This window comes from Quercus robur, chromosome 8 (assembly GCF_932294415.1).
Source record: "Quercus robur chromosome 8, dhQueRobu3.1, whole genome shotgun sequence".
Classification (NCBI taxonomy): domain Eukaryota; kingdom Viridiplantae; phylum Streptophyta; class Magnoliopsida; order Fagales; family Fagaceae; genus Quercus; species Quercus robur.
In genome coordinates, this window is record NC_065541.1 from 53,136,183 (window position 1) to 53,280,361 (window position 144,179).

The 144,179-nt window shown below is 35.4% G+C and overlaps 5 protein-coding genes, 3 long non-coding RNA genes and 2 pseudogenes across 9 annotated transcripts; 5 read left to right on the forward strand and 5 right to left on the reverse strand.

The window, feature by feature from the left end:
- The first annotated feature begins 35,766 nt into the window (after positions 1–35,766).
- LOC126696472 (sugar carrier protein C-like) lies at positions 35,767–85,624 on the forward strand (annotated as a pseudogene).
- On the reverse strand, positions 37,283–38,619 carry LOC126697002 (uncharacterized). The gene is made up of 3 exons (XR_007646126.1): positions 38,341–38,619; positions 38,144–38,210; positions 37,283–37,523 (listed from the first exon to the last, which is right to left on the reverse strand). It is a non-coding gene; the product is annotated as an uncharacterized LOC126697002 (long non-coding RNA).
- Positions 70,738–76,044, reverse strand: LOC126697000 (uncharacterized). The gene is made up of 3 exons (XR_007646124.1): positions 75,798–76,044; positions 75,553–75,699; positions 70,738–71,251 (listed from the first exon to the last, which is right to left on the reverse strand). It is a non-coding gene; the product is annotated as an uncharacterized LOC126697000 (long non-coding RNA).
- LOC126696998 (sugar carrier protein C-like) lies at positions 78,744–85,612 on the forward strand (annotated as a pseudogene).
- On the reverse strand, positions 79,862–81,386 carry LOC126697001 (uncharacterized). The gene is made up of 3 exons (XR_007646125.1): positions 81,145–81,386; positions 80,958–81,024; positions 79,862–80,329 (listed from the first exon to the last, which is right to left on the reverse strand). It is a non-coding gene; the product is annotated as an uncharacterized LOC126697001 (long non-coding RNA).
- A 139-nt stretch (positions 85,625–85,763) lies between the features above and the next one.
- On the forward strand, positions 85,764–88,017 carry LOC126696999 (sugar carrier protein C-like). The gene is made up of 2 exons (XM_050393789.1): positions 85,764–87,364; positions 87,473–88,017. Exons 1-2 carry the CDS (start codon positions 87,056–87,058, stop codon positions 87,710–87,712), a joined length of 549 nt encoding a protein of 182 aa, XP_050249746.1. The 5' UTR covers positions 85,764–87,055; the 3' UTR covers positions 87,713–88,017.
- Positions 88,018–89,471: 1,454 nt separating this feature from the next.
- Positions 89,472–95,160, forward strand: LOC126697003 (plant UBX domain-containing protein 9-like). Of its 2 annotated transcripts, XM_050393790.1 has the most exons (10): positions 89,474–89,688; positions 90,281–90,342; positions 90,502–90,928; positions 91,014–91,097; positions 91,187–91,300; positions 91,890–91,955; positions 92,068–92,271; positions 92,976–93,119; positions 93,218–93,274; positions 94,810–95,160. In XM_050393790.1, the coding sequence occupies exons 1-10, from the start codon at positions 89,605–89,607 to the stop codon at positions 94,915–94,917; spliced, it is 1,350 nt and encodes a 449-aa protein (XP_050249747.1). In that variant the 5' UTR covers positions 89,474–89,604; the 3' UTR covers positions 94,918–95,160. The 2 variants fall into 2 exon arrangements, with proteins under 2 accessions (XP_050249748.1, XP_050249747.1); XM_050393791.1 differs by lacking the exons at positions 93,218–93,274; positions 94,810–95,160 and having other exon boundaries at positions 89,472–89,688; positions 92,374–93,054.
- An 8,840-nt stretch (positions 95,161–104,000) lies between these two features.
- On the reverse strand, positions 104,001–105,554 carry LOC126696473 (uncharacterized). Its single transcript, XM_050393208.1, has one exon. The coding sequence runs from the start codon at positions 105,552–105,554 to the stop codon at positions 104,001–104,003; it is 1,554 nt and encodes a 517-aa protein (XP_050249165.1).
- Positions 105,555–108,136: 2,582 nt separating this feature from the next.
- On the forward strand, positions 108,137–108,604 carry LOC126696474 (uncharacterized). The gene has a single exon (XM_050393209.1). The coding sequence runs from the start codon at positions 108,137–108,139 to the stop codon at positions 108,602–108,604; it is 468 nt and encodes a 155-aa protein (XP_050249166.1).
- A 14,892-nt stretch (positions 108,605–123,496) lies between these two features.
- Positions 123,497–129,427, reverse strand: LOC126697004 (probable methyltransferase PMT16). Its single transcript, XM_050393792.1, has 6 exons — positions 128,669–129,427; positions 126,486–126,696; positions 126,085–126,382; positions 124,968–125,360; positions 124,076–124,153; positions 123,497–123,944 (listed from the first exon to the last, which is right to left on the reverse strand). Exons 1-6 carry the CDS (start codon positions 129,350–129,352, stop codon positions 123,707–123,709), a joined length of 1,902 nt encoding a protein of 633 aa, XP_050249749.1. The 5' UTR covers positions 129,353–129,427; the 3' UTR covers positions 123,497–123,706.
- Between the last annotated feature and the right edge of the window lie 14,752 nt (positions 129,428–144,179).

Consider the following 144,179-nt stretch of genomic DNA (forward strand, 5'->3'; position numbering starts at 1 on the left):
ATTATTTTCTTCATTCACTCTTGATATGAAATTAGTCCATAGCATAGCCGTATATATAGTCTTCCAACCCTTCACATAACCTACATGTTATTTATTAATTTAGAAAACTTCTCTTAATTTATTTAATTTAACTTACATACAAGTAACTCTTTCTTTAACAACTTTTATTATAACTCATCTCTTTATTCATCTTCAGTTATTTTGAGTTTTAACATATTTTAATTAAAAATGTATTAACACAAATTTTAGGGCAATTTAATATTTTAATAATTTTTTTGTCAATTGTACATAGTTGACCAATGATCAACTAACGTACACATAAAAAAATCTCATGTGTAGATTTTTTTTTTTGAAATTTTTTATTTTAAAACAATTCCATCTCATACTAAGTTAAATAAAGTAAGCTAAGAAATAGTTTTTTATTACTTATTAAGGTTGTTATCAAAGATAAAATAATGAGATAATTTAAAAAATACAGTATATATTTAAAATGTCATATTTTCAAAAAACATTAATATTGAAAAAAAAAAACAAAGCTTAGAAACACAATATTTTTACAATAATTTCACAACAAAATCTAAGTGTAAGTAGGTAAAAAAAAATATAATGTTAATAATAAACTCAATGAAAACCAATAATAATTTACCACTAAATTTTGTTGTGAAAATATTATAGCCACTCAAAAAATAAAAAATAAGTTACTAAAGTTTCTCTATTTTCATAAAACCTTTGAGCTTTGCACTTTTAGGGTCTGTTTGGTTGGAAAAGTGGAAAAGTGGGAGGACAAAAAATTAGTGGGAGGATGGAAAAGTGGGAGGATAGAAAATATTTAGTTTTCCCTCGTGTGTTTGGTTGGAGAGATAGAAAAGTAGGAGGGTAGAAAACTTTTTTGTTTGGTTGAAAATAAAAGTGGAAGGATAGAAAATGTAATAAATAGATTTATTTGTACTCATTAAATAATATAAAATTTACCAACAATTATATTTTTTAATAAGAAGTGTTACGTTCACAATATTAAACTCACTACTGAAATTATTCTCATTGTGTGTGTTTAAAACAAAATAAAACTAAAAAATTTAAAATTTAAAACAAAATAAAACAATCTAAAGTTTAAAACAAAATATACAAGCCCAAAAAATTAGCTCAACAACAAAAATTATCAATAGTAAAACTAAAAAGAATTAAGCTCAATTAACCAATTTTATCTAAAATAAACAACTTTACCCTTTAAAAAATTCTAAACAAAAATAATTTTGTTATTACCTATACCCACAAAAAAAAAAAAAAAAAAAACACTCAACAGCTAAGTAATGGTCGAGTAAGAGATTAAAATTGCCACACGGCCAATAGTAAAGCCACTTTGCGTGTGTTCTTGGAGATTCTAGCCTTTTGCCCTTAATTTTTTAAAAATTTAGCAATATGCCCCTATTTCAAAACTATATAGGGATATGCCCCTGTTTCGATACTCGATTACCTTAAAATTGAGTTTCAATGAAATACTCGATTAGTAGAAAATAGAGTTATGCCCAATAAAACAAAAAAAAAAAAAAAAAAAAAAAATGCATGGAACTCGATTTTAGGGAAGTCAAGTTCCAAAACGCTGCTATAGGATTTAAAAACACCACTATAGGGCTCCCTGAACCTGGTATGGGGACTTATTAAAATTTTTTGGAGAAAAACGCTACTATAGGGCTTTAAAACGTCATTATAGAGTTTAAATACGCCACTATAGGACTCCTTGAACCTGGTATGGGACTTATAAAAAAATTTTGTAGAAAAATGCCACTATAGGACTTTAAAAGGTCACTATAGGGCTTAAAAATGCCACTATAGGGCTCCTTGAATATGGGCCGATCATACTTATAAAAATTTGTTTGCATGGAACTTGATTTCCTAAAACTCGAGTTTCATGCAATTTTTTTTTTTTTTTTTTATAAAGTTTGATTGGGCATAACTCGATTTTCTACAAATTGAGTATTTAATTGAACTTGATTTTAGGGTAATCGAGTATCGAAACAGGGGCACGTCCCTATATATTTTGCAAACAGGGACATATTGCCAATTTTTTTTTAAAATTAAGGGTAAAAGGCCAGAATCTCCTATGTTCTTTGCATATTAAGTGATAGGCGTTGTTCGCACTCAACGTGAAGATGGAGTAGTCTAGGAATTAATGGGTGAACCAATGGAAGAAGAGCTGCCTTTGTTGACTATGAATTGTAGTACTCCAGGAATCTAGGAATTAATAGGCGAACCAATGGAAGAGCTGCCTTTGTTGACTATGAATTGTAGTCTGGGAATCTAGGAATTAATAGGCGACCCAATGGAAGAAGAGTTGAATTCAGAAGTTAATAGGCGTTGTTCGCATTCAAATTGAAGATGGAGTCAGGCGGCTCAGGATATTGTGTGGCTTGAGCTGAAGTGCGACTACTTTAAATGAGTTTTATTTTTATACTTCAAATATTAATAGAATATTTATTTATTTTTTGTTTTTTTTTTAATTTATTTTTTTTAAAAAAAATTACAAATTAAAAAGAACTTATATCATTATTCAATGACTATACAATTAAAATAAACAATATTTATTAAATAAAGTAATCAAATACTAAAAAATTATGATTGTTGTAGGGACACGATTTGCGTTAAACCGCTGTTGAGTTGGGTTCGCACGTAAATGGGCCCATACAACATCATTTGTAGAGAGTGGGATCGAAAAGCTAAGTCATGTTTTCCCGGCTGTGGTTTTGTTAAGATATTTATGCATGGTTCCAGTATATTTGCCTCTGAAGCCCTTTTTCCTCTCCGTGGGACTGGAGGAGCCCCCCTCTTTAGGTTACATATTTTTTCTTTTATACTCGCATGCGTTCAATTTCCTTCGTCCACGTGTAGGGTCGACCCTTTCAAGACTGATCCTTGTCCCATCAGTTTTAGACCCGAGTTGTTGGGGAGTGGTTGAGTAGGCTAAAGAAACACGACTCTGTGAGAGGCAAAGCTCTGTCTAGGGCAGGTAGTATGGGCAGCCTTTTCTAGATATTTTAGATTTCTTACAAGATTATCCCTATGCCACTTTTGCCCCTTTCCTTAGTGTAGTTCTGGGCCAGCCGTGGGCTGTACCCTCCTCGGCGGCTTCTCTGGCCCATTGATGCTTTGCGTTATTGGGCTTGGACTACTATCTTCTTTGGCTTGGGCCTTAAGCCTTCCTGTGAACAGGTGGATCTGGCCCATCTGTTGTCGGGCCCCACAATAGCCCCTCAAAACCATGCTGTCCGACCCCTTGGTTGGATAGGAGGGTTTTGATAATATCGAGCATTTATAACGGATCATTAAATTCGGCCCTTGATCAACGTCGGCGACTTTTCACCTCCCCAAGGAATGCGCCGGTCTACGAGATGTTTCCCTCGATTTGCGCGGGATGCGTTTATACCGTTTGGTTATTCGTAGTGTGCCTTTAATATCTTCCTTTTACGAGGCCTCCCAAATCTTACGGTTACTGATAACGTGGGGGAATGAAATGAATGCGCATTTATTCGCAGATTTCCTTGAGGACCAGAACGTGTTACGTGCCCTTGTTTTGCTCCCTTATATAAAGAGAAATCCAGAGGTGATTCTTTCATATCTGAATTCCTTAGGCCCTTCTTATAGTTCACTTCCTCCATCTGGTTACTCCTAATCCAATAATACATCCACCATAGTAGTCGGCCATGAATGAATCCTTCCTTTTCCAGAAACGCCATGCCCTAACAAAACTTGAGATGGCTCGGTCAGGGCAAGGATGGCGGAGACTCAAGATTTGTCTCCCCATTCTTTTAGCCAAAATCCGAAGCAGGGACTCGTCATACCCCATTTCTGGTGTGACTGAGTCGAAAACCTCCCTTGTCATCTCCATCTGCTCTCTCGTGAGCATACCTAATATGGCTCCCCTTTTCCCTCTTTTGCTCCTTTTACTTTCTTTTCATTGCTTCCCTCTTCTTCTCCTCTTTCCCGCTCATGTCCTCCATCTTCTTTTTCCCTTGCATTCTTCAGTGACAAGAGCTTGCTGAAGTGCTTCCATGTCTTCCAATTCTTCTTCCTTCTCCTTCATTATTTTTGTATAAGGATCTTCTCCTGACATGAACAGTACTGAGGCATAGATTTCAGAGAGACTTTGAAGGCGAGTTCAGAAGACACCTGATGGTTTACTTATTTGTATTACGGATGTTGTTACTATTTTAGCAGTTCATTTTTTGTATAGGCTTGTTTAAGCCCTTCCTTGTACGTTGTAACAATTTTTCATATTAATAAAAGTTAGTGTTACTCTATTTCGTATGTCTTGTTTATATATTCTAACAAATGTGAAAGCGCTGCTCGGCATAATAGTATAGCATTTGAATCAATAATAACTAAGGCCAAAGCAATCGTTGATAAAAAGATGCCACGATAACTTTAACAAATTTATTATTCAACATAACAATCCGACCAGTGAGGAATGAGACTTACCTTAAAATTAGCCATGATGGGTATTAAATGCTCGATAAGGTGTAAGAAGTAGTTATCCGAGGACATGTTACCCACCGGATGAATGGCCTCCTTAGGTTGACGATCATGAGGTCGTCCTGCCATCTCCATGATACGCGAGCCTTAACCTTTTCCAGTATTTAAGCCGAGAAATTTCTTCATTAGGGCAGTTGATTTCCCAAGAAGCCTGAGTCCGAGGACTTTGCAAAACCTGGGTTTTGTTCAGGACTTATGCGTTTTATCTTATGTACTTGATTTTTCCCTTAGGCTTGAGTCCGAGGACCATGCAAGCCTTAGGTTCTGTCCGAGACCAATGTCTGCATCAGTACTTGGTTTTCCCTTTTAGCTTGAGTCCGAAGATCATGCAAGCCTTAGGTTCTGCCTTAAACTTAGATTTTTTCAGTACCTGGTTTCCCCATAGGTTTGGGTCCGAGGACCATACAAGGCCTAGGTTCTGTCCGAGACTCTTTGAGTTTAGTTTCTCCTCTTCCCCAGGTATTTCACGAGGTGCCGAGCAGCAAGTTGTCCTCGGCAACAGCTATTCCTCGGTGGGGGCCATTGTCCCTGGGCCTCCATGCAGAACAGGCCTGGACCGCGAATTTACTTGGCCCATAACTTTAAGGGTATTTACGTAGTTTATGGTTACGTGGTGCTTTCTGGCGTCCCAATGTTCGAGGTGCACCTTCCAGAGATTCCTTTAATCCCCTGGTTACAGGTGGCATTGGAGATTGAGCCTAAGCCATCTTGTCCGTAGCGTTCCTTGGGGTGCTGCGTGCATTAAATGCCACCACCTTATTTCTTTAAATAAACAGATAGGAGAGAAAATTATTTCACCCTCTCATCAACTCTTTAGTTTTCTCCCAAATCACAGCTCCTATACTCAGCGTCGTCCTCCCTTAGCATACCCTGTTTGAGGCGAGAGTTGGGAAGAAAGAAATCCCTCTGCCACAGAAGCACCGCACCCTTATGAGACTAAAAATGGTGAGGTATGGGCACAGGAGGCATAAGTCCAAGAGAGTGCTCCATCTCAATCGAAGGGAAAGGATGTCTCTCCCTCTTTTAGTCAAAATCCGAAGCAGGTTCTGTTCATGCCAGAATCTTGGTATGTCAGAAGAAAGATTTTCCGCCATCAGCGCCTCTGCTTTGCGGCAGGCGTATATTTAGAGAAAGCCCCATGATCTCCAACTCCCTGCACCTTTCTTTCAACGGTGTCAGGTTCAAGTTGGGTCTCTTTCGCTGTTTGAGTTGCGGGCAAGTGAGAGCATTAAAGAAGAGCAAGGTCTTGGAGCTGTAGCCAACCTCTCCTCTGATCTACTTCCTCAGCTTTTACTTATTCTCTTGTATCTTCCTTTCTTTTGGTCATGTAGTGAGCTTTGACACAGACTGGTTCTAGCTTTTCATTGCACATTGTACTATCTCTTTGCTTTAGTAAGAAATGACGATTTCTTTACTTATTTTGAATGCTGTTCCTTTGATAAAACTACTTTGTGAGTTGGTGTGCTCCATGTGTGTGTTTCTCCTCGGCAGTATTTAGAGCAAGAACTCTTGAAACACGATCCAACTAATTCTAATCTATGGACACTGTCAGACATAATAATAACTCATAGTAAGTTAAACTTAGGAAACTAACCGAGATGACGGTTGAACGTTCTGTAATAAGCGTGGGAGTATTGTCTGAGGGCGACGAACTTTGAATAATTCATCCAAGGACACGACCGAGCATTGCATGACTTCAATTATGCTTTTGGAAACACGTTAATCCATTCCATACTGGTCCCTTTAGTGTTGAGGATTCAAAGGCAAACTAGAGAGTCCATGTAACGCAGCTTTTCCTTTTAAGTAGTTGGTTTCCCCAGAGGCTTGGGTCCGAGGACCATACAAGGCCTTGGTTCTGTCCAAAACTTGTAAGCTTGTTTTGAGTAGTTGGTTTCCCCAGAGGCTTGGGTCCGAGGACCATACAAGGCCTTGGTTCTGTCCAAAACTTGTAAGCTTGTTTTGAGTAGTTGGTTTCCCCAGAGGCTTGGGTCCGAGGACCATACAAGGCCTTGGTTCTGTCCAAAACTTGTAAGCTTGTTTTGAGTAGTTGGTTTCCCCAGAGGCTTGGGTCCGAGGACCGTACAAGGCCTTGGTTCTGTCCAAAACTTGTAAGCTTGTTTTGAGTAGTTGGTTTCCCCAGAGGCTTGGGTCCGAGGACCATACAAGGCCTTGGTTCTGTCCAAAACTTGTAAGCTTGTTTTGAGTAGTTGGTTTCCCCAGAGGCTTGGGTCCGAGGACCGTACAAGGCCTTGGTTCTGTCCAAAACTTGTAAGCTTGTTTTGAGTAGTTGGTTTCCCCAGAGGCTTGGGTCCGAGGACCATACAAGGCCTTGGTTCTGTCCAAAACTTGTAAGCTTGTTTTGAGTAGTTGGTTTCCCCAGAGGCTTGGGTCCGAGGACCGTACAAGGCCTTGGTTCTGTCCAAAACTTGTAAGCTTGTTTTGAGTAGTTGGTTTCCCCAGAGGCTTGGGTCCGAGGACCGTACAAGGCCTTGGTTCTGTCCAAAACTTGTAAGCTTGTTTTGAGTAGTTGGTTTCCCCAGAGGCTTGGGTCCGAGGACCATACAAGGCCTTGGTTCTGTCCAAAACTTGTAAGCTTGTTTTGAGTAGTTGGTTTCCCCAGAGGCTTGGGTCCGAGGACCGTACAAGGCCTTGGTTCTGTCCAAAACTTGTAAGCTTGTTTTGAGTAGTTGGTTTCCCCAGAGGCTTGGGTCCGAGGACCATACAAGGCCTTGGTTCTGTCCAAAACTTGTAAGCTTGTTTTGAGTAGTTGGTTTCCCCAGAGGCTTGGGTCGGAGGACCGTACAAGGCCTTGGTTCTGTCCAAAACTTGTAAGCTTGTTTTGAGTAGTTGGTTTCCCCAGAGGCTTGGGTCGGAGGACCATACAAGGCCTTGGTTCTGTCCAAAACTTGTAAGCTTGTTTTGAGTAGTTGGTTTCCCCAGAGGCTTGGGTCGGAGGACCATACAAGGCCTTGGTTCTGTCCAAAACTTGTAAGCTTGTTTTGAGTAGTTGGTTTCCCCAGAGGCTTGGGTCCGAGGACCGTACAAGGCCTTGGTTCTGTCCAAAACTTGTAAGCTTGTTTTGAGTAGTTGGTTTCCCCAGAGGCTTGGGTCCGAGGACCGTACAAGGCCTTGGTTCTGTCCAAAACTTGTAAGCTTGTTTTGAGTAGTTGGTTTCCCCAGAGGCTTGGGTCCGAGGACCATACAAGGCCTTGGTTCTGTCCAAAACTTGTAAGCTTGTTTTGAGTAGTTGGTTTCCCCAGAGGCTTGGGTCCGAGGACCGTACAAGGCCTTGGTTCTGTCCAAAACTTGTAAGCTTGTTTTGAGTAGTTGGTTTCCCCAGAGGCTTGGGTCCGAGGACCATACAAGGCCTTGGTTCTGTCCAAAACTTGTAAGCTTGTTTTGAGTAGTTGGTTTCCCCAGAGGCTTGGGTCGGAGGACCGTACAAGGCCTTGGTTCTGTCCAAAACTTGTAAGCTTGTTTTGAGTAGTTGGTTTCCCCAGAGGCTTGGGTCGGAGGACCATACAAGGCCTTGGTTCTGTCCAAAACTTGTAAGCTTGTTTTGAGTAGTTGGTTTCCCCAGAGGCTTGGGTCGGAGGACCATACAAGGCCTTGGTTCTGTCCAAAACTTGTAAGCTTGTTTTGAGTAGTTGGTTTCCCCAGAGGCTTGGGTCCGAGGACCATACAAGGCCTTGGTTCTGTCCAAAACTTGTAAGCTTGTTTTTGCTTATCTTCCGCAGGTTTAGCTCCTCGAGTAAGGTGGAGGAGGCTGGCCTGATGTTTGAAGCCCCTAGGTTTGCCCATGTCGATGAGACAGTGGAACGTAGCCCCTAGTGGGAGCCTATGTCAGAATAGCAACGATGTGTCGCCGGTGATACAGGCATCCTCGTAGCCCTTTATTTGACAGAAGCTCAACTTCGCCACCGCTCGAGCTAACACGCAAGCTTTCCCACAGACGGCGCCAATTGTAGGGACACGATTTGCGTTAAACCGCTGTTGAGTTGGGTTCGCACGTAAATGGGCCCATACAACATCATTTGTAGAGAGTGGGATCGAAAAGCTAAGTCATGTTTTCCCGGCTGTGGTTTTGTTAAGATATTTATGCATGGTTCCAGTATATTTGCCTCTGAAGCCCTTTTTCCTCTCCGTGGGACTGGAGGAGCCCCCCTCTTTAGGTTACATATTTTTTCTTTTATACTCGCATGCGTTCAATTTCCTTCGTCCACGTGTAGGGTCGACCCTTTCAAGACTGATCCTTGTCCCATCAGTTTTAGACCCGAGTTGTTGGGGAATGGTTGAGTAGGCTAAAGAAACACGACTCTGTGAGAGGCAAAGCTCTGTCTAGGGCAGGTAGTATGGGCAGCCTTTTCTAGATATTTTAGATTTCTTACAAGATTCTCCCTATGCCACTTTTGCCCCTTTCCTTAGTGTAGTTCTGGGCCAGCCGTGGGCTGTACCCTCCTCGGCGGCTTCTCTGGCCCATTGATGCTTTGCGTTATTGGGCTTGGACTACTATCTTCTTTGGCTTGGGCCTTAAGCCTTCCTGTGAACAGGTGGATCTGGCCCATCTGTTGTCGGGCCCCACAATTGTAAATTTTAATAAAATTATATATTTGTTATCTCTAAATAAAATTTGAGTATAAATTTATTTTCTAGTATAAAAGTTCTTTTAACATTTATGTGTGAGAGATTATATAATTGACCCATCTAATGAAAATATTTTTCTTTAACTGATTTTTCTTTGATAAAAAAACAGTTACTTTTTATTTATTAATGAATATTTACGACTTAATTTATACTTCTATTGGTTTTTTCATTGGAGGGCTTCAGGCCTATTTGGTTCACCCGCTTGGCACTGGATGGAGTGGTTCCATTGGAAGAAGAGTTGCTTTTGTTGACTATTAATTTTAGTCTAGGAATTAATAAGGCGTTGTTCGCATTCAACGTGAGGATGGTGTAGTTCCAATGGAAGAAAAGTTGCTTTTGTTGACTATGAATTGTAGTCTAGGACTAGGATGGTGATCTTACGCTTATCAAAAAAATAGGATATTATCCCTGTTTGAATAATTTTTTTTCATTACTTAATTTTCATCACTCATCACTCATCATTCTAAAATATCACACCTGTTTCACACCATCACTCAATTTCTATCACTTAATATTTTTCACACAATTTGTGGGTCCCATACTTGTCTCGGTGTAGCTTCTTTTTTTTCTTTTTTCTTTTTTTTTTTTCTTTTTTTTTTTTGTTTCAGTACCCAGATCACCCAAATCAGTGAAAGAAAAAAGAAAAAAGAAAAAAAAAAAACCCCAGATCACCCAAACCCAGTGAAAAAAAAAAAAAGAAACCCAGATCACCCGAAAAAAAAAAAAAAAAAAAAAAAAAAGAACATAGAAACCCAGTTATACCGTCAATTTCAAACCATGGCAAGCTTCAACTTTGTGTGTCATAGCATCAACCCAAAAAAAAAAAACACCGAACTTCAAACCCAGTGAAAGACAATGAACCCAGAAAAAAGAAGAAGAAAAAAAACAACAAACCCAAAAAAAACCCACACCCAAACCGGCAAGCAACCCATCGATTCAAGACCAAAATTCAAACCGTCCTTCAACACCGAACTCAAACCGATTCAAGCAACCCACTGAGAAAGAATGAACAACTCGCAGTGACCCATTTCGAAGAAAATAGCTTCTGACTGGGCTGATGAATTCAGAGTTGGAAGAATGGAACTCTTAGGTAAGAGATGAGAAAGGCAAAAAAAAAAAAAAAAAAAAAAAAAAAAAAAAAAAACGAACTGAGATGAGAAAAGCGGAAAGGAAGAAAAAAAAAGAAAGAAAGACTGAATGGAAGAACAGAGAAAGAAGAAAGAAAAAGCAAAAAAGAAAAGAAAAAAGAGTGAGTCAAAAGTTGCGGCTGGTGGGTCCCTTGTGTATGTTTAATTATGAAAATGCCATTGAGTTATGAGTTATGAGTTATGAAAACTAAAAACAGTTAAAATGTGTTTTCAGTTTCCATAACTTATAACTTAAAAATCAGAGAATTGAGTGATGGAAACAGAATTATCGTGCACCAAACGGATATTGAGCTATATGTCCCACCATTCTTGAGTTATGAGTTATGGAAACTAAGAATTGAGTTACAGAAACAGGCCATCCAAACAGGCTAATCTTTCATGTATTATTGTACTCTATACGTAGGTATATTCATGTATTAAGAAATTTAAATTAAACAAAATTTAATAAAAAGAGAATTTGAATATATTGAGTTATTAACTAGAATAAAAATACAAATTCATGAAGTTTTACAATTTCTTTTTACACGTTTTTATATTTTGAAATTATTATATGATAATTCATTATCAATTGTCCTTAAGTTTTAGCAAAAAGTAGATGTCAAATAGACTCAAGTGTTTGTTTAACTAATCAAATACTTGAACAATGACTAACTATACTATTTTTTTTCTTGAATCGCTAACTTTATAATAGAAAGTTATTACAATATAATAACAATACCCACACATGTAACAAATGACCCTCTGTATTTTATAATTATTAAATTATATAAAATTATATAAATTAATATACACGCACACATTAACACAAATAACATTATAACAAAAACAAAGCGCACACAATTAGTATCATGTAGACACACATGATCACACACATACAATATAAATAAAGAGAGAGATTTTCACAAGTCACAAATACTTACTCATTACTCTTAGAGTTTGAGAAACCGAGATAGTTTGATAAAGAAGAGAGATGGGATAAAATTCATGAGAATGAGATTAGATAGAGAATGAATAATCTATGATCTATTTTTTTGTTTGGTTTTGAGCTGGGCTAATTTGTGATTAGGGTGCGCAAATATATATATATATATATATATATATATATATATATGATGCACAGAAAATCAGTAGGCTGAATGCTCTGGGTTTTAATGGGCTAGTGGTTGTTTGGAAGGCCTGAAAAGAAAGAAACACAAGATCAAAGGTGACTGGGGTGAAGCAACCAAGAACCCTCCGATGCTTAAGTTAGTTTTTCCTCTAGAACTCAAGAATTCCAACTTTAGGAGTGGTGAAAACTTACCTTCATTTGATATGGATGAGTAATTTTATAATGAGCTTTGGAATAGTTACTTGTTTAGTAACTTCCTTAATGTGGATGGAAGTTAGAACATTCAAACTTAACTTCTACAACTGCTATCAGAAGTTAAGAATTTAGTGGGAAGTTAGAGCGATGAATAAGGATTTTGCTCATACTTCAGAATAGTATAACGTGGTTCGAATTATAAGCTTTTGAACATAAATTTACCCTGATAATTTCTAAGTGTTGGGAGGTTGTCCAGGTGCTTCCATGCTAGACGACCTTCTTACACTTAGATGGCCTTCTCGTATTGGGACAACCTTTCTGGACTTGGACGGCACTATGGACGAACTGGAGATAGTCCAATTTTTGGTTCACCATCAATATATATATATATATATATATATATATATATATTGATAGACCAGGCAATTATCCTCATCCAGAGAGCTAGCCTAGATGAGGATAGAGCGCCATAAAGATCGGTACTTAATGCCCCGATGGTTACGTATCAGGGATGAGACTGTTGGGGCCTCCATTAAAACCAAATTAAATAGGTCTAAGACGTTACCAAATGAGCCTTCAAATCACCATTTAAGGACAATGACTAGTAAGAAGAGCCTATTCATAGGACTTGCCAAATCCCAGACAAGGTACATAGACACTGATCATTTTTCACTCTCATTATTGAATTCTCTCTATTTTCCTAAGCTCCATTCGCTAACTTTATCATCGGAGACTCTGTGACCAGCACCACACTAGTGACCATCTAAGAGGATTCCCTTCTTTTCCACTAACCCTATAGGAACTTGGATGAACTTGTATTGGAAGTCTTCTGAATGAACCCAATTATTGACAATCTCGGCACCATCAGTGTGGCGCAGTCTGTGGGGACGAAAATTTAGACTTTCATTTGAAATCGTAGTCTCGATTGGTTCTGACATCTAGATGGAGTCCAATCCCCACAAGGTGTTGCTACATTAGCTTTGCAAATTTAGACATTTACAGCTAATGTGGAAGAACTCACCAGGCAAAGCCAGGAGATGAGGCTACAACTACAATAGGAAGAAAATCGTTCACCCACGAGGGTTAGGACTAACAAGAATAACGATGAAGATGGCCACAGGAAAGATGACTACCGACAACCGAACTCTTCGAACAAAGCGAACTCAGACCTCCTCAGAGATATGAGGAAGGAAATGGACGAGCTGAGAAACATGGTGAGGGAAAAAATGGACCGAAATTTGGACGGGATGGTCAGAAGGATAGACTTACCCTTCATTGCAAAAGTCTTGGAGTGTTTTGTGCTTCCGAAATTTCGTCTGCCACAGTTTGAATCATTTGATGGTCTGAAGGACCCGTTGGACCATATCACTACCGTCAAAACAACTTTGAGTCTATAACAACCCCCAGACGAGATATTGTGCCGCTCTTTTCCTACCACCCTCAAAGAAGCAGCGCGAGTGTGGTTCAGTAATCTAGCAACATCGTCCATTGACAACTTGGAGCAACTGGGCAATTCCTTTGTGTGCCATTTCGTAGGTGGGCAACACTAGAAGAGACCAACAAACCATTTGCTTATTATCAGGCAAGGAAAGAAGGAGCCCCTGAGGTCATACATGAAACATTTTACCAGAGAAGTCTTAGAAGTTGACGAAGCGGATGACAAGGTACAGTTAACCACTTTAAAAGCAAGTTTAAAATATAGGGAGTTTGTAGTTACCCTCGTGAAAAGCCTGCCGAAGACAATGGCCAAGATGTTGCTGAAAGCCTAGAAGTACATGAATGTAGAAGATGCCCTAGTTGTGATAGGGGAAGAAAACAAGCCTAAATGGAAGGAAAGTGTTAGGAAAGATTGAAGGGGGCATAAGAGGGAAAGGAACGATCGTCAGACCAGCTCTGATGGATATAAGCAAAGAGACGACAAAATCCTATGAACGGTAAAATTCACTCTTCTAGTGATGCCTGTCGACAAAATTTTAGCGCAAATTAAGGACGATTGTCACCTTAAGTGGCCAAAACCACTTCATTCCTCGCCCAATTTATGAGACAAGAGGAAATATTGTTGTTTCCATAAAGACCACAACCATTACACTGAGGATTGCAAAGACTTGGAGGAGTAGATAGAAGAATTGATCAAGAAAGGCAAGTTGCAAAAGTTCGTAAAAAAGGGCGAGTCCAGCCGATCTTGGGACGATCGCAGAAAGAAATCTGGAAACCCGCCTATAGATGAAGACAAGTCATACAACCGTCTTTAGAGTGCGATTAGAGAGATAAAGGTGATTGTTGGAGGACCATCCACTAGTGGCTCTTTTAAATCCTTTAAGAAGTCCCAACAAAGACTAGTGAACAGCGTTCACGAAATGCATCCTTTGAAGCAGAGAATACGAACAAATATGGACATCCTAATCTCAAAGGAAAATGCTAGAGGTGTGAAGCAACAACATGATGACCCCCTGGTCATCATGCTTATGATAAAGGGATTCAACATCAGATGAATTCTCGTTGACAATGGTAGCTCCACTGACATTATTTACCTATCTACTTTCCAACAGTTGAAGTTGAATCCTAAGAGGTTACGATCATTTAAATCTCCCCTCGTCAGTTTCAGTGGAAGCCGGGTGTACCCTAGAGGAATAGTGACATTGGCGATCACAGTAGGATCCTATCCCCTACAAATCACCAAACAGCTTGACTTCCTAGTGGTGGATTGCTTGTCGTTGTACAACGTGATCATTGAAAGACCCATGCTTAACCGTTGGAAAGTAGCAACATCTACATATTGCCTGAAGGTGAAATTTCCAACTGAACACGAAATAGGCAAAGTCAAAGGAGACCAGGTGTTAGCTAGAGAATGCTACCAAGTTGTTCTAGCCACGAAGGAGAACCACACCTGGATAATCGAGGAGGAAGAGAAAGAAAAGTTGGAAGCCCTTGAAACGGTAGAGTTGGTAGACGAAGAACCAATGAAGACAACGAAAATAGGGACGAAGACATGCCCGATATAGCGATAGAGGTTATTCAGCATCGTCTGAATGTCGATCTAGAAAAGAAACCCATCCAACGAAGATGATGAGTCTTCGCCCCTGAACGTAACAGGGCCATTATGGACGAGGTAAACAAACTGCTTGCAGCTGGCTTCATCCGAGAGGTGTACTACCTTGACTGGCTGACCAACGTCGTTTTAGTGAAGTAAGTAAATGGGAAGTGGAGGGTGTGTGTGGACTTCATTGACCTAAATAGTGCCTCCCCTAAAGACAGCTTCCCATTGCCAAGGATTGACCAACTAGTAGATTCCACCACCGGGCATAAGCTCCTCACTTTCATGGACGCATTTTCAGGCTATAACCAGATCAAGATGTCAGAAGAAAACTAGGAGAAGACTGCCTTCATCACTAGTTAAAGGCTCTACTGTTACAAAGTGATGCCTTTTGGGTTGAAAAATGCAGGAGCCACTTACCAGAGGTTGGTTAATAGGATGTTCAGTAGACCGATTGAAAGGAACATGGAGGTATATGTTGATGATATGGTTGTCAAAAGCAAAGAAGAGAACACACACCTAGACGACCTTTCATCAGTACCAAATGAGGTTGAATCTTGGTAAATGCGCCTTTGGGGTGTCATCAGGAAAATTCCTTGGGTTTATGGTGTCCCAATAAGGGATAGAAGCCAACTCGGAGAAGATATGGGCCATACTAGAAATGACCTCTCCAAAGACAGTGAAGAAGGTACAAATGCTAGTAGGAAGGATCACTGCCCTCAATAGGTTTGTCTCCAAAGCTACAGACAGATGTCTACCTTTCTTCAAAACCCTGAACTAGGCTTTTGCCTGGACAAGTGAATGCGAAGAGGCCTTCTAAGAGTTGAAGCGTTATTTGAGCAACCCTCCCCTCTTGAGCCCATAAAAGGAAGGGGAAGATTTGTTCTTGTACCTCACAGAGTCAACCACGGCCATGAGTGCAGCTTTGATTCAAGTAGAGAATAGAGTATAGCTCCCCGTTTACTACGTGATTCAAGCATTCCAAGGAGCCGAGGCCAGATACCCACGCATGGAAAAGATCGTATTCGCCTTAATTTTAGCCTCGCAAAAGCTTCATCTCTACTTCTAGGCTAACCCCATTTTGGTGATGATGGGTCAACTCATAAAGAAAGCAATGAACAAGCCCGAAGCAGCAAGGAGGTTAGTACAATGGGCGATCAAGTTAAGTCAATTCAAAGTCGAATATCATCCTAGAATAACCATCAACACTCAGGCATTGGCAGACTTCATCGCCGAGTTCACCCTACCAGATGATGAAAATGCATAGGACGAGTCAGAAAGGTGGACAATGTTGATAGATGGATCGTTAGTTTAGAAAAGAGGAGGAGTTGGGGTTATCATCAATACTCCCAAAGGGGAAACCCTCAAGTATGGAGTATGGCTTCAATTCCCCGCCACCAACAATGAAGCAGGGTATGAAGCCATACTAACAAGACTCTAGATCGGGAGAGCCTTAGGAGCTAAAAACCTACTTCTCAAAAGTGACTCTATGTAGGTGATAAGGCAAATAAAAGAAGAATACGAAGCAAAAGAAAGCAGGATGCAAAAGTACCTCAGGTTGACGAACCAACTAGTCCAGGAGTTTAACCAAGTGGATTTCGCGCAAGTCCCCTGAAGCTAGAACTCAGAAGCAGATGAAGTGGCAAGGCAAGCATCATCAGAGGAAGGAACGGGTTCACTCGATTTGAAAGTAGAAGTGCAAAGGCATCCAAATATTGAAGAAATCCACACCTTTGTGATCCAAAACCAAAATGGTTGGATGAATCCAATCCTCTCTTTCCTACAAGATGGACGCCTTCTAGTAGGCTCTAACGAAGCAAGGAAGGTTAAGAAGCGAGTAGCTAGGTTCACAATCTTGAAGGACACTCTATATAAAAGGGGCTTTTCAATGCCTTACCTGAGGTGCACTGAGAAAGACGAAGCAAAATACATCCTAGAGGAGGTCTATGAAGGAATTTGCGAAGACAACATAAGGTCGAGGCCCTTAGTTAGCAAAATTATCAAAACAGACTACTACTAGCCCACCATGTAGAAGGATGCGAAGGAATATGTGGAGAAATGTGGTAAATGCCAAAGGTTCGAGAACGTCCAACGTGTCCCCGGTGAAAAGATGACGACCATAACCTCCCTATGGCCTTTTGCTTAATGGGAGATCGACATCATGGGCCCTCTACCCCAAGGTAAAAAGCATGTAAAATTTCTGTTAGTTGCAATAGATTTTCACTAAATGGGTAGAAGCAGAAGCTTTGTCAACGATCACGGGAGCGAAGATCCGAAGCTTTGTGTGGAAAAACATTGTCTGTAGGTTTGGCATACCAAGGATGATCATATCAGATAATGGTCATCAGTTCTACAACCAGGAATTCAAGAGCTTTTGTTCAGAACTCAAAATCAAGAACTAGTTTTCTTCACCGGGACACCCACAAGCCAACGATCAAATGGAAGTGACGAATCGAACATTGCTGAAAATCATCAAAGTTCACCTGGAAGGGGGCAAAGGGTGCTTAGCCAGAAGAGTTACCAAATGTCTTGTGGGCCTACAGAACCACAGTTAGAACCCTAATCGAAGAAATACCATTCAAGCTCACCTATGGTATTGAAGCAGTAATATCAGTTGAAGTAGGAATCACCAACATAGGAAGAGAATTCTTTCAAGGAGGCAATAACGATGACCAGTTGAAGGTCAACCTGGACTGCCTGGACAAGACAAGAGAGGAAGCATTCTAAAGAATGACCAAGTACTAGCAAAAGATGACCGAGTACTACAACAGAAGAGTAAAGCCTAGAAGACTAAACATAGGAGATCTCGTCTTACATAGAATCACACCAGTAACAAAGGACTTAGCACAAGGAAAGCTCAGACCAACTTGGGAAGGACCCCATAAGATTGTCCACTACTCAAGACAAGGAAGCTACCACTTGGAATAGATGGCCGGGAAGAGGCTACCACAACCATGGAACTTTAAGCATTTGAAGAGGTATCATCGCTAGAAACAAACCATTGGTGTAATATAAAAGAAATCCTTTATTAAAGGAAGTAAATCAATAAGAGTATTATTTAGCAAATATTCTCAAAAGTTGTATACAAACAAACCATGAAAGATCTAATTATTGGGATGGTAAACCACAAAAAAAGCTAAGTGATAAGATTCTTTAAAGGGATGTAAATCACTAATGAAGCTAAGTGATAAGATTTCTTAAACGGATGTAAATTAGCTTAAAATGGCTAAGTGATAAGATTCCTTAAATAGATGTAAATCATTGATGAAGCCAAGTGATAAGATTCCTTAAACAGATGTAAATCACCTAAAAATTGGTAAGTGATAAGATTTCTTAAATAGATGTAAATCACTAACAAACCCAAGTGATAAGATTCTTTAAACGGATGTAAATCACCTAAAAATGGCTAAGTGATAAGATTCCATAAAGGGATATAAATCATTGATGAAGCTAAGTGATAAGATTTCTTAAACGGATGTAAATCACCTAAAAATGGCTAAGTGATAAGATTCCTTAAATCGATGTAAATCACTAACGAAGCTAAGTGATAAGATTTCTTAAATGGATGTAAATCACTAACGAAACCAAGTGATAAGATTCCTTAAATGGATGTAAATCACCTAAAAATGGCTAAGTGATAAGATTCCTTAAATGGATGTAAATCACTGATGAAGTCAAGTGATAAGATTCCTCAAATGAATGTAAATCACTAAAATAGCCAAATGATATGATTCCTTAAATGGATATAAATCATTAAAAATAGTTAAGTGATAAAATTCCCTAAACGGATGAGAATCACTGACGAGGCTAAAGACTCCTCGAAGGGGCACAAACCACCTAAAACGGCTAAGTGGTAAGATTCCTTGGACAAGTGTAAATCACTGGCGACACCAAGTGAAACGTAAGCCACCAGAAAAGTAAAACAAATGATGCAACCCTGGGCGAAGACAAAAATCATCCAAACAAGGCTAAAAGATTGCCACCTCGCAGCAAAAGGAAAAAAAGAAGTTTGTGCAATAGGAAAAGACAAATGTCAAAGGCAAAGAAAGCAAACACACACACAATATATATATATATATATATATATATATATAGATATGTAAAAGGTGCAATTGTTCCAAAGTTACCAACTAAAGCCCAAAAACATACTGGGCACCACAAAAAAATAATATTAATAATAACAGGAGCAAATAAAAGAAAAGGTGCTTTAGGTTGTAGCTTCGTCCCTACCAACAACATCAATGGGAGCGTCAACTAGAAGTCTCCACTTCTATGATCAAGACAAATCATCTTAGTTGATATGTTATGGTCTTCGTAGATGAAATGCCCAATTTCATCACCAACTATGAACTAAAATTATGAATTTACAAAGAACTTGTGATTTATATCTTCTGTGACTAAATCACATAAATCACATACTATGCATCTTATGGACTATATGATAATGTCCAAATATTCATGTTACCATTATTTTAGATAACAATAAAATAACTTTATTAATCACAACATAATATTATACATAATGCGTGGATGGTCATTCTAGTCATTTTCCTTAATTAAATCATGGGTGCAAAATCAGGTGTCTACAACACGGTTTAATTAAAACATTATATAATAATAAATTGAAACTATATTTATAATTAGTGAGTCAATTGAAAATGATACTCATATCAAATGTTCCCATGGTATATGAACTTACCAAGTAATTTCAAAAGTTCCTATGTGATGAGTTAGAAAATTATGATCTTCATTAATCTAAGATCGTCATTAACCAAGAGAAGACGTTACGCATTTATTACGCTCATTGATAACAAAGTGTAATAGACGGAGCAACGGTCACAGAGTGAGCTGTGAACTTCGGACAAAGATTTTGTAACGCACTAGCTGTTGAGCATAAATACAACATTTCATTGCCTATTATAAGGCAAGCAACTATAAAAAGAGAAGGCAACAGAAGTAAAAGGTACACACAAAAATACTCTACAAAAATCACTCTCTAGTCAATTCTCTCTAAAATCTTTCTTCCTTACTAACTTAAGCATTGGAGGTAGTTTGGCTAACGCCACACCGGCGTGTTACTCTTCCATCCAGTTCGTTTTACAGGTTTTCCTTCAATAGAGACGACCCCAATCACAGCTTCATCCATCCACTACGAGGAGGAGCTCAACTGCTGATTTTTTGTATCATCAGTTTGGCGCTGTTTGTGGGAAACACTAATCATTCAAGCCATCCTTTCCAGTGACAATAGAGTTCCTCGAAGTATGAGATGGAACTAGAAATTGTACAATAGCCAGAAGCTATGCAACAGCAACAAATCCATGCCCTCCTAGCTAATGTGGAAGAATTGACTCGCCAAAATGAAGAGCTGCGAAAGACAATGGAATCCCAAAACGTAGAATGTTGGCGAACAATTGAAAACCAAAATGAACAAGAATCAAACTCCCAAGCCAACAGGCGAGACAGGACCTTAGGAGAAGATTCCTCCAAGATGAAGAATAAGCTTCACAACATGAGGAAGGAGATGAATGAGTTAAAAAGTGCCATGAAGCATAAGGGAGGGGAGAATTTGGATGGGATGATTCGAAGGATGGACTCACCATTCACCACTGAAGTATTGAACCATCCCCTCCCACAGAAATTTCATCTCCCATAGTTGGAATCATATGATGATTCCAAGGATCCCTTAAATCACATTGAATCATCCAAGACACTGATGTTGCAAATGACCCCAGATGAGGTGATGTGTAGAGCATTCCCAACAATACTAAAAGGAGCAATTAGAGTATGGTTCAACAAGATACCCCCAGGAACTATTGCAAATTTTGAACAACTCAGCAAGGGTTTTGTTTGTCATTTCATGGGGGGCAAAGACGCAAGAAGCCACCCAGTCATCTTCTTAACGTTCAACAGGCAAAAGGAGAATCATTAAGACAATACATAACTCGATTCAATAAGGAGCTACTGCTGGTAGACGAAGTTGAAGATCAAGTCATCCTAATAACTTTCCAAGCAGGGTTGTTACTCGGGGATTTTTTCTTCTCAATCACCAAAAGCCCGCCAAAAATATTCTCGGAATTGCTTCGAAAAGCTCAAAAGCACATGAATGCGGAAGACACGGTGTTTGTAAAAGGAATGAAAGGAAGAAAGACGAAGGAACAAGCAACAATCACGATAAGAAGAAAGAGATTCGAAGTGTTGGGCATACCATAGGAAAAAAGAAGGAACTTCTGAATAGGAAGCCAAAGTTCACTAACTTTACTCCTTTAATAATGCCAATTGAGCAAGTCTTGATGCAGATAAGGGATGATCCCTCCCTACAATGGCTGAAGTCAATCAGTAGCAGAAAGAAGAGACAAGAACAAGTACTATAGGTTCCACCACGACCATGAGCATCGCCCCAATGAGTGTAGACATTTGAAAGACCAGGTGGAGACTTTAATCCGGCAAAGGAAGTTACAAAAGTATGTTAGGCAAACAAAGCCCTACAAATACCAATAGAAGGATGATAAAGACAGAGATCGAGAAACAGGAGATAGCAAACCTCCTGCAGGAGAGATAAAGTCGATCTCAGAAGGATTGATGGCAGGCGGAATGTTGAAGTCCCTGAAAAAAACCCTATGAGAGAGAAATAAATAGTGTACATTCACGGCTCCCTCCAGTGAAGATGCCAAGGAATGATGAACCTGATATCGTTTTCTCAGAGAGAGACGGTCGTGGCATTAGGTAAGCCCATAACGATCCACTAGTAATCATGATCAGAGTATAAGAATTCAACATCCACCGGGTACTTATTGATAACGGAAGCTCAGCTGATATCATCTACTTACCTGTGTTTCAGCAGATGAAATTGGATATGAAAAGGATCAGGCCTTTCACGTCTCCTCTGGTGAGCTTCACTGGGGATAGAATTGTCCCTAGGGGCATCATCACTCTAACCGTAATTGCAGGCACTTACCTAGCGTAGGTCACCATGGAAATTGATTTCCTCATAGTTGACTGCCCTTTAACATACAACATCATCTTAGGGAGACCTGCACTCAATAGGCTAAGAGCAGTGACATCAACATATCACTTGAAGGTGAAATTTCCAACAGCCTATGGGGTAGGAGAAATCAAAGGAGATCAAGCTCTGGCAAGAGAGTGCTACCAAGCTACCTTAGTATCCAAGGAGAACCACATATGAGTGATCAATGAACCAGATCCCATCCTCGAACCGTCAGAAACACCATAGGAAGTTGAGATCGTCCCAAGAGATTCGCCAAAGGTACTAAAGATAGGATCAGCAGTCCCAACTCTAGAGAAAGACTCACGTAGAAACATGAGGATATACTTGGAATTGATGGGAAGATAATACAACATCGTCTCAACGTCAACCGAGAATGTAAACCTGTATAGCAAAAGTGGAGAATATTTGCACCAAAGCACAACAAAGCAGTAACTAAAGAAGTAGAGAAGCTACTAGAAGTTGGTTTCATCAGGGATGTCTTCTACCCAGATTAGCTAGCAAATGTGGTAATGGTAAAAAAGAGCAATGGCAAGTGGAGGATGTATGTTGATTTCACAGACCTGAACAAAGCCTACCCAAAGGATAACTTCCCTTTACCAAGGATTGATCAACTAGTAGACTCAACTGCTAGACACAAGCTCTTAAATTTCATGGACACATTTTTTGGACACAACCAGATCTTTATGGAAGAAGAAGATCAAGAGAAGACCTTGTTCGTCACCAGCCAAGGGTTGTACTGCTACAAAGTTATGCCCTTTGGATTAAAGAATGCAAGAGCCACATACCAAAGATTTGAATTGCATGTTCTCTCACAAAATTGGAAGAAATGTGGAAGTATTTGTAGACAATATGCTGGTGAAAAGCAAGAAGCCAAACACTTGGACGATCTGAAAGAAACCTTCAGCATACTACGTAAGTACAATATGAAATTAAACCCTGCAAAGTTTGTTTTTGTTGTTCCTTCAAGGAAATGCTTGGGATTCATGGTGTCCCAACGAGGCATAGAAGCAAATCTAGACAAAGTAAAGGCAATAATTGAGGTCAAATTACCAAAAACAGTGAAGGAGGTTCAGAGTTTGACAAGAAAGGTTGCAACTCTAAATAGATTCGTTTCCAAGGCAATGGACAAGTGCATGGCATTCTTCAAGGTCTTGAAAAGGGCCTTTTGGTGGACTGATGAGTGTGAAGAAGTCCTTGCAAAATTAAAGGAGTACTTGATGAAGCTACCATTGTTAAGTCCCTCAGTGATGGGAGAAAAGTTGTACCTCTACTTAGCAGTGTCTAACACCGCGTTAAGTTTGGCACTGGTCAGAGAAGAAGAAAATGTCCAGAAGCCAGTCTATTATACCAGCCAGGCATTCCAGGGAGTAGAGGCAAATTACCCAAGGATGGAAAAGATAGCTTTTGCATTGGTGGTCACTTCTAGGAAACTCAATCCTTGCTTCCAAGAAATTTCGTCCTTACTTCCAAGCACACTCCATTGTCGTCATGACAGACTAACCAATAAGAAAGACGATGAACAAGATAGATGTAGCAGTATGACTCATTTAATGGGCAATTGAACTGGGCCAATTCGACATCAAATTTCAGCCTCGAGCAGCAATCAAAGCCCAAATACTGGCAGACTTCATCGTAGAATTCACTTACCCCTACAAGGAAGAAGAACTCCTTATGGAAACATGGACGGTCCAAACAGATGGGTCTGCCACGAAGAAAGTAGGAGGGGCAGAAGTAGTGCTCATATCTTCAGAAGGAGAAATATTGAAGTATGCAGTTAGACTGCAATTCTCAACAACGAATAATGAGGCAAAGTATGAAGTATTGCTAACAGGATTAAGTCTAGCAAAAGCTCTTAGAGCAAAGAATCTTATCGTCCAAGCTGATTCTTAGCTAACAATTGGATAGGCAAAGGGAGATAATGAAACCAAAGAAGAGAGGATGCAGAAGTACCTGAAGATCATCTGACAACTCTCATAGCACTTTGACAGCCTAGACTTTGTACAAATCCTTTGGGCCAAAAACGCAGAAGCTGACTTCTTAGCAAGATTGGCCTCGTCAGATGACTACAATGCACTCTTCGAACTATGTGTAGAGATAAGAGGGCAACCAAGTACAGAAGGTGAGCAAGTTCTGAAGATAAAAGAACAAGATGAGTGGATGACTCCCATCGTCCATTCTTTGAAAGAAGGATGGCTCCCAGAAGATAAAATGAAAGTAAGGAAGATACAAATCAGAGCAGTCCGCTTCATCATTATTGACGATGTATTGTACAGGCGAGGTTATTCACTCCTATACTTAAGATGTGTTAACTTAGAAGAAGTGGATTATGTGCTCCACAAGATACATGAGGGAATTTGTGGAAATCATGCTGGAGCATTAGCAGGAAAGGCACTTAGAGCAGGATATTACTAGCCGACTTTACAGAAGGACGCACATGACCTCGTCAGAGCATGCGATAAGTCTTAACGCTTCGCAAATGTTAAGATGATGACACCCATATCCTCACTATGGCCCTTTGCCCAATGGTGGATTGACATTATGAGGCCATTTCCTTTAGGGAAGAAGCAACTCAAATTTTTGATCGTCGTGATTGATTATTTCACAAAATGGATAGAAGCAAAACTAGTAACAACGATAATAGAGACTAAAATCACTAGCTTTGTATGGAAGAACATCATCTGCAGGTTTGGAGTTCCACGCGTCATAATATCGAAAAATCAAAAGCAGTTCGACAATTCCAAGTTTTGAAAATTTTACCAAGACTTAGGAATCAAGAACCACTACTCTTTTCCAAGACACCCTCAAGCCAACTGTTAGACAGAAGTGACGAATAGAAGCTTGCTCAAAATTTTCAAAACTCGACTTGAGGGGGCATGGTTTGAAGAATATGAAATGTCCTTTGGGCATATAGGATGACCACAAGAGTTCCAATAGGAGAAACGCCATTCAGACTGACATTTGGCACTAAAGCCGTCATACTAGTGGAAGTGGGACTAACGAGCCTCCGAGTCAAAACTTATGAAGATCAGAAGAACCAACAAGAGCTTAACAGCAACTTAGATCTAATTGATGAAGTTAGAGAGGAAGCCATGAAGTGAATGGTCAAACACAAGGAAGCAATGGCCAGATACTACAACAGGAAAGTCAAGGTAAGAAGGTTCAACATAAGAGACCTCGTCCTTAGGAAGATATCACAAGCAACAAAGAACCCATCCCAAGGAAAACTGGGACCAGCTTGGGAAGGCCCCTATGAATTAATCTGTCACTCCAGAGAAGGCTCCTACTACCTAAAGTCTTTAGACAGCCAGGAACTACCTCAACCATTGAACATAGAACATTTGAAGAAGTACTACCAGTAAGGAATCTTTTACATTTCTAGTTGCCCAATCTTCATCTCAGTTTGTACGTCAATTATTACTTTTGTCATTCATAGATCAATAATACACAAAAGCATTATCAATGCGTATTTATCAACAAAAACATGTGCAACACTCAGGAGTTATTCTTGGGAGACGCCCTAAGGATCTCTATCATTAAAATTTCAAATCAAAAGTTGTTCATACATAGCTGACATCGTCATAGCCATCAAAGTTGTTAATACACAACTATCAAAGTCGACTAAATCAAAAGTTGTTTAAACACAACTATTATGATCATCATTCAAACATGAATGAACAAAAAATGGTTAACCTAAAGACGCTCCAATAGCATGACTTTAAGTCACACGTACAACGCAACATTGTCATTCAAACATAACTCAGTAAAAAAGTTGTTCAAACACAGCTAAATATAAAATAATTTTTCAAACACAACTAACATCGTCATTCAAACATGACTCAATAAAAAAGCTATTCAAACACAGCTAAACATAAAAAAAATTATTCAAACACAACTAACATCGTCATTCAAACATGACTCAATAAAAAAGCTGTTCAAACACAACTAAACATAAAAAAGTTGTTCAAACACAACTAACATTGTCATTCAAACATGACTTAATAAAAAAGCTGTTCAAACACAGCTAAACATAAAAAAGTTCTTCAAACACAACTAACATTGTCATGACTCAATAAAAAAACTGTTCAAACATAGCTAAACATAAAAAAGTTGTCCAAACATAACTAATATCGTCATTCAAACATAACTCAGCTGTTCAAACACAGCTGAACGCAAAAAAGTCATTACCATTGTCATCCAAACATGACTTAATGAAAGGTTGTCCAAACACAACTGAGCATGAAAAAGTTGTTTAACACAACTAAAGTATGAAGGTATACAAAAAACCGTTGTCATTTGAACACAACAAAGATTTACTTATAAAAAATTACATGTAAGCAGTTCATAAAAGGAGTTGTCAGAAAGAAAATGCATGCCCAAAACACATGGGCCCAAAGAAATTGTTCAGAAGAATTTCTCAAAACAACGAGCCCATAAAAGACATTGTTTTCATCTCACAAAAATAAAAAATAAAAGAAATAAAAAATAAAAAAATTACTGTTCCTTAGAAGCTGACAAAGCTGGATCTACAAGAGTTATGGTTGTGGCCTCTTTCATCACATCAGCTATAGTCATGACCTCTTCCATCACATTTTCAACTGTAGCCTCGGAAGGATGATCAGCCAATAGTTCCTTCTCAACCTCACCTATGACAAGGCCAGAAAGGTCCAAATCTGGGTGATGCTCCACCATCCATTTTCTAAAGAGCTCAAAGCCTTCCACATAATACTCACACAACTCGTCTGAGTATGAGTTGGAGTTCTTGAACTCCTACACTACCGCAGGCCCGGCTTTTTGCAACTTGAACTGCAGATCACCTATCTATTTATCTGTTAGCTTGGAAAAATATTTCTCCACCTAATGGCTCTTTTCCAGAGTCGTCATATGCTCTTTATCATTCTCGGCTTTAATAGCAAGGATAGCAACCTCATTCTTGAGCGCTTCATTCTCAGCAGAAAGCGATTTGAGCACATGCTCAACAGTAGCTACCCTCTGCTCAAAATCCAAGAGTTTCCTCGAGATGAATAGAGACTCCTCCAATGCCTATGAGGAAAAAAAATGATTCTAGTCAAAACAAGGCGAAAGGAAAAAATCCTAGACCAAAAGTGATAACCCACATGATCAAAATATACCTGCACAGGATTTTGGATATGAGATGACATTACCTCACTAGATGACTTCGCCATCAAAGGGTTTAAGTCGTCCACGGAGAGCACCTCGTGAGCCTTCAGGGCAGCAGCATCGACATCGTCCCAAAAAGTTGGGAGAAAAGGCTTACTAGAAACCTTCTTCTTCTTGGTTTCCTCCTCTACAGAAGCAATCACCTCCAAAGACGAGGTAGGGGAGGCGGGACGTTTAGTAGGAGAATGGGCAAAGGGAGGAGTCACTACAGGGTCATCTTTAGAAGCATCGCCCACCTTCAAACGCTTCCTCGATAGGAGGCCACTGACAAGGCCACCTCTTACCTTCTTTCCCTGAGCTTCAGCTAGCTTTTATTTACTAAACCTAGTCGTCATTCTTGAAAGGAATGAGAAACTATAAATAAAAAATAAAATAAAAAAAGAAGAGAAGAAGGAACATTCACTCTTCTTCACAACTTCGAGGATTTTACAAACCTTACTAGACAGTTTTGGACCCAAAAAGTGAAGGAACACCGATTGGGGAGAAATGAGCTCGTCAAAATCTTTGACTGTCTCCAAGTATTCTTTCACCTTATCAACACAACTGTGATATCTCTTCTTCAGACAAGGGCATTAAGGAACTGTAAAAAGTAAGCATGTCACATATCATTGTCATTCAAAAAGAATAAATAAAGAACAGAAAGAACAAACAAGAAGGACGCACCAGATACAAGAGTTCCCCAAGTACAAAAAAATTTAGGGGCTTTGTCCAGGCCCTTACCAGGGACGAACTCCCAACCACTGCCTGAAATAAAGAAGAAGTTGAGTTTTCCAATTGCGAAGGGACGATGGAGAGTCAAGTATTAACCTAGAAGCTCCATCCTATGGCTTAAATTCCTAATAGCCAGGGTCTTTGGACTTTCTCAGAGGATAAAAATGGAGAAATTCGTCTTTCTTGATGACATCCCCATCATTGGCGAACATCCACACCACTATACAACAAATGACGATCTGCCAAGAATTAGGCACTAACTATGCCGGGGCAAGGTGCAGATACACAAAAAGTTCCGTAACAAAGGGATGAACGGGAAGACGAAGACCATTGGTGAAATCTGCTTAGTAGAAACATACTTCATCAGCATATGAGTGACACGCCCTATCCTCGTCACTTGGAATCCTAATTCTAATTGAATCAAGAAATTGAAACCTATCCCTGATTTGTTTCTCATCTTTCTTTGAGAGAGCACATTGGATGTTCCAAGCTTTATATGGAGTAGAAGGGGAAGTAGCCTCGAGAACCTCGCGATTATCAGATGAAGATAACCCCGTTTCCAGCTCACTAGACCTAACCTTCCCAGACATTTTCAGAAACCTAGCAACTCTAGCAAAACAAGAAACCAAAGGAAATAAAGACGAAAGGACAACCCTATACGGATAGTCCTCCCCCACGAAAATATTAACCCTTTTGAGACACTCTCCTCCACAATCTCAAGCAAACAACCTAAGCAAGCAAAAAGAAAAGATATTGAGGGACAATCAACCCTAACAAAAGAGTAATCTACCATGGAAGAGTTAAAAAAGAGAGAGGAGCACGAAGAACTTACCAAGAAACACAGAACTGAAAAAGAAAACTTGAAGAAGAGGAAAACCCTAGAACGCCAACTAAACAAGGAAAGATTACGAAGAAAAGGAAAAAGGAGGGAAAAATGTGAGATAAATGGCCAAAACGAGTGTGGGAAAGCCAAGGAAAGTCTGCATGTCAGACACATCTTGACCGTACACATGGCACTCAGCAGATCAAACATCAACTCATCATAAATGCACTGTACACAGAATACGTCAAACAACTATGTTTTCATCTTGTCTAACATATGAAAATTCAAACAAGGGGGCAATTGAAAATTATGATTGTCATTAATCTAAGATCGTCATTAACCAAGAGAAGACATTACGCATTTTTACTCTCATTGATGACAAAGTGTAACGGATAGAGCAACAGTCATAAAGTGGGTTGTGAACTTCAGACAAAGATTTTGTAACACACTAGCCGTTGAGCATAAATACAACATTTCATTGCCCATTAATGAGGCACGCAACTATAAAAAGAGAAGGCAACAGAAGTAAAAGGTACACACAAAAATACTCTACGAAAATTACTCTCTAGTCAATTCTCTCTAAAATCTTTCTCCCTTACTAACTTAAGCATCGGAGGCGGTTTGGCTAACGCCACACAGATGTTTTACTCTTCCACCTAGTTCGTTTTGCAGGTTTTCCTCCAACAAAGATGACCCCAATCACAGCTTTGTCCATCCACTACGACGAGGAGCTCAACTGCTGAGTTTTTTCATCATCACTATGTATTCTAAAAAAATCAGAATATTGCAGTGGTATATTAATTGTTACCTCGTCATTCTCTTCCTAACAAAAGGTGGAATATCATGCAAAGAATAAGGAGAGAAGAACTCAATCGTTTCCCCAATGATAGGATAGCCCATTGAACCAGGAGGCAGTTTCCCATTGCACCTGGGGTTCGCCTGAGTATAAATCCAATGGCTAAGCTTAACAAACAAAGTTGTAAGGCACATAACAAACACCCACATCTTTTCTACGAATTGTTTTAGCTTTATGAGAAAGAAGCAATTTCTGTAGACAAAAATGTATAGAAGCCGATGCAATCATTTTTCTTTGTTATTTATCTATTTTTGATCAATATCCTTTTGTGGTCGGCAGATGTTAGGTTGCATATATGTTAGCTTTGTCCTCTTTAGAAGTGGTGTGATCAATTCCTTAGCCCTCTCGTATGAGGGTGATGGGCAAAGTTTGGCCCTAGTACTAATTTTCCTATTTTAATGTGTAGGGCTAACCCTATTTGAGAGGATGTGATACACCTAGCAACTTTATTGATATTTTGACGCATTGTCAAGTCACTCCTAATAACAGTTACCTTACTGTATATCTATGGAATCTGCGTTATTGACAAAGAAAATTATCTTTGTTCTTATATGTTACACATCATAATGTCCACACTTTGTGAGAGAAAATGGGCAAATGCCCCTTTCAAAAAAAAAAAATCTAGCATTTTGCCCCATTTTCCAAACTAATTAGGGAAACACCCTTGTTATAACTCGATTGTCCAAAAATCGAGTTTCAAAACGCCATTATAGGGTCCTTAAAACGTCACTATAGGTATGGAGTGATTAAACTTTAAAAAAAAAAAAATTTGCATGGAACTTAAGTTCATGGAGCTCGAGTTCCAAAACGCCGTTATAGGGTCTTAAAACGCCACTATAGGACTCTAGAATTTTTTTTTTTTTTTTTTAATTTTTAGTTTGTTATAACTCGATTGTCCAAAAATCAAGTTTTAAACTAAAACTCAATTTTTAGAAAGTTGATTTTCAAAAGAGGGGCATTTCCCTAATTAGTTTGGGAAATGGGGCAAAACACTAAATTGTTTTTTTAAAAAGGGTAGAGCCCAATTTTCTCCACACTTTGTGATACCACGAATTTGGCAAGTTTGTTTTCCATGGGTTAGGTCATACAAATGAGAACTGAGTGTTACATATTTGTACGTATATAATTAGGATTAAGTGTTAGAGATTTTTCATATGAATGCATTGGGAATTTGGGACAACTAGATTATACATTGCATTTATATAGCACTTGAAACTCTCATCGTACATAAATATGGATGTAAATTAGTTTAGTTATATATAGATGTAAATCATTTTTAAGAGAAATTTAATTAATTGTTTATCCTCATTTTATAATTGCTTAAGTGCACGACAATAGCCTTTAAAATTCCAACTGAGGTTGTGTATATACTGACTTTTATTAGAGATGCAAGTAGGTTATGAAATTTTAGGCAATAACCTGACTTCAAAAGAGTGTAATAAATATATTATGATATCCTTTAATTTAATTAAGTGCATGGCAATAGCCTTTAACATCCCAATTGAAGTCGTGTATAAGTTGTCTTTTATAAGATATGCAAGTAGGGTACCAAATTCTAGACAATGATCGAATTTAGAAAATTAAAACATCTCAAACCTGATTTTTGATCGATTGAGCTTTTGTCAAAACTTGGAGATTTCAATTGATTGAGGAATGTGTGAATGGCAATCAAAATCTATACAAAGTGTATGCCTTCTTTGAGCTGCATTTTCACACTTCAATCTTGAATATTAAGGGCCCGTTTGGTTTAGAGGTGTCTCAGTTTTCATAACTCAGTTTTTAAAACTCATAACTCAAACCCAAAACTCATAACTCTCTAGTCAAACCTCACCTTCATTCAAAAATTGCAAAACACTTGTTTGGACTCATAACTCAATCACATATCTCTACAACTTTTCTCCAAACCCGTGGACCCCACCTACTAACACTACCCAGTATTGCTACTGTTGCTACCTGCATCTCATTGACAAAAAAAATCTTCCTCCTTTACTTCTCCCACGCATCCTCTTAGTTTTCATTTCTCTGACTCTCCCTCTTTTCTATCAGATTTTTTTGTCTATCTCTCTTTCTCTATCTCTCCCTTCTTCACTCTATATTTGATTTTTTTTTTTCCACTCTCCTCTGTTTCTTTCTCAGCTTTTTTTGTCTCTCCCCTCTTCAATTTGTATTTGATTTTTTTTCTCTCTTCTCTGTTTCTTTCTCTGCTGTTTTTGGTTGTTTTGAATCAGTGGTTATTGGGTTTAAAGTGGTGGGTTGTTTCAGTGGTTGCTAGGTATGGATTGGTGATGGTGGGTTTCGATGGTGGTCGTTTGGGTGTTGGCTAGGTTTCATGGTGGAGATCGGGTTATAGGTCATGGTGTGGCTTGAATTAGTTGGGGTTGGGTTACGGTGGAGATCAGGTTATGGGTCACAGCATGGCTTGAATTGGCAATGTGGATCGGCGGTTGGTTTTGTGGGTTGATTTTGGTGTTTCGATGGTGTGGATTGGCGCTGGGTTTGTTGTTGTGGTGTTGTGGTGGCGTTGGGTTTGTTGTGGTGGTGTTGTGGTTGTTTACAACGGTAATATCAAACAGCTCTGAACTGACGGGACAACATAGAAGCTCTAGGTCCCACAGAGTCCGAATATTTACAGCAATGCCATTGAGTTTCCTATCTCAGTTTTTGAAAACACACATTTCTTGTTTCTTGTTTCCATCACTCTAACTCAAAATTTGTGAGTTTTGAGTGATGGAAACACAATGTGAAAAGCAAGCCAAACAAAAAAATTTGTGTGGGTCCCATGTGTTTTGAGAACTCAGTTATGAGTTTTGGATCATATCACTCAAAACTCCTTTAAACCAAACAATCCCTAAATGACTCAACTGATGAATTAATACATTGTCATGGAATTTTTCAACTAGAAAACTAAAAAACTTTCTTAGACAAGCTGCTACCATAGCTTTGAAATCTAAGACTATTTCTTCAACACATTAGGATTCTCTTTTCATTTGAAATAGATCATTTCATAATATAAGTTAAAGGGCAAAACTTAGGTACAATTCCTTAGGTACAGTTCCTTAGGTTCACTCTTTAAATTTACACCACGTATCCACTAAAGTTCAACAAACAGCATTTAAACTTTAAAGTAATAACTCAACCAACATTGTGCTCTCAAGTGGTCAAGCTTTTACTACCACACCTTAAAAGAAGAGAAAGTGCAGTAGACTCGATTAGAAGAATGAGAGATCAAGAAATTAAATAGAGCCATCACCCATCAACATCATTCACATGAGCCATGAGTCATGAGCTTAGTCTCTATGGTAACCTAACTTGCAATAAAAACCAGATGCTTCAAACGCTTTCATCTTCATTTTCCCAAGAAACAAACAAGTTCCAAACAAAAATTTTGGCTGAAACTCAACAAATTTTCAGCAAGATCCCTTCACTACCACACCTTCCATTTATTTTGGCCACCATGTGAGGAGGTAGATTGGTTTTCACCCACATGAAAACTTCATAATAGAAGCTTTAAGAGAGAACTAGCCTAAGAGAGAGATGAAGAAGATAGCAGGGCATGGCATTTGCATAGGGATTCATGGTGGACCTTGATTTCCTTGAATCTAGTAAGAATTTTTGGTCCATGGTCTTGCCCCTTATTTCTTTCGATTTGTTGCTGGGTAAGCCATAAAAAGAGGAGAGGATTTGAAATATATATATATATATATATATATATATATATATATATTTAAAAGAACATAAAAGAAACCTAATGTCTCTAGAGGAAGAGACTTTAGTACAAGAAATCTGAAGGAGGAGACTTGGTGGAAGAAGTCAACTGGGGGAAGATCTAATATCTGAAACTAAAATCATCAATTGTAGGCCAGTGAGGAAAAACACAAAAACCAAGGCAAAGGGTAAGTCATAAAAAGAGGAGAGGATTTGAAAAAATATATATATATATATTAAAAAGAACATAAAAGAAACCTAATGTCTCTGGAGGAAGAGACTTTAGTACAAGAAATCTAAAGGAGGAAACTTGGTGGAAGAAGTCAACTGGGGGAAGATTTGATATCTGAAACTAAAATCATCAATTGCAAGCCAGTGAGGAAAAACACAAAAACCAAGGCAAGGAGACGACGCGTTATCTTTTAACCCCCGTTTGTTGAGTTAACTTAAGTGGACACGTGGCTTAAATTTAAAAGGAAAACCTAAAAAATTGTACCTAAGTTTTACCCTAAGTTAAATATTACAAATTTAAATGTATATTTAATGTTATATAATTTTAAATTTTAAATTTTAAATGAGGAGACATTTTATACACTATTGACGTGAAATAGACTTTTTCCATTTGAAGTGAAATGGTGAGAATCTTTTTCTCTATTTAACCTCTGGCTTATTCCAAAAATGATTGAATGATACATGTAATCATCTTTGCACTTACGTTTCTCATCTGAATACGGTTCTATTTATTTTTTAGTACAAACAATTATCATCATAACTTCCTGGATACGCCTTACCAATTGTTGCAACAACAAACAAAATATATTTTTCTATTGAATTGTGTTTTGCAAAAGTTCATTTAGGGGTATGTGTGAACTGTGAAGTATACCAATATATACCTTTTATCTTTATATTTTGAAAAAATCAAGTACCCATTCACCATCCAACCATTTCATTCTCAACGAACAAAAAAAAAAAAAAAAATTCCAATTTTGGAAAAGATGCAATCCAATTTCATGTGTGGGTGAGAGTAATTTTGATGTGTGCATTGAAGAATGATGACGTATCTAAAGTGTTGTTGGAGGCTTTACATTGAGTCTTTGTTGAATTTATCCTCACAATTTAGTATTTCAAAATACACAACCTCTTTGGTATTATAGTCTTAACTGGAATAACCTTACATGTTAGACAAATTTAAATTTTTTGATTAATTAACTGCAATATATACAATATTGTGTAAACTGCTAGTTTATTAATGTGATTGTGAAAGCTCTGTAAAAATCTAATTTTTACTACATAGTATAGACTCAATGTAGATTATCATATATTGATGATATATGGCGGCAGAGCTAGAAATTTTTTTTAAGGGGCCAAATTGTGCTAATTAATAAAGTTCTAAACTTAAAAAAAAAAAAAAAATTGATTAAATAGTAAAGTGGGTGCAATCAAACAAAACCATATAATCAAATGGAAAATTGCATGCTAAGTTACTTATTTTTAATATTTCTGTATTATTCCAAAGTTAAGTTACTGATTATATATATATAATAACCAAGGTTGGAAACCACTGTTACCAACAAAAAAAAAGAAAAAAAAAAAAAGAAAGAAGCTAGAAACCACCGATCTAAACCTCATCAGAGTTAACACCTAACATTAGTTACCACCTACTAGTAACTTTTTCACATTGATATCACCAGTTCAGTACAGCAAATATACAATACACAGCAAACTACACGCGCTCTGCACAATCAAAGAGGGAGAGATAGAGAGAGATACCATTACCCACAACGCTGGTCTGGATAGAGAGAGTCGAAGCGGCGGCGCTAATATTGACATGGTTTGGCGGCATGAGGGTTCTCTTTTTACTATTCAATTTTTTTTTTTTTTTTTGGAAGTTATAAACTGCGGCAACTACGTGCTATATATATATATATATATATATATTGATACAGATTAAATATTTTTTTTTGGAAAAGTTATAATTTACATTGGATAGAGCTCCCAATTAGAAGGGATTTTTTTTTTTTTTTTTTTTGGTTTTTTATATATATGGAATTTGTTTAAATTGTTTTGCTGATTGTATTTGGAGGGAATATGGGCAAAGGAATGTGTCAGAAGTTTTTTTTTTTAGGTTCTTTATATCAAACTTCTCTTAATTAAATTAAATTTCAGGAAAGCCAAAATCTTAGGAGGGCAGGTAAGTAAATTTCAATACTAATAATTAAGATTCTTACTATCTATAATTGAAATTTTAAAAAGTCAGGGGGCCATGGCCCCCCGCCCCTGATTGATATATTATCTACCAACATAAGATCCAAAAAAAAAAAAAAAAGTTATCTACCAACATATTATAAAGATTAATTATGGTGTCTAAAACTAAGAATACACTTCCATTATTGGACAAAACTCCACTTAATTATTACATAATTAAGTGGAGTTTTAATTTTTTGGATAAATAGATAAAAAAAATGATATGTCTACAACATTTTTACAACAAATCCTAAGTGATAGGTTATTACTAGTTGTTATTGTTAAGGCAAAAAACAAATTTTAATGTTAGATTCAAATTTGAACCAATAACAACTAACCACCTGTGATTTGTTGTAAAAATGTTGTAGACGTAGCATCTCTCGATAGATAAAGTCTAAAGTACTACATGCCACAAAAAACGTGGTTAATTTGGACTAGGATTAAACAGTTGTATTTAATAAGATATATTATCGGCTTAATTTCAATGAAATTGTACAATATACTTACTCTTTTACTAGTAGGATGACGTTTTTACCTACCGCCTTAAGCTCTCTATGTGTATATATAAGAAACCATAAACCCTTTAATTTAACTCATATCTCTTTCTTCATACTTTTGCCTTCTTGTTTCTCGTCTTTCTTCTTCTTGATCTTTGCTATTCTCTTTTTCTTGTTGTTCGCTATGGGTTCTGCATGGACTAATCCCAACGATGGTGATCCTAAAAAGAATTACCCTGGAGAAATCACTTTCTATGTGTTGGTAACTTGCATTGTCTCTGCCATGGGGGGTTTGATTTTTGGTTACGATATTGTAGGGGTGTTGGATGGGTGAGTTTGGAGTGGGCATAATTGGGTTAGGTATATAAAACCCATTTACCCATTAAAACCCATTTAACTAATTGCTTTTAACCCAAACCCAACCCAACCCAATTATTATGGATAAACCCCAACCCACCCAATTACCCAATTATCAAAATTACCAAAATGCTCCTAAAGTGAAAATGACCAAAGTATTCTAAAATCTTCAAATATGACCAAAATACTTCAAAACCCAAAAATTACCAAAATGCTCCTAAGATCTAAAAAATGTCCAAAATACCCCTCAAAACTTGAAAATGACCAAAATACCCCCCCAAAACCCAAAAAATGACCAAAATACCCCCTGAAACCTTAAAATTACCGAAATACCCTCAAAACCCAAAAAATAACCAAAATACCTCTGAAACCCTAAAATGACCAAAATACCCCTCAAAACCCAAAAAATTACCAAAATACCCCCAAAATCCATAAAATGACCAAAATAACCCCAAAACCTAGAAAATGACCAAAATACCACTGAAACCTTAAAATTACCAAAATACCCTCCAAAACCCAAAAAATGACCAAAATACCCCCCAAAACCCAAAAATTAACAAAATACCCCCGAAACCTTAAAATTAACAAAATACCCCCAAAACCTGAAAAATAACCAAAATACCCCTGTAACCCAAAAATGACCAAAATACCCCCCAAAACCCAAAAAATGACCGAATCAATTATATAATTATAATGGATGATTCACATTTCTCTTATTTTATTTATTTTGTTATATTTTTAGTTGTTTAGGTGGATGGAGTAGGTATTTGGAAACTGAAAAAAACAACATATATTGTAGAATTATTAACATTAATATAAACATAGTAGCCATCCATAAATTATTGATTATTTTATACCCCCAAAAGCACATACAAACTAAAAATATTGGCTTCACCTTGTCTAAATTATTCTAAGAGAATTCTATGCAAAATTCAAACTGCCAACAAGGTTAGCACTAATCAATTATCCATAATTATGTGCAGTCAACACCAACATATTTAAATTATTGGATAAATCCAATAACTAACAACCTTACATACAAATTGCAAATAGATATTGAAATGCTGCCGATGATAATTGTATTAGAATATATTCTTTGACATAAATAAATTAGAATTCTATTTAATGAGCACATGAATTACATCTTATGTTCTAGTACATATATTTTTCTCTATTTCTTTTTCTTTTCTTTTTTCTTCTTTTTTTTTTTTTTTTGAAAAAACAAAATGTAATGAGATCAAAAATGAACTTGCACAAGAACAAGCAGATAATAGGCCAATCACATTGCAATAAGCAATAGAAACATTTTAGCATTTCCTATCCTTTTCAATAAAGCCAATAGATAGTCTTTTATGACTAATAATCAATTATATCCAGTCATCAGGGCCATCATCACTTGCATAAGACTTCACAAGACTATGAACTTCTGCAAAATCTGCTTCTTGGTCTTTAATAACTACTTCCTCATCCTCCTCTGGTTTTACTGCACCCTGTAGACACATCAAAGGATATCATTATTGTACATAAGGGTGCCGAGTAGTATTAGAAGTTGTGGGCATGGCATAACCAAAGAACGATGACACTTTGCTATAAAAGCATTAACCATAACCAGAACTAACAAATACGTATGATCATTTCATATTTAAACTTCAGATATCTAAACAGTGCACTAGCACCAGGTCTGTCACAAAGATCATTTGTATCTTAGCAGAAGATAGAAGAAAAGATTACCAAAATGCTTACATTAGTTTCTAATAAATAGAAAGTAGAATGTTGCATAAGAGACAGTACAATAAGCCAAATGATCTAAATATAGATTCAAAGACATTACTCAGTTAATAAAATTACATACTGATTATGTAATAAAATTACTTCAGTACTCAAAGACAACAAGCTCAAATTTCCACAACAAAAGCCAAGTTAAACTCCAAAGTTTCATCAGCAACCCAACAGTAAACAACTACACATTCACCAACTCATTAACCACCAAGCAACACATAACCAAATGAACAAATAAGCAAACTTATCCCACATTTTCAAAGCAACCAAACAGTAAACAAAAAAACCCAAATTTTAAAACTTTCTAAGCAAATCAAATAGAAAATTCCACCTTGTCAAAGGCAACAAGAACAATCTTCAAGCTCTGGGACTCTTTATCCAATGCCCCAAGTGCATAACTACAATGGATTCACCAGAATAGTTAGACCCAACAATTTCCACATTAGACCTAGTTGGGTTACCACCATCTCAACCGGTGCAAGTAAAAAATGAGAGAGAGAGAGAGAGAGAGAGAGAGATTGTTCTCACCTGAGCAAAATACAACAGCTGAGAGATGGGAGACCAAGAGAAAATCGAATGGAGGTTGAGAAAATGAAGGAAACTACGAAATCTGAATTAGCACGAACAAGATTAGTAATCAATTCGAAGAACCACAACAAACTTACCAATTAAAACATGATTAGAGGTTGAGAAAATGAAGAAAAATTTGAAAACCCTAGTTTGAGGATTGAGGAGAGAGAGTCAAGAGGCAGAAAGGGGCTGGTTTTTTTTTGGATGTTAAGGGCTAGGTTGAATTTGGGTTTATTGTTTTTGGATTGAATGGGCCTCAATGGGTTTTTAGTTAAAACCCAATAATTACTAGGTCTAATTGGGTTAATGCCCATTTAATCCAAATAATAACTGGGTGGGTTTGGGTTTAATTAAAGTGAATAGATTTTGGTAGGCAAGTGGGTTTGAGCTTATTTTGCCACCCCTACGATATTGGTATCTCAGGTAAGCAAGCATTCAAGAACCACAATATAATATTATATGTTTCTTTTTTCCATTATTAATTCTTCTTTCACGGACGTTCCATGCATGTATGTTTATGTGTTTAGTTTGATTATAACATATATGATTTTTTATACCTATATAGGTGATGTGATGTCCACGGCTCCCTTCTTGCAAAAGTGTTTCCCATCGGTTTATCATAAGGAGGCCTTGGATAAATCAACCAATCAGTACTGTAAATTTGAGTGTCACACTGACCATGTTTACATCTTCTCTATACTTGGCTGCACTTGTGGCATTGTTGGTGCATCATGGGTGACCAAGAAGTTGGGTAGGAAAATATCCATGCTCATTGGTGGTTTGGTTTTCTTGGCTGGAGCTATCATCAATGCTGCTACTCTAAATATTGCTATGCTTATCAATGGTCGAATTTTATTGGGTATTGGTCTAGGCTTTGCTAATCAGGTAAATATAAAATCTCTTAATTATTTGCTTTTCTTGATTTTTTTCTCTCTCTCTTTTGCTTTTACTTTTAGTCTTTTACATGCAAGTTTTCATTTTTATCCTTCAAAGATCTTATTACGTAATTGGGACTAGCATTGGGTAATTTTTTATTATTATTAAAAACTAATATAGTAGGCTAGCTCAGTAATATATTGATGCCACTAGGTTCGAAACATAATCCTAACCCTAATTCATGGGTTGCCTTAAGGTTGCATGAGTTTATCCTATTTTTTTTATTATTTCTTTTCATGGAAACATGGGTTTATCCTAAATTTATAAGGAAAGTACATAATAATAATAATAATAATAATAATAATAATAATAATAATAATAATTGATGGGATAGTGAAAATTAATCTCTTGTTCGTCCATATGGTTCGTCCATAAGCCTTGAGCCAAATGTTCAAATAGACCATCTATGAGCAAAAGAGTCGTCCATGGGCAAAGTACATGGATGGTCACATAACACTTGAGAAATCCTCAGGTGTAGACTTATTCATGTGTGTAGAGGATTCGAGCCACAATCTTGAAGCGGTTACAAACCCGAGTTCATCACCACAAATTCCTTATAAGTACTTAACTCCCACCAACAGTTGTAACTCATATAGCCGTTGAGGAAGTTATGTCCGAACTCACTAATTTCCATGAATCTTGGGGAAGTTACTAAGCCAATAACTGCTCCAAGGTTCTCTATATAAGGACCAGTTTGAATCAAATCAAGGTAAGTGTGCATTCTGAGATTTTACTCCTAAAAAGTTGGAACTCTATTCTTCTGAGAAACTAACTTAGGGTATGTTTGGTACACTGGATGTGGATTACAATAGGAATGGTAATCTTTATTACCAAGAATAAAATGTGTTGTAATGGAATAATTAAACATATTCATTAGTTTGGTTGTGAGTTGTAATATTAGAATAAAACTTATGATCTATTTTAGGAAAAATCTCATTCATACAATTATATTTCCTAGAAAATAATATATTTTAAATTTTAGAGAGATGAGTTATTTTTTATGATTTTTTATTTCCATAATTGTTAGGTGGATATGGAAAGTTTATTTATTTGGAAATATATTAATGTTAGAAATTATTACATCTACTAAGGAATGGCTATTACAATTCTTTTAGAGAGGAATAGTTATTCCTCATTTTAAAGAATAGCTATTCATAAGGAATGACTATTCCCTGTGATAAAAACATAACCAAAATATTGAATAGCTAAACCATAGGAATAACTATTACATTACAGTGCCTATTACAGTCTACCAAACGTGCCATTAGTCATCGGAGGGTGTGTTCATCTTCACAAGTCTTCACTACAACAAGTAGCCCCATTGAAGTCGGAACATTCAGCCTACTGATTCCGTGAAGTATAATAATAATAATAATAATAATAATAATAATAATAATAATAATAATAATAATAATAATAATAATAATAATAATAATAATTGTATGGGTAAGGGCCTAAAATCATATATTGGGCTTTGGGCTTCACCCAGGACAATTGACAAGTCCGATGAGAGGTAAATAATTGTTAAGGGATCCCCAGTTAATGTCTCATAAGCAGGGAATGAAAGGAAGATGATCCGAGGAGGAATACCTCCTCGGATGCGACGAATGTAGCTCAGGTATGTATTCTATCAATTAGAGGGACCCTCCAAAATGCTCTAGCGATAGGAATGTGCCTCATAAATATACGAGAAAAAAGGAAACACAAAATATCTAAAGAAAAGCTGCTACCACCACATTAAATTCATTGTAGCTACTTTTCTGGCCACATTTATTTAGAAGACCTCTGAACAATGCTATCTTGACTACCACAACTCACAAAAAGCTGAAAGGGGTGTCTGATGGGATAGGCACTCAAGTAGGGACTCAAATGATCAACAAGTGTAGGATCAAGATGGCTTAAAAGGGGCTATATAATGTGAGAGACCCTCCATAAGAAGGGGATCGGAAAGTAGAGAGAAAAAATAGTATAGCAATCTAAATCATTCTGATATTCTAGAGTGATCATTATATACAGATTTAACCTCCTCGGACTGAAAGTTTATTAATATCAGCATCCTTTATTTGTATTTGATTGTCATGCAATTCAATACTAGCCATTGTCTAACTCATTAGAACCTAGTTCTTTGACCCATTCTCTACAAATTCATTGTATTGGGCTTATTGGACCAAGACTCCACATATTTTGGGCTTGGGCCTCAAACTGTGACCCTACAATTGGCGCTGTTTGTGGGAAGAACTTGTGCCTCAGTGAGTGCAACGGTTAAACATGGTGGGATCAGGTCCACACCAAACAGAGCCAGTAGGTTCTTAACGGTAGGACAACTTTTGTTAACCTTGAACGGGAAAGAGATCAGGACAAACATCGAAAGGATAGTGTATGTACTACCTATACAAGCAAAAGCCATTCTAGGGTGAGAAGTCACGTATCCCAAAAGCAGGACGATAACAAAGCCCTACAGTAGGAGATTGATGACTTAAAAAAGAAACTACGTCGTGTGCAATGGAAGTGCTCCCCTTCTAGTTCAGATACTAGTGATAAAGGGGACGAAAATTATAGGCAAAGGTCAAGAACTCCACAAAGTGAGACCTTTTCTTATGAAGAAGAGCACCACTATAAACGCAGACACAAAAGTCCGCCCGTAAAGGCCTAGTGAACGACGCCATGAGCAAGGCTTTGGATCGAATCTCTAAGTCACCCTTCACACGCAAGATAGAAGGGGCTAAGCAACCTCGACGATTCCATTAACCTACTTTCACTATGTACAATGGTCGAACGGATCCTGTAGAGCATGTAAGCCAATTTAACCAAAGGATGGCCGTCCATTCCAAAGACGAGGCTTTGATGTGCAAAGTATTTATGTCCAGCTTGGGACCAGTGGCGATGAGATGGTTTGATGGCCTTAGGCCAAATTCTGTAGGTTCCTTTAAGCAGCTGACCCAGGCTTTTGGCTCTCACTTCATCACGAGTAGCAGGGTTCCTCGGCCATTGGATTCTTTACTGTCTTTATCCATGTGAGAAGGGGAGACCCTGAAAGCCTACTCGGACAGGTACTAGGAGATGTACAATGAGATAGAGGGTAACTATGACGACGTCACCATCAGCACTTTCAAGAGCAGCCTCCCAACTGAGCACGATTTAAGAAAATCCTTAACAGGAAAGCCTATCACTAGCCTGCGCCAACTCATGGATCGAATCAACAAGTATAAAAGGGTTGAAGAAAACCAGCAGTTAGGTAAAGGTAAAGCGAAAGTTGTCCCTTAGGAAAGGAGGGACTTCAAGTAGGACCAATTTAACAACAACAACCTACCGAGGAGAGACTTTGCAGGGCAATCCGGATTTGCCAACGCGTAGGCAGTTAATGCTGTGTTCCAAGATCTGGTACATTAGGTTTTAAAGAAGATAAAAAATGAGTTATTCTTCAAATAGTCAAATAAGATGGCAGGAGACCCTATAAAACGCAACTAAAACCTGTATTGCTAAAATCACCAAGAATCGGGGCACACCATCGAGGACTGCAGGAACTTAAGGAACCACTTAGACCAGTTAGTCCGAGAAGGAAAATTAAGGCACCTCCTACATCATTCCAGTGGTCAACAAGGACTGGTGAATCCTAAGTCCTAGAGAGACACCTCCTTAAGACCTCCTATAGGCACGATAAATGTCATTCTTGCTGCTTCGGGAAGGACCGGCTCTTGTCCTTCTAGAGTAATATCTATGGCTCGGCTTTCCATTGAGGACGATGATCAGGAGTCTAAAAAGGCCAAGAAGGAAGCCTCACCAATGTTGGGCTTCTTGGACGAAGATAAGATCAGAATCATTAACCCCATAACGATGCTTTGGTGGTCACACTCAGGATTGGAGGATATGATATGAAGAGAGTGCTGGTAGATCAGGGCAGTTTTGTGGAAGTAATGTACCTCGACTTGTAAAAAGGACTGAACTTAATACCCGAAGACCTAACGGTGTACGATTCCCCTCTAGTAAGTTTCTAGGGAAAGACCGTTACTCCAAGGGGCCAGATCAGATTGCCCATACAAACCGGTTCGGACGTGGTGGAGGTGGATTTCATTGTAGTTGACGCTTATTCACCCTACACAGCTATTGTGGCTAGACCCTAGCTTCATGCCCTAGGAGTTGTCTCTTCTACCCTGCACCAAAAGGTGAAGTACTCGTCGGAGGGCTAGGTTAAAGAGATTGTGGGGAATTAGACCATGGCCAGATAGTGCATGGTGGCTGCCATCTCACACCAACCCAGTGCTGAGCCCTCAGCCTCTACTAGAAGGGGCTTATAGCAATTAGCCACCCCGGCATTACCCGGTGATGAATCAACCGAAGAGGTAAAATGCGAGGATCTAGAAAAGGTAGCTGTTGGCGTTGATCTAGAAAAGTTCTTTCAAGTCGGCTCAGAATTACCTCCCTAAAAGAAAGAAGAGCTAATTATGTTTCTCAGAGAAAATGTGGATGTGTTTGCGTGGGATGCCTACGAGGCCTTAGGGGTTGATCCGAGCTTCATCTACCACCACCTAAACGTTAACCCATCTATTACTCCTAAGAAACAACCACTTCGGCGCCCGTCGAAGGAGCATGCTAACGCTATTAGGGACAAGGTGATGAAGCTTAAAAAAGCAGAGGCTATCAAGGAAGTTTTTTACCTTGAGTGGTTGGCTAATATTGTAATGGTAAAGAAGAAGAGCAGAAAATGGTGAGTCTATGTAGACTTCACGGATCTAAATAAAGCCTGCCCAAAAGATTCGTTCCCTATGCCTCGGATAGATCAATTGGTAGACGCAACCGCGGGCCATCCTCGGATGAGCTTCTTAGATGCCTTTCAAAGATATCATCAGATACCACTGGCCGCAGACGATCAAGAAAAGACAGCTTTTGTCACTCCCATTGGAAACTACCATTACAAGGTGATGCCTTTTGGTTTGAAAAACGCAAGGTCTACCTGCCAAAGAATGATGACCAAAATGTTTGAGCCGCAGCTGGGTAAGAGTAAGTCTATATAGATGACGCGGTGGTAAAGAGTAAGGTGGTGTTCAACCACGTGAAAGACCTTGGGAACATCTTTGAAATTCTGAGGAGACACAAGCTGCGTCTCAACACATCCAAATGTTCATTTGGGGTAGGATCGGGAAAATTCTTGGGCTATATGGTGACCCATATGGGAATCGAGGTCAGTCCTAATCAAATGAAGACTGTCAACAGCTTACAGCCGCCTCAGAATCCTAAGGAGGTCCAAAGGCTTACCGGCATGATTACTGCCTTAAACCATTTTATTTCATGGTCGGCAGACAGGTGCAGACCCTTCTTCCTCTTGATGAATAAATGAAAGGGATTTGAGTGGACCGAGGAAGTGCTTTGGCCTTCCAACAGCTTAAAGAATATCTATCTCGACCACCAATCATGTCCAGCCCTGAGGCCGATGAGGTCTTGTTCGCCTACATTGTTGTGGCCCCTCATGCAGTAAGCCTAGTGCTAATACAAGTGGACAACAGCGTTCAACGACCAGTTTATTTTGTGAGCAAATCATTGCATGAAGCTGAGATCCACCACTTACCACTAGAAAAGGCCATCCTAGCGGTGGTTCAAGCTACACGAAAGCTTCCCCATTACTTTTAGGCACACACAGTTACCGTTCTAACCTAGCTTCTACTCAGGTCCATACTTCAAAGTGCTGATTATACAGGGAGAGTTGCTAAGTGGGGCACGATTCTAGGGGCTTTTGACATTAAGTACATGCCTCGTACCTCCATCAAGAGCCAAATCCTCACAGATCTGGTGGCTGAATTCGCCGAACCCTCATTAGAAGAAGAAGCAGGGATGCAAGTCATGGATGAAAAATCAGTTGGCGCAATCTCTCTACAGGGGCCCACATGTTGGAAAGTATATGTTGATGGCATAGCGAACCAAAGGAGCTTCGGAGTGGAGCTAGTTCTAATTTCCCCTGAAAGGATTACCATTGAAAAATCACTAAGACTGGGCTTCTCGGCCACAAATAATGAGGCTAAATATGAAGCCCTACTGGAGGGGATGTCCATGGTTCAAAAACTAGGCGGAAAAGCAATAAACATGTTCTCGGACTCAAAACTAGTCGTTGGCCAAGTAAACGTGGATTTAGAAGCAAGAGGTAAAAGCATGCAAGAATACTTAAACCAAGTTAAACGCCTACAATCACGTTTCGATTCTTTTAGCTTACTGCATATCCCTAGAAGTGGGAACACACATGCTGACTCCTTGGCCACGCTTGCCACCTCCTCGGCTCAAAGTTTACCCCGGGTCATCCTTGTGGAAGATTTATACAAACCTTTAGTAACGAAGAGAAAAGTGATCCATGTCCACCATGTCAGAGTGGGACCTAGCTGGATGGACCCTCTAGTACTGTTTTTGAAGGAAGACATCTTGCCCGAAGAGAAGACCAAGGCTAACAAGATACGGAGAAAAGCTTCTCAGTTTTGGCTATCCGAGGACAAGAAACTATATAAACGTTCCTTTTCTAAACCATACTTGCTCTGCGTACACCCTAAGGCCTCAGAATTAATCTTAGAGGAATTACACGAAGGGATTTATACAAACCTTTAGTAACGAAGAGAAAAGTGATCCATGTCCACCATGTCAGAGTGGGACCTAGCTGGATGGACCCTCTAGTACTGTTTTTGAAGGAAGACATCTTGCCCGAAGAGAAGACCAAGGCTAACAAGATACGGAGAAAAGCTTCTCGGTTTTGGCTATCCGAGGACAAGAAGCTATATAAACGTTCCTTTTCTAAACCATACTTGCTCTGCGTACACCCTAAGGCCTCAGAATTAATCTTAGAGGAATTACACGAAGGGATTTGTGGAAGCCACATAGGAGGTAGGTCTTTATCTTATAGGGCCATCACTCAAGGCTACTGGTGGCTAAACATGCAGAAAGAAGCATATGAATACGTGAAGAAGTGTGACCAGTGTCAGAGATTTGCGCCAAACATACATCAAACATGAGGGATCCTTAATCCATTGTCCAGCCCTTGGCCATTTGCTCAGTGGGGCTTGGATATCGTAGGGCCCTTTCCCAAGGCAACAGGGAATAAAAGGTATTTGCTCGTTGGTACTGACTACTTTACTAAATGGGTTAAAGCTGAACCTTTAATGAACATCAGAGATGTGGACGTCAAAAAGTTCGTCTGGAAAAACGTTGTTACCCGGTTCGGGGTCCCTCACTCCCTCATCTCGGACAATGGTCTTCAATTCGATAGTAAGGCCTTCAGGGATACTATTGCGAATTGGGAATTACGAATAGATATTCTACCCCAGCCTACCCCCAAGGGGATGGGCAAGCTGAGGCTATTAATAAGGTTATAGTGAACGGACTTAAAAAGAGATTAGATGATGCAAAGGGAAGATGGGTGGAAGAACTGCCATATGTCCTGTGGACATATCGAACTACACCCCGCAGGTCAACAAAAGAGACCCCCTTTTCGATGACTTACGGGGTTGAGACTGTTATTCCTCTAGAAACGGGCTTTCCAACACTAAAAACCAGCTCATTCTGTCCGAGCAGCAACAATGAGCTGCTAGAGAAAAGCTTAGACCTTATTGAAGAAAGAAGGGAAAGGGCAATGGTCCAACTGGCGTACTACCAACACAAATTCAAGCAAGGTTATGATGCCAAAGTAAAGCTGAGGCCACTAGTGCATGGGGACTTAGTGTTGAGGAAAGTTCTGGGCACTGCAAAAAATCCAACATAGGGAAAGCTAGGACCAAATTAGGAAGGACCATATCGCATCACGTCAGTGGCTGGTATTAAGGCATATTTTCTAGAAGATTTAGATGAGCATGTAATATCACACCCTTGGAATGTAAACAACTTGAAAATGTACTATTATTAATGAAAATTTCCTTTCTCAATAAGTTCTTTTGTTGTATAAAGGCCTCGTGCTTCTTGTCTCTCAATTTACTCAAGTGTTAAACAGAACTTAAGCCCTGCATGGCCCCTCGGACCATAGGCTTAGGAAAATTAATAACCTTTCAAGTGTTAAACAGAACCTAAGCCCCACATGACTCCTTGGACGACAAGCTTAGGGAAAATTAATAACTTTTGACATTTATTCAAGTGTTAAACAGAACCTAAACCCCGCATGGCTCCTCGGACCATAGGCTTAGGGGAAATTAATAACTTTTGACATTTACTCAAGTGTTAAACAGAACTTAAGCCTTGCATGGCTTCTCGAACTACAGACTTAGGGGAAATTAATAACTTTTGTCTTTTACTCAAGTGTTAAATAGAACTCAAGCCCCGCATGGATCCTCGGACCATAAGTTTAGGGGAAATTAATAACTTTTGATATTTACTTAAGTGTTAAATAGAACCTAAGTCCTGCATAGATCCTCATATCACAGGCTTAGGGGAAATTAATTACTCTTGTCATCTTTTCAAGTGTTAAACAAAACCTAAGTCCTGCTTGGCTCCTTGGACCACAGGCTTAGGGGAAATTAATTACTTTTGTCATCTTTTCAAGTATTGAACAGAACCTAAATCCTGCATGGATCCTCAGACCACAAGCTAAGAGGAAATTAACAGCTTTTGACACTCAAAAAACACCTTTATAAATGTTAAACAGAACGTGAATAACAAGGTATATTACTTACTCCCTTCATATTCAACATTCACTATGTAAGAATTAATTCATATCACAAATGTAAAATAACTCTATCTTGTTGATGCTTAGTTAGATTTCTTGAAATGCCAATAATGAATTACTGTTGGAAATGGAGCAACAATAGTTCAGGCTCATTTGTAATAACGACAAAAATAAAAGCAATAAAAATAGAGACCCGAGGAGTAGAAGGAAAGTTCATTCATTAACTTGAAAGAAATTACACTACAAGCAATGGCAGAAGCCACGGGAAAGGAAAGTTAAAAAAAGGAAAGCTACAAAGGAAAACCCTACGTCTAGAATTCTAGGCCTTATCCTTGGAAGGATCTTTCTCGGGATTAGTAGTCTTTGAAGGAACACCATCAGCTTTGTGCTTAGACTCCGCGTCCTTAGCCTAGGAGAGCACATCCCTAATTGTGAGGGAGTCCTCAGAAGGCTTATCTTTGATTGGAGGTTAAGCTTCCTTACCCACTCCTACCCCCTCAGGAACTTCGACATCAAGAATGGGGGCTTAGGTAGGAAGGAGCTGCTTAGAAGGAAGGTCCGACTCAGGGATTTCCCGAATATACTTTGGGAAGAAGAAGTTTTCGGCCCTTCTTAGTTGGGAGTCTATAGGGACTCTCGACCGATCCATCGCCACTCCCTATGACTTGGTGCAATAATCCCTACAAACTACGGCTATCTCCTTCGTTAGCTGTTTCTCCGTATCCATCACCCCACGCTCGTAGGCTACCTTCACTGCAGCCTCGGTGGCGTCCCTGGCCATCCGAGTTGCATCCTTGGCTTTCTATAGCTCTGCTTTAAGATCCAAAATGGATTGCTTCTCAGTGGCCAGGTTTATCTCAGTGATATGCAATTTCTGGCGTTGATCCTCTATTTGCCTCTCCGTAGTCTTTAGTCCGGCCTCAGCACTTTGGTGAGCCTTATCCGCCTTCTTTAATTTCTCAGCCAATTGAGCGTGTTCTTCTTTAAGATCCCCAAGGGTCTTCTCAACTTCAAGGCGAGAGTTGGTCTCAGCTTTGACGTCGTCCCGAGCGTTCCTGACCCACTCTTTGGCCACGTAAACCTATTGAGTAAGCTGCATGACAATAGTAGAATGATCAAACGCATGCATGTGAATAAATGAAAATCCTAGCGTCAAGCTCAGAAGAGTAGTGGCTGACTTACCATGGCCAGGTCTCTCTTCAATGACATGAAGAAGTCGGGTTGCCTAATACGCCTAAGGCCCTCCATATCCCGAGGGAGAAGTAAAGGTTGATTTAAGGCCTCGGCTAAGACGGAAGCGTACCCCTTTTGGGATTCCCAAATTGTGGCGTCCCAAGGAATAGGGGCACCCTCCACCTCTAGCCAAGGGGCCCAAAAGTGCTGCCCTTAGCGTACGTCAGCTTCCTCTTGGCTCTCAACTAACTTGGCCCTTTTTCCCTTGGGATCCTAGCCCCTCTTTTACTGCTTGGACCCCTTCTGAGGCTTCACCTCGCCCTTTTCTAGGTCCTCAACTGGCCTTTTCTAACTCAAGTTTGGAATGGCCTTAAGTCCGGGGTCTGTAGGCGGAAGGGAGGGAGGAAGAGGAAGACTGGAAGGAACTTAGGTCTTAGGAACTTCCTTCGACGTGGACCCTTTGTTCCTATTCGATAATAGCCCCCTCAAGCTTGACCTTGGCTTCAAATCCATTCCCCCTTCTTTAATTTTTGAGCTGAAGTTAACTCGAGTGAAGACTAGACTCGGAGGGTGAGCTTTGGAAAATCTGTCGGACTCGTGCTCGGAGTCCGAGAGCTTTACAGGTTCTCCTGGTGCCCCTTTTGCCTCCTCAAAATGAAACTAGTCAATCTCAGCATCAAAGGAATGACGAGAAGTGGCCGACTCCTCTCCCAAAGCCGCTACTTGTAGAGGAGCGTGTTGAATAGGCAATTCAATGGGTGGGAGATCTCTCCGAGCTAAGAATCCTGGCTTGGACATGCCTATGCAGTTAAGCCTAGAGTCTCTGGCCTTTATTGCCTGGCCCGCATCTTGGAATATGCGGGACAAGGGTTCATAGTCTAAGATCAGGTGGCCAGCATGCAACTGTCCATCTTCACTGATGAATACCTCAGACCTCAGTAGTTTGTTAAGACCCGGCACGTTGACATGGCTAAGCCTTGGAGTGACATGGTTTTTATCTACAACCATGTCCGAGAAGGCAATTGTGGTTAGAAAAATAGAAACTATTATTCAAGAAGGAGAAATATTAACATGATTATGAAAAATATATAGCATATGAGAGAGCTAAAATCCTTGCTTAGAGACCTACTCCTAGGGTAACCCACTTGGATCTCCTACCCGAGTTGGGCAATGAAGACTGTCACTCCACTCCCTGGAGACAATAAGGAAGTCGTCCTTCATGCCTTTGTTTGATTTGGGAAGGCATGATATCATTTTGACAACGTCGGACCGAGACTTGAGATAGTACCCCGTGTTGGTGAGCTTGTGGCACTCGTATATGTGAACCACGTCGTGCCACGTAAGCCCCAAACCCATCTACTCGTTGAGAGCATCTATGTAGCCCAAGACCCTAAATAGGTTGGGGGCGCACTAGTGGGGAGTTAATCTGTGATTAAGTAGGTAATCCCTGGTTATCCTACCCATGGGAAGCATCATTCCTCTCTCTATGAAAGCAATCACGAGAATGACGACTTGACCCACGTCCCAATCAAAAAGAACTCAGTCCGGGGGATAATACTCCAAAACCACCCCTCGGGGATATGGTATTTGGCCCTAAAACGCTCCATATTGGCCGGTGAGTCTACTAAATGCTTGAACCTACCTATCTAAGTGAACAAAAATGACACGGAGAAAGGCTTCCAAAAAGAAAAGGGTTGAGGAAGAAGGCCGAGAAGAAAAGGAAGAATATGAAGAAATAAAAGATTTACAGGAACACGTATGCTAATCTCTAAAACCGTTAAGAAAATTTGCAAAGATTTCTTAAAAGAAACAGCTATGGGGACTCAGTAATTTAGAGTGTTCTGTGAGACAAAATGCAGGAATTCTCTAGAGTATTTGAAGGATTTTGAAGAAAAGAGAAAAATGGCTTCCCTCAAGGCTTTATATAGAGGGAGAAAGTAAGTGGGAAAACTCCCGCTCAAAATTCTAGGGAAAAATGCCAACCGTTGGATTAGCACCTCACCGTTGGATGCGGGGGACATAAAGCCGCCTAGAGTAATTAATGACGCATCGTGGGCTACGAAGTGTCAGTAATAATTATGAGGCGCGTAAAACCGCATTTCCACACGTGAGAATCAAAGAATAAGTGGGTCTTATCCCTTAAAAATCAAAATCCCACTTATCCTCCTCGGATAAGAAGGAAAAATCGGAATTTTGAAGGGCTATTGTAGAGGTAAGGGCCCAAAATCATATATTGGGTTTTAGTCTTCACCTAAGACAATTGACAAGTCTGAGGAGAGGTAAATAGTTGTTAAGGGATCCCCAGTTAATGTCTCATAAGTAGGGAATGAAAGGAAGATTATCCGAGGAGGAATACCTCCTCAGATGCGACGAATGTAGCTCAGGTGTGTACTCTATCAATTAGAGGGACCCTCCAAAAGGCTCTAGCGATAGGAATGTGCCTCATAAACATACGAGAAAGAAGGAAACACAAAATATCTAAGGAAAAGATGCTACCACCGCATTAAATGCATTACAACTACTTTTCTGGCTGCATTTATATAGAAGACCTTTGAACAGTGCTGCCTTAGCTACCACAACTCATAGAAGGCTGAAAGGGGTGTCTGATGGGATGGGCACTTAAGTAGGGACTCAGATGATCAACAAGTGTAGGATTAAGATGGCTCAAAAGGGGCCATATAATGTGAGAGACCCTCCATGAGAAGGGGATCAGAAAGTAGAGAGAAAAAATAGTATAGCAATCTAAATCATTCTAATATTCTAGAGTGATCATTATATACAGATTTAACCTCCTCGGACTGAAAGTTTATTGATATCAGCATCCTTTATTTGTGTTTGATTGCCATGCAATTCAATACTAGCCATTGTCTAACTTATTAGGACCTAGTTCTTTGACTCATTCTCTACAAATTCATTGTATTGGGCTCATTGGACTAAGACACCACACATTTTGGGCTTGGGCCTCAAACTGTGACCCTACAATAATAATAATAATAATAATAATAATAATTCATAATGATCTTTCTTTTGATAATAAAACAATTAAACTTTTTGCTTGTTCCCATTTATTTTCTTGTTATTGGTATCTAATATCAATTTTTTAAAATTTATTTATATTTTTAATCATTTGGTTTTTATTACCAAAAAGTAATATAAATAAATTTTTGTTTAGTAATATAATGAAGGCACTAGCTTGGAAAAATAATCCTAACCCTAATTCATGGGTTGCCTTTGGGTTACATGAGTTTATCCTAAATTTATAAGGGAAGTACATAATTCTTAAAATTATCAATTTATGACTTAAAAAAATTCTTTTTAATTTTAGCACTTACTCTATATATTAATTGATAGAATTACTCAAGAGCTTATTTTATTTCTTTTAAAACTGAACTTATATATATATATATATATATATATATCTCACTAAATAACTTTGATTTATTCAATTGTGTAGACTGTATCATTGTACCTCTCAGAGATGGTTCTATACAAACTTTGAGGTTCTCTTAACATTATCTTCCAACTGTGTATTACAATAGGTATTTTGATAGCCAATGTTGTTAACTACCTCACACCCAAGATCAAAGGTGGCTATGGATGGCGTGTAAGTCTAGGTGGTGCAGCTGTTCTTGCCCTCTTCATTGTGCTCTCATCATTTTTCCTCCCCAACACTCCAAACTTAATGCTTGAGAAGAATGAACCTGAAAAAAGCCCGAGCAATACTCAAGCGAATTTGTGGTGTTTCTGTTAAGGAAATTGAGGCTGAGTTCTTGGATCTTATGGCAGCAAGTGAAGCCTCTAAAGCTGTGAAGCACCCTTGGAGAAACATTCGGAATAGAAAGTATAGGTCTCAATTGATCATGTCTGCCATTCCATTTTTCCAACAATTTACTAGCATCTATTAAATATAATTATTAACAACGCGATTTGTTATACTTGTTGTATATGTTAGAGTGGATGCGGAAAAGGAAGCATAAAATAGGAACACTGAGAATACGAGGGTTATGTGGTTTAGCCTTAACGGCCTACATCCATGGAGGAATCCCTTAAGGGCTACATCTTTATTGTATAAGAGTGTAGTACAAAAACCTGTGTTACAATAGACCCTAACATGAGTATATATAGGCGACTAAACCCTAGACTACTAGTACAAGTAGGACTAGGCTTGGGCCTATTACATTGGGCTAATATATGTCTAATATATATCTCTAACATCCTCCCTCAAACTCAAGGTGGAAGCTCAATGAAGGCTTGAGATTGGATAAGCATGAGAAGATCACTTGAAGATGCACTGAAGAATGCCTTTGAATAAACCATAATGAATAATATGCCAATTGACCAATTTCAGAGCTTCAAGTGAAGAAACGGAGTCCAAAATCAGAATCTACATGAAAAACTAAGCAAAATAGGCATTTTCAAAAATTTTGACTTTTGGTCAAAGGTCAATGCAGAAAGTCAAAGTCAACTGTCCAAGGTCAAAGTCAACGGATACATGGTCCGGATCATTTCCGAGTTGGTCACGGATTAGGTAGTAGAGCCACTGACGTCATCCTATGACGTTTCGCTGACGTGGCCTAGGTTATGCATGGCATGCTGACGTGGAATGATGACATCACTTGATGACATCAGCATGAGTTCTTTGGCGCGTGACGGCGTATGGTGGCAAGACAGATACCCAGGTGGTACGTGTGGGTGCGTGTGACGTCATATGATATCCAGATTCTCAAGCTAAGTAGATTGGGGGACGACAAGGCCGTCTTGACAACGCGTGTGGCTGAGATCTAAGCTGGGAGTCAAGAACCTTCGGCAGCACGTGTGAGAGTTCCAGGAGCCGTTGTCCGTGAGTGATGGCACGTGCGGCTGCCGTTGGAGGTCGGGTTCCTAGGTTTTGGTCACGATATGCCATGGAGCACGTCTGTCTTGTTGGTTTCATCAGGCGAAGGCTTGATGTGCATAGATCTGATAGGGAGAGGCACGGATTGCTTGGGCTTAATCATCTGGACACAGCAGTGAGCCACGGCGGCTACGAGATGCCGTGGAGTCTAGATCCAGCAGACAAGCATTTATGACTTCTGATGGTGGTATGCACGTGAGAATTTTCTTTGCTTGCTAGAGATTAGAATTAGGATTTTGACTGACGAGGATAGGGCATGTCACTCATATGCTGATGAAGTATGTTTCTACGAAGGAAATTTCGCCAACAGTCTTCATCTTCCTATTCATCCCTTTGTTAGGGAACTTTTTGTGTATCTGCACCTTGCCCCGACATAGTTAGTGCCTAATTCTTGGCAGGTCCGCATTTGTTGTATAGTGGTGTGGATGTCTGCCAATGACAAGGATGTCAGCAAGAAAGACAAATTTCTCCATTTTTATCGTCTGAGAAAGTCCAAAAACCATGGCTATTAGGAATTTAAGCCATGGGATAGAGCTTCTAGGTTAATACTTGACTCTCCATCGCCCCTTCGCAATTGGAAACCCAATTTCTTCTTTATTTTGGGAAGTGGTTGGGAGTTCATCCTTGGTAAGGGCCTGGACATAGCGCCCAAATTTTTTCGTAGTTAGGGAACTCCTATATCTGGTGCGTCCTTCTTGTTTGTTCTTTCTATTCTTTATTTATTCTTTTTGAATGACGATGATATGTGACATACTTGCTTTTTGCAGTTCCTCAACGCCATCGTTTGAAGAAGAGATATCATAGTTATGTTGATAAGGTGAAAGAATACTTGGAGACGGTCAAAGATTTTGACGAGCTCATTTCTCCCCAATTGCTGTTCCTTCACTTTTTGGGTCTAAAACTGTCTAGTAAGGTTCGGAAAATCCTCGAAGTTGTAAAGAAGAGTGAGTGTTCCTTCTTCTCTTCTTTTTTTATTTTATTTTTATTTATAGTTTATCCTTCCTTTCAAGAATGACGATTAGGTTTAGTAAACAAAAGCTAGCTGAAGCTCAGGAAAAGAAGGCAAGAGGTGGCCTCGTCAATGGCCTCCTATCGAGGAAGCGTTTGAAGGTGGGCAATGCTTCTAAAGCCGACCCTATAGTGACTCCTCCCTTTGCCCATTCTCCTCCCCTACCTCGTCTAGTGAGGTGATGTCATCTCATATCCAGAAGCCTGTGTAGGTATATTTTGTTCATGTGGGTTATCACTTTTGGTCTAGGATTTTTTCCTTTCGACTTGTTTTGACTAGAATCATTTTTTTTCCCTCATAGTCCTTGGAGGAGTCTCTATTCATCTTGAGGAAACTCTTGGATTTTGAGAAGAGGGTAGCTATTGTCAAGCCTGTGGTCAAATCACTTTCTGTTGAGAATGAAGCACTCAAGAATAAGGTTGCTATCCTTGCTTTTAAAGCCGAGAATGATAAAGAGTGTATGGAGACTCTGGAAAAGAGCCATCAGGTGGAGAAATATTTTTCCAAGCTAAAAGATAAATAGATAGGTGATCTGCAATTCAAGTTGCAAAAAGCTGGGCTTGCGACAGTGTAGGAGTTCAAGGACTCCAACTCATACTCAGACGAGTTGTGTGAGTATTATGTGGAAGGCTTTGAGCTCTTTAGAAAATGGATGGTAAAGCATCACCTAGATTTGGACCTTTCTGGCCTTGTCATAAGTGAGGTTGAGAAGGAACTACTGGCAGATCATCCTTCCGAGGCTACAGCTGAAAATGTGACGGAAGAGGTCATGACTATAGCTGATGTGATGAAAGAAGCCACGACCATAACTCCTGCAGATCCGACTTTGTCAGCTCCTAAGGAATAGTAATTTATTTTCTTCTTTCTAGTTTCTTTTTTTTTGTTAGATGAAAACAATGTCTTTTATGGGCTCGTTGTTTTGAGCAATTCTTCTGAACAATTTCTTTGGGCCCATGTGTTTTGGGCATGAATTTTCTTTTTGACAACTCCTTTTATGAACTGCTGACATGTAATTTTTTATGAGTAAATCTTTGTTGTGTTCAGATGACGAAGGTTTTTTGTATACCTTCATACTTTAGTTGTGTTAAACAACTTTTTAATGCTCAGTTGTGTTTGGACAACCTTTCATTAAGTCATGTTTGGATGACGATGGTAATGAATTTTTTACGTTCAGCTGTGTTTGAACAGCTGAGTTATGTTTGAATGACGATATTAGTTGTGTTTGAACAACTTTTTTATGTTTAGCTATGTTTGAACAGCTTTTTTATTGAGTCATGTTTGAATGACAATGTTAGTTGTGTTTGAACAACTTTTTTATGTTTAGTAGTGTTTGAACAGCCTTTTTATTGAGTCATGTTTGAATGACGATGTTAGTTGTGTTTGAATAACTTTTTTTATTTATTTATGTTTAGCTGTGTTTGAATAGCTTTTTTATTGAGTCATGTTTGAATGATGATGTTAGTTGTTCTTGAACAATTTTTTTTATATTTAGTTATGTTTGAATAGTTTTTTTTATTGAGTTATGTTTGAATGACGATGTTACGCTGTACGTGTGACTTAAAGTCATGTTATTAGAGCATCTTTAGGTTAACCATTTTTTGTTCATTCATGTTTGAATGATGATCATAATAGTTGTGTTTAAACAACTTTTGATTTAGTCGACTTTGATAGTTTTGTATTAAAAACTTTGATGGCTATGACGATGTCAGCTGTGTATGAACAACTTTTGATTTGAAATTTTAATGATGAAGATCCTTGGGACGTCTCCCAAGAATAACTCTTGAGTGTTGCACAAGTTTTTGTTGATAAATCACTTATGGATAATCATTGATAAATATGCACGGATAATGCTTTTGTGTATTATTGATCTATGAATGACGAAAGTAATAATTGACGTACATACTGAAATGAAGATTGGGCAACTTGAAATGTCAAAGATTCCTTATTGGTAGTACTTCTTCAAATGTTCTATGTTCCATGGTCGAGGTAGTTCCTGGCCATCTAAAGACTTTAGGTAGTAGGAGCCTTCTCTAGAGTGACGGATTACTTCGTAGGGGCCTTCCCAAGTTGGTCCCAGATTTCCTTGGGATGGGTTCCTTGTTGCCTGTGATATCTTCCTGAGGACGAGGTCTCTTGTGTTGAACCTTTTTACCTTGACTTTCCTGTTTTAGTATCTGGCCATTGCTTCCTTGTGTTTGGCTATTCGCTTCATGGCTTCCTCTTTGACTTCATCAATTAGATCTAAGTTGTTGTTAAGCTCTTGTTGGTTCTTCTGATCTTCATAAGTTTTGAATCGGAGGCTCGTCAGTCCCACTTCCACTGGTATGACGGCTTCAGTGCCAAATGTCACTCTAAATGGCGTTTCTCCTATTGGAACTCTTGTGGTCATCCTATATGCCCAAAGGACATTTGGTATTCTTTAAAACATGCCCCCTCAAGCCGAGTTTTGATAATTTTGAGCGAGCTTCTATTTGTCACTTTTGTATAACCGATGGCTTGAGGGTGTCTTGGAGAAGAGTAGTGGTTCTTGATTCCTAAGTCTTGGCAAAATTTTCAAAACTTGGAATTGTCGAACTGCTTTCGATTTTCTGATATTATGACAAGTGGAACTCCGAACCTGCAGATGATGTTCTTCCATACAAAGCTGGTGATTTTAGCCTCTGTTACCGTTGTTACTAGTTCTGCTTCTACCCATTTTGGGCGAAAGGCCATGGTAAGGATATGGGTGTCAGCATCTGAACATTTGTGAAGCGTTGACACTTATCGTATGCTCTGACGAGGTCATGTGCGTCCTTCTGTAAAGTCAGCCAGTAATATCTTGCTTTGATTGCCTTTCTTGCTAAAGAACTTGCTCCAGCATGTTTTCCACAAATTCCCTCATGTATCTTGTGGAGCTCATAATCCACTTCTTCTGAGTTAACACATCTTAAGTATAGGAGTGAATAACCTCGTCTGTACAATACATCGTCAATAATGACGAAGCGGGTTGCTTTGATTTGTATCTTCTTTACTTTCGTTTTATCTTCTGTGAGCCATCCTTCTTTCAAATAATGAACGATGGGAGTCATCCACTCATCTTGTTCTTTTATCTTTAGAACCTGCTTACCTTCTATACTTGATTACCCTCTTATCTCTACACATAGTTCGGAGAGTGCATTATAGTCATTTAATGAGGTCAATCTTACTAAGAAGTTAGCTTCTGCATTTTTGGCCCAAAGGATTTGTAGAAAGTCTAGGCTGTCAAAGTGCTACGAGAGTTGTTGGATGATCTTCAGGTACTTTTGCATCCTCTCTTCTTTGGCTTCATTATCTCCCTTCGCCTGTCCAATTAATAGCTAAGAATCAACTTGGACGATAAGATTCTTTACTCTGAGAGATTTTGCTAGACTTAATCCTGTTAGCAATACTTCATACATTGCCTCATTATTCGTTGCTGAGAATTGCAGTCTAACTACATACTTCAATATTTCTCCTTCTAGAGATATGAGCACTACTCCTGCCCCTCCTACTTTCTACATGTTAGACCCATCTGTTTGGATCATCCATGTTTCCATGAGGGGCTCTTCTTCCTTGTAGGGGTAAGTGAATTCCATGATGAAGTCTGCCAGTATTTGGGCTTTGATTGCTGCTCGAGGCCGATATTTGATGTTGAATTGGCCAAGTTCAATTGCCCATTGAATGAGTCGTACTGCTGCATCTATCTTGTTCATCGTCTTTCTTATTGGTTGGTCTGTCATGACGACAATGGAGTGTGCTTGGAAGTAAGGACGGAGTTTCTTGGAAGCAAGGATCTAGTTTCTTGGAAGTGAATACCAATGTGAAAGCTATCTTTTCCATCCTTGGGTAATTTGCCTCTGCTCCTTGGAATGCTTAGCTGGTATAGTAGACTGGCTTCTAGACATTTTCTTCTTCTCTGACCAATGCCAAACTTACTGCGGTGTTAGACACTGCTAAGTAGAGGTACAACTTATCTCCCATCATTGAGGGACTTAACAATGGTGGCTTCATCAAGTACTCCTTTAATTTTGCAAGGGCTTCTTCACACTCTTCAGTCCACTAAAAGGCCTTTTTCAAGACCTTGAAGAATGGCATGCACTTGTCTGTTGCCTTGGAAACGAATCTATTTAGAGTTGTAACCTTTCCTATCAAACTCTGAACCTCCTTCATTGTTTTTGGTAATTTGACCTCAATTATTGCCTTTACTTTGTCTAGATTTGCTTCTATGCCTCGTTGGGACACCATGAATCCCAAGCATTTCCCTAAAGCAAAAGCAAAAACAAACTTTGTACGGTTTAATTTAATATTGTACTTACGTAGTGTGCTAAAGGCTTCTTTCAGATTGTCCAAGTGGTTGGCTTCGTCCTTGCTTTTCACCAGCATATCGTCTACATATACTTCCACATTCCTTCCAAATTCGTGAGAGAACATGCAGTTCACCAATCTTTGGTATGTGTCTCTTGCGTTCTTTAATCCAAAGGGCATAACTTTATAGTAGTACAACCCTTGGCTGGTGACGATTAAAGTCTTCTCTTGATCTTCTTCTTCCATAAAGATTTGGTTGTATCTAGAAAATGTGTCCATGAAATTTAAGAGCTTGTGTCCAGCAATTGAGTCTACTAGTTGATCAATCCTTGGTAAGGGGAAGCTATCCTTTGGGTAGGCTTTGTTCAGGTCTATGAAATCAACATACATCCTCCACTTGTCATTGCTCTTTTTTACCATTACCATGTTTGCTATCCAATCTAGGTAGAAGACATCCCTGATGAAACCAACTTCTAGTAGCTTCTCTACTTCTTTAGTCACTGCTTTGTTGCGCTCTGGTGCAAATATTCTCTACTTCTGCTACACAGGTTTGCACTCTGGGTTGACGTTGAGACGATGCTGTATTATCTTCCTATCAATTCCAGGCATATCCTCATGTTTTTAGGCGAGTCTTTCTCCAGAGTTGGGAGTGCTAATCCTATCTTCAGTACCTTTAATGAATCTCTTGGGACGATCTCAACTTCCTGTGGTGTTTTTGACGGTTCGGGGATGGGCTTTGGTTCATTGATCACTCATGTGTGGTTCTTCCCGGATGCTAAGGTAGCTTGGTAGCACTCTTTTGCCAGAACTTGATATCCTCTGATTTCTCTTACCCCATAGGCTGTTGGAAATTTCACCTTCAAGTGATATGTTGATGTCATTGCTCTTAGCCTGTTGAGTGCAGGTCTCCCTAAGATGATGTTGTATGTTGAAAGGCAGTCAACTATGAGGAAATCAATTTCCATGGTGACCTACGCTGGGTAAGTTCCTGTAATTACGGTTAGAGTGACAATGCCCCTAAAGACAATTCTATCCCCAGTGAAGCTCACCAGAGGAGAGGTGAAAGGCCTAATCCTTTTCTTATCCAATTTCATCTATTGAAACGCAGGTAAGTAGATGATATCAGCTGAGCTTCCATTATCAATAAGTACCTGGTGGATGTCGAATTATTATACTCTAATCATGATTACTAGTGGATCGTCATAGGCTTGCTTAATGCCACAACTGTCTCTCTCTGAGAAAACAATATCAGGTTCATCATTCCTTGGCGTCTTCGCTGGAAGGAGTCGTGAATGGACATTATTTATTTCTCTCTCATAGGCTTTTTTCAAGGACTTCAGCATTCCGCTTGCCGTCAATCCTTCTGAGATCGTCTTTATCTCTCCTACAGGAGGTTTGCTATCTCCTAGTTCTCGTTCTTTGCCTTTATCGTCCTTCTGTTGGTATTTGTAGGGCTCTGTTTACCTGACATACTTCTATAACTTCCCTTGTCGGATTAAAGTCTCCACCTAGTCTTTCAAATGTCTACACTCATTGGTACGATGCCCGTGGTCGTGGTGGAACCTATAGTACTTGTTCTTGTCTCTTCTTTCTGCTGGAGTACTAATTGGCTTCAGCCATTGTAGGGAGGGATCATCTCTTATCTGCATCAAGACTTGCACAATTGGCATTATTAGAGGAGTAAAGTTAGTGAACTTTGCTTCCTATTTGGAAGTTCTTTCTTTTTTCCTGTGGTATGCCCAACACTTTGAATCTCTTTCTTCTTATCATGATTGTTGCTTGTTCCTTCGTCTTTCTTCCTTTCATTCCTTTTACAAGCACCACGTCTTCCACATTCATGTGCTTCTGAGCTTTTCGAAGCAATTTCAAGACTACTTTTGGTGTGCTTTTGGTGATTGAGAAGAAAAAATCCTCGGATAGCAACCCTGCTTGGAAAGTTGTTAGGATGACTTGATCTTTAACTTCGTCTACCTACAGTAGCTCCTTATTGAATCAAGTCACGTATTTTCTTAATGATTCTCCTTCTGTCTGTTGAATGTTAAGAAGATGACTGGGTGGCTTCTTGCGTCTTTACCCCCTAATGAAATGACAAACAAAACCCTTGCTGAGTTGTTCAAAATTTGCAATAGTTCTTGGCGGTATCTTGCTGAACCATACTCTGATTACTCCTTTCAGTATAGTTGGGAATGCCATGCACATCACCTCGTCTGTGGTCATTTGCAATAACATCAGTGTCTTGGATGATTCAATGTGATTTAAGGGATCCTTGGATCCGTCATATGATTCCAACTATGGGAGATGAAATTTCTATGGGAAGGGATGGTTCAGTACTTCAGTGGTGAATGGTGAGTCCATCCTTTGAATCATCCCATCCAAATTCTCCCCTCCTTTGTCCTTCATGGCAATTTTTAACTCGCCCATCTCCTTCCTCATGTTGTTAAGCTTATTCTTCATCTTGGAGGAATCTTCTCCTAAGGTCCTGTCTCACCTATTGGCTTGGGAGTTCGATTCTTCTTCATTTTGGTTTTCAACTATTCGCCAACATTCTACGTTTTGGGATTCCATTGTCTTTCGCAGCTTTTCATTTTGGCGAGTAAGCTCTTCCACATTAGCTAGGAGGGTATGGATTTGTTACTGTTGCATAGCTTCTGGCTAATGTACAATTTCTAGTTCCATCTCATACTTCGAGGAACTCTATTGTCACTGGAAAAGATGGCTTGAATGATTAGTGTTTCCCACAAACGACGCCAAACTAATGATGCAAAAAATTAGCAGTTGAGCTCCTCCTCGTAGTGGATGGATGAAGCTATGATTGGGGTCATCTCTATTAGAGGAAAACCTGTAAAACGAACTGGGTGGAAGAGTAACACGTCAATGTGGCGTTAGCCAAACTACCTCTAATGCTTAAGTCAGTAAGGGAGAAAGATTTTAGAGAGAATTGACTGGAGAGTGATTTTCGTAGAGTATTTTTGTGTGTACCTTTTACTTCTATTGCCTTCTCTTTTTATAATTTCTTGCCTTATTAATAGGCAATGAAATGCTATATTTATGCTCAACAGCTAATGCGTTACAAAATCTGAAGTTCATAGTTCACTCTGTGACCATTGCTCTGTCCATTACACTGTCATCAATGAGCGTAATAAATGCGTAACGTCTTCTCTTAGTTAATGACGATCATAATTTTTTGACTCATTACATAGGAACTTTTGAAATTACTTGGTAAGTTCATATACCATGGGAACATTTGATATGAGTATCATTTTCAATTGACTCACTAATTATTAATATAGTTTCAATTTATTTATATATAATGTTTTAATTAAACCGTGTCGTAAACAACCGATTTTGCACCCATGATTTAATCAAGGGAAATTACTAGAATGACCATCCATGTACCCAAAAAAAAAAAATCATGATTGCATTACATGCATCAATTTGTTTTTGCATTACATGCATCTTCATTCATCGCATATCATAAAAATGATCTTGAGATTCTAACGGTCGCAATGGTGTGTCCAATTTCCAAATCGAGTTATCGAATCAAAAGATATCGCATGATCAAATTTGCACGGTCAACATGCATTGTGTCTAGGTAGAATTGACCAAACATGATTAATTTAAATCAATTCTGATTGGTTAAACAATTAAAATTAATTAAATAATTTTGTGACTGGTTAATAAAAACCCTAAAAAGAGTCCAAAATGCACTCGAACACAGAAGAATGTTCAACATCCAAGAGCACCGTTCGGCACTTTTGGATTGCCGAATGGCCCCCTTTTGGGCTTTGGCCCAACTCCCTTCGGGTGACGATAAGGCACTCCCTTTTCGACCTTTTCGTAGAAGGATGCGTTCGAATTTGCATTTTAATCATCCGTGCCTATTTTTTAGAGTTTTTCCACCTCTATAAATAGAGACTAGATCTCATAATTCAAGAGACCTTTTGGACACTCTAAGAGGCATACGTTTTTAGGCTCTCAAATTGCTCATATTTACTGATCCTCTCTCTGATATTTGCTGCTAAAATTAAGGTTTTTTTTCAAAGATAATTGAATAAATTTCTTTGAACCTTAAAACATCCTCTCAAGAACAAGAAGTGGTCCATGCAAGAGGTTGATTTCAATCACCATTCTTTTCCTTTATGTTTTTCTCTTACGATGATGCATGTTTTTTTATCCATAATATGATTTATTAACTATTGTTTTGTTGAAAGCATGATCTTGAATTTCTTATATATAATTGTACAATCTTTTTCTTAATTTCAATTATCTACATATAACCAATTCCTTTTCGTAAAATCAAAAATAGATCTGCATCTTTCTTAGATGTAGATCTGAATTTTTCTTAATAAAAAAAAAAAAAAAAAATAGATCTGCGTCTTTCTTAGATGTAGATCTAAATTTTTCTTAATCAAAAACTTAAACATATGAAGATTTTGATATAGAGAAAAAGATTATGCATGATTGTGTTTATGGTTGTTTGTTTTGCATTCCATAATTTTTTTTTTTTTTTTTTAAATTTTCAGTTTGTTATAACTCGATTGTCCAAAAATCGAGTTTTAAACTAAAACTCAATTTTTAGAAAGTCGAGTTTCAAAAGAGGGGCATTTCCCTAATTAATTTGAGAAAGGGGGTAAAACGCTAGATTGTTTTTTAAAAAATGGCAGAGGCCAATTTTCTCCACACTTTGTGATACCACGAGTTTGGCAAGTTTTTTTTTTCATGGGTTGGGTCATACAAATGAGAACTGAGTGTTACATATTTGTACATATATAATTAGGATTGAGTATTAGAGATTTTTCATAAGAATGCATTGGGAATTTGGGACAACTAGATTATACATTGCATTTATATAGCACTTGAAACTCTCATCGTACATAAATATGGATGTAAATTAGTTTAGTTATATATAGATGTAAATCATTTTTAAGAGAAATTTAATTAATTGTTTATCCTCATTTTATAATTGCTTACGTGCCCGACAATAGCCTTTAAAATTCCAACTGAGGTTGTGTATAAACTGACTTTTATAAGAGATGCAAGTAGGTTATGAAATTTTACGCAATAACCTGACTTCAGAAGAGTGTAATAAATATATTATGATATTCTCTAATTTAATTAAGTGCATGGCAATAGCCTTCAACATCCCAATTGAAGTCATGTATAAGTTGTCTTTTATAAGATATGCAAGTAGGGTACCAAATTCTAGACAACGATTGAATTTAGGAAATTAAAACATCTCAAACCTGATTTTTGATCGATTGAGCTTTTGTCAAAACTTGGAGATTTCAATTGATTGAGAAATGTTTGAATGGCAGTCAAAATCTATACAAAGTGTATGCCTTCTCTGAGTTGCATTTTCACACTTCAATCTTGACTATTAAGGGCCCGTTTGGTTTAAAGATGTCTCAGTTTTCATAACTCAGTTTTTAAAACTCATAACTCAAACCCAAAACTCATGACTCTCTACTCAAACCTCACCTTCATTCAAAAATTGCAAAACACATGTTTGGACTCATAACTCAATCACATATCTCTACAACTTTTCTCCAAAACCATGGACCCCGCCCACTAACACTACCCAGTGTTACTACTGTTGCTACCTACGTCTCATTAACAAAAAAAAACTTCCTCCTTTACTTCTCCCACACATCCTCTTAGTTTTCATTTCTCTAACTCTCCCTCTTTTCTATCAAATTTTTTTGTCTATCTCTCTTTCTCTGTCTCTCCCCTCTTCACTCTATATTTGATTTTTTTTTCCACTCTTCTCTATTTCTTTCTCAGCTTTCTCTGTCTCTCCCCTCTTCAATCTGTATCTGATTTTTTTTTCTCTCTTCTCTGTTTCTTTCTCTACTGTTTTTGGTTGGTTTGAATCAGTGGTTATTGGGTTTAAAGTGGTGGGTTGTTTTAGTGGTTGCTAGGTTCGGATTGGTGATGGTGGGTTTCAGTGGTGGTCATTTGGGTGTTGGCTGGGTTTCATGGTGGAGATCGGGTTTGACATTGGGTTTTTGGGGTTGGGTTACAATGGAGATCAGGTTATGGGTTATGGCGTGGCTTGAATCGGTTAGGGTTGGGTTACGGTGGAGATTGGGTTATGGGTCATGTTGTGGTTTGAGTCAGTTGGGGTTGGGTTACGGTGGAGATCAGGTTATGGGTCATGGCATGGCTTGAATCGGCGGCTTGGATCGACGGTTGGTTTTGTGGGTTGATTTTAGTGTTTCAGTGGTGTGGATTGGCACTGGGTTTGTTGTGGTGGTGCTGTGTTTGTTATGGTGGTGCTATGGTTGTTTGCAACGGTAATATCAAACAGCTCTGAACTGACAGTACAACACAGAAGCTCTAGGTCCCACAAAGTCCGAATATTTACAGCAATGCCACTGAGTTTCCTATCTCAGTTTTTGAAAACACACATTTCTTGTTTCCTATTTCCATCACTCTAACTCAAAATTTGTGAGTTTTGAGTGATGGAAACACAAAGTGAAAATCAAGCCATGCAAAAAAATTTGTGTGGGTCCCATGTGTTTTGATAACTCAATTATGAGTTTTGGATCATATCACTCAAAACTCCTCTAAACCAAATAGTCCCTAAATGACTCAACTGATGAATTATTACACTGTCATGGAATTTGTCAACTAGAAAACTAAACAACTTTCTCAGACAAGCTGCTACCATAGTTTTGAAATCTAAGACTATTTCTTCAACACATTAGGATTCTCTTTTCATTTGAAATAGATCATTTCATAAAATAAGTTAAAGGGCAAAACTTAGGTACAATTCCTTAGGTACAGTTTCTTAAGTTCCCTCTTTAAATTTAAGCCACTTATCAACTAAAGTTAACTCAACAAACAGTGTTTAAACTTTAAAGTAATAACTCAACCAACATTGTGCTCTCAAGTGGTCAAGCTTTTACTACCACACCTTAAAAGAAGAGAAAGTGTAGTAAACTCAATCAGAAGAATGAGAGATCAAGAAATTAAATAGAGCCATCACCCATTAATATCATTCACGTGAGCCATGAGTCATGAGCTTAGTCTCTAAGGTAACCCAACCTGCAATAAAAACCAGATGCTTCAAACACTTTCCTCTTCATTTTCCCAAGGAAAAAAAGTTCCAAACAAAAATTTTGGCTGAAACTCAACAAATTTTCAGCAAGATCCCTTCACTACCACACCTTCCATTTATTCTAGCCACCATGTGAGGAGGTAGATTGGTTTTCACCCACATGAAAACTTCATAGTAGAAGCTTTAAGAGAGAACTAGCCTAAGAGAGAGATGAAGAAGACAGCGGGGCATGGTGGTTGCGTAGGGATTCACGGTGGACCTTGATTTCCTTGAATCTAGTAAGAATTTTTGGTCCATGGTCTTGCCCCTTATTTCTTTCGATTTGTTGCTGGGTAAGCCATAAAAAGAGGAGAGGATTTGAAATATATATATATATATATATATATATATATATTAAAAAGAACATAAAAGAAACCTAATGTCTTTGGAGGAAGAGACTTTAGTACAAGAAATTTGAAGGAAGAGACTTGGTGGAAGAAGTCAACTAGGGGAAGATCTGATATCTGAAACTAAAATCATCAATTGCAGGCCAGTGAGGAAAAACACAAAAACCAAGGCAAAGGGTAAGCCATAAAAAGAGGAGAGGGTTTGGAAAAAAAAAAATATATATATATATATATATATTAAAAAGAACATAAAAGAAACCTAATGTCTCTAGAGGAAGAGACTTTAGTACAAAAAATCTGAAGGAGGAGACTTGGTGAAAGAAGTCAACCGGGGGAAGATTTGATATCTGAAACTAAAATCATCAATTGGAGGCCAATGAGGAAAAACACAAAAAGCAAGGCAAAGAGATGACGCATTATCTTTTAACCCCCATTTATTGAGTTAACTTTAGTGGACATGTGACTTAAATTTAAAAGGAAAATCTAAAGAATTGTATCTAAATTTTATCCTCTAAGTTAAATATTACAAATTTAAATGTATATTTAATGTTATATAATTTTAAATTTTAAATGAGGAGACATTTTATACACTATTGACATGAAATAGACTTTTTCCATTTGAAGTGAAATGGTGAGAATATCTTTTCTCTATTTAACCTCTGGCTTATTCCAAAAATGATTGAATGATACATGTAATCATCTTTGCACTTACGTTTCTCATCTGAATATGGTTCTATTTATTTTTTTAGTACAAACAATTACCCTCATGACTTCCCGGACACGCCTTACCAATTGTAGCAACAACAAACAAAATTTATTCTTCTATTGAATTGTGTTCTGCAAAAGTTCATTTAGGGGTACGTGTGAACTGTGAAGTATACCAATATATACTTTTTATCTTTATACTTTGATAAAATCAAGTACCCATTCACCATCCAACCATTTCATTCTCAACGAGAGGAAAAAAAAAAAAAAAAACCAATTTTGGAAAAGATGCAATCCAATTTCATGTGTGGGTGAGAGTAATTTTGATGTGTGCACTGAAGAATGATGATGTATCTAAAATGTTATTGGAGGGTTTACATTGAGTCTTTGTTGAATTTATCCTCACAATTTAGTATTTCAAAATACACAACCTCTTTGGTATTATAGTCTAACTGGAATAACCTTACATGTTAGACAAATTTAAATATTTTGATTAATTAACTACAATATATACAATATTGTATAAACTGCTAGTTTATAAATGTGATTGTGAAAGCTTTGTAAAAATCTAATTTTTACTACATAGTATAGACTCAATGTAGATTATCATATATTGATGATATATGGCAGTGGAGCTATAAATTTTTTTTAAGGAGCCAAATTGTGCTAATAAAGTTCTAAACTAAAAAATAATAATAATAATAATAATAAACCATGATTTAATAGTAAAGTGGGTGCAATCAAACAAAACCATATAATCAAATGGAAAATTGCATGCTAAGTTACTTATTTTTAATATTTCTGTATTATTACAAAGTTAAGTTACTGAGTATATATATATATATATAATAAACAAGGTTGGAAACCACCGTTGAAAAAAAAAAAAAAGGCTAGAAACCACTAATCTAAACCTCATCAGAGTTAACATTAGTTCCACTTACTAGTGACTTTTTCACTTTGATATCACCAATTCAGTACAGCAAATATACAATACACAACAAACTACACGCGCTCTGCACAATCAAATAAGGGAGAGATAGAGAGAGATACCATTACCCACAACGCTGGTCTGGATAGAGAGAGTCGAAGCGGCAGCGCTAATATTGACATGGTTCGGCGGCATGAGGATTCTCTTTTTACTATTCAACTTTTTTTTTTTTTGAAGTTATAAACTGCGGCAACTACGTGCTATATATATATATATATATACACTAGTTAGGGCTGCATGTGCTGCTCCTTTGTTTTACTAAAAAAACTAGTCGCTAACCCGTGCGAAGCACGGGAAAGCTATTAAATATGATTTTTAAAATATTTTTGTTAATTTTTTTGCCATTGACAATTTTTTTTTTTTTTAATTGTGGTAGTTTAAAAAATTATTTCAAATATTCATTTTATTATAGTTAGCTTAAATGTTTATAAATAGGAGATGACATTAATGATATAGTATATGTAGCAATTATACAAGATACCAATCAAACATGAATATTTATAAATATTAAAAAAAAAAAAACAATTGTGATCAATTGAAACAAAAAATATAGCTAAAGAAGTTTCAGTCACTCAAACTCCTCATTTGTACTCACCTGCTATACTTATTCTCCAAATTTGACATAAAAAAAGGGCAATATCTAGAGCCTATAACTAATGTCATGGACTCTCTATACGCAATTCTAGTATAATTGAGACATTTTTTTCTAGATTCACTGATTGAGAAACTTACAAATTCTTTTCAAAAACATGCATTAAATATGCAACAATTAAAGAGTTTCCTTAACCATGAAACATTCACACCTATTGTGTTTAAAATGAAGCTCTTGTAATTCTAAAAGCAAAGCCAGAAAAGAAAATGTAATTAATAACCTCCAACTCATATACTACTTTTCTTTGATTCTTATCTAACTAATGTTATTTCTAAAAAAATTCAAGCTATGTTAATAAAGATCGTATTAATTTTATCAAATTATGAGCAGCCAAAGAAAAAAAAATCAATAATTCTACAAATTCCATTAGCAAAATTCTACCACAACACAAAAATTTCTACCAATTTTAATACAAATCAAATTTATATTCACATAGTCCATAGATTAAAGATTATCTAGAAAATATAAAACAAAAGAATCCATCTTAGTAAATCATATCATCTTAGTATATGTATAGGGCATAGATACTGTCTAGTTCTGATTTAGTTCCAAAGGCAAAGAAGTAGATTGGAAAATAAAATTTAGTCCTAGCCCCTTTCCAATTTGGCTTAGACATTTTCTCTTACATTGTGAATGTGATCCAAGGATAAGCTAAAATCTAAACCATATCAGCTATATCACAAGATCAAAGTGAATCCTCTGCAGAGATGAATTTTATGCCTCTAAGCAAAATCAATTTTCATCAAACAACTATTGCTATACAAAAGTTTTGCCAAATACTTTTTGACCTCCCAAATCACTCTTTAAGACCAATATATTCAATCACTTAAATCTTCCCTTACCTGTGACCACTAAAAACCTTTGTCCCTTTCACAAACACTTTCACAGGTCTTTTCTTTTAATGTGAGCTCAAAATTAGAACAATAGTGCAATCATAACTGATGTAATCTATATAAAACAAAAAAAGTTCAACATAACAAAAAAGTTCAATGTAACAACAGTGCTTAGCAGAAGCAACAACTTAAGGAAAAAGGTTTAAAAAAATTTATTGATAATAAAATTTCTTACAAAGTATTTCCCACGTCTGTTCTGATTCAATACAGTACGCATATGTTGCCACACCTCTCATCTGAGTTTAAGGAAAACAGTAGAATACCACAAGAAAGACTCTACAACATTAACGGTTGCTCTGATTAGAAGAATCTTAGGCAAGCAGGGAGACTACTCCGATGAAAGAGAGTCTGTAGTTTTGGATGGCTATGCGTCTGTAGGGTTTTTAGTTTATGAATTTATAGATGAAATTTCTAGTGGGGTTTGGGTTGAAACATATATTTAATAGAGTTTTACTTAAACTAAACTATTGTAACAACCTAAAATAAAAAGAATCTAAAAAATAAAAAAAATAGTGATGACGTGGAAAATTGTGGGAGGTGCAAAGGCTTCGGTTTTATATGTATATATATAGATTATATTTTTCATTAGAAAACACAAAACCACAAGGTTTTGTACTAAAAAATGCATAGATAATACTAATTTCTTAATCTTAACAAATTTTTCTACATGATTAGAATAATTACATATAAGATACTGATTTATCTATATAATTAAGTTATCTTTTTAGAGCTATACAATGTAAAAGTATAACCTAATCATTAATCACTCTCCAAAAACTTCCAAAAGTTATTTAAAAAAAAAAAAAAGAACTTCCCCAAGAGCTTTTCTAAGAGCTACAATGTATATCTCCTTTTTTATTGATGCAATAGCACCATAACAGCAAAGCACTATAGTTCTCTAAGATACTGATTTATCTATATAATTAAGTTATCTTTTTAGAGCTATACAATGTAAAAGTATAACCTAATCATTAATCACTCTCCAAAAACTTCCAAAAGTTATTATAAAAAAAAAACTTCCCCAAGAGCTTTTCTAAGAGCTACAATGAATCTCCTTTTCTATTGATGCAGTAGCACTATAACAGCAAAGCACTATAGTTCTCTCCAGGTTGTCCTTGCACGCTAAAGTTGATCCAATCTTTTCTTCTTAAAGGGATTAATTTTGAATGTTTGATCTTGAAGTTCAGCAGAAAACTTGTCACCACCATAAATCTTTTATCTTACCAAGTGATATTGTCATGCCACCTAAAATGAACACAACAATCATAATCATAGTTGGTTTTATGATGGTATAACAAAAACTTAACCAACCGAAAGTCCAACATGAGGGCAATATCAAATTTAAAAAATAAGGTAAATATCAATGATTTAAAACACTAAAACATGAACTCAATTAAAGGTTGTTCTTTTTACCCCTGTTAGTAAACAATTCCACCAAACTCTTTCTTAATGCATCCTAAAACTATTACAATCCACATATCAATAATCCACAACAAAACCTTTGGTCAAGAAAACAAAAAATAAACATTATATCTAGAATCAAAGTACAAAAACGCAGCACTATAGCTAGTTTGGATATTTAAACAGAATCTTTCATTTTTCAAAAATCAAATCAACAAATTAAGCCACAACCCAACTCAAGTCAATAAAACCAACATCAAGCTACTTGGAACAGCTAACAGTTAACACTAATAGTACACGGTAATAGTTCCAAAAAGCTATTTACAGGGCCTACACAAACTGCAGAAAACTGTCACACATAAGTCACATATCAAACAATTTTCCTAGACTCAAGCAACAGACCTTGCATGGACTACTCACTAACAACTCTCCAAAATCAATAATCTCTAAGAAAAATTTAGCAAAAAAAAATGATGACATGATTAGGTTAAATGACTTCTATAATGCTAGAAAACATGTATGTTTTTCTTATAGTTCTCACAAATGACAAAGATTTTTAAATTCAGCAGGCTAAACTCCCATTAGATTGAGGTCCTTTAGCTGGCTATCATACCAAAGAAAAGAATGGAAGCAGTACAAAGTGTATGAAAAAAGAATGCAATCACTAATCTATAAGTATTGGTACATTCAAGAACTACCGATTTCATTAACATTTCAAACTCTATTTTAAATTGTTCAAGGTGTAGTCTAAAAATTCCCCATGCAAAAAAGCTTTAGCCATCCAATTGTTTGATAGTGTTTTAGGGGTAAAATGAATAAAATTGATTAGGATAAGGGAATTATAGATTTAGGTAACTAATCTAATATGTTCCCATCACTTAATATGCTCCATATTATATATATAAAAAAATAATTTATTCACACATCCAATGTTAGAGCATAGATGACATCATCCTCTAAAATTAAAATAAATAAAAATGTAGGTGATTGCTCTTTGATAAATCAGTAAATTTTCACTGAACAAAACAAAGCTATATACAAATTAACAGCCCTACGAAACAGTAGAACCAAACATATCACAGATCCCAAGATAAAAGTACAAGAGAAGACACTAAGGCAATTGTAAAATAGCAAAATTAGCCAAAAAAAAAATTGTATAAAGTACAGTGTAGGTCCTGAAACAATTAGAGGTTTCTAGTTAAAAAGACAAAATACAAAGTATTTGTTTCATGTAAAAGACTCACCAGTGATTTGCGAAATGAATAAACCAAAGAAAAATTTAGAGAGATATAGAATACTAAAATACGTAAATTTGTTAAATATTAACTAAAACTTTTTTTAAATTAATGTATTGTAAGATTTAGTTAATAGAACTAAAGGAGGAAGGAATAAAGTGTAAGTACCCATCTCAATCCGTCTGCATCCATGAATGTTCTTCTAATTGCATTCAAAGTTCCAAATACCATTAGAATTCTACTAAGGCCTCAAAAACAAAGAAAAAAACCAAGAACCGTTCAGAGCTTGGCACTTGAGTATGTTATACACATCAAAAAATAAAGTTTCTACAAATGCATTAAGAGAAAAGAAAAGAAAAGAAAAAACAAATCATGCAAAGATCAAGAATGAACTAGTAAGTGATACAAAGCATAAAAATTGATCACTTGGCAAAATTGTATTTCTAAAAATAAAGATGTTGAAAATCCAAATCAGAATTGAACAATTTAACTTCATAACCTCTGAAAACTCCTAGAAATTCACAATAACAATAGAAAGAAAAAAAAAATAAAAAATCCTAGAAACAAAAACATTTATGGGTCTCATCATTTGCAGTCAGATCTACTTATGTTGATATAGTACTCTTTCTATATATATACAAAACCATAGGGAGAGAGACCTTTATTCAAAAATCATGCCCCCAATACAATACACCAAAAACAAAAAACAACCGCTACATCTTCATCCAAAAATTTAATTGTTAAAATTTTAAGAAATGAATCCAAAAAGAATGGAAAGAAGAAAAGAAGCAAACCATAGAGAAAGAAAAAAAATTTAGAGAGAGAGAAAAAAAAAAAAAAAACTGAAGTGTGATTTGAGTAAAAACACCAAACCCACCCCACTCTCCATCTCTTAGATTTGTCCAAAGAAAAGAGTGAGATCACTCTTTCTGTATTTTCTCACCAAGCCTCTCTCTCTCTGCTGGCCTCTCTCTTCTTCAAATAGTACGTACCCCACTCCCTGAGCCAGAAGATAATTTATTTCTCTCTCAATTTTGTCTTTGTTTGGTCTCCCACTAAAACCTCACCCAAAAGCACCATTTTACTCACCAAAACTTGAATAAACCAAAATACTGTAGATAGAGCTATTCGCTCTTTTTATATAATTTGTAGAAATAACACATGCTTGATCTGCAACAATAGGCACGTGCTTGATCTATTAAAGGATTATATTCTACCAATATAACTTAGATCTAAATATATGCAAATCACACAATTAGTTATATATTGTAATCCTTTGTACTTCCCTAAACCCGTCTAAGATTCACCAAAATGCAAAACATTTTATGTAGTTCTTGTGCATGCAACATTATATGATTGAACCATTATTTATCAATCAAACTTACACTTCTACATTTAAATTTAAAATTTTTATTCCAAAATACTAATGAATAAACAAATGAAAACATTAAACAAAACAAAAAATTAAATACAAATTTTCCAAAACCAACTTCATTGCCCACAAGGACCACAACCAAGCCCTATCCCACAAAGGTCTCAAACCTAACCAACAAAGCAAGCTACAATCAGAAATACAAAACCTAATTCCTTCTCTCTAATTGCCAAAAACTTGAACTTTGGCCAATGTCCCTATCAAAACGCAACGAAACCATCCCAAAATTCAACTCTTTTGTATCATCATAACCTTCTCATTCTTCTATAGGTGAGGGTCGTAATATTCTTAGCACAATCATTTTTCAAGTCAGAATGATATATATATATATATATATATAACATAAATAACATGACCATGTAAGGAATCAAAACATACCAAATAGAAAGAATTTAATAATCCACATGTTCTTACCACTCTCTCCAAAAAGGAAAAAAACAAAAAAACAAAAAAGATGAACCCATTATAAAGAAGCTAAATCTAAGTGAGATAAACATATCTTAAAAGGGCAAAAACATGAAGACCAAGATAAATATAGCGAATTCATAAATAATAGCACTTTGATACACACTGTGAACTAAGTTCAAGGCTTAGAACCTATTAGGTACCACCAGTTTGATTTAAATCATAGAAGAAACACCTAGTAATTTCCAATTCTAATACTTTCTAAAGTGTAAATGGATTGCCAATATAAATAACAACCTTATGCATTAGTCTCCAACAATAGACTAATAATAACATACAATTACACTCCAATGACACATACTTGATCTCTTGGTAATAATAACATACAATTACAATCCACTCTCTTCAAAGAACAATGTCTAAGATTATGAGTACCAATAAACTCTATGAGAGACAGGAACTTAATCTTCGATGAACAAATGGCCAAGAAACTCAAAAACCCAAGCTTAAGTGTCTCCAATGCTCTGTTATAATATTAGCTGCTTGCTTACAAATTGTTGATATATAATTCCAAGTTTGAAATCACCCATTCCAATATTGAGTATTTATTCTAAGGAAGTGAATACAAGTATTGTGATGTAAGTCATATAATGGTTAAGGTGGCTGTATATGAACCTTACTTGAACTCCAAATTCTTTCTTGGATTTCATTGCTCTTTTAAATTTTCAATTATAATTTATTGAGAGGAAGTATTATAATATATCATGTGTATTTTCATCACAACCACTAATAATATCCCATTCTTCCGATTTCACCCAAAAAAAAAAAAAACCCACAAATTCAAATACCAACACAAATTAAAGAAGGATATCTAAAACAAGAATGAAAACCCATTGAAATTTCAAAGAATTAGGTTTTGGTGAAATTCCCAGCCTTGAAATGTCAAAGCTTTCATCAAATATATAAAAGGCTCACTACCAGTTTTGTGAAATCAGTACCTCAGTATAATAAACAAAAGAAGAAGAGAGATAGAAATCAATCAAACTATAAAGAAATTTAGAGATAGAAAATACCTGTCGTGTGAGCTGAAAGAAAACCACTAAAGCCACAAATCAGTCTTCTGCTTTTCCATTTCATTCTCTCAACCTTCATACGCTTGGCTGTGATCTTGGAAGGGATGGCAGAGGGTATGAGAAGTCTTCAAAGGGTCCTTTCCACACCTACCCATAACACATATCAAAAATCTGGAAGAGAGAACGAAGAAATAAATAAAAGCAAAGTATATAGAAGAAAAAAGGAAGAAAGCAAAAGATCATACCTTTCAACTCAAAGCCTTCCCTCACTCCAATCTACCCATCCCCCTTTGCTCTATTCAAATCGGCTGATATACCACCATAGACGTCCTAAAAAAGCCATCGGCAACCGTGGCTTGCTCTCTCGTTCCAAAAATTCTCTAGACACTGAGAAAGAGAGAAAATAGAGGTTGAGAGGCAAGATTCCAGAACTCTAGGCCTCTCGCCCTCTATCTCTGCCTTCTTTTTCTTTTCTTTTTTATTTAGTTTTCACATTTCAGCCAAATGAATCGTTTTGGCACCACAAAAAGACAAAATAGAGGGACTCACCAAAATTGCACTGTAAATGAATAGTGAAAAACGTTGGATGCACAGTAATAAAACACAATAGAGGCATTGGCACTTTTATATATAAGACTAGTGGGTACTGTACCCTTTTTTTGGGTACCATAGAATTACCCTTTATTTTATTTGTTTCTGAGTGCTTTAGGGCCGTTATTTAGGGATTTCAAGTACACTTTTGAGCATTTGAAACACACCTACAATTATTTCTACACACTTTTTCACCCACACATATATCAAAAACACCCAAATAATATTATTTAAACAACATTACTTAAACTCCCTTACCAAACTCCACCATTACACTCCAAACTTCCTAGTGAGGAGCTAAAGTTGCTCTTTTTTTCTTTTTCTTTTTTAAATTTTTTGGCCATGTTTTCAAAAGTAGCGTTAAAAGTTGTGCGTGAGCAATGGAAGTTCTATTTTTATTATTTTATTTTTTTATCACCGACTATAAAGTTATTTTCATTTAGCTTTTTCACCCGGTATATAGGTTTTTTCTTTTTATTAAAGCTAGTTAGGGTAACACATGTAAGGCACGTGCTAACCATGGGAAAAAAAGTGTAGTAATTAAGATCAATTTTAGATTTTATTTGTATCATAAAATAAAGATATAAATCTTTTGATTTTTAAAATACATAAAGATTTACATTAATCAAAAGAGACATTAATTTTGAGAATTTTGATAATTATGTCATAAAAATTTAATCTCATTCGTATAGGACCGTGACAGATCCTAGTCCAATATTTTATTATTTTATTTTGACCTATAACTTACACCTCAATAGTTGTGAATATATTGCAATAACAACAAAATGTCACGACATTTTTAGTTGTGCTAGATCTCGGTATAATATTTTATTATTTTATTTTGACCCATAAGGAATTGACACATGCGTCACAACATTTTCATAATATCTCTATGTATACATTGTACTTAATTACAATGTAAATTTATATTATAGACACACAAAAAAATTGGCAAATTTTGTACACATTTACAAAATTTGTACAATATTTACCATTTTTTATGCAAATGTGTATAATATTAACCAGTTTTGTGTATTTACAATGTAAACTTACATTGCAAGTACAAAGTAAACATATAAAGATCTTAAAAAAACAAAAAATAAAAACAAAAACAAAGCTCAAACCAATTGGCATACTTGAAGGGGGGGAAAGTGCACCTCACTAATTGAATAAACCAAAAAAACACTATTCATGAGCCTTTGGCTCTTTTTATATAGTTAAATAAATATGTCAGCTTACATAAATATTTAAAAGGAAAAAAAAAAAAACACAAACCGATAACCGAAAAAAAAAAAAAAATTAGGCACTGTAAAAATTAATGTTTTTTAATTTTATTTTATTGGAGGAAATTAATGTTAAAATATTGTGGACTTAGCATTTTTTTATTTGATCTAAGTCCACAACATTTATTGTGAAAATGTTGTGGACTAAATTACACTCTTATATTTTATTATTTTATTTCGACTTGTAAGAAATTGACATGTCAATAATTGTGAAAATATTGTGAAATTTATTGTGTCAGTATAACAATATATATACCAGTTTACATAAATATTTAAAAGAAAAAAAATAAAATAAAAACACAAACTGATTACTGGAGGAAGAAAAAAAAAATTAGGCACTGTAGCTATAGTGCAGTGACTCACGAAACCAAAATCACTGTAGCTACAGTGATTTTATATTCAGCCAAAACACATCGTTTGGCACTCCACAAACGGACAAAATAGAGGGACTCACCAAAATTGTACTATAGATGAACAGTGTTTTAATACCGGATGCACAGTGCCAAATTATTGTAGCGACATTGTGACTTTTATATATAAGATATTGATACAGATTTTTTTTTTTTTTAGTTTTTTTTTTGGAAAAGTTAAAATTTTAATTGGATAGAGCTCCCAATTAGAAGGGATTTTTTTTTTTTTTTTTGGTTTTTTATATATATGGAACTTGTTTAAATTGTTTTGCTGATTGTATTTGGACGGAATATGGGCAAAGGAATGTGTCAGAAGTTTTTTTTTTTTAGGTTCTTTATATCAAACTTCTCTTAATTAAATTAAATTTCAGGAAAGCCAAAATCTTAGGAGGGCAGGTAAGTAAATTTCAATACTAATAATTAAGATTCTTACTATCTATAATGGAAATTTTAAAAAGTCAGGGGGCCATGGCCCCCGCCCCTGATTGATATATTATCTACAAACATAAGAACCAAAAAAAAAAAGTTATCTACCAACATATTATAAAGATTAATTATGGTGTCTAAGACCAAAAGTACATTTCCATTATTGGACAAAACTCCACTTAATTATTACATAATTAAGTGGAGTTTTAATTTTTTGGATAAGTAGATAAAGTCTAGAGTACTACACGCCCCGAAAAACGTGGTTAATTTGGACTAGGATTAAACAGTTGTATCTAATAAGATATATTATCGGTTTAATTTCAATGAAATTGTACAATATACTTACTCTATTACTAGTAGGATAACATTTTTACCCACCGCCTTAAGCTTTCTATGTGTATATATAAGAAACCATAAACTCTTTAATTTAACTCATATCTCTTTCTTCATACTTTGCCTTCTTGTTTCTCGTCTTTCTTCTTCTTGATCTTTGCTATTCTCTTTTTCTTGTTGTTCGCTATGGGTGCTGCATGGACTGATCCCAACGATGGTGATCCTAAAAAGAATTACCCTGGAGAAATCACTTTCTATGTGTTGGTAACTTGCATTGTCGCTGCCATGGGGGGTTTGATTTTTGGTTACGATATTGTAGGGGTGTCAGATGGGTGAGTTTGGGGTGGGCATAATTAGGTTAGGTATATAAAACTCATTTACCCATTAAAACCCATTTAACTAATTGTTTCTAACCCAAACCTAACCCAACCCAATTATTATGGGTAAACCCCAACCCACCCAATTACCCAATTATCAAAATGCTCCTAAAGTGAAAATGACTAAAGTACTCTAAAATCTTCAAATATGACCAAAATATTTCAAAACTCGAAAATTACCAAAATACTCCCAAGATCTAAAAAATGACCAAAATACCCTCTCGAAACTTCAAAATTACCAAAATACCCCTCCCAAACCCAAAAAAATGACCAAAATACCCCCAAAACCCAAAAATGACCAAAATACTCCCGAAACCTTAAAATTACCAAAATACCCCCAAAACCTGAAAAATAACCAAAATACCCCTTGAAACCCAAAAATAACCAAAATACCCCCAAAACCTAAAAAATGACCAAAATACCCCCAAAACCTGAAAAATAACCAAAATACCCCTTGAAACCCAAAAATAACCAAAATACCCCCAAAACCTAAAAAATGACCAAAATACCCCCAAAACCCAAAAAATGACCAAATCAGTTATATAATTATAATGGAAGATTCACATTTCTCTTATTTTATTTATTTTGTTATATTTTTAGTTGTTTAGGTAGATGGACTAGGTATTTGGAAACTGAAAAAAGCAACATATACTGTAGAATTATTAACATTAATATAAACATAGTAGTCATCCATAAATTATTGATTATTTTATACCCCAAAAGAACGTACAAACTAAAAATATTGGCTTCACCTTGTCTAAATTATTCTAAGAGAATTCTATGCAAAATTCAAACTGCCAACAAGGTTAGCACTAATCAATTATCCATAATTATGTGCAGTCAACACCAACATATTTAAATTATTGGATAAATCCAATAACTAACAACCTTACATACAAATTGCAAATAGATATTGAAATGCTGCCGATGATAATTGTATTAGAATATATTCTTTGACATAAATAAATCAGAATTCTATTTAATGAGCGCATGAATTACATCTTATATTCTAGTACATATATTTTTCTCTATTTCTTTTTCTTTTCTTTTCTTTTCTTTCCTTTTTTTTTTTTTTTTTTTTTTGAAATACAAAATGTAATGAGATAAAAAATGAGCTTGCACAAGAACAAGCAGATAATAGGCCAATCACATTGTGATAAGCAATAGAAACATTTTAGCATTTCCTATCCTTTTCAATAAAGCCAATAGATAGTCTTTTATGACTAATAATCAATTATATCCAATCATCAGGGCCATCATCACTTGCATAAGACTTCACAAGACTATGAACTTTTGCAAAATCTGCTTCCTGGTCTTTAATAACTACTTCCTCATCCTCCTCAGGTTTTGCTGCCCCCTGCAGACACATCAAAGGATATCATTATTGTACATAAGGGTGCTGAGTAGTATTAGGAGTTGCGGGCATGGCATAACCAAAGAACGATGACACTTTGCTATAAAAGCATTATCCATAACCAAAACTAGCAAATAAGTATGATCATTTCATATTTAAACTTCAGATATCTAAAGAGTACACTAGCACCAGGTCTGTCACAAAGAGCATTTGTATCTTAGCAGAAGATAGAAGAAAAGATTACCAAAATGCTTACATTAGTTTCTAATAAATAGAAAGTAGAATGTTGCATAAGAGACAATACAATAAGCCAAATGATCTAAATATAGATTCAAAGACATTACTCAATTAATAAAATTACATACTGAGTATGTAATAAAATTACTTCAATACTCAAAGACAACAAGCTCAAATTTCCACAATAAAAGCCAAGTTAAACTCCGAAATTTCATCAGCAACCCAACTGTAAACAACTACACATTCCGCAACTCATTAACCACCAAACAACACATAACCAAATGAGCGAATAAGCGAATAAGCAAACTTATCCCACATATTCAAAGCAACCAAACAATAAACCAAAAAACCCAAATTTTAAAACTTTCTAAGCAAATCAAATAGAAAATTCCACCTTATCAAAGGCAACAGGAACAATCTTCAAGCTTTGGGACTCTTTATCAAATGCGCCAAGTGCATAACTACAATGGATTCACCAGAATAGTTAGACCCAACAAAATCCACATTAGACCCAGTTGGGTTACCACCATCTCAACCTGTGCAAGTAAAAAATGAGAGAGAGAGAGAGAGATTGTTCTCACCTAAGCAAAATACAGCAGCTGAGAGATGGGAGACTAAGAGAAAATCGAATGGAGGATGAGAAAATGAAGGAAACTGCGAAATCTGAATCAGCACGAACAAGATTAGTAATCAATTCGAAGAACCACAACAAACTTGCCAATTAAAACATGATTGGAGGCTGAGAAAATGAAGAAAAATTTGAAAACCCTAGTCTGAGGATTAAGGAGAGAGAGTCAAGAGGCAGAGAGGGGCTAAGTTTTTTTTTTTTTTTTTTTTTTATGTTTTTATTTATTTATTTATTTTATGTTAAGGGCTAGGTTGAATTTGGGTTTATTTTTTTTGGATTAAATGGGCCTTAATTTTTTTTAGTTAAAACCTAATAATTACTGGGTCTAATTGGGTTGATGCACATTTAACCCAAATAATAACTGGGTGGATTTGGGTTTAATTAAAGTGAATAGATTTTGGTAGGCAAGTGGGTTTGAGCTTATTTTGCCACCCCTATGATATTATTATCTCAGGTAAGCAAGCATTCAAGAACCACAATATAATATTATATGTTTCTTTTTTCCATTATCAATTCTTCTTTCACGTACGTTCCATGCGTTTATGTTTATGTGTTTAGTTTGATTATAACATATATGATTTTTTATACCTATATAGGTGATGTGACGTCCACAGCTCCCTTCTTGCAAAAGTGTTTCCCATCGATTTATCATAAAAAGGCCTTGGATAAGTCAACCAATCAGTACTGTAAATTTGAGTGTCACACTAACCATATTTACATCTTCTCTATACTTGGCTGTAGGGATGGCCATGGGTAGGGTATGGATCGGGTATATCCATACCCAACCCGAAAAGTTTACCCATGGATATCCGATTATCAATATCCGTTAATATCCATACCCAAATCTTACCCAAATATATTATCCATGAATATCCATACCCTACCCGAAACCCGAAACCCATTTAATTTTTATTTATTTATTTCAAAACTACTAGACCTTGGAGAATGAGGGGTCCACGATGACTTGGCAAAAAATGATGGCCGACACAGTGGCGTGAAGATCCATGGAATTTGATTTGAGGAAGAGTTGAATTGGGCTTAGAGCCCTTTAAAATGCAAATTTCTTGGCTTGGATAGGCTCAAATTTTTCTCTAAAAGAATCTTCGGATATGTTAAATTTTTGGTGCTATGCTTTGCTACCTCTCCGTGGGGGATGGGACTCTTTTAATATTTCGAGATTGAATTGGGCTTTTGCTAACTGGTAAACATGGATCTGGGCTTGCGGAAGATCCAAATTACAGCGTTGATCCAAGTTCTTTCTTAAATAGGTTAGACCCAAAAATAAAATTTTCAGGAAAATTACAGTGCATGTGTCCAAGAAGCACTAAAAAGATTTCCATCTTATTTGCTTTAGAACTCTGTGTGTGTTGTGGTTACGTTGAGGGGTCCATGATGACTTGTAAAATGGCTTCTGGATTTGTATTCGTGGGAATTTGATTTGAGGAAGTCTTAACCGTAAGTTTGGGAATTGAATATGCCTCAATTTCTCTCAAGAATCTTTCTACCCCTTGTCCTTACTGATGGGGCACTCCTTAGTCAGTGGAACATATTAATATTAGTCCTTTTTTATTTATTTTTTTTTATATGGGTCGGGTTTGGATAATATCCATACCCTACCCGAACAATTCGGGTAATATCCATACCCTACCCGGTTAAGCTCTACCCATTAAGAACCGGGTATTACCCGAAACATTTGGATCGGGTAGGGTTGGATATCCATTACCCAATGGGTATGGCCATCCCTACTTGGCTGCACTTGTGGCATCATTTGGTGCATCATGGGTGACCAAGAAGTTGGGTAGGAAAATATCCATGCTCATTGGTGGTTTGGTTTTCATGGCCGAAGCTATCATCAATGCTGCTGCTCTAAATATTACTATGCTTATCATTGGTCGAATTTTATTGGGTATTGGTGTAGGCTTTGCTAATCATGTAAATATAAAATCTCTTAATTATTTGCGTTTCTTGATTTTTTTTTCTCTCTCTTTTGCTTTTACTTTTAGTCTTTTACATGCAAGTTTTCATTTTTATCCTTCAAAGATCTTATTACGTAATTGGGACTAGCATTGGGTAATTTTTTTTATTATTATTAAAAACTAATATAGTAGGCTAGCTCAGTAATATATTCAAGCCACTAGCTTCGAAACATAATCCTAACCCTAATTCATGGGTTGCCTTAAGGTTGCATGAGTTTATCCTATTTTTTTTATTATTTCTTTTCATGGAAACATGGGTTTATCCTAAATTTATAAGGAAAGTACATAATAATAATAATAATAATAATTGATGGGATAGTGAAAATTAATCTCTTGTTCGTCCATATGGTTCGTCCATGGGCCATGAGCCAAATGTTCAAATAAATTGTCTATGAGCAAAAGAGTCGTCCATGGGCAAAGTACATGGATGATCACATAACACTTGAGAAATCCTCAGGTGTAGACTTATTCATGTGTGTAGAGGATTCGAGCCACAATCTTGGAGCAGTTACCAAACCCGAGTTCATCGCCACAAATTCCTCATAAGTACTTAACTTCCACCAGCAGTTGTAACTCCTATAGCCGTTAAGGAAGTTATGTCCGAACTCACTAATTTCCACGAATCTTGGGGAAGTTAGTAAGCTAATAACCGTTCCAAGGTTCTCTATATAAGGAACGGTCTAAATCAAACCAAGGTAAGTGTGCATTATGAGATTTTACTCCTAAAAAGTTGGAACTCTATTTTTGTGAGAAACTAACTTAGTCATCAAAGGGTTTTTGGCCGGTCCACCCCGATCCCCTTTGATAGTGTGTTCATCTTCGCAGGTCTTCACTACAACAAGTAGCCCCATTGAAGTCGGAACATTTAGCCTACTGATTCTGTGAAGTATCAATAATAATAATTATAATAATTGTAGGGGTAAGGGCCCAAAATCATATATTGGGCTCTGAGCTTCACCCAGGACAATTGACAAGTCCAAGAAGAGGTAAATAGTTGTTAAGGGATCCCCAGTTAATGTCTCATAAGCAGGGAATGAAAGGAAGATGATCCGAGGAGGAATACCTCATCGGATGTGACGAATGTAGCTCAGGTGTGTACTCTATCAATTAAAGGGACCCTCCAAAAGGCTCTAGCGATAGAAATGTGCCTTATAAACATACGAGAAAGAAGGAAATACAAAATATCTAAGGAAAAGCTGCTATCACCGCATTAAATGCATTGTAGCTACTTTTCTGACCACATTTATGTAGAAGACCTCTAAACAGTACTGTCTTGGTTACCACAACTCACAGAAGGCTAAAAAGGGTGTCTGATGGGAATGGCTCTAGAGTGATTATTATATACAGATTTAACCTCCTCGGACTGAAAGTTTATTGATATTAGCATTCTTTATTTGTGTTTAATCACCATGCAATTCAATACTAGCCGTTGTCTAACTCATTAGGACCTAGTTCTTTGATCCATTCTCTACAAATTCATTGTATTGGGCTCATTGGACCAAGACTCCACACATTTTGGGCTTGGGTCTCAAACTGTGACCCTACAATAATAATAATAATAATAATAATAATTCATAATGATCTTTCTTTTGATAATAAAACAATTAAACTTTTTGCTTGTTCCCATTTATTTTCTTGTTATTGTTATCTAATATCAATTTTTTATAATTTATTTATATTTTTAATTGTTTGGTTTTTATTACCAAAATGTAATATAAATAAATTTTTGTTCAGTGATATAATGAAGGCACTAGCTTGGAAAAATAATCCTAACCCTAATTCATGGGTTGGGTTACATGAGTTTATCCTAAATTTATAAGGGAAGTACATAATTCTTAAAATTATCAATTTATGACTTAAAAAAAATTCTTTTTAACTTTATCACTTACTCTATATATTAATTGATAGAATTACTCGAGCTTATTTTATTTCTTTCAAAACTGAACTTATATATATATATATATATATCATTAAATAACTTTGATATATTCAATTGTGTGTAGACTGTATCATTGTACCTCTCAGAGATGGCTCTATACAAACTTCGAGGTTCTCTTAACATTATCTTCCAACTGTATATTACAATAGGTATTTTGATAGCCAATGTTGTTAACTACCTCACACCGAAGATCAAAGGTGGCTATGGATGGCGTGCAAGTCTAGGTGGTGCAGCTGTTCCTGCCCTCTTCATTGTGCTCTCATCATTTTTCCTCCCCAACACTCCAAACTCAATGCTTGAGAAAAATGAACCTGAAAAAAGCCCAAGCAATACTCAAGCGAATTTGTGGTGTTTCTGATAAGGAAATTGAGTCTGAGTTCGAGGATCTTATGGTAGCAAGTGAAGCCTCTAAAGCTATGAAACACCCTTGGAGAAACATTCGGAATAGAAAGTATAGGCCTCAATTGATCATGTCTATGGCCATTCCATTTTTCCAACAATTTACTGGCATCTGTTAAATATAATTATTAATAACGCGATGTGTTATACTATGTTGTATATGTTAGAGTGGATGCGGAAAAAGAAGCATAGAATAGGAACACTGAGAACACGAGGGTTACGTGGTTTAGCCTTAACGGTCTACATCCACGGAGGAATTCCTTAAGGGCTACATCTTTATTGTCTAAAAGTGTAGTACAAAAACCTGTGTTACAATGAATCCTAACATAAGTATATATACTGAGCTTGGGCCTATTACATTGGGCTAATATATGTCTAATATATATCTCTAACACCCTCCCTCAAACTCAAGGTGAAAGCTCGATGAAGGCTTAAGATTGGATAAGCATGAGAAGATCACTTGAAGATGCACTGAAGAATGTCTTTGAATAAACCACAATGAATAATATGCCAATTGACCAATTTCAGAGCTTCAAATGAAGAAACAGAGTCCAAAATCAGAATCTACGTGAAAAATTGAGCAAAATAGGCATTTTCGAAAATTTTGACTTTTGGTCAAAGGTCAACGCAGAAAGTCAAAGTCAACTGTCAAGGTCAAAGTCAACGGATACATGGTCCAGGTCGGTTCTGGGTTTCTGAGTCAGGTCACGGATCAGGTAGCAGAGCCATTGACGTCATCCTATGACGTTTCGCTGACGTGGCCTAGGGCGTGCGTGGCATGCTGACGTGGAATGATGATGTCACCTGATGACATCAGCATGAGTTCTTCGGCGCGTGACAGTGTGTGGTGGTGAGACAAATACCCAGGCAGCATGTGTGGGCATGTGTGACGTCATATGATCACCAAATTCTTAGGTTAAGTAGATCGGGAGACGACAAGGCTGTCTTGACGACGCGTGTGGCTAAGATCCAAGCTAGGAGTCAAGAACCTTCGACGGCGCATGTGAGAGTTCCAGGAGCCATTGTCCATGAGTGGTGGCACGTGCACTGCCGTTGGAGGTTGGGTTCCTGGATTTTGGTCACGATATGCCATGGAGCACGTTTGTCTTGTTGGTTTCATCAGGCGAAGGCTTGATGTGCACAGATCTGATAGGGAGAGGCACAAATTGCTTGGGCTTAAGCATCTGGACACAGCAGTGATCCATGGCAACTGCAAGATGTCGTGGAGTCTAGATCCAAAAGACAAGCATTTGTGACTTCTGACGGTGGTGTGCACGTGAGAATTTTCTTTGCTTGCTAGAGATGTTTGTTTGATGCCAAGAACTAAGTTTGACTCTGATACCATGTTAAAAATAATATTATTATTAGCAATGCGATGTATTATACCATGTTGTGTATGTTAGAGTGGATGCGGAAAATGAAGCATAGAATAGGAACACCGAGAACACGAGGTTTACGTGGTTCAGCCTTAACGGCCTACATCCACAAATGAATCCATTAAGGATTACATCTTTATTGTATAAGAGTGTAGTACAAAAACCTGTATTACAATGAACCTTAACATGAGTATATATGGGCAACTAAACCCTAGACTACTAGTACAAGTAAAACTGTTCTTGAGCCTATTACATTGGGTTAATATATATCTAATATATATCTCCAACAGCATCAATGTTATCATGTTCTATGCTCCTCAACTTTTCAAAACAATTGGGTTTGGGGATAATGCTTCACTCTTATCCGCCCTCATCACTGGTGGAATCAATTGTTTTGCTACATTGGTCTCCATCTATGGTACTGATAGATGGGGTAGAAGATTTCTTTTCCTAGAGGGTGGAATTCAAATGCTCATATTTCAGGTAACACACGTCTTAACTATTTTTTTATGTGTATTCAATTTTATTCCTATATCAAAAGTTGCATCCATAAATTTTTATATAATGTAAATTACATTGCTCATGTCGTAGGTTTTGGTAACAATCTTCATTGGATGGAAATTTGGAGTAACAGGTCAAGTTATAGACTTGCCCAAGTGGTTTGCTGGCCTTATTGTGTTCTTCATATGTGCCTATGTTGCTGCTTTTGCGTGGTCATGGGGGCCATTGGGATGGTTAGTGCCAAGTGAGATTTTCCCACTAGAGATTCGATCGGCTGCACAGGGTATCACTGTTTCTGTGAACATGCTCTTCACATTCATTGTGGCCTAATTATTCCTTACCATGCTCTGTCACTTGAAGTTTGGCTTGTTCATCTTCTTTGCCTTTTTCGTGGTACTCATGACCCTCTTTGTATATTTCTTCTTGCCGGAAACAAAAAACATTCCCATTGAAGAAATGACACTTGTGTGGAAGGAGCATTGGTTTTGGAGGAGATTCATGCCTGAAGATCGCCCTCAAGTCTAAATTCCTTGTGCTAACATATATTTTTTATTGGTCTATTAATTACTTTGGTTTTTAATTTCGCTTTAGTATTACGCTGGAACCCCTTACTATAAATATTTGTTTTAATTTTACTTGGGCTTTATTTTTGCTTTTCATTTTCTAGACTTAGATAATGTGCATGTGGTATTGTTAATGACGTAATTCTAGTCTTCTATCATATTAATACGAGGTCCATAATTCTTCTTCCATATGACATGAAGGAAAAGTTATGTCTTCTACTGCATTAATTACAAATGAGCGATTGAACTTCATAGTGGTAAAACATACGTACACTCTCCATAACATTCTCGTGTTTTCTCCTAAGACCAAAAATCTTCCCCGTTGAATCTGCATTTTTGGTATTGCCAGTAGGCTGATTTTACTATAAAGTTCCACTTCTATTGACAACCCAGATAAGTGTTCTATTGACAACCCAGATAAGTGTATTATCTTGCCATTGTGAGGCTGCAATTTGAACTTTAAGAATGATTGTCTGAGATTCTTCGTCAAACAATTTTCCAATTTCTCCTTGTTCGGTTCACTTTTGTTGCTTCATCAGATTAGCTATTATAGTTGCCTGTGCTAGCTCCTTGCTTATTCTTTGATTTTGTTCTGGAATGGTCAATCCGGCATGTTTGTAACCTTCACGCCAAATCTAAGAAGTCAATATGTCTTCCCAATCCTGCATCTGTTCATTGTTTGTCCAATCTAAGGATTCTAACACAGATTTTATTTTGACCCGTTGCCTTTTTTTTTTTTTTTTTTTTTTTTTTTTTTTTTTGTATTAGACTTCCACCAATTACTCAAGATTAGTGGGAATTATAACCTATTTATTTGCATAAATACTATGCACAGTATCATAACTCCCTTACAATTACATTTATCAACACACTTTAATCCAACTAAATAATATAAATATAAATAAAATGTCCTTGTATAGTTGTATTTATCAATTAATATTATAATTCACTCAAATCAATCATTTATTTTTATCGGTGGTAATTGATAGAGCCGAGAAAAAGTAGTCATTTTTGTTAGTTCAAGTATCAATAATACAAAATTGAAAATATGATGTTCCATTTACAATAAGGGATAACAATGGGATGGAGGTGGCGGCATACCATGAATTCTTTAGCCCTATTCCACATGGTAGTTGCTCTCACGTCCCCACCTCATCACACCTTGTCCCCTGTTAACTCACCTCGATTCACCTTGCGTAAATTTAAATATTTATTAATTAGATTTGTAAATAATTGGTAGTAAAAATAATAACTTCAAACATTTTTCAATACAGTATTAAAATAATAAATGCTCAATTTGGAATTTGGGCTATCCTATCACTTTCAAAGTTTGAACGTGGAAGCCAACTGGAGCAGTCACGTGAAGCTGAACATGCACACTGTTCTAATTCTAATCCTAATCCTAATCCTAATCCTAATCCACTCACCGAAAAATTAATTAAAATATAATAAAGTTGAATAAAAAAGAAAAGCGCGCATACCCCGTTGCTTTTCCCTCAATACGTATAAATACCATCCTCACTGTTTAATCCCAAAAAAAAAAAGCCAAAAAAGTCTCAGAATTCACACAACACAAAACGCACACTTTTTCTCTTTGCCAAAGCGCAAACCAAACCTCACTTTCTCTCTCTCTCTGAAGCTTTCGGGAAATCGACCACAATGGCGAGGCCATCGCAGCAGGAGATCGACACGTTCGTCGCCATCACCGGCGCGTCTGAGTCAATCGCTCTTCGTAAACTGGAGGTGCATTTCCTCATCTCTCATTTTCGTCCTTGTATATCACTCACCTCACTCACTCACTTTGTATTTCTAGTGTTTCTTGTATCTTTTAGCTACTTTTTGCTCTAATTCTTGATTATCTTTCCTGATTATTAGTTTGTGAGAAATTTGATACATAATGTACTATGATTTAGAAATTCATGCTTAGTAATCAAGCTTAGGGACTCTGTTTCGTACATGAATTGAAATAGTTAGTGTGCTTTGTGTGTGAACGTGTTTGAATTCAATTATTAGTCTGTTTTGTTGAACATTAATCACCATAAGTAATTGTACATGTGTAGTTTAAGGACATAATCACAGAATGCTACATCAGATACTAAAATTGCACCACAAAAAGTAGCTTAAACTCGGCTATGAGGTCGGGAATTTGAGCCCCTGGGGTTTTTTGGAATGATTCTTTTGATAAAATTTGTTATTATTTTGATGTTATATTAAATATTGAAAGAAGAAACAAAAAATGTACAATGTGCATCTTTTTAAGGTAAGATAAGTTCCTTGCTATATGCGATTTCTGTGCATTTCGTGAATTGTTTGACATATTTTGGTTGGTAAACAGGAGCATGGAGGCAATCTCAATGAAGCTGTAAATGCACATTATGGTGATGTGGGTAGACACATGTATGGAATATCAGTTTAATTTTCACTTTTTTTTTTTTTTTAAATAAAAAATTTTAATTAATTTCCTTTTAGTCCTCTATCAGTTTTTGAGTTAATTATTGTTTTAAACTACCAATAAGTTAAGTAATTCTTGTTTTACTTTTGTCCTTCCTTGTCTAGTACAAATCAAGCAGCTGCTACTTCCCAGCCATATAATTTCCCGAACATGAATGGTCCGGTTCAAGCCGGACCACATGGGATTTTACCATTATTATCTGCTGCTAGAAGTTTCAGGCCTTCATTACTGCTTGACGCCAATTACCGGAGAGATCTCTATAATTCAATTGGTGCTTCTGCTTTCGGTACTCGTGGGTCATATGTTTCACATCCAGGGGAGGTCAGGGAGTCTCCACAACACTTGAATAGTAGGAATGAGCAGCCTCATCATTCAGGACTAAGGCAGACGGAGTATGATACTGGAACTTCATTACCTCATGGTCCGGGAACCGATGAAAATGTAGAGGAAGAAATGATTCGAGCTGCTATTGAGGCTTCAAAGCAGGAGGCTGAAAGGAATTATCTGAATCAGCTACGTAGTGCTTCAAATGTATGCTATGGCTAATTTTACTGCCTTGGCCTGTAATTTTTTGAATTGTTTTCTTTAAGTTCTTTTTATCAACATACTTGTGCAGGATTCTTCTGGTATTGGGCTACTGCATAACCAACATCACCCAGAAGACGATGATATTTCTCGTGCAATTTCATTGTCCTTGAAGGTATTTATTTTTGGATCTTGTATTTTAGTATGCTATTCATGCTTTCCCTATGTTGATTCTTGGTTCCCCCTGACATGAATTGAGTTCAGACAGCAGAGCAAGAGATAGCAATTCGTGAGCAGCAAGTAAAAAATGAAGATCAAGGAGCTGGATCTTCTGATTTGATTGGTAGAAATGAGAAAGCTAAGAAAAGTAAATGGAAGGTGTGTTCCTCTATAGCTGGCTACATTTGTCTATCACAAATACACACAAAAAACACTTGTGTTACTTTTCATCAAAATGCATTATTGAGATGCCATTTGAGTATATAAGCAGCATCTAGTGGGAAATGCAAGCATACTTCCAGGCTTCATTTTTAGTGCACTAGAAACTAATTGTCTGGATATTGTGGCAAAAAAAAAAAAAGTTGTATGCAATACACAAAACTCACTTTTTTGCGGGGTCTGTGAGGTGATTAGTAGGCAGCGTGACCCCCATTTTTATTTTTGGACAGAGAGGGGGCCTGCGCCTTGAGAACACAGTGCTCAAGATCTTTGATGGAAGGTCTTTTTGGCTCAATTTTTTAAAAATTTATTTTAAAGCATATCACTTTGTTTCCGCTCTTCTTAGGCTAAGCTCAGATGCAGATTTGTGGAGCTAATTATTCCTTCCTGCATTTTACTAGTCCACAGAGAAAGAAGAAATTAAATTAATAATAAAATGAAAGTTACCAAAATTATATAATAAAATTTTTTGTTCTCCTGCCTCTTGAAGGCTTGGATGTCATTCTTCTAACTGAGAAAATTTTTTTAGTTGAAGCGAGGAAGTTCATCGCACAAAGATGGAGCTGAAAATAGGAAACAACACAGCACAGACAAGGTATTGTTTGTTTGTTGATAGCAATTTTGAATCAGCTCATGCAAATAATAAATGAAAAAAGTAACAGTAACAACTGCTTCACTAAATTATATGTTTGCATCTTTTTGCAAAGTGGGGAGGCATTTCTTTGGAAGAGCTTGATGATGCAGCTATGATTGAAGCTGCACTTTTTGGAAAAATTCCTGAAGGGACTTCGAATCACTATCAGCATGCACCTAATATGCAAAGTGGTCAAGATAGAAGCTCCAGTTCTCATTCTGTACCTCATCCTCCATCACCCTTTCTAACAGAACAGCAATCTCTAAGAGAACAACAGGTTCTAACTAACTTCTTGCAATCAGTGTGATGATAACATTCTGTATGATATGATTGTTCAATTTTTCCGTGCAATATGAATATCCTGCATCTTTCTTTCTAGGAGACTGAAACTCATCAATTAAGGGAAGACAAATTCTGCAACAAATTGCTTGAGGGAGAGTTAGTATCAAATTTCTGTTGGGTTTTGGTGTTCTTGCAGATGCCTAGTGTTTGCTGAAGATTCATTGACATTTTTTGGCATGTTTCTTTTTTATCATATCAATATAGTCAACAGGGTTTGTTTAAGATGTAGTTAAATTCTTTTGTAATTAAATAGTGCATGAGATACAAGGGCAGAATATAAGTTTTGAGTGCTTCATCTGTTTACAACAGTTTTACATGCTTAAAGACATATATATATATATATTATCCCCACCTTTTTTTTCTTAAGTGTATGTTATATTGCCTGGGTTTGAGGTTAAGAAATAATCCAGAATGAAGTGGAATTATTGATGTGAAAAGTCTGAGGTTTTGAATTTTCCAAAAGTAATGAAACATTTTTCCTGGTGAGAGAGTGATTGTTGCCAGCCGTAGGTATATGTCTTAAATTGTAAGAAATAAATGCGTGGTTATGTATATTTTCTTGTATAGAGAGGGAACTCCCATTATGATTTGTTTAGTGGTAGCTAGGCTGTTCATATCTCTCTCTCTTTTTGATGACAGGAACTGGAGAGAATACTAGCTGCAAAAGAAGCTTCACTTTCAAAGGAACCAGCAAAAGATAATGAGAATGCAGTAACTCTCCTTGTTCGGATGCCAGATGGTAGTCGCCCTGGTCGTCGCTTTCTCAAGTCTGACAAGCTTCAGGTAAAAATATTTAAAGATAAAAAAGAGTATGTGCATTTTCTGTCCCAAGAAAAAAAAAATTTGTTGGCTTAACTGACCATGGATTTGTTCCTTTTTAGCTTCTTTTCAACTTCATAGATGTCAGTAGAGTGGTGAAACCAGGCACTTATAAAGTGGTAAGTGGTTCCCCATTTCCTCTAGATTTCTGATTTCCTTCTGTGAACTGTTAAGTTTCTCATTAGGTTGGCATGCTGCTTACCTTTCTGAGTGAGAGAAAACTGTGAAAATTCAATCATCATTGCTTTAAACTCAAAGTGCAGGCTTCTGGCAATACAGTTTCAGTAAATGGTTTGCATATGCTCGGTTTTGGAACTATAGTATGTAAAGGATAACAATTGAAGTTGAATTTAATTCATTTGTCACTGTCAATTTTATTTAATAATGATTTAAACATGTGAATCCACACATAATTTATTTCCAATTTTTTAAGAGTGCTTTCTTATCTATAGTTTATTTTAATTCAAAAAAAAAAAATATATATATATATATATTTTTTTTTTAAATCCTCAACTACTAAGACTTTGGTGGTTTTGACTCTAGTCATCCTTCTTGGGGGGAAGGAGGGGGGTGGGGTGGGAGAGGAGAATATTCTTAAAAGAACCTGGAGTTGATTTCTTCGAAAAGTAGTGTAGTAATTCTTTTAAGACCGAAAGATACCTGCTTTGAAACATGTGTTGTGTAATAGTGTTTAAAGGCTGAAAAAATGTGTGGTAGTTTTTGGACTTGAAAGATACCTGTATGTGTGAGTTAAGAGTTTGTTATTGTGCTAGTATAAGAGCATCGAGTGTATTGGGTTTTTGGACTTTTGTGTGATTTGTCAGGTTTCTGAGTTGGCATTAAAAGTTTGTTTCTGGTGCAATGAGATTTGGGTTTATGAGTGTGTTTGTGCTTGTTAAGGTTTTTGAGTGATTGTATGGTTTATGAGAGTTAGTCATGTGGTTGTAAATTTGTAATCCATCTCATTGAGAATCAATTTTAGTTGGTGTTGTTCGTATTTGTAGATATGGAGTAGGTCAAACAACTTTTTACACTTTTGTATCTTGTGTGGATATTTTTATTTGTTGTTCATGTCAATGCATTTCTGTTGGTCCAAACCGCTATTAGAGCTAATGTTGTCACAGCAGTAACAAATATTGGAAATTTGGGGTAATGGGCAAATTATAACAGAAAATCTTGATCCCAATGCAATCATCTTGTATGTGAGAGGATGCCTTTTTTAAGCTTATTGGGACTGAGGTGTTTACTTTCAATATACGCAAATCTCAATATTTAATCTATGGTTTTATGTGATGCTGTTGAAATTCTGAATCCTTTCATAAAGTGGGCTAAAATTGTTAGTTTTTTCCTTTAATATGGTTTCCAGGTAGATCTATATTTCATTCAAGCTTTTTTTTTTTTTTTTTTTTTTCCAAGTATTTAATGCTAGAGTGATTTGTAGCTATTTTAGGATTCGTATATTTTTTCTTTCTTTTAAGCCATAATTGCCAACTAAACTATTATATTTAGCTGTTTCTAATATGTATAGAGTGGTAGAGAAGTTGGAAAGTATATTTCAATGAAAAAGAAAGCAACAGGAATTGATTGGAATGTGTAATGTGGAGGGAGTTGATAGAATTACCGACTCTTGTTGTTTTGTTTCCATGATGAACAGGTGAGGCCATACCCCCTGCGTACTTTCAGCATTAGTGACTGTTCATTGACTTTGAGTGAACTAGGCCTGACCAGCAAACAAGAAGCATTGTTCCTGGAGTTGATTTAACATTGCTGCTCTTCTGTACTGAAAACTTACCAATTAGAATATCATGTTCAACTCAGACTGTACACTGTACTTGTTTGTGACTTGTAAAAAGTTTGGCTAAGAGTACTAGAAATCTGAGACGGGCTGCCCTGCAGAAATTTGCTGGCAATGAATTGGAAACTAAATTGATGGGATTGGTTACATTGCCTTTCGCAATATCAGTGGCAGTTAGTATATGCAATCAATGATTGATTCTGTTGTTTAGTCTATGGTATGTTAATTTATTACCTTGTTGGTAGAATAAAAGGCATATAAGAACAAAAAAAGTGGAGTTCGATAGTGTCTAGCAATGTGTCCAGAAATATTGCCAATGATCAGGACAAGCCATGAACTTGGCTTTGCTCCAAGGAATGTGAGTAATGGCATGGTGAACAAGCTTTTGTCAAAGGTCTGGTTTCAAGAGACTTGGTTCCAATTTGAAATATCTTGGGTCTCCTCTATTCTTAAAACAAAACGTAAAGGATTTTTAGTTTTTCAACCAAAAACTGGAAAGCAAGCCAAGTGGTTAAGCCAATAAGTGTCTTTCCTAAGATGGCCGTGTCACTATGATTAAGTCAAGTCATAGCCTCAAGCTATTTCCCTCTACCTTCAAAGATATCATCTCTGCATTGTTGGCAAAAATCAGTTGGATGATTGCTGTCAATGAAGGTATACTATGTACCAAAAATCCTCAAGGCCGAATATGGCTCTTTTGAATACTGGCTAAGAGGAAGGGAGTTGAAGAATTCCATATGGGTTTGGAGAAAGTTATTAATTTGCGTAGGTGCTTTGTAGTTGGAGATGGTAAAACTGCAAAAGTGAACCACTGTTATTTCCTTAATTGATTAGTCTTTTTCTTATTACTTCTACTAATGTTATTTTGGGTCTTTCTCTGTCTTTTTGTAATTCTCTCAATTTGAATAAACTCATTCTTTTTTATTGGTGCATTAATCATTCTCTTCTAAGCATGACCAAACAATCTCAAACGACTCTTTCTCATCTATTGATATCTTTTTTTTCATCAAAAGAGAATCTTTTAAAGGAGTTTTTTATTTTAAATTTTTTTAGAGGTGGGATTGCTAGTTTTTTTTATCACTTGAACCCTACCAATAAATTGATTACAATTTACATATTTGAGACTAACGCTCTAGTTTCATTAAAACTAAGTTTCTAACTTCCAAAATAAATCATATTAATAAATTTAAATTGAGTTCTTTATTCAAAATAAATCAAACTATCTATTTAAAATAAAATCAACGTAACAAGTTTTTAAAAAATATTAATACAATGCATTAAACCAGGTTATTTGCGTAACCTAGATCGGCCCAGCCCAAGATTCAGTGTGCAGAAAAGGTTCAATTAAACATAAAAGTTTATTTTGTTTTTTTGGGATCATCGTTGGGGTTCGGTAAGGAATCAACCAAAACAGAGTTACAAGTACCTAATCAGATTTACCCGATGAGTTTTATGAAAAAAAGTTACTGAGTTTCAAAACGAAGTTTGGAAAAGACCAATCGTGTACGTATCAAACTTATATGTTGACAGAGCCATAGCGAGATGGAATTCCTTTGTCCAATCAATAATCACTTGCATAAAAGACGCTTCTAGTTCTAATCAACAGTTTGGTGCAACTATTTCTTTAGTTGAATCCTTGTTTGTTTCATTCCAATAGTCGTATAGAAAGTAGAAACTAATCTCCAGGAATACATAAAACAAGTGTGATAGTAGGAAGTGGGAGCCCAGACAAATCCAAATTAATACAACTAAGAACAAATACAACAAAGTCTGCCAACACTTTAACTATGACCCGTTGGGCCAAACCATCAGCACTCTAGTTTGCTTCCCTAAATGAATAATTTTCTTGCAGCAAAAGCCGTGAAAGAGAGACTTGCAATCATCAATAAGTGAAAACAACACTAGGTTAACTTCAGCGGAATTATTCAAGAATGAAACCACAATAAGATTATCCAATTTAGCAATCAACCTCATGAATCCGAGCTAATTGGAGGCCATCATTAAGTGTACATAACATAGCTGCTATACTAAAATTTCTACTAATCTTCTAATAAAACCACAAACCCATTGGCCAAAATGATCCCAAATAAGACCCCATATGCATAATCAGGATTCCCCAAATTGAACCATTCGTATTTAGCTTAACTCAATCATCATCCGGATGTTGTCACCTCATTTCCACAATGGTGATGGATTGTCTAGATTTACTTTAATTAACTTAACTTAATCATCATCTGGATGTTGTCACCTCATTTTCACAATGGTGATGGATTGTCTAGATTTACTTCAGCGGGCAAAAAATTCCCCTACTTCATAAACACAAGGAGTGGGAGAGAAATTTTCTTGAGTACCAACTAAATTAATCAACAATATTGTGACTTAAAAATTAAATCATATATAGATTTTGTAATCAGATGTCTATAGGTCAGCCTAAACCTAGAATAGCTAGGTTTGGTAAATTTACTAAAAACATCATATAAGTAAATTTACTTTAGTTAATGGTTCAACAAATTTGCTTAGTGAACCTAACCATCCATGGCTGATCATTGACTACTTTCCGTAACATAAAGGATATCTTCGAATTTGGTTTCAATTTTACTTTCATGACTTAGATACACGCCACATTAATCAACAAATCAACTAAAAAGTCCTTGGGTTTATAAAGCTAAGGCTCTCCTATATTTTGGCTTAAGGTGGTCGCCCTACTCGCCAAGGTTCTAACGAGCACCTCGCATTTGAATGTTTCTTTTGCTGCTTTTACGTGTTTGACCTTTTGACATTTGATTTTTTGAGTAAATTATCTATGGGATTTTTCTCCTCTGTCTATGTGTGTGTTTAATTGTGTAATATATGTGTTCCAATTTTGGTATTATTCAATTCTAATATAGGCGTTGCATTATATTAATCTTATAGGAGTCTAATACTGATAATCTTGAATGCCATTTGATTTTTTGGTGTTTGTTAGTCTATTGGTTAAATATTTTCTTGTTTTTAGCTTCTATTGAGACATATACAGATTGCAAACATGTTTTTTTTTTTTTTTTTTTTTTTTTTTTTCAATTTATACTTCTTTCTTTTCTTTTCTTTTCTTTTCTTTTTTTCAATTTATACTTCTTCTTTTTTTTTCAATTGTATAGGGTGGAGGTCAATGAAGTGGTTGTGAAGCATGCATGGATATCACTTTTTGAAGGGAATTTTTCTTACAAGTTGTGTATATATTTGTGTATATTTACTTTTGAAACTATGTGTTTGATCGTAAAGTAAACAAGTTATGTATATATTTGTGTTCTTGGACATATCAATTTGATGGAGTACTTGACTTTTGTATTTATTTAATTTGTATCTTTAAATTGTAGTTCCTAAATATAATGTTTTATATTATCTTATAATGTGTATATTGCAAGATAAGGTAACAGACAAATTATTTAATATAATAATAAAAAAATAAAAAAGACACTCAACCTATTGCAACAAGGTTTTTTGTTGTAACAAGCTATATATGACATTTTTCACAAAACCTTTGAAGCAATAAGCTATTGCCACAAAGTTATTTGTTGTAATAAAGAAGTTATTGCATCAACTTGTTTGTTGCAATATTTAGGATTTATTGCAATGAGATTTTTTTTGTTGTATAAATTAACCTATTGCCTAAGAGTTTATTACAACAGTTTGCAACAACTTTGTAGTTATTGCAATGATTTTTTCCGTTGTAATAGAACTTTTTTCTTGTAGTGATTCTTGATATCAGGATTAAATCTCAACTTCAAAGTTGGAACTGTTTTGGTACTTGTTTGCCATTGAACGAGAGGATACATGCTGGCAAAAACACTGTGACAACACTACTGGTTGTGAAGATAAAGATTTTTACTATGGAAAATACCGTAACAAAACCTTTGCATATCTATATAGCAATTGCTCTTTTTTTGATCCTGATGACATTAAAAATAAAACGGTCTTCAACTTTGGAATATTTACTGATGCTCTTAAATTTGGAGTGGTGGAATCAAGAAATTTTCGAGAGAAATTCTTTTACTGCTTTTGGTGGGGTCTTCGTGGTCTTAGGTTAGTAAATATATGATCCTCAAATTATATTCTTACTTAGTTGCCTTGTAGTCAAAACTATATATGATCTTATTGTGAGTGAATTCTTTACAGCTAGAGGCTTTTTTTAACTTGTGTTTTCTTTTTTTGTTTCATCAGTTCTCTTGGCCAAACCTAAAAACAAGCACTTATGTTGTGGAGATAATCTTTGTTGTCTTCATATCAATCTTTGGGTTGGCATTATTGTTAGAATTATGTGCCCTCAAAAACAATACTATGCATTTTTATTTGATGATAAAATTTTATTTTCACATTCATAACTTTTATAGGTATATTTCATTGTTTAAATGTGGCATGTGTTGTCCACCTCTGTAGGAAAAATCATGTTAATGGTTAAGGAACCAAAGACAAGGAGTAGTGATTTTTCATATATTATTAAATTGTTCTAAGCTGTGGATATTAATTGAATATTACCACTGAAGCCTACACTTGTTGTGCTGCTATATGATAGGATGATTTACTCTATCATTGAAGTAGTGACTTTAAGCAAACAAATGGGTGTAATGTAACAAGTACATACATTGAATTGGATCCGATCAAGGACACCTTATAGAGTGATCATTGTTAATTAAAAGGTTGTTCTATCACAATTTTTCTATTGTCCTCAAACATGAGGGATTTGTGTATATTTATTTATTATGCACATAACTTTGACAATGTTAACTGGTGATGCTAATTTTATAGGATATATACAGACACGTTGGGTTATGTGTGTAATGAGTAAAATATATAAATGCTCAACAATGAATCCATCAGTCTCTGAAGAAGATAGTATATTTAGTTGATTTTCATATTGAAATTGGACTCAAAACAAAACCGGCTGGTGACATTTTTCAAAAATGTTTTTCATATATATAATATTGTATATATATACATATATATTTAAAGAGTTTTTTAAAGATATTTTGGAGTCCAATAGAAATTATGAAATCAAGAAATTAAGGGTCACATAAGCTAGGGACATGACAATGATATTCATCCAGTCCTAGTGACTTGTGGGAATATAGTATGGTGGAAGGACATAGATATAAAATTGTATGAAATGGGACCTCATTTGTAATTCTCTAATCTTTAGAGGTCAATTGCAATGTGTTGATGGACATTATTGCAATATGTAGAAGTTCAAATATTTTCTTGATATGATTGAGAAAATTAAGAAATAATTTTGGAAAGAATTTCAAGATAAGTCAACAACGTTCAAAAAGTTTTTGATAAAATCCTACAGTTGAAGATTAGGATCCCTAAGGATCCCACGTCCAGTCTCTCTCTAGGGTTTTAGAAGTCTACTATAAAATAAGATTTTATAATATCATATTTAGTGGTTGGCCATCAAAACTACTGTGTGATACTGCAGTCTTCTGAAAACTCAAAAGAAATAGAGAGAGAGACGTGAATACCTTGGGAGGCAACACGCTTGGGTTGCTAAGAGAGGTACGCAATTTTGTTCTATTTAGAATCCATGGTTGTGTGGTACAACGATCTTTAAATGAAAATATGATTTTTTGTTTTATATTGCTTCAACAAAAGTTTTCAGTGGTATCAGAGCAAACCACAATTAATCATGGATTTTAAATTGTTATTTAATATCAGTATGTTTGCCGAGTTTTTTTCCTCTATGCCGTGATTGATATATATGTGATATGTTAATTGTTTATATTCGGAGAAGTGGCATATTGATATATGTGTTATAATCAATGGCAGAGCCAGGATTTGACCTTTAGGGGGGGAAAAATTTATAACTAATATACATGTGTTTCCATAAACAAATACATATTGTGTATGTAGTATACAACATATGCATCATATATACAAAGTATTAACCAAACTTGACAATTAAATGCCAGTAATATGAATAGTAAGTGATCATTCAATATTGAAAGATCCCCTAAAATCATTGCATATCATTATATTTTGTATATTTTATTATTTTTTTTTTTAATATATAGCCAATAAAATAATCCCCTCATATATTTTATGGAATTTTTCATGTAATTGTTTCCAAATTTTATTGCTTAATACTTTTGAAAGGAAACTTTTTTTTTTGGGATGGTATTTTCATCTCTTCAATTAAGACTTTTTCTTCTTTATTTAAGTTTATTTTTTATCATTTTTTTTTATAAATTTTGAACTTTAAAAAATACTAATAAAGTAAAAAAAAGATATGAATATAAAATTTTGATACATAAAAAAGGAAAATTTTGGGCAGGGTCAGGGGGGGCAAGTGCCCCCTCTCGACCCCCCCTGACTCCGCCCCTGGTTATAATTGATATTCGGAGAAGTGGCATATTGATATAATCTTGAGTTGTGCGCCGTAGTGCTATAAGCCAAGGTTTTCAGACCCGGACCGTTCATTGAACCGTAAAAGGGAGAGGTTCAAGGGTTTTGAGGTCGAACCAAGGTCGAACCGGGGTCGAACCGTGATGACGTCATAATTAATTTAATAATTATTTTAAATATATATAAAAACATTAAATTAATAAATAAATAAATAAAAATTAACTAGAATAGTCTAATTCATTTAGAAAATGAAAATGTTCACATTCCCCTATATTTCAGTTGTATGCCTTGCAATTTTAACAACCAAGAAACCAACCCACAGCCCCGTTGCTTTGTTCAGCACTGATATCAATATTGCATACAACGAATAGCATATTGCACTTCCTGTAATGATGAAGCCAAAGTGAAAGAAAGCCCATTTCTTCTTGTAGGCCATGAATGCAGGTGCAATATTATTGAAAACTTTCTTGTCCAGTAGGAGAATCAAACAAGCCAAGAAAGCAACGTTGAACACTACTGAAATCTGAGTTTACCTGAGCAGCCCCCACAGCTATTGTTACTTCCTCTATAACTTCAACAGTAGAAGAATTTTCTTCCCAAAAAAACTTGGCCATTCAAGTTAGGTAAATTTTCACAACCAATCACCCAAAACAGCCCCCATGAACCCAGAATTTTCACAACCAATCACCCAAAACAGCCCCCTTGAACCCAGAAAAATTCACAACCAAAATCCCAGCAAAACCCACTGAATATATCACCCAAAACAGCCCCCATGAACCCAGAATTTTCACAACCAATCACCCAAAACAGCCCCCTTGAACCCAGAAAAATTCACAACCAAAATCCCAGCAAAACCCACTGATATATCACCCAAAACAGCCCCCATGAACCCAGAATTTTCACAACCAATCACCCAAAACAGCCCCCTTGAACCCAGAAAAATTCACAACCAAAATCCCAGCAAAACCCACTGATATATCACCAAAAACAGCCCTTGTGAACCCAGAATTTTCACAACCAATCACCCAAAACAGCCCCCATAAACCCAGAAAAATTCACAACAATCACCAAAAACAGCCCCCATGAATCCAGAAAAATTCACAACCAAAATCCCAGCAAAACCCACTGAATATATCACCAAAAACAGCCCCTATGAACCTAGAATTTTCACAACCAATCACTCAAAATGAACCTAGAAAAATTCAATTAAAACCTCATTGCAAACATAACACAGGACACAAAATTCTTAGCCAAACACCATAGGAAATCAACCAAAAAAAATTCTCATAATACAACCACACATTGTGTACAACCTTGTTTCTCATCATAATGTTTTCCAAGTTATAGTACACAAACATAATACAAAATATAAAATACATAGAAATTATCTCTAAAATGTTACAGTACACAAACAGAATACATAGAAATGTTTTCCAACCTTCTTACAAAGAGACATAGAAATTATCTCTAAAATACAAAACATAACTTCAAAGTTCAAACATAATTATCATAAATCATAAATCATCAATGTCCAAATCATCATGCTCATCATCATTCCCTGGAAATCCAGGAGGAGGGCCAACAGGTTGTCCAAATGTTCCCAAATCAATTCCTTCAACCTCACTGCTATCATCTACAGATTCTATACACAAGGTTGAACAAAATAAAAAGAAAAATCATAATAATGTTTGCACAAACTTAAAAAAATAAAAGAAAAATCAATATAAGTTATTATATTTTTTTGCATATAAACTAACCTTCAATATTAGAAGAAGGCCCTTCACTTGCTGGATATGCACCCTCTTCATAAATTGCATTCTCCAACTCTTCATAATTAAGATATGGGTCCTCCTCTTCCTCAAATACCCAAAAATTGGTTTTGTCGATACTTGCATAATCAATGGGGTCAAAATTAAACTTTTTGTTGTAAAGCCTGCATCATAAAATGTCATGCTCATTATTGGAATTTGAACATAATTAGTAACTAACAATTACATTATATAAATGACTTTTTAAAAATTAATATAATGACAAGATATAGCATTTAGTTACCTATGTTTCAATCGCAAGTTATGATGAACAAACACAAGATCATTGAGCCTTTGATGCTCCAATCTATTTCTCCTCTTAGAGTGTATTTGGTCAAATAAACTCCAACAACGCTCACATCCAGAAGAAGCGGAAGTTTGGCTAAGGATTCTAATTGCCAATTTTTGCAAGTTTGGAGCATCAGCACCCCACAACTTCCACCATTCATCTAATTTTCATAACACAACATAATCTAATATTAATTAACATAAACATATAGTCCAAGACTAGATTCTCAACATATAGTATTAAAATAATTAGATTCCCAACTACATTACTTGAATGCAACACTAATTACTTGAATGCACACTATATCCTTTAATAAACATATGGTATTAAAGTAAACTGATTACTTCACCTGGATGAGTGGTTGTGCTTGTTGACAATGCAAGCTCTCTATCAAAGCTCCCAATACAGTCTCGAAAATATTGGGTTTCCTTAATAACCTTCTCTTTGTCACCATCATATTTTGTCCCAATATAGTCCAAAACAGCCATATGTACTGCTGGTTTCCGGCAAAAATTCTCCTCATCATACTGAAAAGCGGGATTTAACCAATATGCAGCAGCATGAAGATCTTTACGCTAATGTTTGTCCCAACGGATTTTTATAATTGAAGTGTATGGCTTGTACAAGTGCTTCTTCATTCGGAAGATCTTCTTGATTCCCAACCGTGCTCTATGCATGCCCTCATACACATATCCTATTGCAGGCCTTTGATCAGAATCAACAATCCGTAACAAACGAATGAGCGGCGATGAAATCCTGACAAGAACATTAATATCATCCCAAAAAGTATTATCTAAAATGATAGAAACTACTTCTTTTGCCTTTGACTCTCTTGCCAATCTATTGTCCACAAAAAACTTGCTAGTCACTAAGGCTTGCAAGTCATGCTTATGCACATGAAGACTTCCAAATGAAAGAAAAGTAGTAGCAAATCTTGTTGCTCCTACACGTACAATATATGTCCAACCAGGTCTCTTCCTCAACCAAGCAATCAAAGCTACATGATTATAAATAAAAACTGTAACTTTGGATGCACGTTTTTTAAGTCTCTCCACATGAGGCATGTCTCCCATATCCTGCAACACAAGATTCAGGCAATGTGCTGCGCAAGGAGACCAACTAATGGTCTTATACTTTTCACACAACAATTTTCCAGCAGATACATAATTGGAAGCATTGTCGGTAACCATGTGAACTATGTTTTTTGGACCAACCCATGTAACTACTTCATCAAACAATTTATATAAGTTTCTAGTACTCTTCACAATATCTGAGGCATCAACTGATTTTACAAACACCATTCCCCTAGGACAATAGACAAGGAAATTAATCAATGACCTATGTCTAGTATCCGTCCAACCATCAGCCATAAGTGTACATCCAACTTCTGCCCAATGCCTACGTTGTGACTCAACCAACAACTGCACCTCTTTCTTTTGATCCCTCAACAAAGGGACCCGTACAGCATGATAAGATGGAGCTTTGTAGCCAGGACCAGCAGCAGCTACAGCATCAATCATCTTTTGGTAGTACACTGAATTGACTACATTAAAAGGTATGCAATTGTCATACAAGAACCTTGCAATAGCCATATCAGCTTGCCTCACCCTTTCTTTACTTTGGAACACACTTTTAAGACCAGGTTGAGCTCCTGGAGTAGTTCTTGGAGCAAAATAATTATCCACCGGATTTGTACCCTTTCTTTTACCTAAAACAAGTTTTTTAGGCAACCCACTACTATACACCTCTTGAACATCTTCATCTTCTTGTATATCACTATTTGTGGAAGGCACACTAAACATTTCTGCTTGACGTTGTTTTTCAGCTTTTTTCTTCAACTCAAACTCCTTCACATATTCCAACATTTGGTATCTCACATCATGAGAAACCTTTTTACATGATCCAATATCACCTTTTATCCCCGCAAGGTGTTTTTTCATCCTATTAATACCCCCACCTTTATATGTTTGCCTACAATACATACATGTGAAAGTATTTCGTCCCTTCTCATCCACCCCAAGGCTAAAATGTTCCCAAGCCGGATCAACCTTTTCCCTTACTCTAGAGCTAGACTCCATTACATTGGAATCAGCTTCATGTGATGGAGTAGACCCGGTCTCTGTTTCCATTTTAATCTAAAAAACTAAACAACCAATCAAACACGCATAGACCCATCAATTTTTGAAATACAAATAGTCAAAGAATCACAACTTCATACACAAAGTCAAATTAACAAACTAACATACACCAAGTCATAGAGTCAAAGAATCACAAATTGATCTATAGGTGCTAATATAGAGAGAATCATAAACTAAGCCAAATTGTTGTACCAAGCACAAAATAAAATGAAATGAGAATCCAAACTTTAAGTCTCTCTCTAGCTCTCAAATTCCCCGATCAACCAAATGTGGGATATAAACCCATTAACTTAGTCCACATATAAGTACAACCAGATAGAATTAAACTCAATCAGAAATTCCAATCCTGTCACATTCCAAACTCTTACTACTTCATCACAAAACTCATCAGAATATCGCAATTAAGGTCTAATGCAATAACCAAAGACAACCCACTAAAGGGGAGTTCAGTCCACAATTCAAATCAATCATACCCATATACACAATTCAGCATAGAAAGGAGATAATTCTTGAAGTAGTAAGATGAATATGCGAAAACCTTGAATCAATCCCACCTATTATAAGTGCCACTCTCATCAGTTTGAGGTGCAGCTTCTGGAGTTGAGGTTTGGGTAGGCACCCCAGTAGGTGTAACTGAAAACTTCTCTCAAATCTATAATTTCTATAACAGAAACTTTGAGAAGAAAAACAGAGAAAAGAAAGAAACACAGAGAGAGAAAAGAAGCTGAAAAATTCTTCAAGAATTATCTCATTGAATACATTTCACAATACAATAACAATGGAGGCTACAACAACAAAATCGTGATGCTTTCAGTCCATTCATACACGATATGGTCAAGTTTGATGTTCAAAATAAACCATATCTTCCAAATCAACAATGCTTTCAGCAAAAAAAAATCAACAATCATCATCCACATTTTCAATTGACCCAAATCATCAACAATCAACTTGCAAAAATTAACAAAGAAAAAAAAGATTAGGGGTAATAAAGTACCAGCTGCGACGGCGACGAGGGAGAGAGGCAGAGATGAGCGTGAGTGAGTGAGCTGCGATCTGGGCTGACTGCGATCTGGGCTGAACTGCGACGGCGAGAGAGTGATCGAACAAAGGTGGAACGACGGCGATCTGGGCTGAGCAAGAACGACGGTGGAACAAGGGTGGAACGGCGGTAGGATTTTAGATTTAGGGCGATCTGGGCTGAGACAAAAGAAGGGTGGAACGGCGGTGGAACAAGGGAGGAACGGCGGTAGGATTTATGGTGGAACGGCGGTGGAACAAGGGAGGAACGGCGGCGACGAGGGATAGAGGCAGAGACGAGAGAGTGAATGAGAGAAGTGAGGTTTCGTGTGATTGAGAGAGTGAGGGTTTCGGAGTGTTCTGGAGACTGGAGAGAGTGTTAAAAAAAAACAAAGGTTGAACGACGCCGTATAGGAAGGAAGGAAAAAAAAAAAAAAAAAAGGCTGGAACGACGTCGTTTTAAGGCAGAAGTAAGGCACTCGTTCAAACCGTTTGAACCGCTCACGGTTCACAGACCCGGACGGTCGGACCGCGGTTCAGACGGGTTCATGCTTTTTTCGCATAGAACGGTTCCTTACCTTAAACGGACCGTGAATCTGAACGGTTCCCGGGTTTTACGGTCGAACCGGACGGTCCGGTCCGGGTTTAACAACCTTGCTATAAGCCTATAATTGCTTTGTAGATTGTCTTTTATGGTTTCAAGTGTATGCTTTATAGATTGTCTTTTATGCTTTATAGATTGTCTATTATGAACCAATATACATGTATATGTGCTTAACTGTGTAACCCATATTGATATATATTGGTTTATTGACTCACCTTTTATGTTAATAAAACCTTGAGTATTACCGAATTGAGGTATTGAATCTCAATTGGTGGGAGTTGTGTCAGATACATAAAGAATGATATTTAGTGCATTGACTCACTTTACAGTTGCATCCCAATACTGATATATATTAAGTGCTAAATAGGATTATTTTATAAAATAATTCCTATGGCCCTCCATTGTCGGTGAATAAAGGTTCTATTAAATTAAAATTTTGTTGAAGCCAAAAGGATAGACTTGATTTTGGTTTAGTAGTTCCTCTTGTTTACTTCTTGGGAAGACAGGTGTGTGTATGACTGGTGGGAGTGTGGCTAAAATAGCAACATAATCATACTAGTACATATATCACACTCAAATAATGGTTTGCACTTATCCAAATAAACATGACCACTAAAATAGTGTAAAACATGTTTGATTTGGAGGCCAAAAGTAAATCGGGAGTCTTAGATAAATTAAATAAAATTAGAAACATGAGATGAAATTATGATGAATAGTATCTATTTGCCTTTATATGGTGTGCACAGTATATTTCAAAAGAAATTATTGGAGCATGCAAGGTAAGGGTTCCCGATGCCCACTTCGAACTATTTATGAATATAATTGTTATATTCTGTTCTGGGAATCTATGATATTTTGTTCTTGTGGGAGGTACCATTAGTTATTCAAAAACCTGAATATGATGGATATATGTATGTGAAAATATTATTTTATATTATTTTGCAGATTCATTATGACCAATTTTAATCCCTTAGCTAAGATTTTGGATGAAAATCGATTGTTTGGACCAAACTATGTAGATTGGAAAAGGAACCTAATCATTGTTCTCATTGCTGATAAGATAGCTCATGTCCTTAATATTGAGGCACCAAAACTTGCTTTAGCTGATGCCATTAAGGCGCAAAGAGATGCATTTAATAAGTGGCATGAGGCTGATGAAATGGATAAATGCTACATAATGGCCTCTATGACCAATGTGTTGCAAAAACAATGCCAAAGCCTAGTTACAGCACAAGATATGATGCTGCACCTCAAAGAGATGTTTGGAGAACAAAGCAGAAGTGCACGACAAATTGCTATGAAAAATCTCATGTCCACCAAAATGGTGGAAGGAACTCCAGTTCGGGAACATGTCCTGAAGATGATTTCTTTCATCAATGAACTGGATATGCTTGGTGCAGAAATTGATAGTGAGACCTAAGTTGATGCAATCCTAGCATCTTTACATGATTCTTTTAATCAGTTTATCATGAACTATAACATGAATAAGATAGTAATGACATTGTCAGAGCTGCTCAATATGTTGAAAGCATTTGAGGATCTCATCAAGAAAGAAAAGCCTACTGTAATGTTGGCTGAAAAATCTGATACTTCTCTTAAGTTGAAGCCTAAGGGTAAGAACTTTAAGAGAAAAGGGTCTCAATCATTCAATAAGGCTCAAGGTGACAAAGTGAATAAGGACACTGAGAAAAAGAAAGCAAAAGGAAATTGTTTCCATTGCGGTAAGCCTGGTCGTTGGAAGAGAAACTGTCGCCATTATTTGGCTTCTCTGAAGAATGACAAACCTGCAGAAGGTATGTCTAATTTGCTCGTTATTGAAACAAATTTAATGGATGGTCCATTTGATTCTTGGTGTGTAGATTCTGGTACAATCTCACACATTTGCAATGTGTTGCAGGGGTTCAAGGAGACCCGAAGGCTAAATGAAGGGGAGGTGATCCTAAAGATGGGGACTGGTGCAACTGTTGCTGCCACTGCCATTGGAACCTTTTATTTAGAATTATCTTCTAGTAGAACTCTTGTTTTAGAAGATTGCTTATATGTGCCAGAAGTGCGAAGAAATTTTGTTTCAGTTTCAAAACTTAGTTGTTCAGGATATTCATTTCTTTTTACTTCTAAACTTGTTGTTAAGTTTAATAATAAATTTGTAACTTCTGGCATTTTACAAGATGGTCTTTATTTTTTGAGTTCTATTGATAATTCTATTAATTGTGTTGAGAATGATATTGCTACCAGTGTGTTATCTCTTAAAAGAAAAAGAGATGTTAATCCTAACTATTTGTGGCACTTAAGGCTTGGTCATATCAATATTGACCGAATCAATAGATTGGTAAGGGATGGGCCATTGAATCTTTTGAAGGTAGAACCTTATCCAATTTGTGAGACTTGCTTACAAGGGAAAATGACTAAAAGTCCCTTTACAAGAAAGGGAGCTAAAGCCATTGATGTATTAGGATTAATACACACTGATGTTTGTGGTCCTATGAATCACATGGCAAGAGGTGGTTTCTATTACTTCATTACTTTTATTGATGATTATTCTAGGTATGGTTATTTGTACCTAATGAAACATAAATCTGAATCTTTTGAAAAGTTCAAAGAATTTCGTAATGAGGTTGAGAAACAAGCTGGAAAATGCATAAAAGTTCTTCGCTCTGATAGATGAGGAGAATACCTCTTGGATCAATTTAAGGAATATCTAAAAGAAAATGGGATTATTTCTCAATTGACTCCCCCTGCCACACCTCAACATAATGGTGTAGCTGAAAGAAGAAATAGAACCTTATTAGATATGATTCGTTCTATGATGAGCATGTCAGAGTTGCCAATTTCATTTTGGGGTTATGCTTTGGAGACTGCTATTTATTTATTAAATAGAGTCCCTACCAAATCAGTTTCTAATACCCCATATGAGTTATGGACTGGTAAGAAACCAAGTCTAAATCACTTAAAGATATGGGGTTGTCCAGCACATGTTAGAAAGTCTAATATGGATAAGCTAGGACGTAGGAGTGATAAATGTTTATTTGTTGGCTATCCCAAGATGTCTACTAGTTTCTATTTTTACATTCCTAGTGAGCAAAAAGTGTTTGTGAGCAGGAATGCTATTTTTCTTGAGGAAGATTATAGCTTAAATGAAAGTAGAGTAAAAGTTTCTCTTGATGAACAAACTGATAACCCAATGGCTGAGTTGAATGAGAATAATGAGGAGCAAATAATAGTGCCTACTAAACCAAATAAAATACAAGAGACTCGACGTAGTAAAATGACTATCAGGCCTCTAGTTAGACTCAATTTGTTAAATGAGATTTATCTAATGGAGTCAAAGGAGCATGATAATGATCCTTTTACTTATCAAGAAGCAATGACTGATAAGGACGTTAAGAATTGGAAAAGGGCCATGGAATCAGAGATGGACTCAATGTATACCAACCAGGTCTGGACCTTAGTAGACAAACCAGAAGGTATTAAGCCTATTGGTTGTAAATGGGTCTACAAAAGGAAGATAGAACCTAATGGTAAGGTGGAGACCTATAAAGCTAAGCTAGTGGCAAAAGGGTATAATCAAAAGGCTGGAATTGATTATGAGGAAACTTTTTCGCCAGTAGCCATACTAAAGTCCATAAGGATTCTATTGTCAATTGCTGCACATTATGATTATGAGATATGGCAAATGGATGTTAAAACAGCTTTCTTGAATGGACACATTCAAGAAGAAATTTTTATGGACCAACCAAAAGGTTTCATATCTCATGGTCAAGAATCAAAAGTGTGCAAGTTGATGAGATCTATATACGGCCTAAAGCAAGCATCACGCAGTTGGAACATCCGTTTTGATGAGGCAATCTAATCGTTTGGTTTCTCACAAAATATGGATGAACCTTGTGTTTACAAAAAGGTTAGTGGGAGCACTATTACATTTTTAGTTCTTTATGTAGATGACATACTACTCGTTGGCAATGATGTAGGAGCAATGTCATCTATAAAAGTATGGTTATCTAGTCACTTTGCAATGAAAGATCTTGGTGAAGCGTCCTATATACTCGGAATTAAATTGTTTAGAGATCGAAAGAAAAGGTTATTGGGACTTTCACAAGTCAATTATATTGACAAGATATTGGCTAGGTTTAGCATGCAAGATTCCAAGAAAGGATTTTCACCTTTTAGACATGGAGTTCATCTCTCTAATCAAATGTGTCCTAAAACACAAGAAGAGAGAGAGAAAATGAGAAATTGTCCTTATGCTTCGGCTATAGGAAGTCTCATGTACGCAATACTTTGCGCTAGGCCAGACATTTGTTATGCAGTGAGCATTGTGAGTAGATATCAATCCAATCCAGGTTCTGAGCATTAGACAGCAATGAAACATATCCTCAAATATTTAAATAGGACCAAACATTATTTCTTGATGTTTGGTGGTGAGGATTTGACTATCCAAGGATATACAGATTCTGATTTTCAATCTGATATTGATGATAGAAAATCAATTTCTGGATTTGTGTTCACTCTTGGCAGAGTATATAGCTACAAGTGAAGCTGCAAAGAAAGCTATGTGGATTTGCAAGTTCATTCAAGAACTTGAAGCTATTCCTTCTATTGAGTCACCCATTACTATCTATTATGACAATAGTGGGGCTGTTGCAAATGCAGTAGAACCAAGGGCTCATCAAAGGACAAAACATATTACACGTAAATATCACTTGATACGTGATATTATACAAAGAGATGATGTAGCAATAACAAAGATTGCCTCTGCCAATAATGTTGCAAATCCACTCACAAAGGCATTGTTTCAAAAGGTGTTTGAGAAACATTTGGAAGCAATGGGTATTAAATATATGTATGATTGGTTTTGAGTGTAAGTGGGAGATTGTTAGAATTATGTGCCCTCAAAAACAATACTATGTATTTTTATTTGATGATAAAATTTTATTTTCACATTCATAACTTTTATAGGTATATTTCATTGTTTAAATGTGGCATGTGATGTCACCTCTATAGGAAAAATCATGTTAATGGTTAAGGAACTAAAGACAGGGAGTAATGATTTTTCATATATTATTAAATTGTTCTAGGTTGTGGATATTAATTGAATATTACCACTGAAACCTACACTTGTTGTGCTGCTATATGATAGGATGATTTACTCCATCAATGAAGTAGTGACTTTAAGCAAACAAGTGGGTGTAATGTAACAAGTATATACACTGAATTGGATCCGATCAAGGACACCTTATGGAGTGATCATTGTTAATTAAAAGGTTGTTCTATCACAATTTTTCTATTGTCCTCAAACATGAGGGGTTTGTGTATATTTATTTATTATGCACATAACTTTGACAATGTCAACCGGTGATGCCAATTTTAAAGGTTATATACAGACACGTTGGGTTATGTATGTAATGAGTAAAATATATAAATGCTCAACAATGAATCCACCAGTCTCTGAAGAAAATAGTATATTCAGTTGATTTTCATATTGAAGTTGGACTCAAAACAAAACCGGCCGGTGACATTTTTCAAAAATGTTTTTCATATATATAATATTATATATATATATATATATATATATATATATTTAAAGAGTTTTTTAAAAATATTTTGGAGTCCAATAGAAATTATGAAATCAAGAAATTAAGGGGTCACATAAGCTAGGGACATGACAATGATATTTATCTAGTCCTAGTGGCTTGTGGGAATATAGTATGGTAGAAGGACATAGATATAAAATTGTATGAAATGGGACCTCATTTGTAATTCTCTAATCTTTAGGGGTCAATTGCAATGTGTTGATGGACATTATTGCAATATGTAGAAGTTCAAATATTTTCTTGATATGGTTGAGAAAATTAAGAAATAATTTTAGAAAGAGTTTCAAGATAAGTCAATAACGTTCAAAAAGTTATTGATAAAATCCTACGGTTGAAGATTAGGATCCCTAAGGATCCCACGTCCAATCTCTATCTAGGGTTTTAGAAGTCTACTATAAAATAAGATTTTATAATATCATATTTAGTGGTTGGCCATCAGAACTACTGTGTGATACTGCAGTCTTCTGAAAACTCAAAAGAAATAGAGAGAGAGACACATGAATACCTTGGGAGGCAACACACTTGGGTTGCTAAGAGAGGTGCGCAATTTTGTTCTATTTAGAATCCATGGTTGTGTGGTACAACGATCTTTAAATGAAAATATGATTTTTTGTTTTATATTACTTCCACAAAAGTTTTCAATATTTTCATTACTTATTGGCAATATGCAGGTAAAACTTTAATCCTCATCAATTTTGTTGCAATTTAATCTTGTAAATTATAAAATGATTATGATTATGATTATACATTTGGGCTTTGTGCATAAGCATATCATCCAAACCTTCCATCGGATGCGATGGGCTTATGACATTTTGTTAAGTTATCCATAAGAAACATGTATAGTTGTTGCATTTTTCTGCCATCTTCCGTTAATCTCTCTTTGTTGTATTTACTCTCAATGTTTTTGTTGTTCTTATTTAATCTACCAAGTGCCAAATCTTCTATAAAAACATTATAGAAGAACCCTATTGGACCAAAAGTAAATACAGTTAAAGTCTTTTAAAAGGTTGGTACACTTAAGTCTTTTTCTTTTGGATTTGATGATGAACTTAATTAAATCAAATGGGAAAGCAAACTCAAAAAAAAAAAAAAATAATAATAATAATAAAGGAAATAGAATATTGACCTTAGTTGTGAAAGTGATGTGAAAGTGGGATTAAGCTAAGCTTTGAGTTGTTATGTATATTTTGTTTGCCGAGATTAAATTCTATATGGATGGGGTGTAAAACCCATGTTTTACATTATCCAATAAGTGATTGCCACATCAGCATTTTACTTAAAATTAAATACATCCTACCACACCTAATAACATCTCAATAGATTCCCAATTTGGTTGGATTTATATATGGGTATTAGAATTGATTAAGTGTGATTATATTTATTCTTAAATATGTGATAAGATGATGTGGCATGTTGGGATTGGAGGGGTAAAACATTGGTTTTACACCATGTCCTTATAGAGTTTAATCTCTTGTTTACCTTATTGGTTTGAGAAGGTAGATTAAAATAAGTCTTTTAGAGTATTTTTAGTGATGTCATATATAAAAATTGTGTTAGAGTCCTCAAAAGGGTGTCTCCCCCAAATTAGGCACTTAATTGCATTTAGGTCCTATGCTCCTTCCATAGTTCCTTTGAAAAGCCATGGTGGGTTTTTATTGTCCACCATCCAATCAAGCCCAATTAGAGATCCCAACAACTTCCTATGTGCCTATAAAAGTTCTAGCATGTAGTAACTAGCAGCTATTTAGCAAAAGGAAGAAGAAAAAAGTATTAGTAACTAGTCACTATACTCATGATTTTCCCTATTTTATTGACTGCAATGGATTGAGATCATCATTCTACATATAAGATTAATTCCATAGGACAGAAGAATCTATTTGGCTGCATATCTGAAGAGACTTTTGTCTATTATCTTAACCGACCAAAGTTACACTTTCTCCTTTGTAACAAAAAATCTATAATGTAATTCTTATTCCATTGGCAAACACATCCTACAAGGCTTTTATTATATTATCCCTAACTTGTTAGCTTGCATTCAGCTATTTGAATCCATATAACATTATTTTTTCCCCATTATGTAAGCATACATTTTGTGGAAATACCATCAGTCAATTGGAGAGAGGTGACTGATAACTGGTTTGGAAATTGCTTTTGTTCCTTTGGAGGTGTAAGTGAGAAGCTGGTGAATGGGTATGCAAATTATTTGGGTTCTTACATGAAATGGTGTAAATAATGAAGTTGTAAGAAAATGTTTTTGCTTTCTCTGTTTGTCAAACTTTAGAACTTAGTTGGATCATTGATAGTTCAGAATCATGGGAGAATTGTTGAGGGGTAATGTGGTGTGCAAATTTGCTGTGCATTCCTAATTAAATAGAGGGTCCACCCATGGAAAATGCACAATCATTGTAGATGCAAAATAATGTTGACATTTTTGGGGAGGGATATGTCCATTTGGATTTTGAGTCAGGTTCTATTCCTGGAATTGTCATGCTCTGTCTTGAACTATACATTTTCTGTAAGGGCTTCTCTTGTTTTCTATTCTTGTATGTTAACAAACCATATATTAGCTTGAAATTAACGAACTTGCAAATTTTTTTGTGATGAACTTGTCAATGTATAGGATCTTTTGGCAATGAACTTGTCACACCATTAGTGTTTTTGTTGGGAACTTGCAAAATTTTGGCAATGAACTTCTGAAATTTTTAATTTTAGAAATTTAAGTATCTGTTTATGTAATTTGTGATTGGGCGGGAATTTGTGATTGGCAATGAAAGTATTATGATTGGGCAAGAAAAAAAAGAAAAACAAAAAACAAAACCTATAGCCGCATTTTTAAAAACACGGCTATAGACAAAAATCCTATGGGAGGTGTAGCCGTGTTTCTAAAACGTAGCCCAAACATGGTTTATAGCCGCGTTTTTCAAAACACTGCTATAGGTCTAAGCCTATAGCCGTGTTTCCATAAACCCAGCTATAGACTCGCAAGAGCTATTGTCGCACAGTATAAGCCACGTTTGCAAACGCGGCTATAAGAAACATAGCTATAGACTATAGCTGCGTTTTTAGGGTTTATAGCCGTGTTTTATAAACGCAGCTATAAGCCTCGTTTTTTGTACATTGCTATGATGATTTTCATGTGTGGAGCATTTTAAATATAAAATAAAAAAAGTTTTTAAAAAAACTTCTAAATGTCATTGTTTCTATTAAATATCTCAATTTAGCTTCAAAAGGATTCATTTCAAACCTTGCACAAATTCACGGTCCGCAATAATAAGGCCCAATTTAGGACCAACTCGACACATTTTGGAGTTTTCTCTTAATTGAATAATATTTATGTTTTGATATTTATTTCATTTAAAAAATCTATTATTCAATAAATTGATTGCAATTTACATATTTGGGACTAAAGTTTCAGTTTCATTAAAACTAATCTCCAATTTCCAAAAGAGTAATGCTATATCCACAAACTATTTCATAACATTTTTACAAAATATTGATGTGGTCAATCTTTTATTAGTTTTCATCTAGGCCAACCATTAATATTACTTTTTCATTTATCAATAATTACTCATCACATCAGCAGTTTGTAAATTTTTTTGTAAAATTGTTTGTATCTCTAGCATTATTCTTTCCAAAATAAATCAAACTAATAAATTTAAATTGAATTCTTTATTCAAAATAAATCAAACTCCCTTTAAAAAAAAAATCAAAGTAACAAATAATTTTTTTTTTTAAACAATTAATACAAAGCCTTAAATCAGGTTATTCATTTATTTGTGTGCAAATTTATAAACCCATATCGGCCCAACCCAAGTTTCAATGTGCAGAATCTGCAGATAAGGTTCAACAAAACATAAATTTTTTTTTTTTTTTTTTTTTGGGGTCTTGTTTGGGATTATCGTTAAGGTTCGGTAAGGAATCAACCAAAACAGAGTGAATTATTAAAAATAAAAACTTAAATAAATAAACCAAAACAGAGTTAAAACAACATTTAAAAAAAAAAAAATTTAAAAAGTGATTAGGGATCAATCATGTTATGTATCAAACTTATATGTTGACAAAACCATAGCGAGACGGAATTCCTTTGTCTAATCAGTAATCATCTTCATAAAAGACGCTTCTAGTTCTAATCAACAGTTTGGTGCAACTATTTTCTTTAGTTGAATCCTTATTTGTTTCATTCCAATAGTCGTATAGAAACTAGTCTCCAGGAATACATAAAACAAGTGTGATAGTAAGAACCCTACAACTAGGAACTCCCAAAGGGGAAGAAGAAAATACAACAAAGTCAGTACTCTGGTTAGCTTCCCTAAACATATGAATAATTTTCTTGCAGCGAAAGCTGTGAAAGAGAGACTTGCAATCATCAATAAGAGAAAACAATACTAGGTTAACTTCAGTGGAATTATTCAAAAATGAAACCAAAATAAGATTATCCAATTCAGCAATCAACCTAATGAATCCCCATAGAAAGAGCTAATTGAAGGCCATCATTAAGGGTGCATAATGCAGATAAATTTCATTGAGTACCATCAAAATTAATCAAAAATATTGTGACTTAAAAATTAAATCATATAGATTTTGTTATCATATGAATGTGTATAACTCAACTAGGTTGGTAACAAAAGTAAGTTTATTTCACTTGACAATTGTGAAAGGTCCAGCAGATTTTGCTTAATGAATTTGACACCAAAATAGCAAAAAACTACAAACTATCAACAGTTAAACTACATTGGACATGGATAGCATTTGCTTATTTACAATAACTAGAAAACCAATCAACAACAATCTAAGATTACAAATTATGATAGAAACTCTAACCATCCACTACTGTTAAAACGAGTACTTTGATATTGTCGAGGATTCAATTTAATCCTCTTCTTGATTCAAATACACACTACATTCATTGACAAATCAATAAAAAATTCTTGAATTTGGAAAGCTGGGCCTCTTGCCTCAGCGCCTTTTTCTATGGCTTGAGGTATTTGTCTGGCTAGCCAAGGCTCTAAATGCAAGCGCCTTGCCTTTAGAGTTGGGCTACTAAGCGAGTGCCCAGCTCACCTTTAACTACAATGCAATTTTTTTTTTTTGAGAGAGACACTTATATTAGATAAATAAATAAACTAAATCAAAATACAAGAGGAATTTTCTTTTTCTTGCATATTAGTATACATAAAAAATTATTAAAAAAAAAAAAATCTCTCTATATGAATCACGTATAGTATTTTGGCATAAAAAAACTTATAAAATAACTTTTTAATAATCCTATTAATGAATTGTTGTCATTTTATGTGTTAATATGCATGATTTTTATGCATAAAAAAACTTATAAAATAACTTTTTAATAATCCTATTAATGAATTGTTGTCATTTTATGTGTTAATATGCATGATTTTTATGTGATGACTCTTTTAGTGCACAAACAACTGAAACAAGTCTAGTGTGAATTCCCTCTCAAAAAAAAAAGTCTAGTGTAAATTGGTTTATACATATAAATTTTAGTTAAGGATGCCAATTTGAGGTAATACAATTTAAAAAATGAAGCGTTTTAAGTGAAACTCAATTCAAAATCTATATAGATTTAATTTATAACTACCTCAACTACAAGAATAATTATGTAATTTGCTCTTGATTATGAATGGCAACATTTTTGTAAATGAACCATTCAAAACTCAGGTACTAACCATTGACCAGTGAGATTTGAGAGGTAATTAACAAAAAATCTGTAAGTACGAAATACAATTATGAGAGAAATTGACCGTTTGACATTTTAAGGTGAAAAAATCTGTGGTGATGAGAGAATCTAAGAAGAAAAAATAACGTGCTATTTGTAATATTGATTAGTCTCACTCCAAATGAAGCATTTGATGTTTGACCTTCAAATAATAAGTTGAAATTTATTCTACAGAGTGTTATAATTTAAATGTTTACCTTTAAAGAGTAAAAATTTACAAAAGTAAAAAATAAAGGAATTTTCTATGAATAGAAAATAAAAATAGAGCTGACTCACACATTTTGGATCCTAAACAGCATGTACATCCATGTTTCTAAAAATTATATGTTTTATACTCCAAAAAACTAATTTATTTATTTTACTAACTCACTTAACAATGCACCCAACATCTCAAATTGATCTCCATAGTGCCAAGCCACTATTGATCAAAACCCACCAGAGCTCCACCATGCCTAGCTACCGTTGATCAAAACTCACCACCACCTTTGATTAACCACCACAGATTCCGACACTGATTCAAGTTTCAAACTCACAACCACCCAAAATCAACCACAAAATGACATCAAACACCATTGATCTACACCTTGGAGGATGCGGTGGCAAGGACCCAGAGAAAAGGACAAGACAAAGAGGGGGAAACGAGACACAGAAAGGGAGATTTTGTGAGACTGATAGAGAGAATAAAATAATATATATAATTTTACAAACCCAGCAACATTAGTGTGTATATTTCCCCTCTTAGTGTTCGTTGTTGTTTAACACTTTTAGCAATGGCAACTTGGATAAACCAGGTTTTGGGTGTGTGAGTCTAAAATAGCAATTTAGGGGGTTTTACATCCCAATACTAATGCTCTAAGTCGACAATTTGTCTTTTCTTATAATTTATTTTCTGTGAAAATGATTAGTTTCTTCCAATTTCTCAACAATATTCTTTGCTAAACATTTTGTTGTAAAGCCATCAATTTTTAATATTCGTGTGTTTTTAACAATTTTAGCCTCAACTGAATTAATTTCTTTGTACTAATATAATGATGATCATGCCAAATCATGAAATATTAACCATGTCATTGGCATGTTAAATGCATTTCATTCAAAACATGGCCACATTGCTATGTTGATTTTTCATATGTGTGGAGCATTTTAAATATAAAATAAATTTTTTTTTTTAAGAAAACTTATAAATTCTAAATAGTACCGTTTTTATCAAACACCTTAATTTAGCTATAAACATATTCATTTCAAATCTTGCTCAAATTAATTGTTCGCAATAATAAGGCCTAATTTAGGACCAACTCAACAAATTTTGGAGTTTTCTCTTAATTGAATAATATTTATGTTTTGATTTTTATTTATTTAAAAATCTATTTTTCTTACTTTTTGAGATGCAAGATTACTATAATTATATTTTTGTGTTCAAGGTTCGCTAAGATTCTCTTTTTAATTGATAATATCGCTATTCACTTAATTTTCTTGTGATATAATTAATCTTAAATAGGATGTTATCGATTTTAATTTTTAATAACTTCTTTTTGTATATGCAAATGTAAAATGTATTGTTAGTTATTATTTTATAAGCAAAACATGTTTTAGAAAAAGAATCTAGCATTTTTTTTCTTCATAATTTAATATGTTAATTTGACTATTTTCGTCTATTTATAAAAAAATATTTAAAAGTTTTAATTATGAAAATAAATATAAACAAGTATAAATTTTTTTTAAAAAAATATCATGTATGAAATTGTCATTGTATTGTGGGTTTCAACAATGAATTTGTCTAAAAAACTATTAATTCCAATTTTAATTTTAATATAAAGAGAAACAAAGTAAAAATTTTGGGAGAATGAAAATTTTCACAATCTTAAATTGCCACAAACATAATAAAATGTATTAATAGAAGGGTTTTTTTTTTTTTTTTTTGCTAGGTAAGAGACTTTACTTTTTTAAAATTAATTTTTGCAATACTATAAGACAAATATATATATATATATATATATATATATATATATTTTAAGGGATCTTCTTCCATTTAGGGGTCTTAGTGGTTGAGCCACCCCAAAGTAAAAAAATTTATCAATACTTAGAACATTTTTAACTCTATAGATACTTAGAGCACTTACATTAGAGGATGTGTAATAAAAAAAGATGTATCAAATTTATCAATTTTTGTTCAAAAACTACTTGTATCAGACAAGCCCAAATTGTGTAAATATGCATTGTTGTTATAGTAACAGTGTAAATTTAAACTAACACAATTTATTTTGCATTTTAATTTTTATTCTTTTTTTACGTTTCCCAACGATAAAGGGAGAAAGCGGAAGGTTGTTGTTGCTCCTAAAAAAAGATAAACAATTTTAAAAAATCACTAAAATTTGATATTTTAATGAAACTAGTTGCTAACCTGTACGATGCACGGGAAACCTATTGACTATGAAAAAAAAATCCAACAATGAAAGAAGAATTTAAATTATCATTTATGCAATGTTGTTGATAGTGCCAAACAGCCTTAAAAATAAACTTATAGATCATAAAAATATAATTATAAATTAATATAGTATTGATAACACACCTGAACTTTAATATGTTTAATATAGAACTCTTGATCTAACTTCAAAATAAATTCTACAAAATAGGATTTTTTTATTTTTAAAATCAAGTTAAGAAAATAGAAAAACTATAATTTCATGAAAGCAATCTTAGAAGAAAGTGAACAAACAATGCTATTTCCATTCAATGACACATATTGAGAGTATATAGGAACAATAACGAAACAACTCAAACTTGTGAGCTACTATGAGTAAAAAAAAAAAAAAACCTTTGTGTAGTAGCCTCAATTGATGGCTATTACATACTGGATCTATTTCAACTGAGTTTCAATTCAAGTGTTTATCTAAAATTTTAAAATTTTCATCAATCTTTGGATTGAATTTTTGCATAACTTGGTTAATTGTATAGTCACCCTATTTCTACCCTTAGACACCATAGTAAACACACAACTATGATTAATTTGTCACAAAAGGTTTATTTTTTTATTTTTTTACAGTCACATTATTTCCACCAAAGTTTTAAATTCCGTTTTAAAGATTGTTCCGAATTAGTTGCTGGAACGGAATATTTTGGTATCGGTGTGTGCCAGTGCAACATTTTAGGATTACGCACCAGGTATATATTTAAATATATATATATATATATATATATATATATATAAAATAAAATTACTATTATTTATTATTATTAAGCTAAATTTTTTTAATTGATTTCTTCAAAAAAAAAGTTTAAAAAATTATTATATATAAAATTCTAATGAAGGAACATTCAAAAATAAATATGCTATTATTGTAAATAAGCAAGCATAAAAGGGTATTTGTAAAACATGCAACTTTCCTGGAAACTTTCCAAAAATTCATCATTCCCAAGCACGTGACTCACCGCTCCATATCTCCTCGGCCACTACCCTTCTTCCTTTCTTATTTTTACTTTTTCATTATCACAGAACCTTTTCAAACTCTCTCCTCATCTTTTTTCACCTTCCTTTAATTTAGAGTCTTTAGCCAGAACTCTAACCTTCTTGCCAAATCACAATAGTGTTGAGTACCTCACAACAATCAGACCTACTCATTCCCCATGATCAACTGAGATCAAGTACACGGAATCGAGCAAATCAGCAAATAAGGCTAGCTTTTTATTTTGGCCTAGAAAGAGTATTTTGGCCAAAATGCCAAACTTTTTTTTTTTTTTTTTTTCCCCTCTTAGAAGATGTGGGTGGTTTTGGTTTGTATTGGGCTTGTGGTATAAAGGGAGATGGGAATGAAAGGAAGCAGAAAGGTCGATCGTGATAGATGAGTGGTGGGGGAATGGCAGAGAGCTATATTGGGTTTGGCTGTGAATCTGCGTTTTAGAGGAAGGAGAAAGCTATATTGGGTTTGGCTGTGGATCTGCATTTTGGAGGAAGAAAAGGCAGAGCATCGTGAAAGGGAAAGGCAGAGCATCAAGATTTAGAAAAGTTTTATTACGTTTTTTGTTTTTTTGTTTTTTTTTTAAATTGTGCTGATGTGGAAAATTGCAAGAGCTTCAAAGGTTTCAGTTTTATATATATATATATATATATATATAGATGTATGGAAAATTGATAATGTGATGACCCATTTCAACCCGCTTAATATTAAGCAGGTTGGGTAGACATAAATTCATTCTATTTAACCCGCTTAAAAAAACACCAAATTAATATTGTTATAAATTTAATACAAACTTATAACATCAAAATAACATCAAAGTTCAAAATAATATCAAATACTTAAAACACATAGTCCAAAAATTCAAAATAATATCAAAGCACTTAATAATTATTAAGACCTTAACATATACAGTACCACTCATCTAGAAATAAGTTCTTTGTATCCCAAAATAAGTGCATATACTTCAACCCAAAATCAAAATAACATAGTTCTATATGAAGGTTTAGAGATTAAGGGTTTGTAAAGTTTCAATTTACAATTATATCACTTCTAAGTTTTTGTAATTATTCACTTTTCTTTTTAAATTTAAAATATAGGTTAGATATAAAAAGTTATTTGACAAATTTAAAATAAAAACAAAATTTTATTTGTTATAGAACAAGTTAAACGGATTGTGTTAAATGAGTCATTTCGAGTTGACACGAATAAATTGATATGTCAAACATGTCAATTGAACTACATATAAACTCATCCCATCTCCACCAAAATAAATTTTTTTAATTATTATTACTATACCCCCCTCAGCCTTGAAATTCTTGTTCCACCCATGCCTACATGTTTCACAACGAAATCTCCCACTGCACCAGCCATTTTATTATGGCATAGTTGCTTCCAATATACCTGCCTTAATTAATGAAATAAATAATATAATATAATATAATAAATGAAAACAGAGAGAGAGGGAGTTCTTTTTTTTTTCTTCCCTTCCTTTTATTTTTATTTTTTTTTATCTATAAAAGAACCCCACTTCGAACTAGATAAGATGAGTATTGCAACGATCATTACTGATAGGAAAAACCTTTGGAACAAGAGAGCATAAAAAACAAAGGCTTTTTTCTGTTATCTACCCCCACCCAAAAAAATTAAAAAAAAAAAAATGTGGGTGTGTCAAAGAATCAGTTTCTGATTAAATTATTAACAGAAAAATTGAAGAATTTAATCAATAAAGCAGAGCAAGATTAGCATTATGAAGCGTTTTTGCCTTCTTGAGGTGCTGGAGCTGTCCAATACTGCTTGACTGCCAATAAAATCTTCTCTCTCTGATGGGGTCCCATTTCATGGTCTACAATTCTGCTATCCCATTGCATTGCATCTAATGTGCTCTTTATTTTTACCAAGTAATCTACATCATCTCTGAATATCACACTACCTTCTGGCCTTAAAATCCGATCCATCTCTAAAAGAATATCTTCCATATCACATCTGCAACACAATTAATTTAGTGACCAATTTACAATTCCATAATGTCAAGTAATTGATGTGCAATGATATAAATAAATATATAGTTTAAGGTCTAATCTCCAAGAAAAATACTATTATTAAGCTAATGTTACCTGTCTTTGTAGAGGCTAAAAACTGAATCAGCATGGATGAAGTCATAAGTACGCGGGTACGTGGACATGGCCTCGCACCTAAGAGAAGACAAGTTATTAGCAGTAATTCTTGCTTGCCAATTACGATGGAGCAGAGGATAGAGTTATTAGCAACAATTACTGAATATAATAACAAACTTCTAGTTAAAATTTTATAATGCAGATAGTTTAACTATGTAATGCAAATTCAATTTGGTGAGGTAGGAGAAATTTTTTAATATAATGTTAAGGACAACTTTTTATCAGATATAATTGAACTAATATCACTTTCACTTGAGTCTTATATTGAGTACTAATATCACTTTTATTATACATAAATCATAGAGAAATGCTATGTCTACAACATTTCTACAACATTTTTACAACAAATCCTAAGTGGCAAGTTGTTACTGGTTGTTTTTATTGGGGCAAAAAAGTAATCTTAGTGTTAGTTTTAAATTTGAACCAATAACAACTAACCACCCATGATTTGTTGTAAAAATGTTGTAGACGTAGCATCTCTCTAAATCATAACGGGTCATATAAACAATTGTGAAAAATATATATACAGTGAAAGATAGGGTTTCCTTAAAGATACTGAAATTGTTATTTGTGAAAAGGTTGGTTGTCTTGGTATTTAAAACAAAACAACAATGATCCTCTTGGAAGTTTCCAGAAAAGTAAACACAACAATCAAGGATTGCTATCGAATTTCCTTTTGCTTTTTGCAGTCGTTTATGTTCTACCTAAAGTATCACACTTCACACATTAGTTTAATAAGCAAAATAAAGCTACTTTCTGAGAAACTTCTTTTATAAGTGCCTTTTAATTGAACTATTGGATAACCTTAATAATTAGAGAGAAAAAAGCATACCAATTTTGATATGTTCCAATCAATCCACGTTCATAGATGACTCCAAGGGTATTGATCTCAGCCTCAACCGGTACAATGTTCATAACCCACACTGGATCATCAACTAGTGCAGCTGCAAATCCTCCTAAGTAAGAATTCATATCCAGCAAGTTACGGTACCTGCCAGGCTCAGCTAGTTGATAGTCCAAGGTCTTATAATGTGCTACTCTGTTTTTCCATAGCTCTGTATTTTCTGTGAAAGTCTCAGCTGTAATTCCCTTCAAAGTTCCTTCACTAATCCTTGGTGGAATTGAAGTTAGCCTTTCTGGCCATTTTGCTAATGTCCCACCTGACACTTTTTTAATGTCAGAAACTTCAGGAAGTGGGGTCAAACATTTATCCATTTTAGTGTACCTGCAAAAGGAGCGGATGATATTAAACTCATAGGAACAGAGAAAATAATGATTCAATTAGTGCATTAAAAATTTCTTTCAAGTTAAGACTTTAAAGTTGCAATCTTTGAAGCTACCAACCAAACAATTAAACAAAGAATGGTGATGGAGTAAAGGTCAAGGCATAAGAAAAGCACCAATACAACAAAAAGTTTAGGGGGTGGTTGGATATGCCAACTTAAGAAAAGCTGCATTTCAAATCAACAAACAGTTAGCTAAGAACGACATCTAATTCCCACTGCCTTTACCACTCAATCGGTTTTGGTATCACTGCTAAAGTGTTCTCTAGCAGTGAGAAGAACCTGCTTTAGCCATTTACTTGAAGATCCTACAAAAAGCAGATTTCAATGGGGCAACCAATAATTAATATTTATTTACAACTAGAAGTCAATCATATATTTTATTTCCTCAAAAACTCAAAAGAAATCAACCAAAAATCAACAATCAAGCTTAGTCCTAAAATTTTAGGGTCAACTATGCATCCTTAACAAATTAATTAGGGTTGACCACATGTATAGCGGACACTCCAACGTGAATATGTAGTAAAACTATTCATAATAGAGTGACTAAATATTAGTCTGGTCATTAACTTACCAAAACTCTCCCATTTTTTTAGGCTTAGAACCCGACATTAATTGAAAAAGAACAAAAATAACACATTAAAATTAAAAGAGCCACATTATTACCAGGCCTTGTCTGGATCCTGTGCCTGGCAGAATTGTGGTTTCTTGAAAACCTTCCTATTGATCTTGCAATGGATATGATTAGTGGGTTTCTGCCAAATAGCAAGGTCATCCTTCTGTTTTAGTTTTTTCCAGCATAGACTTTTTGCTACATTCTCAATACCAGTCTGCTCTGCCTTAAGATCTTGTTGTGTTCTGTTCCAGCCTTTCCAGTGTTTCTCCCAGTTTATTGGTGGCCCAGACAGAATCCAATACCCACCAGGACGTAAAATTCGATCAACTTCAATTAAATAAAGCCCATCTGCACATCCATAATTAAAAAAATTTACAAGCAAGAAAAAAAAATCCAAATACTAAATGGGGAAATAGTGTAGTTCAGGTAGAAATGAAGAACTTGGGATTACCGTACTGGCCCCAAGGAATGAGGCAACGTGAGCAGTGAGCCATGTCAAAGGCTCTTGAAGGATAAGGAAGCCTAATTGAAGCAAGAACTCCAATCAATGCTGGTACTCCTCGTTCAAGAGCAAATTGGACCTGAGCTTCATGCGTATCTCTTGGTGCAAATGACACTGTCACAATGTTACGTGAAAGAAGATATGCTCCCCAACTAGCAACCTGATTAATTTTTAGGCCAAAAAAAAAAAAATGTCATTCATGGGTTTTTTTTAGGTGAATCTAATTATTTAAACAAAAATTAATCACAAGCAAAAGTCATGACTAGTGTGGTTAACGACCTTGATTAAAATATAACTTAAACATGTGGGAAAGTTGAAATTGGTTACAAAGTAACTTGTGAATTAAGAGTGAATGGATGGAGCAGTTACAAAACGCTATGATTATGAGAAGGTTGAGTAATATAATTAAAGACCATATTAATAAAGATATATTATTAATATTATGACATTGTGCGTTGAACAAACCAATTTGGTTGGCTCTTTTGTTAGTGCAAGTGTCTTTCCACCAATTAAGAAAAATTAAAGTAAATAAATTTAGGTTTTTCAAGAATTATTATACTTTACTTCAAATAGAAGAATTTATAATTTATTTGTGAAACAAATTCCAAAGTTTCTTGTCCTATGAAAAAAAGAATTAAAAAAAAAAAAAAAAAAACATAAAATTGATTTTCAGTATCTGTCTTTGACAGGCAAATTCTACCAAACTTCTAGTAGTGAGCTTGGCACAGTACAAAGAAATGGGATTTGATTAGGATTTACCTAAATTACATGGAGCGTCTAAAACATGAATATACACCTAGTTTTGAAAATCCATTGCACCTATCTTACATTTCCTTAAAATAAGCTAATCTCATTAAATACTAGTTTAGCATTGATTCTATCAAAAAAAAAAACATTGACGAAATTTATTTACTTTTTTTTTTTTTTTTTTTTTTTTGAGATGACGAAATTTATTTACTAATTTGTCTCTTGATTTTCTTTTATTAACCTTTAAGAGTCCAGCAATATATTAAACCTTTTATTACCTAACCAAAATTAAAAAATAAAAACTTTACGAGACCAGTCTAGCAATGACAATTGGACCCATATCCATCGAATAAAAACACAGCAGAATTAAATTTATATATAAATAAATGAGATCAACATTTAAAACAAAAAATTTGAGAGAAAATGGGGATTAATTAATATCTTTGAGGATTTATCTTTTTTAATGGGACATAACTTTAAAAATAAAAATAAATAAATAAATCCATAGACTTACTGAACAGTGTAAAAGATGCCGCGTTAAATCATCACAATATTTAAATATTACTAAAATAACCAGAGAAATTTATATAAAATCCATAACCTTTATTATTTTATTATTCACAAAAATTAGAATCAAGGAAAAATCTGAATTCTTCATATCCCATCAACAAAAAGAATTGCTTTTTGTGCACTCCATTGCTTTTTATTTAAGACCTTCTTTAATACTATTCTACAAGTATAGAAAAAGTTTAAACAAGGAAACAAATAAATTCAATAATTCATTCCAACTCAATTTTCCTTTTTCATAACCTACTTTCCATCTTTTCGATCCTTTCTTATTTCAAAATCAAAATTCACATTAAACAAAAAGAAGAAGAAGAATTTTCTCACATGCAAGGCTAAAACAATTTTTGTTTAACAATCTAAGAGCTCATTTGGTAATGTTATTCTAGTAACGTTGTTTGTATTTTTTTAAAATAAATATGGATAAAAAATATATATAAAAGTATATATAATATTGTTCAAAAACTGAAAATTATTATTCAAAATTCTATATCAAACGCCCCTAATATTCTATGAAGTTGTTGTCACTTGTCAGAAACCGGTAGAGCAGCCGGTTCATAAAGTCAAAAAAACTCATAAAACCATGAAGATTTCTTTTTCCTTTCATAAAACGATGACTATGAGTCATTGACCACTGTTACTCATAAAACAATGACTATGAGTCATTGACCTCTGTTACTGCAAAAAAATTGAATCAACCACTCGTATATACACAAATACATATATTCATACATATATACACACTCATATAATGAAACTTTAATAAAAGAAAACTAATCTTTAATGAAAGAAACGTAATGGGGAATGAGAATTGTACGTACCCCGCAACCAGTATCAATGGCGGTTCTTATAGAACCATCTTTGAGATTAATCAACCTGGAAATATCATCAATGTACGCATCAGCACCGTTGGGGAACATGGTCCCACCGCCAGGGAACTTGAACCGGTCTTTCTCGAACCGGACCCAATTCTGTTTCTTCTTCTCGAACGTTAACCATTTATGGGGCACGTTAGCGTACCAAACGTTTTCTCTGCTCTCAGGCCAGTGAAACGGCGCCGTGTAGCCATGCGGGGCTGAGACGCGACACTTGAGAACCTCGTTGGGTTCAGGGCAGTGTCTCTCTCGATATATCAACATGTTTCTGTCGAACTTCAGGGACCTTTTGGCGTCCTCGCATGGCGTGTACTCTGAGAGTTTGGGATCGCAGGGTGGGAGGTGGAGGACACGCGCCGCCGTGGGTGGTGGGTCTGCGGCCATGTGGTGGGCCCTGAAGTCGAGTGTGACGGCGGCGGATCTTGTGGCGATGAGGGGTTGGAGGGAACATTGGGTCGCGGCGCCGGCGGAGGAGGAGGAGGTGATGGGGATGGGGATGATGGTGGAGTGGGTCCAGATTCCGATGAGGTAGAAGAAGGAACAGAGGACGGCTATGAAGGTGAGGCAATAAAGATTGGCTCTTTGGGTGTTGAAGAACCAGAGATGGTACAGTGGGTTTGGACAAGCCATCGAGACCAAATTTACCAAACCAAACCCCTCTATGTGAGAGAGAGAGAGAGAGAGAGAGAGAGAGTAGCGTACGACTCTGTGTTTGTGTCTGTGACAAATATATATATAGAGAGAGAGAAAATGAGAGAGACGACTTACCAATTGAATTTTCCATGCTTTGATTTTATTTTGTTTTTTTCTTTTTGGAAATTACATAAAGAGGATTTAAGTTTATACCATTTTCTAGATTACATACCAAATATTTCAGGTTCAGGTTATCAATTTAAGTCTTGAAAAAAGTATTATACTCTGTTTGTTTTGTTGAGTGTTCGTTTTCATTGTGAAATCTAATCAAATCTGAAAAGATTTAAAGATTTTACTTTGATCTTAAAATCTTTTGTAAAATTTTGTATAACGTTTTACTAAAAAGAACTTGGTAAAATATTTTACAAAGACATAAAGCAATTTTTCCTCACATCTAGTGACTAGGCCACTAGTTCAGCACTGGTCTAGTGGGTTAAGCTGACAATTCGACTGATAGAGTTGCTGATGGTGGTTGAGAGACTAATTTTGGTGGTTTGTGCTTTAAAAATTTTACATTAGGCCAAACACAAGTATATTTTCAAATGTTGAAAATATTTTACAGCAAAAACAAACAAAGCGTTAAATTTGTGACTTCACTTCTATTTAAAACATTAATAAAATGGAAAAAAGTAAAAAAAAAATGATTTATTAAATTTTACATTTCATATAGGATTATTCAAAAATCAATTTTAAAAAGGATAGAAAGAGACATCCCTATTTAGAAAAATAAATGTTTGCTTAGAGTAAGAAAGTGATTGCCAAAAAATTAAAATGGATTATATAGGTGAAATACAAATTTTTTTCAATCTTTTTTTTCTCACTATTTGTTAGTGCTCAAAATAATGGAAATTAATAATAAAAATGGACATGGGGCTTCAAAATGAAACAATTTTAAAAATTTAGAACGTTAATTGAGAAAATTAAGACCTGAAGACCTAATCTGAAATAAGATACAACGGTTAAACTTTTTATATGATTTTTTTGTGTGTAAAAATACACTTTACACCCTATAACTGCAATCAATTGTCATTAGTCCACCAAATTTAAAAATTGTCATTTCAGTTCAACTTTGATCAATTGTCATTTTAGTCCACCAAGTTTATAAAACATCATTTGCCAAGTTCAAAAATTGTCAATTTTTTATTTATTTAAATAAAGTAATAAAATTATTTCTTAACGTTGAAAATGTGAAAAAAAAAAAAATTGTTTTAAGAGAGTTAACGAGACCATTTTGACAATAATAGATGGAAGAACTAAAATGACCATACCAACAAAGTTGATAAACTAAAATGACAAATTTTTATATTAAACTAATTAAAATAACAATAGAAATTCTATGCATACAACAAAATTTCACAACGCCATTATTCTTATTGTAATATATTTCAATCTAACATTTTATTATTTTATTTTAACATATGAATATAAAAGATTCACACATCAACTGTTGTCACAATATTGCGAAAATATCAATTGGAACTACTGATAATTATATAATTTTTTTCATTATTATTATTATTAGCGTTGATGTGGGTTTGTGCCTTTGTCATAAAAGAGGTCGTTGGTGAGAAACACGCGAGGACGCGGTTGGCTCGTGAAATTCAATTGAATAGAAACACAAGACAAGAGGGTAGGCTCTTCCACGAGCGGGTATGTCTGAATTTTTTTATTTTTTTGAGAATCGGGTATATCTGAAATTAATGCACCGAAATTACGACTTTTTAAGGTATCAGAATATTATTATCCTATACAACTCTCTGACACCTCTCTCTCTCTCTAACATCTCTCTTTCACTTTATTATTTGAGAAGAAGAAGAAAAATGGTTAACTTGGTGCTGAATTCAACAAAAATCTATGTCTTTTACGCAAGCGTAAGCAAAGCGGCACGCTGCATGATAAGGCTTGACCCCCAATCAATCAAGCTCACATGTTGGCCATTAATTCTAGTTCACGTCAGTCCTAGTTTTGGTGAAATACATCAACCTCGAACAAATTGTAATGGGCAACAGAACACTTTCGAGAACTATCAATAATGAGACTTGAGAGTATTGGCCCACTTCACACATCTTTTCAATATTAATCATTACTATGGAAAAAAAAAAAAAATTCACCCCCTTTCTAAGTTTCAGTGAGCGAAAAAGGCAACACGTTATTATAAAAACTAGCAATAAATGGATTCACTTCTATAATCACAGAAGATTAGCACAATTGACTGCGGACCATGTCTTGTAAAAGCATATGAGTTATGACACTAGTTTGAATCTCTCCTCTCCAGCCCTTTGGAATCAAAACTTACTTATAAGCAATTATGTATTCGATTATGTATTAATTTTCAAAACTAATATATACCTTTTTTTTTCTCAAAAAAAATATATATATACCTTTTTTTCTTTTTGGTTATAAGTTGGATTAGTTTCCCTTCAGTAATTAAATATACCTTGCAGGGCATAAAAAATTGGTGCTTGTTTGAGAAAGTTTACTTTTATTGACTTATTGGACGTAAGGAATAAATTGAAAAGAGTACAATTGCACCCACAAAAAGTAAATCTTTACAAAATTATACATAAGTTAAATAATTTTTTTTTTAAATGACAAATATGCTCTTAAGAAAAAAATACATTAAAATACTTTTTTTAAATCATAACAATGATCATAGAGAGAGATAATTCTTAGTTAAGTTATAGAATGTACCCTTAATTTATCCCTTTATCACATAAATCCCCCAAAAATTATAAAATTACAGTGAGTTGAACCTCACAGTTATTATTATTATTATTATTATTTGTTAACGTGGGTGTCCAAAGTTCTTTAAGAAAAAATTCCTTAAAAGTGGTTTCAAGATACTAACAATAAATTTTAAATTATAAACTTGCTCATTTTTAAGGAGTATAAAGTACTATTAGATTACAAGGCCAATTATATTTGAACAATAGAATTGAAGATTCAACATAATCGTATGAAATATTTTTAATTGGTAAAATATTCTTTTAAAGAAGCAACAAGTGTAGAGTGTAAAAAAAAAAAAAAACATCCTTTTTTAAGAGCAATGAATAAAATTGAGCAAGGAATATAATCTTCTTATAAAAAAGTGAATGAAATTATTGCTTTATCTTGAGATGATACTTAACTTGATCAATATACCTCACTGAAAAACATTTTGATTAATCATGGATGATATAATTATAAGTCATCCTAGCTAGATTGTTCTTTTAAGAAATTATTTGTCAATGTTATCCATGAGGATTCCGCAAATGGCTAATCATCAAAATTTTCAATTAGCTACTTAGTTAGTTAAGGATTAAGAACATGTAAAAAATTTCACACATGACTTAATTCTTGAAATATATATTGAATTAGATAGCCAATTATATGGGCCAAAGAGATTAAAGCTATCTCCTATGAATAACAAAGCTGTATTTCACAATAGGCATTGAATGAAAAAACAACCTAATTGCTCCTTAGTACACTTCTTTCTCTCTTAATACTTTTTTGGGGGTGACTATCTCGAATATAGTCAAATATCATGTAATTTCCATCCAATTTCATACACTTTTTATCCCTCTCATCAATTTGCATACAATTTTCATTCATCCCCACTCTCATATTATCTATTGTAGAGAAGGGATAAAACTATTCAAATCCTCTAAAAACAATACCCATTTCTATATCATATGTGATATATTTTACCAAGAGTTTAATTAGTAAGAGTTACGATTATATGAAAAAAAGATGTTACACTAGAAGTGCTAGGTAATTATGACTCAACAAAAGATAAGTTTATCATTGGCCACACCTTCTCCCCTATCCATTTGCATTAATATGGACATACAAAAGGTCGAAAGCCATACCCACCTAAAAATTGTTGCTTACCAATAAGTAGGAAATAAGAGATTTGAACACAAAAATTATTTCATGTAAGAACCAACTATCAGAAGACCTTAAGTGCTTACTAGTTTAGAAATTCATGTATCTTTAACTTTTTTTTTTTTTTTTTTGTTTTGTTTTTTACATTCAAACTCTTTAAGTATTTAACTATTTTCTTTGAATACAGTTTTTTTTTTTTTTTTTTTTTTTGTGGGTAAAATTTGAATACAGTTTTTTTTAGAGAGAATTTGAATATGGTTTAATCTTTCATCTTACTTAGGGCTGTACAAATCAGCCGCCCACCCGCTCGGACCCCAACCTAGATCCACCTAATCCAATAGTTCTGGTGGTCAGAGTCGAGTCCTAATGTCAAAAACTCGACGCCAGCGGGTCGGTTTTGGATCTCTTCCTCTAAAACTTGTGAAACCTAACCCGCCCAAAGGCCATTAACCCCAACCATTTTTTCCAGATTTTTGGCCACTTTTTCACTTAAATTCGTCAATTTCTGGCATAATAAACACCGGATATGGCTGAACGAGTGATTTCTCCACATGATTTGGCAGAAATCTCGCCAGATCCAACGAGATCTCACCAAATGTTGGATGAATCTGGCAAGATCTCATTGGATCTAGTGAGATCTCGCCACATTTTGGCAAATTCCAATGATTATCGGTTTCACCCGAAACTAACAACCACCCACTGGTAACCCGAACCGACAAACCTGTTACTATTACTGGTTGGAAAACCACCCCCATGATCTTGTATGGGTTGGTTACGGGTTAGGCAAAAACCCATGGATAGTTATAATCATACCCATACCAAATTAAGCACATATTAAAGTATACTTTAATAATTTTATATCTATTTTAATAAGGATTTAAGTCACTCTTATTCCTAAAGTATAATCAATTAATACTCATTCTGTCCCAATTTGTTTGTTCTGTTTAAAAAGTCAAACTTTTTAAGGAAATATCATTTATTGTCTTGTCTATTTTATAAAAATATATAAGTTTTCAAAGCTACCCTTAAGTAAATTTATTAGTTTTTTTTTTTTTTTTAAGAGTTAATCTTAATGAATCAGTGCCCTAATTAGATTGATTTAAAAAAAAATATTTGTTAGTTTTCTTTTCAAATAATTTTGAAAATAAAGTAAGGATATAATAGGAATATTAGTAAATTAATAATTTCTATTTTTAGAAACAGAATAATATTTTAGGACATCTCAAAATAGAATAGAAGACAAACAAATTGAGATAGACTGATTAATAAATATTGACTTTTACTGTTTTCCAATATAGCTGAAATTAACGCCTTTTTTTTAACGGACACCTGTGACCTAACGTCACAGCAAAGATAAACCTAAAAATCAATTTTCTTAATTTCGCCCATACTCGTACACGTCAGTCCATTGAATGAGATAAACCTTTTTTTTTTTTTTTGGTTAAAAAATGAGATAAACCTATCATTTAACAAAGACGCAGTTACGTCCTGAAACTCAGCCACAGACAATTTGTGACTTGTGAGTTGTGAGTCTTGTGACAATATCATCCACGATTTTTTTTTTTTTTTTTTTTTTTGAGAAAGTATTATGTACAGTTTTCAGTATACAAATTACAAAGTTATAACTAAAATTTTGAAAGCTATTCGATAAAAATTGACAGATATAAATTGATGGGCCTAGATGGCCACATCTAATATTGCAAATTTATTGAGACAAAGAGAAGTGTTATTATTGCATTCAGAAAGCAAAAACGTTTAATATTTCGCTAGAGTTTTATTGATTTGACGAGGAAGGAGTATATGGGGTAGTGTTTTTTATTTTTATTTTTTTGAGAATCTGGGGTAGTGTTGAACTGGGGTTTCGTTTTAGGTCGGTTAAAGGGCCCATTTAGATAGGACAAGCTGAGAGAGAGCAGTTGCTTTTATTGGTTAACTATAACCGTTCAGTTTTGACTTTACACTAATCGTTATAGAATAAGGCATCGCTACAAACACAGTGATCCACCATGCGCGGCTGTATGCTGTATACCGTATATTTTTGCACGATTTAGATGTATGGAATCTGTAGCATGTTATTCTTTTTCCACATTAAAAAAGTTATTGTTTTTTTTTAGATTAACCAAACTAATCAAGAAAGTCCTTGTCACACTTTTTGCTAACTTCGCTTTTAATTGCATTGTTTATGTTAAAAATTTAAAGAGCTTTAGAGGCTGTTTAGATCATCAATTTCCATAACTCATAACTTTGTTTCCATAACTCGTAACTCAAAAATGGTGGAACCAATAGTCGAGAAGTCCGTTTGACACCATATAACTCTGTTTCTAGTTTTTTGTTTCCATCACTCAATTCTTTAGTTTTTGAGTTTCGAGTTATGAAAACTAAGAACACATTTTAGCTGTTTTCAGTTTCCATAACTCTGTTTTTAATGGCATTTTTGTAATTAAACACACATAGAAGGATCCACTATCAGGGTCAGCCGCAACTTTTGACCATTTTTTTTTCTTTCTTCTTTCACTAGTCTCCGTTAGCTGGGTTCTTTCTTTCTTTCTTTCTTTTCTTCTTCTTTCACTGGTCTCCATTGGCTAGGTTTTTTTTTTTTTTTTTTTTTTTTTGTTCTTTCACTGGGTTCTTTTTTTGGTTGGGTTTCTTTTGTTCTTCATCGGGTTTCTGGATTCAGTTCTTTCTTTCTTTTTCTTTTTTTCCCCTTCTTCTTTCACTGGGTTTGGGTTTCTGGGTTTCTTTTCTTTTCTTTTTTAATTCCTTCACTGGGTTCTTTTTTTGGCTGGGTTTCTTTTGTTCTTCATCAGGTTTCTGGGTTTAGTTCTTTCTTTCTTTCTTTTTTTTTTCTTTTTTTTACTGGGTTCTGTGAGTTTGGGTACTGGAAAAAAAAATACACTGAGTGACAGATATGGGGCCCACAAACAGTGTAAAAAATATTGAATGATGGCAAGTGAATGATGGTGCCAAACAGGTAGAGTATTTTAAAGTGATGAGTGATGAGTGATAAGTGTCGGAAATTGAGTGATGAAAAAAAAGATCCAAACAAGGCCTTAATTTCTCTCTTAATAGTCTAGTTTTATGGTTCATTCAAAGAGATATGGACATTAGTAGTTTTTGGCACCAGTCTATGTTAATGTTATGGACCCATCGGTAAAGTTTGAAAGTGAAATACAATAAATTTTCTTACGCATTTAATTTGAAGAGGATGTAATTTTGATTAGAGAGAAAAATAATGAGCTGGATTTTTTAATATATAATATACCAATGTTGCCAAGCAAAAATAGACGAAAGCATCACAATCAAAAGTCTCATCTCTCTCCAAAAAAAAAAAAAAAAAAAAAGTCTCATCATGAACTCATGTATAGTTTTTTTTTTTTAAATTTTATGTTAGTATATTTTCTATGTGATTAGAGTATGTTTATTAACTTTATTTTATTTTAAAATGTTACGCTCCGTTTGTTTCAATGGAAAATATTGTGTAAAGATAGTTTTTTGTGTTTTCAAGTGTTTGGTAACATTAGAAAAAATGAGTCAAAGGAAAACTATCTTTGGTCAACAAAAAAAATATGGCTTATTTTTATAGATTGTTTTCCACTAATTTTTCATGAAAAATAATTCTATCTTATGGTAAGCTAAATAAGAGAAGTTAAAAAAATTGTTTTTCAACTCATTTAAGATTACTACCAAACATAGGAAAATGTGATAGCTAGTTTTATAGAAAACAGTTTTTTGGAAAATATTATTGTCAAAACAAACAGAGCTCAGTGTATTTTCACTGTGAGCTCATGTACAGTTTTTTAAAATTTATTTATTTATTTCAGATTTTGTAGATAGATCTTGAGTGCAGCTTTTGTGCTTTTCCATAACCATTAGTTTAGAAAAAAAAAAAAAAATCATTAAGAGAGATGAGGTTGCAGTGATTTTGAAACTAGAATATTGAATTAAACACTCATATTTATTATTATTATTTTTTTGAGAAGAGTCATATTTATTATCTAATTATCTATTGGGGGATATTTCTTGGACCTATTCAATAAGCTTATCTTAAAATTTTAAAGCAAGCTTATCTTAAAAATTTAAAGCAAACTCAATCTGTAGCACCAAGCGCTTTAGCGCGTGACATGGTCTTTCCTGTTGCCATTGTTTTAAAAATTGTACTAATAAATAAGAGACATCACATAAAACTTTTTTTTTTTTTTTGAGAAACACATAAAACTTGAGGCTGTTGAATTGAACGAGGCAAAGTGTCGCTTAAGCTAAACTAATACATTACTCTTATTAAAACCATTGTTTCATTCTAATTGGTGCATCTAGTACGTGCAAGAATATTCCAAAAGCCATTTCTTGATCAGGTTAATGGTTTTAAAGTTTTAACTAGTCTACTGTCTGCAACAAAGTTCTAGAACCTTTAAATCATGATAGAGATTAATTAAACTTTCAAATATTTTCATTTGATTCAAAATCTACATAAACTGCAAATCTAACTAAAGGACTTTTTATCATTCGAACTTGACTTATCAAACTAGATTTTAATTTGATCAATAAGTTATTAATTGTGTCTAAATATCTATATTATTGACCCTACCTCAAAAAATTTCTGACTACACGTAGGCCAATATAATGCTCAGACCTCAGAGCTAAGAAGACCCATAAAATTATTTTATAAAGCTCGTCTCCAAAGCATATATATATATATATATATATATATATATATGCGCTAAAAAAGAGAGCTAAAAAGTAGAAAACTTTATTATATGTGCAAATTGGACAAACCGTGGAAGCTTCTCTAATTTGTTAACTTCTATAAGTTCTAGGAAACTTAGCGGAAGCCCAATTTTGCAGATCTTTCTGTAGTAGAAATAATTAAGAATGCATGTGCTGTTTGAATGGATAATATAATGATTACTATTGCTTACCGACTCACATGCTCCACAAGCTGTATCGAGTTTCATGGCCATATTTATGTGAACAAGATTTTTCTTCTTAGAAAAAAATGATATGAGTACTCAATATTATTATGATATTACCTGAAGAATCTTTATTTTGACAAGTCATAAATGATAAAACTATATATATCATGGGTGCATTATTAAATGGCTAGTCTATTTCACTATGAAAGTGTGTCTGTATGAGTCACATGACATCTAAAGTGCTTGCTGAAGTGTGGCCTATTTGTGGTTGTGTTATATATCTACTATAGGAACTGGGTTCTAGTGCAGTTTTCTTGGATTCAAGTACACTCCATTTTAGTTTTTAGGTTTCAAATTGCATAACACTTTTATCTAAAGATTAGCTAAGTGTTGGTTCAACATGTACATTGAGAAGATCATTTTGCAAAATTGCAAATCAATTAATCATAACAGAAAATCTTATTATACACTCACTATTGCACACTTTGAACACGCTCTATTTTAAGATCGTGTTTTTAAAACACGATTTTAGTTCATATGACAGTATTAGTATGTATACGAGAAGTGTGTAATAAAGAATATATGATTATCATTACTCTTATTGCCATAACGTGTGAAACCCTTTTGAAATCTTTGCATATATTATCACATGAAATGTTTATTACAAATTTGTGTGTCATAAGTTTTAGCCATAATTTAGCCTACCCTACATTATGTACCCTTTATGTATTACATTATATTTCCTGTTGGAATGATATATAGCATGACTATAGGGAAATGGTAATCGATCAATCTGCAAGACCACCTAGGACCACTCTATCTCTTGGTACGTAGTTGCACACATGACATGTGCAACATGCTAATTTCTTGTTTTTGTTTTTTCAAGTGGTTGAATCAATTAAACATGAGGGTGGGTTCCTAAGTACGAACAAATTATTGGATTAAATCTTACCGGTGGGAGACCAATTGAAAGAGTTCGCTTTAAGTATAAAAATGTTTATTACTACAAGTTTTGCTAAAACATGCTTACAAACATCACAATGATTATGATTTATGTCACATAAGTAAAATAATAAAATAAATTATATATTATTAATTACTTTTTTTTGTCTTATATTTAAAAATTGACATAACAATTTGGAAGATAAATGTAACATAATAAAATTTATAATATTAATAAGTAACATCACTAATTTAAGTATACTATTGCCTTTTTGTTTTCATTTTTGTTTTGGTTAGGACCGTTAAGAGAATGATTGTGAAGGCTTGAGGGTATTTCTTTATTTATTTCCTTCTGGGTTGTTGATTGAGAAAGATGTTACAAAAAGGAGAGTTGGCACTTTAGTGTTTCTAATCTCTAACTTGGATCTGAATTTTACAACTGACCCAACATGGATTTGAGAAAAATTACACATTACCACCTTAAAATTATACCCTCGATTACACTTTGTAGTGTAAAACTTTTGAATGCACATTTTGCATCGTAAACTATGATTTTTGTTAAATTTTACACAACGACATCAAGTTTGTTGTTAACTTAGATGAAAATATATGACACTACCTGAAAAAACATAATTGTCCATCTTTTTAACCCTTTAAAAACAAAAGATAAATTACATTTCACTACTTTAAACTATATTGATTACACATTGCACTCTAAACTTTGAATTTCCATTTAAGTTAATAGCAAACTTAATGTCGGGATGTAAAGTGTAAGAAGGACCATAGTTTATGGTGTAAAATGTACATTCAAAAAATTAAGAGTGCAGAGTATAATTTGTAATTTTTTGTATAGTTTAGAGTGATAAAGTATAATTTTTCCAAAGATTTGGTTGGAAACCCATCAATATTCTTAAATCTTAAGTACATTGAAGGGCTTTTTGCTAAATATCCATATAAAGAGATTTTTAGATTCTTTATCAAATTACAGGGTCGTGCTGGTAGGTAGTACCAAGAAAAACGTCAAATATATCCAACTAAGGGCCCATAGTCATTGGGCCAGAAAATATTAAGAGACAATAATAAAGAACAAGTACATTCTTGACCCAACAAATAGAACATCTAATTATTATTATTTATAAGCAATGGCAACGCATATATACTCTCAAAGATACAAAGATGATAAGTTGACAAGAGTCATGATCTGGGGCTATTCGCAATGTCTGCAACTTCATCAACTGTACTTGGCAAAGAATAATACAAGAAGCTTGCCTCATTAAAAAAATACTTCAAACCAAAATTAACTAAAGCTTATGTTGCAACCTCTTTTCTGAGCAGATTATACGTTTAAGGTTCTAAGCCCAATACCCATAGTCAACCACTATCATGTTACCACTTAAATTAATATTTAATCTTCTAACTTATGGCCCAACCCATAGACAATTTTATGAGTGGTAGACTTGGTGGCCATCTCCTCTGACTTTTCAAGAAAGCATCTTTCCCTTTGTAGCTAAAACCAAGTGTTAACCTTCACCTGGATAATTTCTCAACAAGTAATAAAATTAATTCTTTCACAACCTCTTCCCAACATAAAGAGTCTATTAAATCCCTTCAAATTTACTATCAAAAGTCATGATTTGTCAAGCCGACTAAAGGCATCTCTATTCTATAGAAACCAAATCATACCTATTATAAAAGGGAAATTAAAGGGGACCAAAAAAGAAAGGCAAAACAAAGAATGATAATCAAAGAACATCTATCTATTTTGCCTCACTCACATTTTCCCCTTCTTATTCTCATTCACTTAACTTATGAAAATATCCCATCAAGCATGCACCCATTAAATCTCACACTATCCCATCCCAACAAATTCTTCTTTTATTTTATCATATTATTATGTACAATATTTTACTTTCTTGGAGTTTCAATGAAAACTCCTACAAACCAAGTTTATGGTCCGACTGTCTTGAATGTTTTGCGGCATATTTCATCTTAGTGAAGCAAGGCAAGCCCACTTATTGGTCTCACTATGTGGGCTTGTTTGGCCCTCTAGGCTAAGAATTTGGCTTCACTGGCTTGAATGTGCTCCTGCATACTAGACTTTTCTGACTTTAACAACTTGATTATTAATTTGCAAAAAAATTGCTCAAGAGCCTATACACTGCAAAATGTCATGTTGAATGACTCATACAATGCTGCTAACTTCTTCACTATGTTTGCCATTATTTAACGCCACCCATTACAACAAAATACCTCGGCATGTTGCTACCAAATTTATCTTAAAAAAACAAAAAAAGCTTCCCACCATTGTTGAGATATTGCTTTTTTTTTTTTTTTTTTTTTCTTTTTTTTTTTTTTTTTTTTTTTTTAAAAGCAACCCCCCCCCCCCCCCCCCCCAACAAACTACAAAATAAGTCTTAAGCATTATTATTATTTTTGGTAGAACAAGATTTTTCTTTTTAGAAAAAACAATTATGTGGATACTCATTATTATTATGATATTACCTGAATAATCTATATTTTACAGTATTATTAGAGGCCAACAAATGGCTAGTCTGTATGAGTTTCTAGTGTGCTTAATTGCTGAACTGTGGCCTGTGGGCTATTTGTGATTGTGTAATATATCTACCATAGGAACTGGGTTCTAGTGCAGTTTTCTTGGATTCAAGTACACTCCATTTAATTTTTAAATATCTCATATCTACTACGATAGTCCTTCGTGTGTTTTTTATTATTATTTTGGTTTCAAATTGTATAACAATTTTATCTAAAGATTAACGGAGTATTTTTTTTTTTTTTTTTTGAGGAAAAAGATTAACAGAGTGTTGGTTCAACATGTAGATCAAGAAGATCATCGTGCAAAACTGAAAATTAATTATTCACAACGTTACATCCTTGCTAATTGCTATTGCACACTTTGTACACACTTTATTTTGAGATTGTGGGTTTAAAACATGATTTTAGTCTATGTGACAATATATGTACGGTGAATGTGTAATAAAGAGTGTGTGACTATCATTACTCTTGTCATAACGTGTGAAACCCTTTTGGAATCTTTGCATATATTAGCACAAAAAGTGTTTATTACACACTTAATTGTAAGTAAATACACACAAGTGTGTCATAAGTTTGAATGATAGAATTAACAATAGAGAAATGGTAGTCAATCTGCAAGACCAACCAGGACCACTTTATCTTTTAGTAGTTGCACACAATACACATGACATGTGCAACATGCTAATCTCTTTTCATATTTTTTTTTTTTTTTTTTTTTTGTTAAAGTGATTGAACTAATTAAAACATGGGCGGTTTGTCAAGTGATTTGTTTTTTCCTAAGTACGAACAAATTTTTGGATTAAATCTTACCGGTGGGAGACCAATTGAAAGAGTTCGGTTTATGTTTTTAAGTAAGAAAATGTTTATTACTACAAGTTTGACTAAAAGACGCTTACAAACATCACAATGCTTATGATTTGTGTGTCACATTAGTAAAATAATTAATAAATTTATTTATTAATTACTTTTTTTGTCTTATATTACTTTTTTTGTCTTATATTTAAAAATTGACATGTCAACTTGCAAGATAAATGTGATAAAATTTATAATATCCATAAGTAACATCACTAATTTAATATACTTTTCCCTTTTTCTTTTATTTTTTGTATTGGTTACTGGTTAGTCTGGTTTGGTGAATGATTGTGAAGGCTTGAAGGTATATTTTTTGAAGGGCTTCCTGCTAAATTTTAGATACTTTATCAAATTACAGGGTCTTGATGGTAGTACCAAGAAAAACGTCAAATATATCCAACTATGGGCCCATAGTCATTGGACTAGAAAAGATTTTTTTTTTTTTTGAGCACATTCTTTACCCAACAAATAGAACAACCTATTATTTATAAGCAACATTAGCAACGCATATTATATACTCTCAAAGAGACAAAGATGATAAGTTGACAATAGTCATAATCTCCAGTTGGGGGGCTATTCGCAATGTCTGCAACTTCATCAATAGTACTTGGCAAAGAACAAGACAAGTAGCTCGCTTCATTAAAATAAAAACTTGAAACCAAAAAGTAACTAACGCTTATGTTGGAATCTCTTTTCTCAGTAGATTATACATTAGGGTGCGTTTGTTTTGGGGGAAAATGATTTCAGGAAATCCCTGAAATCATTTTCCCCCAAACCTGCGTGTTTGGCAGCAACGGAAAATGAAATTTTTTGGAAAATCATTTCCTGTTGACCAAAATTTACTCCTTTGACCCGAAAATGATTTTACACTCTCATGTTCACTTCAAATCATTTCCAGAGAGAGAGAGAGAGAGAGACTTTGCCGGTGACCACAGACCGAGCTCCAGTCGGACGATCACACCGTGCTGATCGTCGATCGCAGCACCGCGCCGCTCGTCGATCGCGCCGCTCGTCGATCGCGCCGCTCGATCTCGTCACTCGATCTCGCCTCCACCGCGCGATCTCATCTTCTCCTCCGCCATGCGATCTCAATTTGACCGGATTTGATGAATTTTTTTGCTGGGTTTTGTTTCTTTTGTGAATGAGTGTGGAATTGATTCATTATCCGCATGTTTACAGCTGAGGAAGTGTATGGAAAATTGGGTGGCTTGGCTATGTAAAGCATTTTCTGTAAAAATGTTTGAACGAACCAAAAACCGAAATTGATTTTCCGTAAAACGATTTCCGAGACAGCCAAACATCCTGAATACATTTTCCTTTTTCAGAAATTAGCATTTCCGGAAAATATGTATTTTTCGGAAAACATTTTACGGGAACCAAACACACCTTAAGGTTCAAAGCTCAATACTCAAAGTCAACCACAGACAAAACACATGGCTATTTGTAATAAGCGCGCATGAGCCCTGCCTAAATTAATATTTAATGTTCTAACTTATGGCCTAGTCTATGGACAATTTTATGAGTGGAAGATTTGGTGGTTATCTCCTTTAACTTTTCAAGAAAGCATCTTTTCCTTTGTAGTTAAAATCAAGTTTAACTTTCACCTTAATAATTTTCCCAATTAAGTTATAAAGCTACGTCTT

Bases quoted from the DNA above. Each gene is read 5' to 3' on its own strand.
- LOC126697004 (XM_050393792.1), bottom strand. From the start codon at position 129,352: ATGGCTTGTCCAAACCCACTGTACCATCTCTGGTTCTTCAACACCCAA. The intron at 125,361-126,084 runs GTAATAATGTGG...CTCCTTTTGCAG, and splicing joins CAGGATCCAGACAAGGCCTG to GTACACTAAAATGGATAAAT. The intron at 124,154-124,967 runs GTATGCTTTTTT...GTCTTCTCTTAG, and splicing joins ATTGGAACATATCAAAATTG to GTGCGAGGCCATGTCCACGT.
- LOC126696473 (XM_050393208.1), bottom strand. From the start codon at position 105,554: ATGGAAACAGAGACCGGGTCTACTCCATCACATGAAGCTGATTCCAAT.
- LOC126696999 (XM_050393789.1), top strand. From the start codon at position 87,056: ATGAACCTTAACATGAGTATATATGGGCAACTAAACCCTAGACTACTA. The intron at 87,365-87,472 runs GTAACACACGTC...CTCATGTCGTAG, and splicing joins TTCAAATGCTCATATTTCAG to GTTTTGGTAACAATCTTCAT.
- LOC126696474 (XM_050393209.1), top strand. From the start codon at position 108,137: ATGACCAATTTTAATCCCTTAGCTAAGATTTTGGATGAAAATCGATTG.
- LOC126697003 (XM_050393790.1), top strand. From the start codon at position 89,605: ATGGCGAGGCCATCGCAGCAGGAGATCGACACGTTCGTCGCCATCACC. The intron at 90,929-91,013 runs GTATGCTATGGC...ATACTTGTGCAG, and splicing joins AGCTACGTAGTGCTTCAAAT to GATTCTTCTGGTATTGGGCT. The intron at 91,956-92,067 runs GTATTGTTTGTT...CTTTTTGCAAAG, and splicing joins AACAACACAGCACAGACAAG to TGGGGAGGCATTTCTTTGGA.